Source organism: Tenrec ecaudatus, chromosome 2, assembly GCF_050624435.1.
Source record: "Tenrec ecaudatus isolate mTenEca1 chromosome 2, mTenEca1.hap1, whole genome shotgun sequence".
NCBI classification, from domain to species: Eukaryota; Metazoa; Chordata; class Mammalia; order Afrosoricida; family Tenrecidae; genus Tenrec; species Tenrec ecaudatus.
The window spans coordinates 49,273,953-49,418,131 of NC_134531.1; the positions used below are offsets into that span (position 1 = coordinate 49,273,953).

General features: G+C 39.4%; 1 protein-coding gene across 1 annotated transcript; it reads left to right on the top strand.

The window, feature by feature from the left end:
- The first annotated feature begins 3,540 nt into the window (after positions 1 to 3,540).
- On the top strand, positions 3,541 to 103,979 carry NDUFS4 (NADH:ubiquinone oxidoreductase subunit S4). The gene is made up of 5 exons (XM_075541030.1): positions 3,541 to 3,794; positions 28,691 to 28,769; positions 79,751 to 79,923; positions 86,476 to 86,549; positions 103,761 to 103,979. The coding sequence occupies exons 1-5, from the start codon at positions 3,556 to 3,558 to the stop codon at positions 103,862 to 103,864; spliced, it is 669 nt and encodes a 222-aa protein (XP_075397145.1). The 5' UTR covers positions 3,541 to 3,555; the 3' UTR covers positions 103,865 to 103,979.
- The last annotated feature ends 40,200 nt before the right edge of the window (positions 103,980 to 144,179 follow it).

A 144,179-nucleotide genomic window follows, 5' to 3' on the forward strand; every position in this document is an offset into this window, starting at 1 on the left:
CATGCCTTTGATAGCTTGGGCAGTTTCACAGGTGTTCTTGAAGTGGACCAGAGGTTCGACCCTCTTGATTTGCAGGATTTTGTAGGGTCTTCTGGGTCAAGTGAGTAGTGAACCATTTTGGCAGGTCACTTCAGGCCACTACAGTTAGAGGAAGAGCAGTGGGTTCTGGAAGCGTTATTTTCAATATTCTTCACCAAAACCATCATTCAAATGCATCGATTCTCTTAGGTCTTCCTTATTCAATATTCAACTTTTATATGCATATGAGACCATTGAAATGCCTTGTGTTTGGTTAGGCACACCTTAGTCATCAAAGCAAGTCCCTGGCTTTTCAACACTTTAAAGAAGTCTCATCTCGTGCAGCAGATGTACCCAATGCAATGCATTGCTTGGCTCATTAGTCTCTTGACCGCTGCTTCTATGAACATTTTAGATCTCAGCAAGAAATCCTTAACAAGTCCAATCTTATTTTTGTTCTCCATGCTCTTACCTGTTGGTTCAATGTGATAGTTTTCAAAAAGAAAAAATAATTGCAATCTAAACCGCAAACCTTATTAACTCAAAATTTGACACATGACAATGAACTCAAAATGGATTGCTGATCTAAATGTAACTGTGAAAGTATAAAACCTTTACAAGAAAACAGGAGAAATTATTCAGGAGGTAGGACATCGTGAATAGTTTTTTAGACATGATACCAAAGCATTTTATAAATTTAACCACGAAAAAGTGAACTTCCAAAGAATTCAAATCTTTTGCTTTGTGAATCATCCTGAAAAGAGGAAGAAAGGGCAAGCTACAGACAGGAGAAGATACTTGTAAACTATTACGTCTGATAAGTGAGGGTGACCCCGGATTGAGTGCTGCTTTATTCTATTGTACATTGGGTCACTGAATCAGAACCCACTGGAAGGCATGTAACTACACAACACACCTGCTCCAGAACTCATCTTGAGAATATATATAGTTCATAAAAGTTTATAGTCAAGAAAAAATGTAAATGCATGAAGTGCATAAGGCATTTCATTGTTGGGGATATACGGATAGCAAATGAAAAGGTGTTTAATGGGAAATGAAAATTAAGATCATTAAGATTTCATTCCAAGATAAACTCACTGCTGTCCAGGTGATAATGACACATAGCAACCCTATAGGACAGAGTAGACATGTTCCTGTGGGTTTCAGAGACTATAGCTCTTTACCGGAGTGAAAGGCCTCGTCTTTCTCCTGAGGACTGGTTGGTGGCTTTGAACTGATAACCTTGGGGTTAGCAACCCAATGCACTGCCCAGTACACTACCAGTGTTCCTGTAAGATATTACTATGCATTATTTCTTTTAACTAAGCTTTAAAAATAATGACTAATAATAATTTATAAATTATCAAGGATTCATTAGGGTTGCAGGGTGGGGGAGGGAGGGAAAAATGAGGAGCTGATACCAAGGGCTCAAGCAGAAAGAAGTTTTGAAAATGATGCTTGACACAATGGATGCATGGATTGTTGTAAGAGCTGTAAAAGCCCCCAATAAAATGAATAGAATAAAATGATGATGACGATGACATATAGTGGTGAGAATATAGAGAAACTGGATTTCTTCTAAACTGCCGACGGCAACTTAAAATGGACCAGTTGCAGTAGGAAAAAGTTTGGTAGTTTTTTAAAAAACAAAACACACATACCATATGACCCAGCAATCACACTTCTGGGTATTTATCCCTGATGAATTAAAATGTACGTTGCACAAAAACCTAAACATGATTGTTTACAACAGTTTAATTTGGAATAGCCAAAGCCATAAAACAATCAAAATGTCCTGTAATAGGTGAATGGTTTAACATCGCTACCCTAGAGTAGTAAGTACTCAGTTATTGTTATAAGGCATGAACTGCTAGTGCATGCAACAACTTGGACGAATTCTGATGGCTTCATACTGAATGAAATGAGCCCATTTTAAAAACTGACAGACTATACGAGAGCATACAATTATCTTGTAATTCCAAAGTACAGAAATAGTTTTAAAAAAAAAGTTTACCAGGGGTTAGCCAGGAGATCTACCACTAATGGAATAGTTGTGTGTACTGATTGAAGTGACGGTGGAATACAATGACATAGAACTATACAAACACGTTTTAGCAGTGTTCATTTCCTGGTTTAAAATTATTTTGAGTGATGTAGGGTATAACCAATGGGGAAACAGGATGAAGGGTATACAAGACCTCTCTGTATTGTTGTATGAATCTACTCATGATTATTTCAAAATAAAGGTTATTTTTAACTATTCTTCAAAGCTATCTCTTCTCCTGAGCTATATTTTCTTTACTTTTCTGTGCATTTCCTCTTTGGCTTTCTCACTTTTCTTTTTCCTCGTCTTTCCTCTTTATCTGTTCAGCTTTCTCATAATTGGGCAGAATGCAGAATCTAGTCGTTCTCCATTTCTTTAGTGAGCTGATTTTTAAAAGGAAGTTTATGTTTTAAATAAAGGTATATGCTTCGTTTAAAAAACAGGAATGCTTCATTTTTTAAAAGCAAAACCCACAAGTTAATCTGTTTTTATTTTAAATGAGCTACAGTTAATCATGGTTCTTAAGATCAGTAGCCCATGAAACACGCATATTTTTGACACTTGTCCCAGAAGACAATTCCTGCTTCGTGTGTTCTGGACACAATAGTCTTCTTGATGTTCTATGTGTTTTGATTATACATTCAAGATTTGCTGGGAAAAGAGCAATATGAAATATTTCTGCTCTGCTAGTTTTTCATATAAATCCACGTCAAAAATAGAATCCTTTGCCAGGCCATGTGTGCAGATTTTTCGTCTGGAAAATCTGATCATTACAACTACAAAACGTCAAAGTGGACACAGTCCCGTCCTGAGGGCTTGCAGACGGAACCTGGCAATACTTTGGGAAAGCACTATTCTGAGTCCCTTGAAGAAAATTACAAGTTGCAGGTGTTTCAATTTTCAAGTATTTTCTTTTGGTCTTTTTATTGTCATTGTCAATAAATAGCCAGTGCTACCAACCAACCAACAAAAGAGACCTGGTGCCGCAGTGCTTAAGCATCGTGGCTACTGGCCAAAAAGTTCAGTCTTTGGAACCCCAGACCCTGATGAGGGCAAGATGAAGCCACCGCTTCATTACAACCCGCAGGCCTGGCAGTTCTGCTCTGTCCTGTGGTGTCACTCTGAGTGGGATCTTCACACTCATAATGGTTTAGGGTGGTGTTTGGTTTTTTTTTGGGGGGGGGTGTTGTTAAGAAACTTTATAAGTTTTGCTTATTCATGGAATTACATTTATAGTTTTGCATCTTTCCCTTCCACCCATTTACTTTCTTACACTTTTTTTTTAGCTTGAGTTTCTTTTTTTAAAAAAACATTTTATTAGGGACTCATACAACTCTTATCACAATCCATACATACATTAATTGTATAAAGCACATCTGTACATTCTTTGCCCTCATCATTTTCAAAGCATTTGCTCTCCACTTACGCCCTTTGCATCAGGTCCTCTTTTTTTCCCCCCTCCCTCCCTTCTTACACTTTCAACCACAACGCTCATGCCCTTTTCTAAACTCAAAAGGACAAAGGAACAAACGAAGAGCCTTTCCATCAAATTGCGGTGGCAGCGACGCGCGCGCGAAGGAAGTTCGTCCCTCGCGGCGACCCGTCCTTTCGTCCTGGCGTTCGCCGGCGGCAACATGGCGGCGGCCTGCATGTCAGGGGCGCTGAAGCAAACCTTGTGGGGCAGGAGGGCAGCTACCGCGGCTGCCGCGTCCGTTCCCAGGGTTCCGACCAGGTAACGGAATTGTCGAGCTGTTTGCAGAATCTTTTCGGGCCCGCTGTCTCTGGCGGAGGTTCCTGCTGGCAGCTTCTCGGAGGCCTCGGGCAGCGTCCTCCGCGGACCCTGTCCCCCGAGCGGGCGGGCCGGGCGGGAGCCGCGCGGGGGGCGCCGGCCCGGCGAGGGGCGTGACTGTGGACCCGGGAGAGGGCCGTGGTTTCTTGGAAACCTGCGCTCCGGAGCGGAAGGAGGGTCTCGGGGGGCGCGGGCCGCGGCGGAGCGCCGGGCTCCCGCAGGGGAGGGGCTTCCGCTCCTCGCACCGCCCTCCATCTTCCCACCTGTGAGCCCCCGCTTCCTCGCACTTCCACGGAGTCTCGTGATCTTGATTGTTTTGCCTTTTTTTGAACAGAGAGAATGTTTTCTTCACCAGGCAGCCTGGGAGCAAAGGTGGTTTGTGCCGTAATTCAGTGTGACCTAAGAAGGTCACCGTCAATAGTAATAGAAGGTCATTTTGGAGACTAGTAGTGGTCCTGGGAGACTGCCCAGCTACTCTTGTATGAAAGCCTCATAGGGATGCAGGGAGTTCTGTTAATTTTTGCCTTGCAATGTGTTTTGTGATGGTGATTTTTTTTAAAACCGCATTCTCCATGTCCACATTTTCTCCAGCACATACACATACATACACACACACACACACACATACACACACACACACACACACCAGCATTTTTATCTATCAAATACTGTGTCGTTTTATTTTCACGACCTGTTGGTATAAATGGAGTGTATTGAGTGGCCACTGCACATTCTGGGGACTATATTAAGTGCTTAGAATAAAAATGGAAAGACGGGTTAAAGAACTATGAAGGAGGTAGGAGAAGGAAGGGGGGGTGATTAAATATTGTAAAGTGAGTATAATCAAATGCTAATTAATTTAGTGTAATATTAAGTAGACAAAGGGAATTGAGATAGAATCAAGAGAAAGATTTTTTTTTTGCTAGGCTGGTTTTAAGGTTTGAAATAGTGGGTGTTGGGTGGGGAAATAAGGCAGTGTTAGTAATTCATGACAGGCTTGATGGTGATAGAGAAATGTGTATGAGAGAATGACATAGCATGCAGTATACACATAGAGGTGTTAAGATTGGAGAAAGGTAAATCCTAAGATCATAAGAAACTATATGTCTGGGGTCTTCAGTAATGTAACATATCCCATTGATTAACTTAGGGCTAGAATAGAAAGAGTGACTCATTTAAACATAATACATTTATTTGCCCACATTCAGGGCTGATGAAACTTTTCCCACTCATGAGTCCTTTTCTGTTGAGAAACTTAGTATGCAGGCAAGCACTGCCAGAAGTACCTCTGATTTATTACCTATTTGATTTTGAATTAATTTTTGGTCTTTGCATATCCAGAAACCTTTTACTGTTGATAAAATTTTCGTAGCCTCCATATTCAATTACACAACCCCATATGGGGTTGCAGCCCACATTTTCAGAAGCTTTGTTCTATACCACCATTTTGTTTTGTTTTTTCACTCTATGTGCAGAGAAATTTTGTAATCCCTCTCCCTTACATAATATTTCCTTTAGATAATCTCTTCTTCATGATTCGATGATAGTAAGGACCTGAAGTTGAGTGGAAAGACTCAACGGGTAATCGACATCGGAAATTTATTTTAGTCTAGGGTCTAGGAAAGCTTTTGCAAATGTTGTATCAGATCACTGAAGGAGTGAAGCAAAGGAGAATGGAACCAGTAAGGCACATGGTAAGAAAGAGAGTGAAGAGCAAAGAGAAATATTGTAGACGACAGGAAGCAGTTAGCTGTTGACTTCTGTATAACTAGTGGTGGAGTGGTTATACATTGGCAGTTGACCACAAGGTCAGCAGTTCAAAACTATCAACTGCTCTACAGGAGAAAGATGGGCTTTCTACTCAAGTCCTGGAAATTCACAGGGTTAGTTCTACCCTGTCCTACAGGGTCACTATGAGCCAGGATTGACTCAATGGTCATGAGTTTTTTTGGGAGTTTGGGAGGATGGTATCACCTATACTATAAAACTCACTGCCATTGAGTCGATGCCGACTCCAAGCGACTCCGTGCTGTATAAGTAAGAAAAGCGCCAGAATATATGCATATAAGAAAGAGCATTACATATTTAAATAATGTGGGAGGTCCTCAAAACCAAACTCATTGCTGCTGAGTCAATTCTGACTCATTGTGACCCTACAGGACAAAGTAGGCTGTTCCTATGGGTTTCCAAGGCTGAGTCTTACGGGCACAGAAAGCTCCATCTTTCTCCCACAGAGTGAATGACATGTTCAAACTACAAACTTTTCGGTTAGCACCAACATAGAACCCACTCTGACCAGCGCTCCTTCCTCAGAGAGTGCTGATGACTACAGTGGGAGTGACGTTTGTAGGGCCTCCATTGTGAGGCCTACTTATGCTCCTATTTCTGGCTTTTTTCCTGTTGCTCAATTTTTCCTTTTTCAGCACCAAGTAAGTCATTGTGTAACTATGAGTCCTCAAGGACCTCCAATGAGAGTTTAGAATGTTTTAGATCAGTGAATCCATTTTGATATTAAAAATAGATCATTGGACAAGGAGAGTTCCTTTTGTTGTCTTTGATTTGCCATGCTGTCAGATGGGTGTATCCCAGGCCGAGGCTGCTCATTCAGTTCAGATCTTGGAATGAAAATAACTTGGAGCAAAGCAGAATCTGGTCCTTGTTGCTTATAAAACTCAGCCAAAACCCAAACCCACTGTCAAGTCATTTCTCACTCATAGTAACCCAATACAGGGTTTCTGGGGCTTAGTAAATCTTTATGGGAGCAGACAGCCTTATCTTTTGTGTGCAGAGTGGCTGGTGGATTTGAACCAGCAAGTTTGCCATCAGCAATCTAGTGATTCCTTGGGGTTCCCAGCTATCAAAAGATATTTTGTCTGTGGTCTTAAAGGCTTGAAGGCAAACAAGCGGCCCTCTAGCTCAGAAGCAACAAAGCCCACATGGAAGAAGCACACCAGCCTGTGTGATCACAAGGTGTCGAGGGGATCAGGTGTCAGGCATCAAAAAACAAAAAATCATATTGTGAATGGGGGGAGTGTGGAGTGGGACCCAAAGCCCATCTGTAGGTAACTGGACATCCCCTTAAGGGTCACCGGAAAGAGATGAGCCAGTCAGGGTGCAATGTAGCAACAATCCAGTTCGTAAATGCTTCCTTACCGCCCCCCCCATCATGATCCCAATTCTACTTTACAAATCTGGCTAGACCAGAGGATGTACACTGGTACAGATAGGAAATGGAAACACAGGGAATCCAGGACAGCTGATCCCTCCCTACAGGACCAGTGGTGAGAGTGGCGATACTGGGAGGGTGGAGGGAAGGTGGGGTGGAAAGGGGGAACTGATTACAAGGATCTACATATAACCTCCTCCCTGGGGGATGGACAACAGAAAAGTGGGTGAAGGGAGACATCAGACAGTATAAGATATGACAAAATAAAATTTAAATTATCAAGTGTCCATGGGGGAGAGAGGAGCGGGGAGGGAGGGGGAAATGAGCTGATGCCAGGGGCTTAAGTGGAGAGCAAATTATTCGAGAATGCTGAGGGCAACACATGTACAAATGTGCTTGACATGATGGATGTATGGATTATGATAAGAGTTGTATGAGCCCCCAATAAAATGAATTTTTTAAAAAAGTGAGTCAGAAGTAAATCTTTGTTTTAAGCCACAAAGATAATTGGTTTGTTGGTTACTCCAGCCTAACTACCTTTTTTGACCCTTCACACACACACACACACACACACACGTAAATGCATGTTTAGGGAGGGGTGGGTGTGAAGGAAAGCAGGAAGCCCTTGGCTATATTTCTTTGAATAATAGCCTCACCAGTGAAAGTCAAATAGTTCCTAACCTATACAAATGTGAAACGAATGCACCTACAATACATTGTTTTCTAATTAGTTGCTATGGTCTGAATTTAGGATATTCTGCTAGAACATTTCTGGATGGAAGCTGGATTTTTTTGTGCACATACTTCTTGACACTGCCCTGACTTCCTTTTGTATTCAAATTAGCCAAAGAAAGGAGGACGTAAACTCCTTGGGATAAACTCCATGGAACATGAAATATTTTTTGGAATAAGAACTATCTAACATTTTTTATTACTTGCTTTCTGCAAATTACTTTATGGGAAAATTTTAAAAGTTAGTAATACACAGCCTCTAATGAGGAAGATGGAGTAACTTGGTTCCTGTGTAGCATCTGTTAAAAGATGCCTGTGTTTGCAGGTGGGATGAAGGCAGACTAAGACTATTTCAAATGGAAAAGATTCAAAACTTGCCTATAACTCTTGGTAAAAGTTGGGAATAATTTTTTATGGCTAGTCTGAGGGCAAAGTAGTAGCAGCAGCGCGCATTTATTTCAAGCTAACTCGAAGTGTGTCAGGTCCTGTGTCGGGGGGTTAACCTGCCATGTTTTCTGTGGCGTGTGCTGTTCTTATTTTCTGTATTCAAGAGAGGAAACTGAGGTATAGAAGTGAAGGTATTTATGTTTACGTGCTAAAAAGTAATGTGAATTGGTGGTGTAAAGGAATATGTTGACTTTTGTTATGAGCTTTTATTGTTTGATAATAGACATTACAACTTGAGTGTCTAATCTGCTTTTTTCTTCTTTTTGTATGTTCTGTTATTTTCAAACGTCTGATGGTCTTACCTTTGCTTTTACTAAACTGTTCCTTTTGTATCGTGAGTGTTGCCAAGTGAGAAATTAGGCGTTTTCCCTCTCCTTCCCCTAAAATTTGTAGTTATTTTTTGTAAGAGATTTCCTATAGGTGACTTGACTATCTTACTCAAACAAAATGCGTATAATATATGTAAGCAGGGTATATTGAACATTTTTTTGCTTTGGTTTTTTTCTTCAGTGATTTTAAGGAACAACAGTTCCTGTATTATACTGCCTTTCAAAACTGGAGTATGTTCGGTGCTTTCCGACTTCTTTTACTTGTTTTTTACTAGTGTTTTGTATCCTTTCTTGACTGGTCTGCTTCCCTTCAATAATTTCACCACAACTTTTCATTTATCATGGGCTTGAATATCAAGGCACTGAACCTGATAGAATTTTTTGTTACATAAAGTAGGCTTAATGGCGCTCTGATGAGGTCCAACACTTACTTTGTTATGATTAAAGCCTTGAACTTTTTTTAGGGTTGACTGTTAATTACACTTCATACATGAAGTCTGATTATAACTTTCCGTTTTCAGTGTGCAGGGCCAAGTGCACATGGGACCTTGCTCTACCTGAATCATGCAGTGTCCATGTTCTTCTTAAGCTTTTCATCTAAATATTTGGGTATTCTAGCAAATTATTTTAAGCCTTTGGTCCTTTACAGATGTGAGAGCAATTCAGAATCCTTTCCCACGTTATGTTCTGTAGCCTGCTGTTGAGTACATCAGTGCGTAACTACAACTGCCTATTGCTTGTCCAGTGCTGGTAAGTTGCAGCAATGCGACCACTTCTTCTCGCCTCATCTTCCTAGATTCAGTTCCCTTTATGGGGTGATAGATAGCCCAGTGCAGTGGTTCTTCAATCCTTTCTGTGCATCAAAATCACCTGTCGTGTTCAAACAGTAAACAAATTCAGATGCCTTGCCTATACTTAGTGATTTAGTAAGTTTTCCTTTCAGGGCTTAGTTCTATGGTGATTTCAGCAAAGGCTGAAAACAACTAACTTAAAAAAATAGTTTCCATATTATATCTTGAAAGACTTCAGAAATATGTTTTTCCCCCCCTTGGGAAACGGTGGGAGAGAGTTCCAGAAACAAACAAAATGCTCCCTTCTTGCATATTTTCTTAATCTAACTTAAGTCTTAAGCTTTTCACTCATGTATTTTATAGGAGCTTTTTCTTGGAGAAACTTGCCTTGCAGGCAAAGCAGGTATTTTGATAATTTTGGAGAAAGCTGGCCATGTTATTCCCTCTCTAGAGACTCTTGTTCTTCCTTTTGGAAGGTCTCAGGTTTAATATAGCACAGCTGTTGAACTCTGCCCTTCAAAGTTTTAAGAAAGTGTTTTATCCTTTAAGATGGAAATGCCTTTTTTTTTTTTGGAGAGGTGGTCTTTGGCTAGATGTCGTCTCTAAGAAAGTTTTGTACTTCTCTAGAGTTCTTTTGTTTCAGTGATTTCTTAGGATTGTTTCAGATATTCAGGGCACTACCTTTCCAACTAAAGATCTGGCTGCTTTTGTGATATGGTTGGCTGTATCCTTAACAACACTAGATAAAGAGTTTATTTCTTTGTGTTTTCTAGTACTCAAAAACATGTTCTTTCTTTTATTCAGCCACTCCACACGTAAGTAAATGGCCCTTGAATAGGGTTTACTAGACAAAAGATTCTGTTCTAGATGACTGTTCAGCAAACCATATGCTTCTCCTAAAAATGTCAGTCTGTCTTGATGAGCTTTAAAGTGAATACAGATGTTTTGGCTCTTTTCAGGACTACCACTCTTTGTGTGGAAAGAGCACTTATTTTTAAGAGATTTCAATATACTTATGACATTTTCTTGAAATTTATATTTTATAACTTCAGTCTTTTAAGTATAATGAAATTATACTTAATTAGCCATTAATAATATGAATTTAAGAAATTCATTTTAACATCGCTAGTACAAATGAGATTTGGAGAAATAAAATGGAACTCTTAATGTGGCTCTTATTAAGCTTTTACATTATGTAGCCTTTAAAATTTCTTGGAACACAAAATCTTTATAATATTTAGTTGTGTGTAAGGAAATGTAATTATTTTGGTAGGAAGGAGTATCTTTTTAGATATTTAGTGGCTTTTACCTAGGTGATTAACTCTTATAGTTTGTAGGTTCATGTAACGTTTGAGTAGAAAGGAAACTTGGATCGACCAGCCCAACCCTTACTTACGCAGGAATCTCTAAAACTTCGCCTCTTGATTACTTGGTTGCTGAGGGAGATACAGTAGATTTCTGGAAGCATTGACATCGCGGAGCACTGTCAGACCAACCAGGAAAAGACACTTCCTTGCAGTGCCATAGAGAGCAGACTTTTTCTCTAATGCGCTCGTCAGACCTTCAGATCATTGGAATATTTGTCTTCACGTATTCTCCCTCTCGGTCTGCAGTCCAAGTATATTTAGTCTTCATTAATGGCCAGATTGTCTGATGCTTTACTATCTCATGGTATTCCCTAGACTCCATTACATGTTGTAACAATCTTTCTTTCAAATGTTTGCTGTGTATTTAATAAAATGAAGTTATAAGTGGTGAGGGCTTGGTGAACTGAAATAGAACTAAAGAAAAAGTGAACTCTAAATTGGATTTTTAAAAATTTTCCTTTGTAAATTGACTATACAAGAAAATTCTCTTTTCTCTTTTGTATACAGTTATTAGAATTTTAGCACCGTATGTATGTACTTGTTAATGAGTCTTCTTCCAATATGATGCCATATTCTTCACATAATCCAGCTAACAATAACATTACTAAACATCATCATAACAAAATAATAGACTACTCATCACCCTTAAAGATTCATGTTACCCGCTCTGTTTCCTTGAATATCCCTGGCAGTTGTTATCTGTTCTATATCATTCTGGTTTTGTTATTTTGAGTTTGTAATCTATTATATTGAACCATGTAGGATGGAGCCATTTGAAATTGCTTCTTTCACTCAGTACAATGCCTCTGAGATTTATTGGGCTGTTATATTTATGGATAGATTATTTTTTATTGCTGAGTATATTCCATAGGGTGTGCTAGTCTGCATACCTATTAGAAGATTTTTAGACTATTCCTGGTTTGGGGTAATATAAATAGAGCTACTGTGAACATTTGTATATGTGATTTTGATACATATGAAGTTATGTCTCTAGAGTACATACCTGGAGAAGACAAATATTATACTGAAATGTGTGAAAACTTGTTAAAAAACAAAATGGAAGGACACATTCAGCATATCTTAACCTGAAAGAACTAAGGGGGAGAAAATCGAGCTTTGAATTACAATCTTGTAAGATTCTATGGACAAAATAGTGAACAATGCAGGAAGCATCAAAAGAGGACGGAAAGTATACATAGAAATAAACTACCAAAAAGAGCTCTCCATGATTGAACCATTCCAAGAGGTAACATAAGATTAAGAACCCACCTTATTAAAGGAAGACGTTCAAGCAGCACTGAAAGCATTTAGCCAAAAACCAGGCTCCAGGAATTGACAGAACACCAATTGAAAATTTCAACAAGCTGATGAAGCATGGGAAGCACTTACTCATCTGTGGAAAAATAATTGGTAGACAGCGATTTGGGCCAAATGACTGTAAGAGATCCATATTGGTACCCATTCCAAAGAAAGCCCAAATTATTAAAAATATCATTGATATCACATGCAAGTAAAATTTTGTTGAAAATCATTCAACAGCAGTTGTAGTAGTCCATTGACAGGGAGCTCCCAGAGGCACAGGCTAGATTCAGAACAGAATGTGGAATTAGCGATACCATTGCTGATGTCAGGTATGGATCTTGGCTCAAAGCAGAGAATACCTAAAAGGTGTTTAGTTGTGCTTAACTTACTATGCAAAACCATTTGCTTGTGTGGATCATAAATTATGGATAATTTTGAGAAAAATTGGAACTCTAGAATACTTTATTGTGCTCATTCAGAATGTGCATGGATCAAGAGACAGCTATGCAAATAGAACAAGTGAATACCACTTTGTTTAAAATCAGGAAAATTGTATGTCAGGGTTGTGCCCTGTCACAGACTTACTCAATATGTAGATTGAACAAATAATCAGAGAAGCTAAATTATAAGAAGAGGTGGTTTCACAAGGGAGTAATAAGTGATCCAAATCGGTGGTGAGGAAGGTGTAGGAGGCCTGGTAGGGCGTGATCAAGGCCAATGTAAGAGGAATTACTGAAACCCAAATGAAGACTGAGCATGATATTGGGATAAGAGGAAAGTCAAAGGAAATAGAGGAAAGAGCTAGGATGCAAAGGGCATATATAGCAGTCTATATAAAGGCATATACATATGTAAATATATTTATATATGAAGATGGGGAAATAGATCTATGTGCATGTATTTATAGGCTTAGTATTAAGGTAGCAGATGGACATTGGGCCTCCACTCAAGTACTCCCTCAATGCAAGAATGATAGTTCTATTAAACTGCCATTGTATGATGCTTACCTTCCTGACACAATCGCTGAAGACAAAGCAGGTGAATAAGCAAATGTGAAGAAAGCTGATGGTGCCTGTCTGGGGTCTTAAAGGCTTGAAGTTAAACAAGTGGCCATCTAGCTCAGAAGCAACAAAGCCCACATGGAAGAAGCACACCAGCGTGTGCAATCACGAGGTGTAGAAGGGATCAGGCATCATCAGAACAAAAATAGTCATATCATTGTGAATGAGAGGGAGTGCAGAGTGGGGACCCAAAGCCCATCTGTAGACATTTGGACATCCCCTTACAGAAGGGCCTCAGGAAAGAGGAGACGAGCCAGTCAGGGTGCAGTGTAGCAACGATGAAACATACAACTTTCCTCTAGTTCCTAAAAGGGATCTACATAGAACCTCCCTGGGTTCATGAAGGAAAGAGGGAGCAGGGAGGGAGGGGAAACAATGAGGAGCAGATGCCAGGGGCTTAGGTGGAGAGCAAATGTTTTGAGAACGTTGAGGGCAATGAGTATACAAATGTGCTTGACACAATTGATGTATGTATGAATTGTGATAAGAGTTGTATGAGCCCTAATAAAATGATTTTTTTTAAAAGGTAGTTTCAGGGTTAGAGGAAGGTTTATTAATCAGCGATATGCAGTTGGCAACCTTTCTTGCTGAAAGTGAGTAGGGCTTGAAGCACTTGCTGATGAAGATTAAGGACTGCACCCTTCAGTTTATATTACAACCCAATATAGAGAAAACCACAATCCTCACAACAACCAATAGGTATCATCATGATAATGGAGAAAAGATGGAAATTGTCAAGGCTGGACCCATCATCAATGCTAACGGAAGGAACAAAGATTAAAGGAAAGATTGCATTAAGTTAATCTACGAGACCTTTTTAAAATACTGAAGAAAAGGATGTTTCTTTGAAGACTAAGGTGTGTGACCCAAGCCATGGTATTAGTCATGTTACATGCATGTGAAAGTTGGACTTTGTATAAGAAGACTAGAGAGGAATCTGCATTTGAATTGGTGCTGGTGAAGAATAGTGGATCAACAAGTTTGTCTTGAACGTACGCCAGTAGAGTGTTCCTTAGAAGCCAGGATGATGAGACTTTGACTCGTGTACTTTGGACATGTTTTCAGGGAAGCCAATCCCTGGAGAAGGTCATCATTTTTGGAAAATGGGGCAGGAAAAGGAAGGAAGGCCCTTATCAAGATGGATTGACAAAGTGGCTTCCAGGATAGACTCAAATGTAAGAATATTTGGGAGAAGGGGGCACGACTGGCCAGTGCTTAGTTCTGTTGGGTCAACTCGAAAGCACCCAAAACAACAGAGTAGATACCCGGAGAAAGGGATATAGATCATATGGTAGGTGTGTTTAACTTATGAGAAACTGTCACACTGTCTTTTAGAATCGGTTTACTATTTTGTTTTCTTACAACAGTATGTGAATAGTTTTATTAATTAGAATTTTGTTAACATTAGTATTTTTTATTTTAGCAATTTTAATAGGTGTGTGAATGATCTATTATTGCTGTTTATTTTTAAACATCTTTTTGAAATTTATTTATGCAGTAAGTGAAATTACTTGGTATAGTTCTTCTATCTGTAGTCTTTTATAACTCAGCCACCATGCAAATAAGATGTATAGAACGCTTAACTCAAGGATTGATCAATTTTGCCATTTTTCTGGATATATAAAATGGCACCGTAGAAGCTGGAACAGAGGAATCCCATGACCATCAAACATGAAGAGCCACTGCAGAACACATGAGAGGTCCCTATTTGAAGTGGCAGAGTTAACAGAGGCCGTGGTACCAATACCATGAGACACAGTAACATGGATAACATGACGTACATCAAGCAGAGGCCAAGGGACATATGGCCGAGAGGCTAAGGTTCGAGGAGGGAGAAGTGCTTGCTAGTGTGGCTGAAAAGAGATGTTGCTGTGGACAAAAGGACTGTATCCTTATAATACTTCCTGGTTCTGACTTGTGGTAACCTGTTAACTTCCCTAATAAAACCAAAATACTCAACTGCCGAAAGTCGATGCCTCCTCATTGTGACCCTGTAGGACAGGGGAGAACTGCGCCTGTGGGTTTCTGAGACTGTCACTCTCTATAGGAGTAGAAAGCCTTACCTTTCTCCCGAGGAGTGTCTGGTAGTTTCAGTCCAACGTATAAACATCATGCTACTGGGACACCGCTATAAACCCCCATAAATGTGAGATTTGAGTACGAGTACTATGTGTCCCTTACAATGGGTTATCAAACTCGGCAAAGAAGAGCGCTGTGGGAGAGGCAGTTGGTGTCAACACTGAGTAGAGGAAGTTCGACTGTGGACTGTGGGACTCCTCCTCCTTGGGCAGATGTGTGGAGGTAGATTCTCTTTTCCCCTGTGTAGCACAAGGAGCTCAGCGATGAGCTTCATGCCATTTACTCAATATATTATAAAATGTACTGACGTAAAGTCTTCAAATAATTGATTTTCAGTATAACTATTCACATAGTTGTACAACCATAACTACCATCTTATTTTCCTTATCCTCGAAAGAAACTTACTCCATTAGTCGTCACTCACTCACACCCCTTCCCCCTCTACCCCAGCCCCATGCAGCCACTAAATTACTTTGTGTCTCTTTGGATTTGCCTACTCTGAACACTTCACACGAGCTCATGAATGAAGGGCTTCAAAGAGCTTGTGGAAAAACAGAAGGTAATGGATTTTTCCCATGAATTTTTTGAAGTCTATACTATGTGATCACTTTTTTTCCTTTAAGAAGAGTATTTATTCAAAATAGGAATATATTTGTTGATTATATATATTTAGCTTTATTGTGAATTAGGTGTGTTTGCATATGAGCTCAGTTTTACATTTAACACCTCAAATAACTTATCAAACCTAATGATAAGTTACCCAAGTTCTTGCTTTTACCCCCAGTAACCTGTTTCCCTCTTACATTACATAACTTTCCCATTCCCCCACGGTAAGGCCTGATTGCCCTCTAGCCTACCCTTGATAGTAATCAAAAATGTTTCTTTTGGTATGAGAACATTTTGATTTAAAAATTAAGAAATCATTGATCGTATACAATATTGGTCCTTTTGTGATTGACTAGTGTCCTTTAGCATAAATGTTCTACACATCATTCATGCCATGAGGTGCTTCATAGTTTCGGAATCATATTTTAGAGACCATTGTTTATATGAATTAAAGTTTATTCATTCTTCCAATGATGCCTATTTATGTTTTCATCTTCTTGGTACAGTGACTATGTGTGTGCAGGTATCTGTGTCATGTTCTTTCTTTCTGTAGGTATGTATCAAGTTGGACTATTGTTGGGTCATATAGTATTTTTCTTCCCAGTTGTCTGAGGAAGGAAGCATCTTACATCTTTGCACAGTGGTTGTGCTTGTCTACAGACCCGTCAGTAGTGTATGAAAGTCCCTGTCATTATATACCCTCTCTAGCATATAGCATTTTGCTTTAAAAACATTTTACAAACCTTGCTGTCAATGCTGGGATAAGTGGTATCTCTTCCTTATTTGATTTGAATTTCTTGAATGACCCAAGCTGGTGGATGTTAGAGTAATAGCATTGGACTGTCACAAGTCAGCAGTTAAAAGCCATCATGATGCTTCTCTGCGAGAGATAGATGAGGCTGTGTACACCTGTAAAGAGTTACAGCCTCGGAAACCCTGCAGAGCGTCACTGTGAGTTGGAATCAAATAATAGCCGTGGTCTTTTGGTTAGTTTTTAATGGCAAATGAGGAGCCCTGGTAGTGTAGTAGGCTGAGCATTAGGCTCATCAGTACAAGGTCAGCAGTTTAGATCCACCAGCTACTCTGTAAAAGAAAGATAAGACTGCTTTCAAAAAGAGTTAATCTTGAAAACTGTGTGGCACAATTTTCTCGCCCCTAGAGGGTTTTTATGAGTCAAATCAACCAACAGACAGCGGGTCTGGTTTGCAGTGACTAATGATCATGAGCATCTTTTCATGTGTTTGTTAATCATCTGAATGTCTTCTTTGGTTATCACTTCATGTCCTTTGCCCCTTTTGTAATTGAATTGTTTGGCTTGTGTTGTTGAACTTTCTACAAATTTTAGAGGTTAAGTCCTTATCAGGTATGTAATTTTGAAGGCCTTTTTAAAGTCTTCTAGTCCATGAAAACGGGATGACCATCCTTTATGTAAGTACCCTAGGAATGTTTCATAATTTTCATTAAGTCTTTCATCTCCCTAGTTAGGTTAATTCCTTGATATTTTAATGCTTTTGTGGCAGTGGGGGCTTATCATAAATGGTATAGTTTTCCTGATTTCCTCTTTGACGTATTCCTTGTTAATGGGAATACATTCTATTGATTTTTATGTGAGACATATCTTGCAACAATGCTGAGTTATTTTATTAGCTTCAGCAGCTTTTTAATGGAATCTTTAGGATTTTCTGCATATAACATCATGCCATGGGTTAATAGTTTGACATCTTTCTTTCCAATTTGGATAACTTTTTATTTATTCCCTTGCTCTTATTTAATTAATTTATTTTCTCTCTTCCACCGCCCCCCCCCCTTTTTTTCTCACCGCCTTGGTGATCCTGTTAGACTACTGAGCATAAGGTCAGCAGTTTGAATCTATTAGTCACTCCTTAGGTAGAAGATGAGGCTTTCTGCTACTGCAACCTTGGAAATTCAAGAGGGCAATCTTCCTCTGTTCGATAGGGTTACTATGAGTGAGAATTGACAATATGGCAGTGGGTTTGTATAGCTTCCATAGGGATTATTTTTGAAAGACAAAGAAACAGAAGGCACAAGTAGATGTCAGAGAAGATTTTGAAACTACTCGAACATAGAGTAGTAAAAGCAACAGGAAGAAACGATGAAGAGTGGAACAGAAATTTTCTTTGGGCAGCTCAGAGTTGTGACTGTTCGCCAGAGTAAAACATCCTCTGTCCTTTCTACAAGGCATCCCAGCAGTCATCACCACGTTTGAGTCCATTGTTGCCACCCTTGTGTCATTCCATGTTACTATGTATCTTCCTGTTTTTCAATGACCTTCTGCCAAGCATGCTATCCTCCTCCAGGGTTTGATTCTTTCTGACAACATGTCTAAAGTGTGTAAGATGAAGTCTCCTTGTCTTTGATTCTAAGCAGCATTCTAGCTCTACTTATTTATTCCAAGAAAGATTTACTGGCAGCTCCTGGTATATTTATTCTTTGTCAGTACCATAATTCAAATGGATCAATTCTTCATTCTTCTGTATTCGTTGTCTAGCTTTCTTAAACGAGGCAGTTGAAAATATCATTGATTAACTCAGGTCCACCTTAGCACTCAGGTTGTAATCTTCACTTTTTTTTTAACACTTTAAAGAGATCTTTTAGCTCTGGTAGTGTGGTTGGTTGTACATGGGCTGCTAACCAGAAAGTTGATCATTTGAATCACCAGGTGCTCCAAGGGAGAAAGCGAAGGTTTTCTGTGCTTATAAATATTGCTAGCCGTAGAAACCCCAGGGAGTCATTCTACTCTGCTCTAGAGTGTCCTATGAATCCAAATCAGTTCCAAGGTCGGTTTGGTTTGTGCTTTTCTAACAGCTGGTTTGCCCAACGCAGTACATTATTTGTTTTTTTGATGCTGCTTCCATGAATGTTGACTGGATCCACATAAGATGAATCACTTGACAAATTCGGTCTTTTCTCTATAATGATGTTCCTTATTGGTCAAGTTATGAGGACTTTTGCTTTCTTTACATTGAGGTATAATGCATACATTAATCTTGTAATCTGTATTAGTAAGTGCTTCAGGTCATCTTCACTTATAGCAAGCAAAGTTGTGTGAAATGCATATTGCAGATTGTTAATGAATTTTTCTGGGTTGTTTGTTTTTATATTCATTTTGCTCTTGCTTGCATGCTTGAACATATAATTTGGACACACACATTTTTAGCTGAGCCATTTAAGGTAAATTATAAATATTATAGTATTTCATTCATAATACCTTTTTTTTTAGGCTGCCGTGGGTTGCTAACCACAAAGTCAGCAGTTTGAAGCCACTGCCTCTCCACAGGAAAGCGATGAAGTGCGCTACTCCTGTGAATAGTTTCAGTCCACTGCTACCCCAGGGGCAGGTCTCCTTTGTTTTACAGGTGACTGGGAATTGAGTTGATATCGAGGGTTTGGCTTTGTTGTTTCTTTTACCCTCTCCGAAGGATTTATAGCAAAGAAGTAATATGATTGGATGTAGTGACAGTGGTGTTGAAAGTGTCTTTGAGGAAGTTAAAACTAAAGACATGTAATCCTATTAAAATGTACTATATTAGTATAGGTGAAAGGAATAAGGATTACAGTAAAATAGTGGATTTAGTCCGGAAACAGCATGTACATTTTGTAGTACTTTGTGTTTGATTGATTAGGGAAAAAGAATTAACTCTAGACATTTTTTTATAGAAAGTCTGGAAAAGATATGTTTTATCTTTTTAAGTTCCCTGTCCTCGTTTGCCATTAAATGAATTGGTCCTGCTTGTTACTGCTTGAACACTTCTTTAGCTCCTGCTTTAGGCCAAGCACTCTATGTGAGTTGCTTAATGTGTCACTTAATTCTTCCAGTAACTCTGTGAGGTATCATTATCCTTATTTTTTCAGATGAGGTAATTGAAGTGTAGAGCTGTCAAGGAATTTTCTAAAGATTATATTGCCTTTGAGTGGCAGATAAGGGGATTTTAAGTATGCTCGACTAACTGAAGTTATTAAATGACCATTTCCCAAATTGTTTCATAAAATAAGGGGGGAAATCAGTGTTAGTGCTATTTTTTTCTTGTATATGTTTTTGTAATTATTCTTATTATATGATTATTAGCCTATAAGCAACAGTATGCTTAATTGTGCCAGATTTGCTGCCAGAATAAGTAACACCTATCAACTAACTCTCTTTTTGATATAATGCTGTCAGATAGTGCATGCTGGTCTGTTCAACTATCCAAGTATCATCACATATTCTTATTTAAGCATATTTTCTTTGATTTTGTTGTTTATTGTATATTTTATAGTACAATGTAATTCCAATAAATAGAAACTTTAAAAGATTCCTAAGTTAAAGCAATTAAGCTGTAAGTTTAAATACTTCCTAGTGAAGATAAAGTTGTTGTTGTTTTTTTTAATTAAAAGGTAAAGATGAAAAGGTAACATTAGAGCTAGGTGTGAAACAAACCATTGAATGACTTTTTTCATGGAGCTTCGAAGGCATAAGGTAATTATATGGTCTTAAACACCCAAAACGGGAACCCAGTTTGAAGTTTCCAGTTGCACTGCGAGCAGCAAGGTCCACAGTTTGAACCCACCAGAAGGTCCTCCGGAGAAAGACAGGGCTTTCCACTCACATAACGGTTCCAGTCTAGAAACTCACAGGTGCATTTCCCCTGTCCTATTGTGTTGCTATGAGTTGGCATCGATTTGATGGCAGTGAAAAGTACAGCCTTGTAACAGTAACACCTGGATTCACTTGAAATAATAAACTCTCCATCTTTAATACTCTCACACGCAAATAGTCAGTGTAACATGGACGCCATACAACTTAAAGTTCACAACTAGCATTCCCTTGAGAAATATATGGATAGAAAATTGTCTCTCAGCCTCTGTGACTCAAGATATTCACTAACAGTTTCCAAGATTTCTGTGGCTTGAAATAACAAAGGTTTATTTCGTGTTCAGACTCCCTGTTTGCTTTGAGACAGCTGGAACCTCTTCTCCATACGTCCTCATTTGGTGACCCAGACACTAACCACTAGAACACTGCTGACTGCTATGAGTCAGCATCAACTCATGGGAAGTTTTTTTGGTGGCTATCAAAAGAAAAGCGATAAGTGGTTATCCACTGACCTGCTTGCAATATAAATTTTTGTAAAGAAAAATTTTGACTCCTCTACTGTTTTTATGTAAAACAGGTAACTGTTGGATAATGGTACCAGTCAGTGTAATGAGCTGAAAAATTACAAGGGCAGTAAAAGTCAAACTTCAAAAAGTATTACTTATTTTGTGTTACATGGACACACTACAAGTGTGTTTGTTTTAAAACCTGAATCATTTTGGAAAATGCACTACTTAAGTTCATACAAGTCAATACTCATAATGAAGGTTAGCAACCTTAGTCTTTTAAAGGTTTATGAGAAGGTAATGATCAGCATATAAACTTTATGCTTCTATGTATATATATGAAAAGGCTTTCTCAAGACCAAGTTATGAATCTTTTTCACATTTGACATACACTCCTACTTTTCATAAATCTCCCTTTTTCACTGCTAATTGGACAAATTTCATTTAACTCTTGGAATTTGGTAATCCTATATTTATTTTAACATAATTAAATAAAGACTCAATATAGATAACTATCGTCATAAGTGATAGAAAAAAGTTCTGTCAATCAACCACATGTAGTCCTGCATGTTCTTTATAAGGCTTGCATATTAAAAATAAATGCGACCATTCTTACAGAATTTGTAGAATTAAATTACTGTTAATTTTGAGTTTTATTTTCTGATAATTAACTTTTCTACCATTATTTGCATCTCCTATGCAGTATTTATGACTTTTTCTTTGTTAAAGTCATTTCCTTCTACTAAATGTTGATCCTTATCTAGATCTAATCACAAATATAGTCAATCTTGTCTAATTAATAGTATGTACTCTCTAGAATCAGATTGGTCTGAAACCATTGATTGTATTTTAAACAAATGAGCAATAAGGTTGCCTGGATAATTTTGATTTTGTGAAGTTGCAAAGGACATGCAGAGCATATGTATGACTGATCCCAAAGCCCAAACTCATTGTCGTTGCCTTGATTCCAACTCACAGGGACTTTACAGGACAAAGTAGAACTGTGCCTTTGGGTTTTCAAGACGCAATCTGTACTGGAGCAGACAGCTTCATCATTCTCCCAAGGAGCTGATGGCGGGCTGCAAATGTTTACCATGCAGTTGGCAGGCCAACTTTTAACTTCCTCTGCCACCTGGACTCTGTATATATGCCTGACTCATCTGGTTTTCCTGAGTGTTGGTATTTTGCATTACACAGTGTATTTGCAAGACTATAGGGAACAGTCCTTGGCACAGCACTAGCAACCAAACTCCAAACTTTATTCTGATTCAACCAGCTTTTCTGTGTCAGTGGCCTTCGCTATTCTAGGATCCAATCCAAGATGCTCCCTTGCAAATGTTAGTCCTGCTGTCCCTTAATCTCTTGTGCACTGTGTCAGTTTCTCAGTCTTACCTTGCTTTCCAAGTCTTGGTTTTCTATGGCTTGATTACCTTGAAGAGTACTAGTAAAATGTTTTTTAGAATATTTCACAATTTGGGCTCATCTTATGTTTTCTTTATGACTAGATAGGAGTAATTGGTTTAGGGGACAATATTCCCAGAGATGCAAAATACCATTTGTTTATATCATACAGCGGGCATATGATATCAAAATGTGTCACTAATGTTAGCTTTGATCACTTGGTTATGTAGTCTTTACTAGGTTTCTGTGCTGTGAAGTACCATTTTTCCTCTTCATGATCTATTCTTTGAACGCGATTCTCAATCCAACTCACACTATGGGGCTAGAATTAAATTCATTGCTTGGAGAGGGGAATACTTACTTGTTTTGCTTTTAATTCTCTTCTAAGGAAGATTTGTACTTCTGCCTCAATTATTTGTGTTGGTATGGACTCAAGTAGATTTATTTTATACCTTGGGTTATCTTGCAATATATTGTATGTATGTGCACACACAGATGTAGACCTTTGTTTATGCACATATATAAATCTATCTGGAATTTTTTGATATCTGATAAATGTCTCAGAGGGGATTAAAACTTTGTACTTTAATGAAAAGATAGCCAGTTGTCTCAGTATCATTTATTAAATAGTCTAGCCTTTCACTTCTGATTTTAATTTATACTTATACCAGAAAAACAGAACTAAACAAAAACAAAAATCCTGCTGTTCTTGAGTCAATTCTGACTCATAATTTACAGAGCTACACAGTCAACTTTTAAACTCCTGTATGGTCTATTCGGTGGATCTATTGGTCTAAGTTTGCACTAATAACAATATTTAAATTACAGTAGTATATTACCTGCCAGGGTAAATCCCACCCTATCATTGTGTTTCAGTGTTTCCTTGGATACTTTTATGACTTTTTCTTCCTGACGAGAATAATCTAAATATCCTTTTAGAATATTCCAACTCACTAGTATTGTTCTTTTCAATGACTTGACCTTTCTGAATGTGAACTTTTCACATATCCTTTGTGTTTTACATTATAATTACTGTTGTCATCATGGTGTCTGTGCGTTTTACTTTGTTCATTTTTATCTTATTTATATTTATTTTGATAGCCTGTTGCTATAAATGTGAGTTTATTCTTTGTCCTTTACATTTTCCATTATGCCCTCCAATGCCTCGCCCACATTTTCCTCCTCATTATTCTTCAGTTCCAGAGTCTGGTATGTGAGTATAATTACACTTATCCCTCTTGCACAAATCTTTCCTTAGTCACTTGGATGACTCTCAAAGGATTAGTTGATGTTTTTGGCCAGAGTAGGGTTCAGAAGCCCAACTGCTGTTCATGCCACAAGTTCCACCTGGCTAAGAATAATGGGAGAATGACAGCTCTGAGCTGACTGGACTTGAGCTGAGTATTTTAAGATAATATTAAGTACCATAAAGATTAGACATCATTATAATAAATCTGAATTACAGAGAACCCATATTTATGTGAATAGGTTACATGCGATTTGTAGAATTTTTGCGTTTCAATTTATTCTAAATATATTCCCCAGATATTAAAATGGTCTCATGACCTTCCATTGTTAGTTTTGCCATAAACCATCAATTTTCTCATGCTTCTGTCTAGTGATTACAGTATACTGTTGCCAACTTAATTTTTTTCTATCGATTCAGGATCTTGAAAGGCTTCAAGATTGTAAACTTATGGATGATTCCTCAAATTGCAACAATTTGTTTATATTATGGAGCCCTGCTGATGTAGTAGTTATGCATTGGGCTCCATACCACATGGTCAGCAGTTCGAAACCACCAGCAGCTCTGCGGGAGAAAGACGAGGCTTTCTACTCCCGTATACAGTTTCAGTCTCAGAAACCCACAGGAGGTCGCTGTGAGTCAGCATTGACTCAGTAGTAGTGAGTGTTTATATTATGATGTATTCATTTCAGTGAGAACTCTCAGTAATATTCCCCTATGGCTCAGCATGGTACTAAACACTCTGATTTAAAGTGAATTTTGGGTTAATTCAATTTGTATACATTGGCTACAAAACATTAATAAATTGGCTCTGATCCAAAGGCTGGGCATTACTGGTTCCTTAATAATTTTTATAGGATTAGGAATTTCAGTTTGTCGGAAGGTCTAGTAGATCATCCCTCACTGCCATTGAGTTGATGCCGACTCAAAGTGACCCTACAGGGCAGTGTAACTTGAACTTATCGCAAGAGTAGAAAGTTCAGTCCTTCTCCTGAGAAGTGTCTGTCGGGTTCAGTCTGCTGACCTTGAGTATTGCAGCCTAATGCTTAACCACTATGCCAGATCATTCCTAGTAAGGGTGGTTTTGTTATCTATCACTGGAAATGAGCCGCTGTAAATTTCAGTGGCTTAAAACAACAGTCTCATGCATTTGCTCACAAGTCTGCAGTTTGGCAGGGCTTAACAGGGACAACTGTGTGTTCCACCTGGTGTCAGTAAGAATGGCTCACCCGAGACTGCAGGATCCATTTCTAACGTGGCTCATTCAGATGGCTGGCCGATAAAGAATAACCAGTTCCTGTTCAAATGGACCTAACTTTGGGGGTTAGCTTTGCCTTCCTCACAGCATGGTGGCTTGGTTCCATGAAGGGAAATCTCTAGGGAGAATATTTCAAGAGACAGGTAGTAGAAACTAGTAGTTTCTTAAGGCCAGAGCCTGGAACAATCATAGTGTCCTTTCTCCCATATTCTGTTGATCAAGTAGTTCCCGAGTTCAAATTCAAGGAGAGAGGAAATAGACCTCCAGTTCTTAATTTCTAACTCTGGTTCTACCACTTAATAGTTTTATCTATGGTCAGATGATTTATCCTGTCTTAATCTCTGATAAATTCTTTGAAAATCTGTACAGTGAGGAACTTTTGGCTCTAAAATTTCTTCTAGTAATGGCAGACCAAGGGACTTAAAAATTCATACAAAATGTATAATGTGAACAACTATAAAATTATCTTTTATTTTAATTTTTACATTAGCTTTTTTGTAGTCCCCACATATGTGTGATTCTAACAATAGAAAATCAGTGTATATAAGGTATGCAATTCTAACAAATGATTACAATAGTTCTGGGGGGGGGCGGTTTGTTTTGTCTTAGAAAACCTTTTCGGAAAAGCAGCATAATAATCACTCAGTTCATAGACTGATCAATGTTCTTTAAAATTTTTCACAGTTGCAATTTTCTAAAACATACAGTAGGGCATGAAAAGTAACTTTAAATAAATAAGCCAAAACGTAATACTGAAGGCATACTGATGATAGTCAGGGGGTCTTTATAAAGTTCATGCAAAGTAAACTTTGTTATTTTGAATCTATAAATATGATAGAAAACTAAATAAATATGATAGAAAACTATACAAGGACATCATTTCCATCATTTCCACCACCACCCCCCTTTTGGGCACAAATTGTATAAACTCATATTAATAGCTGAACAAGATCTAGTTTGAGGCTCTTAGAAAAGAGCCCCTATTAGAGCGACATGCATTCTGTTAAAATTGAAACAAGAACAAACATCACATTTGTGGTGAAGCTTGGTAGTTAGGATGATAAAATCATTGATACTTTATGAAAAGTATTCTCCAAAGAAATTGGCTCTTCACAAATGAGTCACTGGTTTCAAGTAGGGACAAGTCAGTGTTAAAGGTGAACCCATAGTGGTAGACCATCCACATCAATTGATGAGAAAACATTTCCTCTAGTTCCTGAACTAACTGAAGAAGACCACTGATTAACCTAAACAATAGCAAACACTGGAGCCATCTCAATTAGTTCAGCTTATACAGTTTTCCACTCAACTGTTGCACTCAGATTAGCTGCAGATAAAAGGGAAACTTTCAGTGGAAAATTTAAACACATAGGATTAAGATCTTGAAACATTTCTCAGAAGGCTTGTAACAGTAGATGAGGCCTGGCTTTATTAGGAAGATGCTGAAAATAGAGCCCAACGAAAGGAGTGCCTACCAAGAGGTAGAAAGGGTCCAGTCAAAACAGAAGTGAATTGGTTAAGGGCAAAAGTCATGGCAACCAGTTTGCTTGTGATGCTCAAGACGTTCTGCCTGTTGACTTTCTGCAGAGCCGAAGAACAATAACATCTTCTTGTTATGAGAGTGTTTTGAGAAAGTTAGTCAGAGTTTTGCAGAAGAATGCCTTCACCTTACTGTCTTCCACCATGACAGCGCCCCTGCGCACTCCTCTAATCAAACAAGGGGACTTTGTAGGAGATGCTACAATACAGGTTTCCACGTTACCGTCCTAATTTGGCTGCTTCTGACTTTCCTCTTTTTTCAATATTAAAAAATCTTTAAAGGGCACCCATTATATTTCTTCATTTAATAAAGTAAAAAAGACTGCTGTGGTTAAATTCCCAGGACTCTTGAGTTCTTTAGGGGTGGATTAAGTGTTTGATAGAATGTGATCTCACGACCAGGAAGAGAGAACAGCCAGGAGGGAAGTGTGTCCTTTGGATCCTGAGATACTTGCACTTTGAGCCGTCTTGACCCAGGAGACAGCTTTGACAGCAGAGGAGCAGCAACAGCAGAACCAGGAGCCAGAGAACGAGGCAGAGCAGTGGACTTTACAGCTCACAGAGCAAGGAAAGCTCTGCTTTGGGCAGGAGGCTGGCTAGTGGAGTGGGGCACCTTTGTGCATTTAATTGGGGGAGATGAGTTTGCAGATCCACAGAGCTAAACTTAAGTACCTTTGGGTTGACTCAGTAGAGAGATATTTATTAGCAGCCCTAAAAACAAAGCCTGCAGAGCAGAGGAAAAATTGCCTTGACTAAACAACCATATAATGAGCATTTCTTACCTAAATGGTAACCTGTCAACTTTCCTAACAAGCACCATTATTGTGAACATCATTTATGAGTTCTTTGTGGCCACTGCAGTGAATTATTGATTCCAGTTTAAAAGTAGAGAGTGTTGGGGGATACAGAACAGGGAGGACCTCACTTTCCTTAAGAAAGAAGAACTAGACCTCAAATCCCCTGCACTCTGGACCCACTGACACCAGAGAAGCAGCAGAGGAGCATGGACAGCAGAACCAATAACTCAAGACAGAGTGGTGGGCTGCCCATGGAGTAAGTAAATGTCAGTGTCTGTAGGGAGGCTTGCTTATGAAATGTACACATGCAGGCAGATATTTGGAGAAGCAGGTTTGCTGAACCAAAGAAAGCTGAATACCTACAGGCTGAATTTTATGGTGCAGTAGCATACCCATTGGGCTATTGGCAGCAATAAGAAGCTCTGTAATGTTGCCCAAGCAGGGCAGAGGGCAAGGGGTCACATGGCTGAATGAGAAGCCAAAGACTAGAGAGATGTAGGAATGAATGAGATGAGACCAAAGAACTCTATTCTGGATGTTTCTGATCACTGGTTATAACCTGTTAACTTTCCTAGTAAAACCCCATATTTGTATTATCTCAGAGTTCTGTGTGGCATTGCAATGATCTACAGATTTCTTAGCTGAGAATCAGTAAAGAGGACTGAAGGGTGGAATGAGCAATGTGGATGTGGTGTTTGAGCCTCCTTTCCCTTTCTGTAGTTGGAGGAGGTCAGGAGGCATCTCCCATATAATTTTCCACACATTGTTGTCTGTATTTTTCCAGTTGCCCTCTGTAGTTACTTATTTTGTTAATTCATTCACCACCTTAGCATGTATTGCAAATCTCTCCCATTTGGTGGTCACTAGACTTATTTTTCTTGTTTCAAATCTTTCAAAGGCTACCTACTAACATCTAAGAGATGCACTCTTATACTTTCTCTGAGTCTTTCAGATTGAATTTTGTACACATCTCAGAATCTGTATTTCAAAGTTGTGTTATTAATTGCCATCGTGTCATCTCTGATCATGGTGACCATATGTACAAAAGAACACACTGTTTACTCCATCCTGTCTCATCCTTATAATCACTAGCATGTTTGAGGCCACTCTTTGTGCTGTTACTGAGGATCTCCCATGACCTCACTAACTTTTTACCTCACACACATGATGTCATCCTTTAGAGATTGATCATACATATCATTTCTTTATGATTACTTTTGTTTTTAATGTAGAGTGAAGACATATATTTGTAAACATTATATAATTCTAGAACTTTAGGTCATTCATATTATGTTTGAAAGAATTTTTTCTTATGCCATTAGTTAGGGATCAGAGTTTTAGAAGAGTTGATAGAAGTTTGCATTTTTCTGATTGTGACAAACCACCCACTGTAATTCTCATCGAAAGCTGAATAGTCTTTGTCATTGGCAACCATTTTGTGACAGAAAGTTTACAAAGTGGCATAAAATACAGCCAGTTGTGAACCATCAAGTTAGAATTTGCCAAAAAGTCAGCAGACAGACTGGTGGAGGATAAACAGGACTTTGTGCCCCCTCCCCCTTTATCCCAGTGAGATTTTTATACTTCTTTCTTTCTCATTGCGTGGATCATTTTGTAGGTTGCTGAGCACTTCCACATGGAGGCTGGCACAAGACCAAGCTCAAGACACGCAACTTATCGCAGTGGATGACAACTTGGTAAGTATTTTCTCCTACTTACTGCAGTGATTCTGCCCTCAAGGTCAGTTTTGGACAGTGCAAATTCAGTATGGTAATCTGGGCTCCTCTAGGAAAGTAATTTCAATGTGGAATTTCTCAATTGCTTGTAATATTAAGAAAAATCCTTTAGTCTCAGAAAGGTGTTATGTGTTAAGCACTGTACTCAAATATTGAGTGATATTAAAATTGGAGAAGCATTTCCATTTTGTGGATCCTTGCAGTTTGCAGTCAGAACACTTATTGTAGTGCTAGTGTATTTTCCTTCCCCAGCTGTGCTTCTGTTTAACTAAGATTCAAATTACTTACCAATAGAAAATTGGTTCTCCTGGAACTATGCAACATTGTTACTATGTGCGCAGACACAAACATACACACATATACATCCCATACTACATATGCATGAGGGTTAGATTACAAATAAATGAATAACAATTACTAACAGAGTTTTGGCAGCTATTGCTTATAAAAATTTTAGTGTGTGGGCTGTTACTTTAGATGCAACTTGATATTTATGTTTACTTTGAGCAATAGCATACGTTTTGTAATGTTTTCTAGACATTTCTGGTGGAAATGCATAAGCGTTTTTTTATTTTGTATCCAGTTTATCATGATCAGGTATACGGGTAAGTCACAAGTTCTTGCTACCAGGGTTCTGGGTCAGACATCCATATTTGAACGTGCCTTGCTGGGGAATGGCTGCAGACAAGCTTCTCAGTAATGCCCTTGTCTTCCTCTTGTTAACGTACCCCTTTTTGAAAGAGGAAGGTGGGTACTTTTGTGCTATAGAAAAATGGAATTAGTGGTCAGCAATAATATATTAAATTTTTAACAAAACTCAAGCTCACATCCCAAATCATTAAAGCTCTGAAACACATTTATGGGTTTGCTGCCCTACATAATACAACAGTTTTTAGATGGGTCAAGCATTTTAAGGACGGTTGGGAAGATTTTGAAGAAAAGCTCCGAATGAGAAGACCGTCAGCTGTTACAAAAGAAGAAAACTGTTTCTGAAGCCCAGACACTGAGGGAGAGAGACCTTAGAGTTACTATTGGTTGTACTGAAGCTATTGAAGTTGGGTTATAACATAGTTTTGTTTGTTTTTAAAATACTTTTATTGGGAGCTCTTACTTCTCATCACATTCCATACATTCATCCATTGTGTCAAGCATATTTGTACATATGCTGCCATCATCATTTTCAAAGCATTTTTTCTTTCTACTTGAGCCCTTGATATCAGCTCCTCATTTCCCCCTTCCCTCCCCTGTTCGCCTTCCCTCATGAACCCTTGAGAAGTTATAAATTATTATTTTAATATCCTACATTGTCCTCTCTGTCACCCTTCTCTCACTTTTCTATTGTTCGTCTCCTGAGAAGGGGGTTATATGTTGATCCTCGTGATTGATTCCCCCTTTCTTCTCTTACCTTCCTCTTATCCTCCTGGTATCTCTACTCTCATTGTTGGCCCTGAGGGATTTATCTATTTCTGAATTCCCTGTGTTGCGGGCATGTTCTGTAGCAGTGTGTATGTTCTGGTCTAACCCGGTTTGTAAGGTAGAATTGAGGTCATGATAGTGGGGGTAAGGAAGCATTAAAGAACTAGAGGAAAGTTGTGTGTTTTATCGGTGCTATACTACACCCTGACTGGCTCGTCTCTTCCTTGTGACCCTTCTGTGAGGGGATGTCCAATTGTCTACAGGTGGGCCTTGAGTCTCCACTACATGTTCCCCCTCACCCCCCATTCACATTGGGTATGATTTTGTTCTGGGTCTTGATGCCTAATACCTGATCCCATTGACACCTCATGATCACACAAACTGGTGTGCTTCTTCCATGTGGGCTTTGTTCTCAGCTAGATGGCTGCCTGTTTATCTTTAAGCTTTCAAGACCCCAGACACTATCTCTTTTGATAGCTAGGCACCATCAGCTTTCTTCACCACATTTGCTTATGTACCCATTTTGTCTTCAGCAATCGTGTCGGGAAGGTGGGCATCCCAAAATACCCGGTTATTAGAACAACATGTTCTTGCATGGGGGGAGTACTTGAGTCAAGGACCAATGTCCATCTGTAACTTTAATTCTTAACATATAGATATAAGTGCATCTATTCCCCTCTCATTATATATAAATATACTTACATATATACATGTCTGTGTTAGACTTATATAAATGTCCTTTGCCTCTTGGTTCTTTCCTCTTGTCCCACCATCATGTTCTGCGTTCATCTGGGTTTAGTAATTCTCCACTGCTACATTACCCTTGATTAAGCCCCACTAGGCATACACCCTTCTTTCCATTGATTTTAGTTCACTTGTTGTTCTTTTGTCCCAGGGTTGGTTCACCCCCCGCCCGGCCCCTTCCCCTGTATCCCCGCCCCCTACCCCCCACCCCCACAACCATTTATCCCATTTTTTTCATCTCCAAATTGTTCTGCCTATCTTTGCTAGACAGACATGCGTAGATATTAATAAGGGAAAAAAATAGGCAAAGCCAAGCAAAATAACGAAGTCAAAACCAACAACAACAACATAATAACAACAATAAAAAGAAAGCCACTGTCAAAAATGAAAATGCCTATAAATAGTTCAAGGTCTGTTGGCCTTTAGGAGTGTTTTGTAGTCAAGTTAATGGGGTGCCACACTCTGTCTCCAAAGTATTTCTGGTCTTCCCCAGGGATTTCATCACTTTGCTCCCCTTGCTGCTCTGTTACATGCCCTTAGTGTTTCACCCCAGTGTGATGGGGTCAGATTGGGCACAATTCCTGCACTGTGCCTCCAGTGCTGTCCCCCATTGAGGGATGTCGTCTCATGGGGGGGGGGGGGCTGGCCCTATGGTCCTCTCTGTGCATTGTCTGCTCTGAGCAGGAATATCGTTCTCGGGGCTAGTTGGGTCAGGATGTGTTCCCCTCCCTCTCTCCACTCCTATTCCTTTATTCTTTTTTCTCTAATCAGACGTAGCCCTCTCCCCAAGCTGTAGCTTCATAGTTTTGTTGTTTGGTGCCACTGACTCTATTCCTACCTTTGGTTGGCCCTATGCCCAACAGAGTGAAGCATTCACTAGTCCTGCACCATCCTCACAATTGTTCCTATGCATGATCTCATTGTTGCAGCCACTGTGTCAATCCATCTCGTTGACATAGTTTAGCTTTTTTAATTTTAAGTGATTATCTTAGCATTAGCAAAGTTTTGGCTTGATGGGTGTCACAAGCATTTCGTGAAGAAAAGGTAGGTCAACAAGCTGATCTGTTGGATGGAAGCCAGTGAAGATGTTTTTATGGAATGGATTGTACCCATGGACAAATCTTGGATTTACTAATACAGTCCAGAGAGTAAGGTCCAATGCAAACAGTGACTTCCAAGGGGATCAACTAGTGGGGAATAAAGCCAAGCCCAATGGCTGTCCAGTAGATTCTAATTCACAGGGAAGCTCTAGGACAGACAGACCAGCTCCAGAATTGCTGGGCCAGTTAAAACAAGGCAGAGAGGACACAAAATGGCAGCTGGTTGTTGGAACTCCAGAGGGGTTTTCTAGAAGGACACGAGACCATCTTAGAGCCTTTTTAGGAATAAATTTTAAGAAAAATTAAAAACTGCATTGGTGAAATTAGGTCAAGAAAGTTGTGTTGAGGAAGGTGGTTTTTTTTTAACCATTACAAAAATGTATATGCTCATTCTTCAAGAGATGTTCTATAAGAATTTCATTAGTAAACCTTCCCTCATTCACTCTTCATCCCTGATCTCTCCTAGGCCTCTTTTGTTCCCCAGACTCAAAGAAGGCAGCAAAGAAAAATGATTTGATGCCATTGTTGATACTAAAACTACCTTTTTGATGTGGCACAGAATTCTCTGTGGGAAAGCCTAGTTATATGGAAATACCACCTTCAGAAGTTTGTATATGTAGGTAGAGGATATGTTGAGAACTTTACATATTGTTGTTTTTTAATAAAGGTTTCTAGGACTTTCTAGCAATCATATTTCTTCAGTTTGTTGTGTAACTTATTAATACGATTACATTATTACTAGTAAATTGTTACTAGTTTATATTACTGAATTTTGAATATATGGTTAAAATACAATTATTCTTAATTGAAACCTCTGTACAATTAAAGATGAAGACAGATAAATAGGAAAGTAGACAATTTGGAAATCCTGTGCTCAGTATTGGTTTTATCTTTAACAGATTGGCTGCTTACAGGCATTGCTAGCTTCCTAATGTAGACGGTCATCTTTTATCTACTTGACCGCAGTATCCTCAAAATGGATTTCTACAGATATCTTCCTCAGTTCATTTTTCATAGGACAGCCAAAATAGTCTTTTTAAGCTGCCTGATTTTATCCCTCTTTTGTATAAAATCTTTAGTGTGTTCCTGTTGCCCGTAGAGTAAAAATTAAATTCTTAACATGTACTTTGAGGGCTTGTTTGATTTAGCTTTTACCATCCTCTCTAGGGTTATGTTGCATTAATCTCTTGTGTGTGATATGCTTTAAATATACAAAGTTTGGAGCTTATTCTTTTTCCTGCTTCACAGCCTTCAGAGTCCCTGATAACGCTGTCTGGATGCTGTCTGCCCACCCTCTGGCTCTTCTTCCTGTTGACATTGGCTTATTTTCCAAATAGTAGGCAAACATTCCATACTAAGTGAAGTGTATGTTAAGTTATCCATACCCACTGCTATCTAATCAATTCTGCCTCATAGTGCACCTTTTGGACAGATCAGAACTATTCCATTGGGTTTCTGAGACCGTAAATCCCTATGGGCTCAAGCATTACAATTGTGAGGATGGCCCAGGTTGGAATAGCTAGTGTTGATTCTGTTGTACCTAGGGGTCACTATGAGTCAGAGCCCATCAGATTATACCCAACAGCAACAACATCAGTCTGAGGTGTACCTATTTTATCTTTGAAGGGTCAATGCATTATTTGATGTAGCTCTTCTGACCAAAATCTCTGTAACTCCCACCAAACAACCTTTTCCCCACATGCATCTGGGTACAGAAGTGGGAAAGACACTGATTTAGAATTTACCTATGAGTAATTGCAATTGTGATTGCCACCGTGGGTATAACGAGCCCTCCCTCTGCGAAGCAGGAAGTGGGCATCTGACTACCAGCAGGAGCTAGGAGTAGAGGGTGCCATTTGAACTTGAGACCCTTCTGCGGTGACCCTGCTGAGTGAAGAATTGCTTGCCATTTGAGAAGTAGCAGAGCAGCAGCATCCGCAGCAGAATCAGGAGCCAAAGCATTAAACATAGCGATGGATTTCTTAGCAAAGCTGAGTGTTCGGGGCACGAGGCTGGCTTGTGGAGTGTGGTGCCTCTAGGCACATAATTGGAGGAGCTCACTTGCTAACCTATGGAAATGCGTGCCTTCAGGTCAGCGCTTACTGAAGTGGGGTATCTATAACCTTGAATGAACTTTCTCACATGTCTTGACTATGCATCTGTATTGTGAATATTTTACACTTCCATTATAACCTCCTTAATAACACCTTTAATCATGAATACTGCCTGTGTGGCCATTTTAATGAATTATAAAGCCTAGATATAAAAGTAGAAAGTAAAAAAAAAAGTAGAAAGTATTAGGTATGACAGAATATAGTCTTTAATGAATTTCAATATCCTCTGAAAACTACAGAAGCTGTTTACATTTGTCTACTACCATTTATGGTGACATTTGGCCATTTAATGAGACATATATATCCAAATTCATTTCCTTCTAATCTCAAAATTTTAGAAAACCTCTTTCTAGTGATAAGCATCAATTTGATTTGAATGTAAATTGAGTATTAATTCCAGTGAATTAGTTTCATTCGTAAAAGTATTGCTTCAATAATAAATATAAACATAGTCAAAGAGTTCTTAGAAAGTAAACATCAAATGTAAAGACAAACAATGCAGCGAAGATTGTCACACTGACCAGCCTAAGCGACCTTTACCATACTTCAAACTCAATATCTCAAATATATAATGTTAAATATTATCAATTTTATATAAGTACTTAGACTCACATAGTTTCATTATAACCGGGAGTAGAAAGCCTGAGGAGCCCACGTTTTATTATAAACGGGAGTGATTTCTTCCTGGGCATGGCTGGTAGTTTGGAAGTGGCACTTGCAGTGCAATGCAAAACCACGGCCGCAACAGGGCTCCTACCCCTGTTCTGTAGAAAAACGGGGCTTTCTACTTGTACAAGGAGCATCGCCTCAGAGACTTAAAGGGGCAGTCTTACCCTGTTCTGTAGAGTTACTATGAGTCGGCATCGACTCGATGGTAGTGAAAATGTATATCAATTTTAACAATTTAAGCTTAGGTAGTGTTTGGATGGTGCAAGACAAGGCAGTGTTTAATTTTGTAAGTACATAGGGTCACTATGAGTCAGGCTGACTTGGTATCTAACAATAGGATGGTTAGAAATATCGTAAGATTATATGTATGGCCCAAACCATAAAAACCAAACTCACTGCCACAGAGTTTTTTTCTGACTCACAGTGACCTTATAGGACCGAGTAGAACTCCTTGGGTTTCCCAATGCTGTCATTCCTTGAGGGAGCATATATTACTCTCCCAAGTAGTGACCGGAAGGTTTCTACCACTGACTGTAAGTTTAACTGCCTTGTGTTTAATCTACTACAACAGAAGATGAAGTTCCTTTTCCATGTGTGACAGTAAATCAATTTAATGGCATAACATAGAAAAGTATTGGTAAGCATTTCATTTAAAACCTTCACGTTTTTTACTGTTTCTACAACTGTAAGCTTTGAAATCATCTTTGGATCTTTGACATTGTGTAAAAGTTTTTATATATTTTGCTTTTTAAGCGTCCCTTTCTATTTTCCTTCTTATATTTTCCCATTTGGTTCATTCTCCAAGGTCATTTCCTTAGTTCAAACCCCACTTCTACATATTCAGCATATCATTTGTTTCTTCCCGGCTGATCTTCCTATGTCTAGTCTCCTATTCCGTCCCCACTGACACCCATGCATTCTTCCTTCTGTTCGAGCTACTTTGTATTATATAGATGTGATCACATTGCCCTCCTGTTCACAAACCTTTATTGGCTCAGAATTGCCTATGGTAGAGTTCACATCTGTTGATATTTTATGTGAAGCACTTCAAGACCACCATCTGTCAGTTTACCATCACTTGCATGTTGCTCTGCCATTGGCTTATCAACTAACAGCAGAATCACCCATAGTGGACACATTCGGTGGAGCTTCCAGTCTGTGACAGGTTAGGAATATAGCCTTAGTGATCTGCAAGTTAATCAGTCTCTTCTCGGAACTCCTTGTAGATATTCCTAATACGGCATTTAAAGCAATTCTTTTTTTTTTGTTGTTTTATTTTTTTTAAAGTAATTCTTAAAAGTGGTTCTTTTACAAATTTATTCGTTCTGGATACGCTATATTCCACTCATAATAAACTTCTCAAGACTGTACCCTAAGGGTCGGCCTTGTGACATTTCCTATGATTCATCTTTTCCCCTCATTGCCAATCTTTCAAAATACAGCGCACTATGCGGGACTTTGTTCCACCAACCCAAATAATCACTCTCTCCTCTGAACTCCTTTAGTAAATATATACTCCTAATATGGCATTCAGAGTAGTCTTTAAAAGTGTCTCTTTTTCAAATTTATGCCTTCAAAGATCTATGTGTGCACAAGTTTTATTCAAATTAATGCAGGTGTTGAATCATACGATACAATGGGGTACCCCCCCCAAAAAACAGAATTTTTTTCAAAGCTACGTATTTAAATTTATTTTTACAAAACAACCTATCACCTTCAAAGTACTCTCCATTACACTTACTACATTTGTTAAATTTGCGATTCCATTCTTAGAAACATTTTTCAAACTCATCTGTTAGGATGGCTGACAGGACGTTCCTGGTTTTTTCCTTCATATTTATATTGTCAAATCACTGCCCTTTCATGCCCCCTTTCCATTCAAGGAAACAAAAAGTCTCTCATGGAGCAATGTCAGGTGAGTAAGGTGTACAGGACAAGAGAGGCATGCTGGTTTTTGCAACAATCTGGTGCGCCGAGATGGCTGCATGAGCAGGTGCCGTGTCATAGTGGCAAAAACAGTCCCGTCTGCCACAAATTAGGCCTTTTTTGTTGCACACTGTTACGCGATCTTTTTAGGACCTCTAAGTAGAAATCTTGATTAACAATCTGACCTGGTGGTATGAACTCCCAATGCACTGTGAGTTGACATTTTCATCCAGAATGAGATTTGTCATCAATCGACAGATCACCTTTTTTGAAACAAGAAAACCACTCATACACTTGAGTTTTTCCCATAGCACTGTCCTTGTAAGCTGTGTTCAAGATCACAATTTCTGCAGCATTTTTCCCATGCAGGAAACAAAATTTCACAGCCTCATGCTGTTCTTTCAAATTGGCCATCACCTAAAACGAGGTTCGAGTGACATTGCTCTCATGGAAAATTACTGTGACCAGAGAGAAACTTCCCAGGCAATGCCACTGGGTTCACCAACTCAGAGCGAGTTGCTTATGCTTGCCTAACAGGAAAAATGCATATTATGAAAGCTCCGACTAGCAGAGCTTTTTTTCCATTTATTTTTTGGTACCCCCTAATATTTCAGCAGGTGGTAAATACAGCACATGTTAGTTCCTATGCTGACCATTTCATTAAATTATATAAAATTAGTTTAATTATCAATTTAAAAGTAGTTTTTGTTTTTTACAAGGAATGAAGACTTGGTATTTTAGAAGGTTGTTTTATGGTGAAATCTTTGTTATTGAAAATGATAAAATCAGGATTTATACAAAAATATTTAGATTTGGTAGCAGTACATGGCTTCATTTTTTAAAAAAAATCAGCTATACTTCTGCCTTCATAGAGACATGAAGGCCTCATGGGGGCCTCCAGCCGTTTTAAGTGACATTGAGTGCAGTGTGATGAACAGCCATTAGTATTTTTCAATTCCAAATATAAAAACTTCATGTTTTTATTTCTCAACTTTTCTTGGCCTTTCCAAGTACAGTTTAGAATTTGCTACCTACATGAAGCAATGCCATGTAGATACCATTACCTTAAAAAAGTAACTGTGTTATAAAGCTTTTCTGGAGAAAAAGCATCAATTAATTATACATGAAAAGAACTCAAAACAGGGTTTCATTCAGTTCTGGTCAATTATGGCCTTGGGGTCCTAAAGGTGTTTTACTTACTTGCTGGCCCTGAGTGAAAATTATTTATTATTGGTTTGTGACTTTATCCACTCCTCTCTGTTGTTTTCTCATTTTTCTTTCAGGTATGCTTGTGAGAATAGGTTTGATTTACACATCTGATGTGCTTTTTAATAAATGAAAATGTTATCATTTAAGTTTTCTCCCTATCTTTTTAGGAACTAAGAGGTTACCTCTTTGTTCCATTATTATAGTTTACTCTTTATAATACTCTTAAACTCTATAGAGTTCATTAATAACTCTTCCAAAAATTCTTCTTTCTAGTTTGAAGAATAAATGACTTGGCCAGTAATTCAGTGACTTTAACAAAGGTGCAGTGACACATACTGTTGCTCTTGTGTGCTGTCCTGTTAACGCCGGCTTACAGTAACCCTGTATGGCAGTGTAGAACTACTTACTCCATACGGTTTCCGAAACTGCAGTCTTAACTGGGAGCAGATCACCAGGTCTGTTCCCTCTCGTAACTACTGGGTGAGTTTGAACTGCTAGCCTTTTCAGTTTTCAGCCAAACACTTAGCCATTGTCCTGCCTTTGGAAAATGGGGATTTGAACCACAGTGGACACCCCTACACGTTTATTCCAGTGTGTGTTTACGTTACATTCTAAATAGGTAAAGTCCGAGGGGCAGACTAATCAGTGGTTGCCAAGGGTTGGGTGTCAGGGAAGGAGTTAACTAACAATAAAGGATTGTGAAAGAGTTTTAGAGGAAATTTAATTATTCTGTATTTTGATTTTGATGGCAATTTATCTACCAGAATGTGTATTTCCTTTTCTTCATTTGTCATAGCTGTACACTAAAAAGGACACATTTTACTGTTTGTAAATTATAATGTCATTTTTAAAATAGGAAAGAGATTGCTTCTTAATATGGTGAGAATCTTCCATTTTATAAGTATGGTTTACTCATTCACGTCTACCCTAGTGCATTTTCTACACGAGAGCTCGTTTGCGTATTTGAAAATGGCTCTTTTGGCCCTAAGTCAGTGGTTTTCAAAGGATCATCTGAAAACCCTGGGTGATGCCCAAAGGCTTTTTTAGGAAGCCCACTAAGTTAAAAGGACTTGGACAGCAATTCTGAGACCTTCTTTGGCTTTCCCCTGCGTCCCATTAGCGGCACATAGCGCGCATGGTGAAACTGCTGGCGCCATAGCACGAATCAGGGCCGTGGTCCTGAGCCAAACAGTTAGATACTGGATTCCTCCCTTCCTCGCTTGCAGTGCTCACAAATAAAAACAAAATACTTTTACTTAATGTCCTAAATGAAGCAATGGGAAGTATTAAATTTTAGAAATCTCATTAAATATATATATTCCATGTGCCCAAACAAATGTATATACAAACACATGGCTGTATGCAAAATATGATTCTTATCATCAGCAAAATATTTATATTGTTAACTGCGGATGCAAATTAACCAGCTTACGTTTTTTATAGAGCACCTTTTAATTGAAAGAACAATGATAAATGATAAACTGTGAGTATTCAGTGTGGGGTATTAGAAGTTTCTTGACAGTGAATACTTAAAGGCAGTATTGTTACCAATGATAGACATCATTTTCTTTTTTTTTTTATAGACATCATTTTCAAGCAAAAAATAAAAAGAGATAATTTTTATAGAACTTAATTCTGTCACTGACTGAGCTTGACATCTTTCCAGTATTCAAAGACTGTCTTAATGGGGCTGAAAGTAATATTAACAATTTTGACTTTCTGAAAACATTGTGTCATGACATGTGTTCACACTGGGAAGGTCTGCACACCTTTTTATTTCCCATATGACCAGTGTGTGATGTTATAAAGTCATAGGTACATAGATCATCATCTACACTTCAAGATAAAACACCAGATTTTAATATAATAGAGTATGAAAATGCTATAGAAGAATGTTATTAGACTATTAGAATAATGTTTCCCTTTTCTGACTATATATCTATGTAAGACTGATTTCCGTCACATATCATAACCCAAACAATCTAGTGCAACAGATTGAATAGATGTTAAAATTCAACTGTCTTATTCTAAGTGAGATATTAAGGAAATTTTTAAAAAGTAAATGAAAACCAATCTTCTCACTTTATTTTTAGTTTTTCAAATAGCTGTGTTGCTGTATAAATGGTCTGTGGCTATTTAAAATTAATAAGTGCATATCTAAAGTTTTGGCTCTACTTTAACTTCTATTACAGTAAATATCAATAGTTATATTCCATGTAAATCTTTATTAGGGATTGAGTAATGTTTAATAGTTGTCCTTATACCACATCAATATAATTTCCTTCTAAGTTAACTGAATCACTTTTAAATGTTGGTAGAATTTCTTGATACTCTACATGTATGTAAAGTGCAAGTCATAAAAATAAAAAATCAAATCCATTGCCTTCTATTTCATTCAAACTCATAAGAACCCTAAGCATAGAGGAGACCTGCCCATAGGTATATAAGATGCTAAGTCTTTACAGAAACCGAAAGCCATTGTTTTCTCTTGTGGAGAGTGTGGTGGGTTTGAACTGCTGACATTGTGGTTAGCATTTGAGCACCTCGAGCATTGTGCCATCAAGCTCATTAAAGTGCAGGATATAGTTGGCATTATTATTTTATTCCTTTTAATCATAGTAGTTCTAGTAAGACATCCTAACAATTTGAGTTCTTATACTCTGTACATAGATTTTATGGAGAGCTAAAGCCTCAGATCTTCTGTAAGTGTGACCTGATAATAGGCCACCGTAAATGAAAGGAATTGGCCCTGTGTTTCATGGGTTTCAGTGCCATTATAAGTTCAAGGAGAAAATGATTTTATTCTAAGTATTTATTAATTGTATATTGATCTCTGTCTGGCACAGAACTTTGAAGGTCCAGCTAGCATATTCTAGTCACTGTAAATAAAGCATCCTTCTTTTAGAAGTATATACACTGTCAGTAGTGTTAAAGAACGGATTGTTAGAAAATAATATTTTTGTAATTCCTAGAAACAGATCATTTTATTTTGTTGCACTTGATAAATTTCTAATCAGTCATTCTTAAGACTGTTCACTCTTTTGCCTATGTTTGTTATATATAAGCTGCTACTGCCCTTTTTATTTACCCTTGGAAATAAAACTAGTCTCAATGTTTTAAAAAATTGATAGCGTCTTAAAATTATCTTTCAAATTTGTTTAGAAGCACATTATACACACTACTCTGTGAGTTTTACTGTTACTATTTCCAAATATATGATACATCCTACAGAACGCAAGGGAAGCCCACAAATGGTGTTCCCGGGTCCCTGCTCCGAGGGACTGTGCCGTGGAGGCTGAGTGTGAAGAAGGCCTTTGCTTTGTGCCTTATGGAGAGGATGGAGTTCCCCCCTCCATGCTGCCCCACCCCACTCCAATCTCTTTTCAGTACGTTTGATGAATACCCAAGCCCAATGAACACATTGTCTTTTTATGTGCACTCGTATGATACAAAAGAAAGGACTTAAATTTGCAATGCTCTTTAAGATTTCAAGTGGGTTACAGCTCTCTCCTAATAACCAAACCACGAGTTAGACATACCTGTGTGCACTTTTTACTTGTTCTTTAATCATCTTTATGATCTCTCTTTAATATACCAACTCTTGCATATCACTATTGCTTTTTATTAGTTACAACTCTGGTTCAAATTTTAATACAAAAAAATAGAAAACACACAAAATATAAAAACTATGTAGACTTATAAATAAAAAGGAAGTAAGCATTAATATCTTGGCCATTAATGTATTATCTTTTATAAATTGTAGACTTCCATTATTACCTTAGTCTTGATTTATTTAATAAATACTAATTGAGCACTTACCATGTGCCAAGCACTATGTTTCTGTGTTTATAGTGACACTGAATATTTTATTTTTGTTCAGGTGCATACTTGTGGGGTTTTTTTTGTTTCTAAGTTGTTAAATACCACCTGTTTTAATTCTTAAAGTGCATAAGCAAGAATATGTGGTTAGCTGTATATACATCCTAAACATAAATATGTGTGAACAGGGAAACTTTATTTAGTAATTCTAAATCTCAATGTGGAGGGAAGAACAGCTATCATTTCAAAGCTTTTTTGAAAAATTATACTATTGCCGTGCGGTTGTGATCTCTTAAGTTTTTAAAGTGTCTATTTCAATATTAATTTACTTTAAAGTTGGGTGTGTACATGAAACAAATAGAATCAATATTCTGAGTCTGCCAATTTGATGCATCTCACTGTTTGACAAATAATTTCTTCCAAATAGCAAATAACATAGCGAATGCTTTGGAACTTGCTGATACTTGCCATAAGTAATTGTTACTTGAATTAAGCAGATGGTACTGTTAGCACACTCAGCCGACTAAGTGACAATATTGCTTATTTTAAAATGTCTGCAGGCAGCAACAAGTTACCTAATAAGCCTTTTTTTTAACTCTTGATAGCTTTTACCATTTAAAAAATTTTTCATTGCTTGAACTTGTCTCAGAAATTTGTAAAATTGCATGATTTTTGCAAAGTATCAGAAGTAAAGCAGTTTTATTTGCAGCATAATCATTTGTTTTATTTTGTTATTTAACTTATTAACATTAAAATTTATAGACAAAAACTTTGTAAGTTTATTAACTTGAAACTGTTGTTAAAAGAGATTTGTACCAAAAGATAAATCTTAGGTAACTGCTTGCATTTGCTTTTACTCTTCTCTCTTTGCACACCCCCCCAAGGGGTCAGTTTTCTTTGGTGAGATTACTTTCTTCGGTGGATGGCGGTGCTATCTCTGCTGGATTATTGGGAGGAGCAGTGTCTGCGATTGGAGTTATACAGCCTGCTAGCATCTCAAGTGTCTGTTTTGTCTGGACTTTCCTCACGCAGCATTCTTGTGCAAAAATCTCAAGGCTTTAGTCTGGAGCACTAGGTCAAAGGATATGTCTCTTTGAAGGGTAGACAGGAGGGTTTTTTTTTTTAATGTTTTATTCACTAAGTAGTATTTCATTTTACATCAAAGAATCAGCAGTCTTTGAGAGCCTACCATGGTGGCACTTTAGCTTGTGCTTTTTTGTTTTTGTTTAAGACTCATTAAATATAGAAAAATGTTTCTTCGAGTGTTTTAGTTTATAAGTACTTATTTTCTTGTACTCAAATGAGGCCATGAGAAGTAAAAAGAGAAAAAGCTTTGACTAAATAGAAGGTTTGGTTTGTAATACTAGCTTTATGTTTTAAAAACAGGTTCACTAAAAACTGTATTTTCCTGTGTCTTAAACAACTCAAAAACTATTGGGAAAAATGGTGAAAAGCTTTTAAGATCACAACAATATTATTGCTTAAAATTCTTAGAAAGAAGAAATGATCATAATTTTAGAGTAGTAAATTTCATAGTGAAATTTAATTTGCTTTAAAAAAAAGTTGCTGTGTTTGTGTGTCAGACAGAGACCAAAAGAAAGAAAATTATTTATTTTGAAAATATCAAAAGATTCATGTAATGAAAGACTTAGTAAACCTAGAAGTAGACATTTGTTCCCCTTGTCTTTATTTTTTGGTAAGGTAGTCAGTGATTATATTCCTTACCAATAAATCCAATCATATTATTAAGCTATATAATATATTTAAATTTTGCATGTATTACCAGACTCTGTGAAATTTATAAAATACCAAGGACATAGATTAGAAATAGTATTTTTATGTGTAGACAGAAAAAATTAATACTTAAAATCAAAATTGATTTTTTCCATATTAAAATTCTTGAAGGAGCCAAAGATCTCTTCTCTGAAGCATTCGGCCATCTCTATCATGCACGATTCTCCAGCAGTGAAAGCACACTTACTTTCCTCTTTGTTCCTACTTGGAATACATGGACAATGCTAGAGAATTTAACTGACTGCAATGTTTTATCTCTCAAAAGCATTAAAGTTCTATGTACCAATTAGCAAAATACAGTAAAGGTTTAAACTGTTAATAGCCACAACATCTTTAATGCATAGACCTGTAGTATCCCAGCTCTGTGGAACAGTTCTCCATTGTATGTCTCTTTAAGGAGAGTAACTGTGTCAGTTCTTTTCTTGCTTTACTACCTGCTGTGTGTGGAAATTCTGTATGGTATCTGACACTTGCTTTCAAGAATTTTAAATTCTTGCATATTATTATGTAGGAGGTCTGCCTCTCAATAAAGAATTGATAATCTTTTCATTTGAATTTTATATTAATGTTTTTGAATCATACTTTAGAGATTATGCAATTTATATGTGAAAATACACAGTCAGTCTTTCACTCTTTACTGAATCCAAAATACATAAAGCTCTATATTTAATCCTACCTCCTTGGAAATTGCTTTTGCCTAGTTTTATTAATTTACTTGAATATGAACAAATAAATTTGTATTAGCATATGTAGTTACATAGATGCGTTGTTTTATATTTGAAGTTTGTTTGCTTTGGTCTCTTTACTGGTTAAAAAAAAAACCCTCATTTTTCTTTTTGAGTTACAGCTGTTTTTAATCGGCTAGTTTGCCAGATAATTTCAAAATTTAAGTCTGTGTCCAAATACACACCTTAAACTTGTTAAGTTTCATGTCCATCATCTTATAGTAGGGATGTGAAGAGGCAAAGAAATAGGATTAACCCCTTTTGATGACTATTAATTCTTTCCTTTTGTTTCATAGATGTTAAAATGCAATTAGAACAAATGGAAGTAGAGGCCGAACTCAGAGTTTAAGGTGAAGAAAGTGTAATTAGATTTCACTTTTCAGACTTTGTAAGCAAATGTGAGCTCATCTTTGCAACTCGCAGAATGCAGAGCTGTCCCTCACAATTTCGCTGAGTCCTGGTTCAAGTAGAATTTGCACGCATGACAATGACTCCTGAGTATGGATTACTAAAATCTGTCAATTAAAATTATTTCTCAACCTAATTGGTTAGTTTGAAATTTGGTATCTAAAAAATTAAAACAAGTATCCTTGCTTAGCATACATTATTATATACTGAACATTCAAAGATGGTTGATGTGGCCTGTGCCCAGAAAAAGTTGAGTGAGTAAAACTTCCCTAGGGTTACTGCCTTTTTTAATAACATTGTTTTCTTCATGTGTCATGTTCTTGGTATCATACCATAGCTCATCAGGTATTCTGTCATAAGTGTATAAAATCTCTTCATGAAGTATTCTGGAAATGCAGGTGAGGTATACTCAGGGCCATATCTTAGGTCTCAGGGACTTGTTCTCATTTTCTTCAGCTTCGACCTAAACTTCCATGGAGCAATTGATGGTCTGTTCCACAGTTGGCCGCTGGTCTGGTTTTAGCTGCTGATATTGAGCTCCATTGTCATTTCCTCCCACAGATGTAGTCATTTTGGTTTTTGTCTATTCCAACTAGAGAATATCACATGTATTGTTGCTTTTGTATTATTGGAAAAAGGTGTCTGTTATGAAGAAATCATTGGTCTTGCAAAATTGTGTCATGCCATCTCCAGCTGAAGAAAGCAAAAGTCATTAAAAAAAAAACAGGAAAGGGAAAAAAATTTACAGTGAATGTCATGAGATTGAAACTTGCTCCTACATATAATCATAGAGTAGCTAAGACAAATGGAAGAAATGAAGTCAGAGACCTGAAAAGAAACTTTCAAAGGGCACCTGGACAAGACAAAGTTAAATACTGTAATGAAATGTGCAAAGACCGAAAGTTAGAAAAAACCAAAAGGAAGATTATACTCAGCGTATCTTAAACTGAAAAAAACTTAAAAAAAGAAATCCCCAAAAAACACCCCAAAAGAAATAAAAAAAAATTCAAGCAAAAAACAAAACAGAATTGAGTTATAGCATTGTAAGTCTAAAAGCAAAATATTGCATGTGCAGGAAGGCTCTGAAGAAGAAAAGAACACACAGACTTGGTGCCAAAGGATCTAGCTGATATCCCACCATTTCAAGAGGTGGCACGTGAGCAAGAATCAGTGGTATGAAAGGAAGTAGTTTAAGCTGTACTGAAGTTATTAGTGAAAAATAGGCTTCGGGAATTGAAGGAATATCAATGGAAAGTACTAGAAGAACTCACTAGTCTATGCCAGAACGTTTGAAAGAAAAACGCTGTTGTTAGGTGTCATTTAGTCACCTCTGCCCCATAGTGACCCTATACACAACAGAACAAAACTCTGCACAGTCCTGTGCCATCCTTACTTGTTCCTATGCCTGACCCATTGGTGCAGACATTTTGTCAGTCCTTCTAATTGAGGGCCTTCCTCCCCTTCACTACTACCCCACTTTACCAAACCTGATGCCCTTCTCCAGAAACCTGTGTCTCCTGACAAGATGGCCAAAGTATCTTGCCGTCCTTGCCTCTAAGAGTACGGTGGCCTTGTTCTGTTAGCAATCCATGGTACTTTCAATCTTATTCTTTAGCACAGTTCAAATACACCAATTCTTCTTCTGTCTGACTTACTCAGTGTTTCACATACATATGAGGCACATGTCTGCCAGTTTGTCATGGTGGCTTGCGTGTTGCTTTGATGCTGGTAGCTATGTCACCAGTATTTCAAACTCCAGCAGCGTCACCCAAAGTGAGCAGGTTTCAGTGGAGCTTCCAGACTAAGAAGAGACAACAACGAAGGACTTGGCTCCCCACTTTGTAGAAAAAAGCCACTATAAACCTTATGTAGAGCTTTGAAAGACAGTTACTTACCTGGCCAAAAGACTGAAGGGGATCTGTATTTGTGCCCATTCCAAGGAAAGGTGACCCAGCAGAATGTTCACATTGTAGAAGAGTATTGGTATCACATGCAACTAAATGTGTGCAGAAGATCATCCAACAAGAATTGTAGCAGGACATTGACGAGGAGCTGCAGGATGTGGAATAGGGATATCATTGCTGATGTCAGATGTTTCCTCGTATGTTATTGACTAGGCAAAGGCATTTGACTGTGTGGTTCATAACAAACTAGGGAGAAAGCCTTGAGAAGAATGAAGATTCCAGAACACTTTATTGGGCTCCTGTGGAACTTGTACTTGGACCAGGAGACAATTGTGTGAACAAGGGAATACTGTGTGGTTTAACATCAGGAAAGGTGTGCATCATGGTGTATCCTCTGATCATACTTATGCCATCTGTATGCTGAGCACACAGAGAAGGTGGCTTATATGAAGAAGAATGTGGCATCAACATTAGAGAAAGGCTTCTTTAACAACCTGGAATATGCAGATGACACAACTTTGCTTTCTGAAAGTGAGGAAAACTTTAAGCATTTGCTCAAAGATCAAGGATTGCAGCCTTTAGTAGGGATTACAACTCAGTGTCAGGAAAACCATTATCCTCACAAGTGAACCAATCGGTAACATCATGATAAATGGAGAAAAGGTTGAAGTTGTCAAGGATTTTGTCTTACTTGATCCACAAGTAATCTGCAGTCAAAGAAGCAGAAGTCAGGAGACCAAATGGCATATTGTTTTGAGCAAATCTGCCTAAGACCTCTTTAGAATATTGAAAAGCCAGGACATAACTTTGAGGACTAACGTGTGACTGACCCTGGTCATAGTATTTTCAATTGCCTGATGGCATGTGAAAGTTAGACATTGAATTAGGAAGCCTGGAGAAGGATGGCTGCATTTGAATTGTGTTGGTGAGGAATATTGAAAAGAACCATGGGCGCCTAAAGAAGGAACACATTTTCTTGGAAGAAGCGCAGCCAGAATGCTACTTAGAGGCAAGGAAGGTGTCACTTGCTCAACACCTTTTGTAAGAAGCGATCATGCCCTGCAGAAGAACATCATTTGCGACAGCGTGAAAGGATAACAAATAAGAGGAAGGTGCTTGACATGGTGCATTGACACAGTGGCTGTAACAATGGGCTCAAGCAGGAGGACAAGTTTCAGGGTGGCACAGGATCAGGTGGTGTTTTGTATGGTTATTCCTAAGGTCACTATGAGTTGGAACCTATTTAACAGCACCTGTCAACAACAAAATGGGCGACTATAGGAGCCTTGCTGTTGTGGTTGTAGGCTGCTAACCACAGGTCAGCAGTTTGAAACCACAGACTCTTTGCAGGAGGAAGACGAGGCTTCCTACTCCAGTAAAGAGTTACTGTGTCTGAAACCCCCAGGGATGATTCTTTTCTGTCCTATAAAATCAATATGAATCAGAATCAATCATTGTTTTGGTTTGAGGACTACTGTAGTTCTTTGAATATCTTTCGAGGGATTTAAAAAATTATTCCCTTATTTATATTATAAAATGCTGTGCTTTTTCATTTATCCACTTATTTGGTGTTTTGATCCCTAGTGTATGCCATATGTTAGACCCTGGATAGCTATATGTCAAAAGGTACAACATTCTTGGTCTTAGAGCTTTATTCACATGTGTAATAGATGTTAACTTGTTTATAAATAAATAAGATAATTTTATAGATTAACGGATGTTATGAAGAAAGTAAAGCAAAGTGATGGTATAAAGCGTAGGTGAAGGGTGACCTGAGGTGGTTAATTAAATATAGTAAGGTAACTAAGGAAAGCCACTTGGGCAGAGCCTGTGTGTGACTAATGTGAAGGAGGTGAATAATGAGAAGGAGCCAGCCACATGAGAGTCCAAGGTAGAGTATTCCAGATAGACTAAAAAACTCATATCCCCAATTGTGAACTTAGCTGGACATAGGACACATAAGCAAGGCAATGGCATGATGAGGGGATTGGGGGGCAGTGGGGGAGGATGGTAAGTGCGATCAGAGTGTTAGGAATTCGATCAGAAAAGATTTTAAAGTCTATGATTATTCATTATAATGGGAAGCTATGAGTATCTTAACTAGAGAAATAATCTCGATGGGCTTCTTGATATAAAAAGCTTAAGGCTTACTTAGCTCGTATGGTTTAAGGTCATTTCAAGACAATTCAGAGGAAATGATTACCGTATATAATACTCGAATATAATCTGACCCGAACATCAGCCGAGGTACCTAATTTTACCACAAAAACTGCATTAAAAATGTTCTGGAGAACTCGGCTTATACACGAGTATATACAGGAGTTTGTTGTCATTATTTACTCAAATAACTATTTTGAATTTTTTAAATCGCTTTTATTGGAGATTCATACAGCTCTTATTACAATCCATTGTGTCAAGCACATTTGTTGCCATCATCATTTTCAAAACATTTTTTTCCTACTTGAGCCCTTGGTATCAGCTGCTCATTTTTTTTCCCTGCTCCCACGAACCCTTCATAATTTATAAATTATTATTTTTTGATATCTTACACTGATACCTCCCTTCACCTACTCTTCTGTTGTTTGTTCACAAGGGAGGGGGTTATATGTAGATCATTGTGATCAGTTCCCCCACTCTCCCCACACCTTCTTCCCCTTATCCTCCTGGTATCACGACTCTCATTATTGGTCCTCAGGAGTTATCTGTCCTGGATTCCCTGTGTTTCCAGCTCTTATCCGTAGCAGTGTACGTGCTCTGGTCTAGCAGGATTTGTAAGGTAGAATTGAGGTCACGATAGGGAAAGAACTAGCGAAAAGTTGTATGTATCATTGGTGCTATACTGCACTCTGACTGGCTCATCTCTTCTTTGTGACCCTTCTCTAAGGGGTTGTCCATTTGTCTACAGGTGGGTTTTGGGGCTCCACTCAGCACTCCCTTCACTCACATTGATATTTTTTTTCTGGGTCTTTGATGCCTGATAACCTGATCCCATCGACACCTCATGATCACACAGGCTTGTGTGCTTCTTCCATGTGGGCTTTGTTGCTTCTCAGCTAATGGCCACTTGTTTATCAATTCAAGCCTTTAATATCCCATACACTATATATTTTGATAGCCAGGCACCATCAGCTTTCTTTTCCACATTTGCTATGCACCTATTTGATCTTCACCTATTTTATGTCAGGTAGGTGAGCATTACAGAATGCCAGGCTTTTAGAACAAAGTCTTCTTGCGTTGAGGGAGTACTTGAGTCAAGGCCCAATGTCCATCTGCTACCTTAATACTAAATCTATAAATATATGTACATGATCGATTTCCCTATCGTTATATATAAGTATATTTACGTATGTACATACCTGTATTTAGACCTCTATAAATGCCCTTTGCCTCTTAGTTCTTTACTTTGTTTCCTTTACTTTCCTCTTGTCCCACTATCATGTTCAGCCTTCATCGGGTTTCAGTAATTCCTCTCGATTACATTTGCCCTTCATCAAGCCCTTCCAGACATCCTATGCCCTCCTTGCCATTGGTTTTAGATCACTTGTTGTTCCCTTGTCCCTGGGTTTATTAATATCCACTTCCTTTCTCCCCCTTCTGTCTCCCATGTTCCCCTGGAACCATCAGTCCTGATGTTTTCTCCTCCAGATTGTTTATCTGCCTATCCTAGACATGCACAGACAATAATAAGCACAAAAACAAGGCAGTGCAAAACAAAACAACAAAAGAAAACCAAGCAACACCAACAAAAACCCACCACCCACACACACAAAAAAATCAACCTGTAAATAGTTCCAGGTCTGTTTGTTGACCTTTAGTGTTTTCTGGTCGAGTCTGATGGGGTGCCATAGCCTGGCCCCAAAGTCTATTTTGGTATTTCCCCAGGGACTTAATTGCTTTGCTCTCTTTGCTACCCTGTTGCACACCCTTTGCATTTCGTCCCAGTATAGTGGGGTCAGATCGGGCACAATTCCCGCACTATGCCTCCAATGTTGTCAGTGAGAGATGTCTTGTCTCTTGGTGGGGCCAGCACTGTGGTCCTCTCTGTGCATTGGCTGCTCTGAGCAGGAATATAATCTTCGGAGCTTGGTAATTTACCCTCATGAAGTAATTTTCATAGTTGTCTTTGTAATGGTATGAATGATTTAATTTTTACTTACTAAAGGATCCCATTTTTTGTTATAGATCTTTTTTATATGTTACATAGGTACATGATTCTTCTATTAGTAAATTTGAAATTGCTCTTTGATAAAGGTCATGCTCAAGACTTGGAATAATAAGCTAATTTCCCCTTCCCAATTCCCTGCTCCCTATCAGCTACTATCCCAGTAAGAAAAGGAAGAAAGAAAAAGTTAGTGTAGGTTTGACTTAGCAGTAAAGGAAGTGAAGAAATGGAATGATCTGCTGTCCAGCAAATAGGTGCTGACGAACCTCACTTGTTGAGGCTTCCAGATCTGTCTCTGCTGGTGAGACGGACAGTGGAGGATGTTTCTGCCTTCATCGGAACGTTGGCCACGACTGCGCTCCGCTCTCTTTCTTTGCCCTTGCAGTCTGCCTCACGTCTTCTCACTGTTTGCATGGCTCTTCCCCTCTCTCTTTAGTGCTTTTTTTTGCTGACCACACTCTGACAATCGCTTAACTGCTTAATCACGGCCCGGCAGTGCTTCTCTCTCCCTTAGGCTGGTTATTTTTTTTTTGCCTTCCTCAGCAGCCTTTCTCCCTCTCTCTCTTGTCTGATTTTGCTTCTCTATCTCTGTTTGATTCATTGGTTCGTATCATTTTTTTCTTTCTTATACTCCCCTTGATATTTTTCCTACCTTCCCTCCTTTCTTCCACATTTTGTTCCACTTATCCTCTTCTTTTTTCTCTACCTCTTCCTTCTTCTTCCAAGACATTAGGAGAGCTACCTCACATGTAAAGGAGAAAGAGAGATGGAGATGATCTTTTCTGAGCACCTTTTTCTTTTCATTGGGCTATTTACCCTTTGGTGAGGATGTGCAACTTTTGAAGACATTTCAGAACCAGAAATGCACTGCCATTTTATTGTAGTTCTAGGGGACCTTGGAGCAAAATTTGACCTTAGTTACAATGGTCTTATCTTAGTCATGTATGCTCATTTCTGAATTGTTTGTATATATGTATGTTAATATATTAATGATGTTTTTCATGTAACCTGTCTTTTCTAACAGCCTATATAACACTTTCTTAAATTACCTGTGATATTATTTCTTCTCATTACAAAATTTCTCAGCTATATAATTCCTTAATTGCTATCCAAAAGTTTATGGAAAATAAAATTAAAGGATAATAGAATTTTTCCATGAACTTTATTTTCCAGATTATTCCTCAGACAAATTTATTTAGTCATTAAAAACCTATTTTTTAACAATGGACATTTTAAACCACTTATCTTAGTTAGCTAATACTGTGACATCAGAAATACCACATTGTGTGGCTTTAACAGACTCACTTCTTTGCTCACAGTTTAGGAAGCCAGAAGTCCAACTTTGGTGTGCCAAGCCCAAGGTGATGGATTTGTCTCTTTTAGCACAGGAGGAAAGTTCTTGCCTCTTCCTAGGAGATCATCATGTAGCTTGGCCTCAAGCGTCTCCATCTCTGCTTGCTGGCTTACTTAGGTAAAAAGTTTACAGGGCATATTGATCTTCCACTTAACAATTTGTACATATTTTGTTTCATGACATTAGTGGTAAAGCATTCTTCCCACTTCTTCCCTTTTTTGACCATTTCCATTTGGCCTTCTATCCTATCCCATCTTGCCTTCTGGGCTTTATCCCTGGCTAAAGGCTACCCTCTGCATGCCTCCTGGCAGATGGCTCATATCAGTGCATATACTCTAGTGTTATTGGTCATCCTATAGACCTGTCTGTCATGTGACCATGCTGAGTCATGGAGGTAAGTTCACTTCTAGGCTTGGATGGTAAACAAGTTGAGTGTAGTCTTGAGGGTTCCACCAATCTCTGCCAGGACATTTTTGATAACATTATGAATTTCTTATGATCAATTTTTTAATGGAATTACTAAATCAAAGAATTTAGTACCATTATGGTATCACAGATCTGGAGCTGAGTACTTCTGGGTTAAAGCTCATAGCATAGTAGCATGCCCTTTAACCTGTCGTGACTGAACAACTGTATCCTGAGCATTTCTCACCAGAATTGTAGCCTGATTACTTCCAAAATAGACTGCATAATTGCAAGCGTTTCTTTGTATTTTGTGTGGCTATTGCAAAGAATTATTAACCCTAGTTGAAAAGTAAAGTGCTGTGGGAGACAGAGTAAAATTTTTTTAAAGTGTGGCACAGCTAGGAGCCTGAGTTGGCACAACTCAGGCTGCAATCTGCAGGGTTGGCAGTTTGACACCATTAGCAATTCCTTGGGAGAAAGACTGGGCTTTCTACTCCTGTAAACAGTTACAGTCTCAGAAACCATATCACTGAGACAGCATTGACTCGATGGCAGCAAGTTTGATTTTGGTTTTTGGTGTGCAGTTAAGCATTCAACTACTACCCAGAAGGTTAGCCAGAGGTGCCTCGGAATGCAGGCCTACTGGTCTGATTCTGAGCCTGTATGGAACAGTTCACCTCTGAACACATGGGTTCTCTGTGGAATTGACTCGAAGACAGTGAAGGTGATTGGCACACAATACTGCTCGAGAAGTTTTACCACCTGCTCTTGGAAGTTGGTGAGTCTATTTTCGACTCATTGCAAACCCTAAGTGACACAATAGAACTGCCCAAGAGTTTTTAACCTTTAATTTAGAACTTCTGTTTGTTGTTAGCTGCAGTTGTGACAGAAAGAAATAATGCCCAGTCCTATGCCATTCTCGCAATCCTTGTCATGTTGGAGCTCAGTGTTGCAGCCCCTGTGCTGATCTGTCTCCTTTGCCTCTCCTTTTTCCCTGACCCTCCACTTTACCATGCCTGGTGCCTGGGTCCTGGCGCAGTCTCTTCTGATAGTATGTCCAAAGCATGGGAGATGAAGTCTCTGCAACCTCACTTCCGAGGAGCGACCTGCTTCAACTCTTTCTAAAACCAATTTGTTTGTTCTCCGGGAAGGCCACAGTATTTTCTATATTCTTTTCCAACACCATAATTCAAATGTATCAGTTGTACTTTGATCTTACGTATTGTCTGATTTTCACATGCTTAGGTGATTAAAAATACCACAATTTGGGCCAGGTCCACATTAGTCTTCAAAGTGACATCCTTGCTCTCCAACACTTTAAAAAGCTCTTGTGCAGCCCATGTGCCTAATGCAGTCATTTGAGTTCTCAATTGCTACTTGCATGAGCTTTGACTGTGGATCCAAAGCAAAATGAAATCCCTGACAACTTTCCCTTTTCTCTGTTTATCATGATATCCTCTTCATTTTCAGCAAGCAAGGTTGTGTCATCTGCACATCACAAGTTGTTCAAATCCTGATGCTGCACGGCTTAACTGGAACAGTGCATGGCTTAAAATCGAGAAAGAAATGACCCTCCCAAAAACCAAAATAAAACAAATCAAGAAAGCTATGCATCAGGTTCTATCTTTTTGCCATGCTTATTTCATCTCTAATGAACAGATAATTTGTGAAGCTAGACTATATGAAGAAGAATGTGATAATAGAACCTTGGTAGGTTCAGTGCACCAACCTTTGAGTTTAACAGTCAAGAGCTTAACTTTAGTAACTAAAGACTCCTTAGTTGGTTAGTAATATTCACGTAGTCTGTATTTTTACTGACATTTTTGTCCGCATTTTCTGTCAACTATTTTTAGGAAAGTGTTAGCACCTCAAATTATATTTATGGATTGTTGTTATTTGAGTCACTTTCTGGCTCGCTGTTTGAAGTTTATATATGTATATATATATATATAATTTTATATACCTATTTTTCATTTGCTGATTGTATTGTCTGAAATTTCACATGTACTACTATAGTTGGAAAAAAAATCCATTCTACTATTTTTTGCATTAATAATAACAGCAGGAATTGTGACAACTAATGTAGAATGTCCCCTCCCTCAAGTTGGGTCTCCAGGCAGCCCTCAGGAAGCTACTTGCTCACCATTCCTTTCTGCAAGGGGGAGCACTGTGCCCTGCTGCTGTGCTCAGGGTTGGCCTCCTTTGTGCCACAGCCACCAGGTAGTTGTGCTGGCAGCACTGAACCTGAACTGGCAAGCTCCTATTCTGGATTTCCTTGAGAACCCTGCAACTCAAAATTGCCACGATGTTGGAAAGGAGAACAGGGAGGCATCAAGAGGATGTTTGGGAAAATGTGAGCAAGTGTAATGACACCCAATTGTAAACCAAACTGGGCATGAAGCATCTCCCTCAGTGAGGCCAGGTTTCCAGCACACTTTCGAGAAAGCTTGAGTCTCAGTGACTCACCAGGCCGATACGGCAGAGCGGATGCCAGGACATGCAAAGGTAGGAGTCCCTGGTTGAGGGTCCCCGGTGAGGCAGTTCTGATCCGGACTCTGGCAGGAGGAAGGTGAAAGGCCTACTAAGCACAGTCCCTGCGCACACAGTCCGACTTTATCCAGCTTTGTCTCCTCTCTCACTCCCCTCCAGAGGCCGAATCCATAATCGGGCTCATCACAGTGATAGGTGCATCAGTAAGTCTTAGCTGTGGTTATTTCTATGATCATATTTTCTAAATAAAATCAGATAAATTAATGGTCTTAAAAATAAAACCAAAAAATTTCCATTTTTGCCCAACATCAATTTTTACTTAACAACCTGGTCTTTGGAGCCAAACCATGCCAATACGTGTGGAATGTATGTCCAGTGTGCTTGACGAGGTGATGTTTGACTGCTCCATCATGTTCTTCACCCTGGCTTTCTTTCTTGTTTTGTAGTCTGTGTTCTTATTCATAGTTTGCCTGGTGCATGTTCTTTTATTCTTTTACTTTTAACCTATTTGTGAGTTTATATTTGTTTGTCCCAGGTGTATATATTTAGGCCTTGCTTATTTATAGTTTTGACTATCTGCCTTCGAATTGACTGCTTAAAACATCTGCATGCAATGTGTTTATTGATCTGGTTTGGTTTAAATCTACTCTCTTGCAGCTATGTATTTTCTCTTTGTCCCATCAAATTTATTTTCTTTGTTGCTACTTTTCCTGTCTTCATTTTGATTTGAGACCATTTCAGTAATCCCATGTTACCTCTTGGATTGATGTTTTAGTTACACTTTTTTTAAGCAGCTACTTTCAGGGCTGCCATACACATATTTCTTTGTAGTCTGCTTTCAAACTAGTACTGTGCAAGGGGCTACCCCCAAAACCGGAATTGCACGGCAAAGCAATTGACAGTGCGTATTTTTCCCACTAGGCTAGCATCCAGAAACCCCTCCAAGTTAGTGCACCAGTGACGGTGCCTGGGCAGGTTCTATCTGGTCACAGTGAGTTTTTTCACAAAGGAGTTTCACTCACAGCTCGTTTTTCATGGTGGTCTATTTAAGAGAACAGAGTGTGGCTATGACATTTTATTTCCTGCTATGGGAAAATACCGCAGAAACGGTTTTGATGTTGAACACAGCCTAGAAGGAAGTGCTGTGGGAAAAATTCAAGTGTGTAAGTGGTTTTCTCATTTCAACAAAGGTCAACTGTCAATTGATGACAAACCTCATTCTGAACATCTGTCAACTTCCCGAATGGACAAAAATGTTGACTCTGTAGTGCATTTGGAGTTTGTTCCACCAGGTCAGACTGTTAATCAAGCTTACTATTTAGAGGTTCTGAAAAGATTGCATAACAGTGTGTGACCAAAAAAGGCCTAATTTGTAGCAGATGGGGGACCGACTTTTGCCACCAGGAGAATGCACGTGCTTATGCAGTCATTTTAGCATGACAGTTTTTGGCAAAAGAAACCAGTGTGTCTCTCTTGCCCTACGCACCATATTCACCTGACCTCACTCCATGTGACTTCTTTTTGTCTGTGAATGAGGAAAGGACAGTGATTTGATGATACAGAAGAGGTGAAGAAAAAGACAAGGGAGGTGCAGTTGGCCATCTAAACAGATGAGCTTGAAAAAAGCTTCCAAGAATGGAATGGCAGATTTGACAAATAAATGTATTAAGTGTAATGGACAGTGTTTTGAAGGTGTTCAGGTTGGGTTTTTTTTATTTTAATTTTTTTGTTTTGTCTTGAAGATCTTTTATTTTGGTAACAGTTTTATTGGCATTTAATTCACATACCGTACATTGACACAAATCTTTAGTTAGATGTGTTTCTCCATTAGACCAGATGTACTGAGAACAGGCCTGCTGAACATAATATTTTTACATTCCTTTGGCTGAGCTGGTCATAGGTCTCATCAACTATGCTACAATTCCAACAACTGGTTTGGAATTTCTTTTAACTACTCATTACTTTGGTGGGTAAGTGATCTTTCAGTATATCTTTTTGTTTTGTTCTTTTCTTTTTAAGAAAAAGTTATTTCCTCTAAGATATTAATAAATTTTCTTTTAAAAATTTAATTAATCATTTTATTGGTGGCTCTTACAGCTCTTACATCAATCCATAAACACATTTGTATCAAGCACATTTCTACATATGTAGCCATCATAATTTCTGAAACATTTTCTTTTTACTTGAGCCCTTGATATTAGCTCCTCTTTTTGCCTCTTCCTTCTCCACTCTCCCACCCTCATGACCCTCTGTAATTTGAAAATTATTTGGTCGGGGGGTTGGGGGGTGACCAGGTTTTGGGGGTTACCCTAAAATGTATAATATGAAAACCTTATAATATTTTCACTTAGAACTTCAATCCTTTGTATTGCTGCTGATATAGTTACTTTTACATGTTCTATAAAACCAATAGCATATTGTACTTTAAACAGTTATCATTCAAAGAAATGCGAAGAAAATCATTTATTATGTGCTTACACATTCATTATTTCTGGTACCCTTTTGTCTTTCATATAGATATGAATTTATATTCAATATTCATTTCCTTAGCCTGAAGATATCCTAAACTAACCTTACTTTTGTGAGGGTCTATTGGTAATAAAATCTTTAGATTTTTTTTAAATTAGGGAATATTTTGATTTTGCATCTGTTTTTAATAGGTGTTTGTTTTCATTGAAAATAGAATTTTAGACTTAAAGTTTGTATTTAAACCATTTAAAGATACCATTCCATTTTTTTAACCATTGTTCTTCATGTGTGTAAGGTACCTTATTTTCTATAGATTGCATTTAAGATTATCTTTTAATTTTTAAACCTCCAAATTTGTTCATTTTTATCTTAGTTGCGATTGGTTGAGCTTTTTGGATCCTTTTGATTGATATATCTCATCAAATTTGGAAAATTTGTAATTATTTTATATCGCTTAGAGGACTTCAAAGCCTATTTTTCCCCATGAAAAGCCAGTTCACCTTAGCTTGTTAGCAGATTCCAGTAGTGCCATTCTTCATAGAATTTCCTATTACACGGACCAAAGAGCCCTAGTGATATACTGTGTTACAAGTTGGGCTCGTTACCAGATCAGCATTTAGAAGCTACGAGCTGCTCTGAGCGCGAGAAAGCTGATGCTTTCTACTCCTATAAAGATTGACATAGATGACACACCTTGCTTGATGAAAATGATAAGGATCTGAAGCACTGCTGATGAAGATTAAGGTTTTCAGCTTTCAGTGTGAATTATACAGCTTTAAAGAAAAGCAAAATCCTCATGAGAAATGGAGAAAAGATGGACATTGTCAAGGACTTCATCTTGCTTGTGGATCCCCAATCAGTGCTTATGGGAGCACCAGTCAAGAGGTCAGATGCTGCATTGCACTGGGTAAATCTTTTGCAATAAAACCTCTTTAAAATATTGAAAAGCAAAGATGTTACTTTAAGTAGTAAGGCGTGCCTGACTAAAGCCATGGTCTTTTCAATCACCTCATATGCGTGTGAAAGTTGGACATTGAATAAGGAAGACCCAAGATGAATGGGTTCATTTGAATCAGGGTGCTGGGAAAGAATATTGAAAGTACCATGGCTGCCAAAAGGACAAACAAATCTGTCTTGGAAAAAGTACAGCCAGATGTTCCTTCGAGGCAAGGATGGAGAGACCAGGTACTTTGAGCATGTTGTCAGGAGACCAATCCCTGAAGAAGGCAACCAGAATTGGTAAAGTAGCAGGGCAGTGAAAAAGAAAGACTTTGACAAGATGGATTGACACGGTGGGTGCCTCGATGTTCTCAAATACAAGAATTGTGAGGATCGTACAGGACCAGACAGTGTTTCGTTCTGTTTTGTCACAAATAGTTGGAACTGTCACGATGGCTCCTAACAATAACAACCCAGTCATTTGGTGGGAGTTACATAGAACTTAGGTTAAAAAAAGCTATAATAAGATATTTCATCCACCACATATGAACTTTAACCTTGAGCCCACCTTTAACAATTTACTCAGTTACTAATTCTCTCAGTTGTCTGTGAAAAACATACTTACTAACACCCGCAACACAGCATACTGTGGTCTACTTAATTTAGGCTTCATTTATAGTTTACTGCCAGACTGAAGCTCTCGGTTGTGTCGTAATCAGTTGTGCTTTGTTTTGCACTTTTCTCTGCCAGTTTTACTTGTAACTATAATTACTTAATTTGACATAATATTCTATTCTGGTGCTATATGAGGATAAAAACAAAAGATTTAATTTCTATGTCAGATTTGTTGAACGCTTTGGAAATTTGATAAACATGAATTTAAAACAATTTCTGTCAAATTACCCCAACTTACCACCATCAAGTCGACTCCAACCCATGGAGACCCTGAAGGACAGAGGAGAACTACCCCTTTGGGCTTCTAAGACCAGATCTTTGTGGGAGCAGACAGCCTTCATCGTTCTGCACTAAGTCTCTTCAGTTAGCACTTCCACGAGTAACTCACTAGGTCATCAGGGAAATTAAGTGGAGACGAAACAGCTGCAAAAAAATCTAAAAGGGGATCATAGAATTCTAGACAGATTCTGGACTCAAATATGTCTCAAAAATCTCTGTTCTACTTTCACATTAAAGAAACCAGAGCTGTAATTGTAGACAATGTTTTCATGGTAGTTTGAAAGAAACAACACCTGGGATTCTAGTTACTGGAAGCTTTCTCCAAGAAAAGGCCTTGGCAATACACCTGACGATTTTAAATAGAGTGTTCATGTATATTTTTTGAGTTGCAGTGCGGAGTTGAGTATGTATGTTTATTTAATTTTTTCTAATACATATTTTCATTTAACCAGTAAACTACCAATTTCTAACATAACAAAAAAAGGAAACTTCAGTTGTACTGTTTGGCCTTTTTACTCCTATGTTAATTTAATTAGGGATTTCCCTATACTTGTTCTGTGCCTGCCCAGTCTGGCTTGACTTTTACGCCATTGCCTCATGAGTATTACTTTGTTAGACTAATAACTTTCAGCTTTTGATCTATGAAGTTGTTTTCTGATTTTCAGCTTCCTCTTCCAATTTCATTAGTTTTTCATGTTTAAACCATCACTTGATTTTTAGAAGTTTATTTATCTTCTCTTCCCTTTGCCCTAATGTTTATTTAATAATTTTTTTCATATTTAGTTTTTTGCTGCCATGATTTTTGTTCTCATAACTCTTATTGTATATATGTCAGGTCTCAATACCAAAAGAATTATTAACTAGTAACAGATTGTTTATTTTCAAAATGTAATATGCCATGCAAATTCCAATTACCATGTAGCCAAACCTTTTTTTTCAACTTTCTTCATTTTATTTCATTTTCTAAGGAAACTTATGAGTAATCATAATATAACTATTGCTCCTGCTGTTATTAGCCAAACTCACTGCCATCAAATTGATGCTGACTCATAGTGTCTGAATAGGACATGGTAGAACTGTCCAAGACTGTAATTCTTTACGGGAGTAGAAAGTCTCATCTTTCTCCTGTGAAGCAACTAGTGGTTTCAAACTGGTGAAGCCACCCAACTCATACCAGTGTTCCATGCTCTCGTTAAGTACAGTTGAATCAGTCCCTACTCATAGCAACCCTTCATGCAAGACAATGAAACACCACCAGATCCTGTACAATCTGTACCAGTTGTTGTTATATTTGAGCCCTTTGTGCCAGCCACAGTGTGTCAGTCCACTTGGTTGAGAGTCGTCCTCTTTTTCATTATTCCTCCACTGTCCCAATATGAAGTCTGATAGCATGCCCTAAGTACATGATGAAGTTCCATTAACCTTGCTTCTAAGGGGAATTCTGGATGTACTTTTCCAAGAAAGATTTGCCTTGCTTTATTCAATATTCTTGACCAACACCATAATTCAAAGGCATCAATCCTGTGGTCTTAACTATTCATTGTCCAGCTTTTGCATGCATTTGAAGTAACTGAAAATACCCTGGCTTGCACTAAACTCAACTTAGTCTTCGAAAGTAACAGGTTTCCTTTTTAACACATCAAAGATGTTTTTTAGCACTCAACCCAGGAGCAGGAATGGAAAGAGCTGATACCAGAGGGCTAGGGAGAAGGAAAAGGGGAGGACCGGAAGAAGGGGGAACCAATCATAATGATCAACACACAACCACACACACACACACACACACACACACACACACACACACACACACCTCCAGGGGAAGAACAACAGAAACCATGGGGGAAGGGAGACAGTGGTCAGTGTGAGATATGAAAATAAAAATTTATAGTCTATTAAGGGCTCATGAGGGTGTGGGGGAGGGGGACAGTAAAAAGAGGAGCTGATACTAAGGGCTCAATAGAAAGTAATTGTCTAAAAAACAATGATGGCAACATATGTACAAATATGCCTGATACAATTGATATATAGATTGGAATAAGAATTGTAAGAGCCCTCAATAAAATGATTTTTAAAATGTTATATAGCTCTATATGGCTAATGATGTCCAAATTCTGGAGCATTAGACTAAAAAGCAATTAAGTAAGCAATGTTAAACTATTAAATAGTTTATCATTATTTCTATTTCTTGCTTTGTATACACTTAAAATGTTGTATTAATCTAATAGCTTTTGAAATGTTGCAGTTAGGTATACAAGTTTTCATTAAAGTAATATTGATCATTTATTAAACATGAATTTTTGTTTTGTTTTTAATCATTTTATTGGGGGTTCATACAGTTCTTATCACAATACATCTATCCAAAGTGTCAAGCACATTTGTACATTTGTTACCATCATCATTTTCAAAACATTTTCTTTTTACTTGAGCCCTTGGTATCAGCTCCTCATTTTCTTACCCTCCCTGCCCCATCCTCCCTCCCTCCTTCCCTCACAAACCCTTGATAATTTATCAATTGTTTTTATTTTTTCATGTCTTACACTGACCGATGTCTCCCTTCACCCACTTTCTGTTGTTCATCACCCAGGAAGGGGTTATATGTAGATCATTGTGATTGGTTCCCTCTTATTCCCCCTACTTTCCCCTTCCCCTCCTGGTATCATTACTCTTATTATTGGTTCTGAGGGGGTTTATCTGTCCTGGATTTCCTGTGTCTCCAGCCCTTATCTGTACCCATGTACATGCTCTGGTCTAGCCGGATTGGGGTCTTGACAGTGGGGGGGAGGAAACGTTCAAGATCTAGAGGAAAGTTGTATGTTTCATTGGTGCTATACTGCACCCTGACTGGTTCATCTCTTCCTTGTGACCCTTCTGTAAGGGGATACCCAACTGTCTACAGATGGACTTTGGGTCTCCACAAGCATGAAGCTTTTTAGCAACTTTACTTTTAAAAGTAAAACTTTTTTTCTAATAACTTTTCAAAGAGTAGAAACCAAAGAATTATTTTTTGAATATGTCCTTTATAGAATAAAGGAAGCCTATCTATAGTTTTCCTGATTTAATTCAGACAGATGTGTTTCCATAATATTTTAAAAGACAAGCGACAATCCCATCATTGAATAGCTCCTTAGAGGAACAGCTTTATGTGCCAAATATTAAAGTATGCACTGCCAAATATAATTGCATATTGTACAAATTTGAAAATACATGCCATGTCCCACATCGTTGCAAATCAGTTACATTTTTGTATTATGCTCCAGAGTTCTATTCTAAGCAGTGAGACTATAGATGATGCTCTCTTTAGGGGGCCTGCTTGTTCTCATAGCAACCCCGTATAAGCCAGTGTTACATCATTTAGGTCAGTTTTTAAGAATTTCCTTTATATATTTTTTATATGTCAAAAATCAAGGCCATCCTCCTTTATAAGACTGTAGGGAAGAACACACATTTAGAAAATAAAAGCCAATTAATAAATACTTATCTTTCTGTGCCTTAAGATATAAGGGAAGTTATGTGTGCGTATAGATATTATATTTCATGTATAAGGTACAATATAAATGACATAATACATATATATGCAATATCTTATAAACACATAAACCAAAAACTCATTGCCATTGAATCAACACAGACTGTTTGCATCCCTGCTCTCTATTCCCACACTACGTTGGAGGGCTGCGCAGGGGCTTTTTCATGGCACAAACATAGCTTGCTGCTCCGTGCCCTCTGAGCAGGGACTAAACCCAATCCCCCACAGCTCCATGGGCAGGGATCAGGGTTCAGCTACACTGCGGCTTCTGTTAACATCTCTGCTCTCTGTCCCCCCATTTCTTTAAAGGCTGCTCAGCGGCTCTCTTGCAGTCTTCTTGAGGCTCACTGGGGCTTGCTGCTGGGGCTTGAGGCAAGGAATAAAGCCTTGCAGCTCCACAGGCAGGTAGTGGGACTCAGCTACATGGTTGCTTTTGCTTCCCTCCCTTCCCTATACCCCTGCAAAGTCTAAACAATCTTACTTTTTAATTTTTCTCCTCCTCTTCATCTCTTTCCTATTCTCTTACACTGCACTGCAGATCTACAGTACACTCCCTTTGCCTAGGGCATTTATGCCTGTGCCACGCCCAACTAGGTGAGCTCCACCCTGCATAGATAGCCCAAGGCAGGAAAGGCCCACTTTCTCTCCAGGGGATACTCTGCCCAACTTCTCACCAGAGAATTCCTGCCTGTGTACCTGGGGGCATAAGGCAGCTCAGCCAACACTTATCAACATTCCAAGTTGTTGCAGGAACTTCTGCCCAACCTCTGCAAGACCAAGGCAGGAAACCCACCAGTCTTCTGGGTCACTCCCCTGATAGGAAGCCCCAAGAGGATAAAGTGGTAGGTTAATCCCATAGTAAAATCAGCTGTAGGCAGTTCGAAGAAGCATTCCTATAAGTCTCCCAGAGAGAGCCTAGAAAATGGCACCTGGTCCCTCTAAAACAACGCAAACAGCCATCAGCCCCAAAGACCTCAACGAAAAAACAGGAGAAACAAAAGGCAAAGACAGAAGATGTCCTGAACATAACAACATACATAGAAGAAGCAGACATTGAGATGCCACACAAAGAAATTCTCAGAATGCTGCTTGGTGTCATACAGATATGAGAGAAACTATACAGAAAAAGGATGAAACGATAGAGGAGATAAAAGCCATACACCAAAGGGAAACACAGGAGCTTAGGGAGGAGATAACAAAAAACAGTAACACAAACACGGGCCTTGAGAATCCATTGGAGGAATCAGAGAACCACATCAGTGACTTGGAGCACAGACTCTAATAAACGTGAACAAAAATCTAATAAGATCATCAGAGAAGCTGAAGAAAACCTAAGAGCTATGTCTGATGCTATGAAGCAGAACAACATTAGAATTACTGGCCTACCAGAGGAAGACACAACAAAGAAGTCATCTGCAACAATAGGACGAGAATTCTTGGAGGAAAACTTCCCCAGCCTAATGAATGAAAACCAGGCAACCATTCAGGAGGCTGAAAGAACACCAGCAAGATTGAACCCCAAGATGTCACCAAGGAACATAATAGTTAAACTATCCAACTTTGAGGAAAAGTAGAAAATCATGAGAGCAACTAGGGAAAAACAAGCAACCACATATAAAGGTTCCCACATAAGAATATGCTCAGACCTATCAACAGAAACTATGAAAAAGAGGAGAGAGTGGAGTAACATATTCCAAAAATTGAAGGAAAACAGCGCAAATCCAAGAATTCTCTACCCAGCCAAATTATCGATCAAGATCGATGGAGAAGTAAGAGTCTTCCCAGACAAGGAAAACCACAAAGAATACGCCAGAACAAACCCAGCCTTACAAAAGGTCGTTGCCAACTTATTATGGGCAGAAGACTGACACTCACCAACCATAAATAAGAGACCGTCACATAGAAGAACCTCACCCAGAGGGCAACAAAGAGAAAACAGACCCCAAGATAGCAATGGCTTAAGGATATAAAGAAATCAAGAATCACACACACACACACACACACACACACAAACGCACACCCAAACATGCACACACAACACACAATTATGAGAAAGGAAAGTAGGAAAACTCCCAACACAAAAGGTATAAGATGACATCACAGAGTCCACAGATGGAGATAATAACCCTGAAATCAATGGCCTGAACTCAGGCATTAAAAGACTCAGACTAGCAGAATGGATTAGAAAAAACAACCCATCAATCTGCTGCCTACAGGAGACACATCTCAAGGCTACAGACAAAAATAGGCTGAGAATCAAAGGCTGGAGAAGGACCTACCAAGCAAACAACAGTACAAAAACAGCTGGGGTTGCGATCCCAATCTCGGATAAAATTGACCTCAAAGTGCAAACCATAAAAAAAGATAAGGAGGGACACTATATAATGCTGAAGGGAATCATAGACAATGAACCCCTAAACATTGTAAACATATATTCCCCGAATGAGAGACCAGCTGAATACGTCAACCAAACACTCCAAAAGATTAAGAAAGAAATCACAGTCTCGACAATTGTAGTGGGTGACTTCAACACACCACTCACTGAGAAAGATCACAGGGAAAGAAACTCAACAAGGAGACTAGAGAGCTAAACACCACAAGTAGACAATTTAACCTGATAGATATTTACAGACCTTTTCATCCAAATACAAATTATTTCACATTCTTTTCAAATCCCTGTGGCACATATTCGAAGATAGACCACATGCTGAGGCCTAAGGCAAATCTACATAAATTTAAGCACATTGAAATAATACAGACCTCTCTCTCTGACCACTGTGCCATAAGACTGGAAATCAACCAAAGGAAGACAAAATAAGAGCAAACAATTGGAGGATGAATAACTCTCTACTGTAAAAGGAGTGCGTACTGGCGCAGATCAGAGATGAAATTAGGAAATTTCTAAAAACCCACGAAAATGTACACATGATGTACCAAAATTTATGGGACACAGCAAAGCAGTCCTCACAGGAAGTTTCGTAGCAATACATGCACACCTGAGAAAGGAAAAGAGACTTATTGATAAGCTGGCACAAAATTTATAAAAACTAGAGCAGAGTCAGCAGGACAACCCTACTAATAGCAAAAGAAAATAAATTATAATAATCAGGGCTGAGATCCAGGAGAGGGAAATAAGAAAACTGGAAAAAATTAATATTGCTAAAAGTTGGTTCTTTGAAAGCATAAACAGGATGATAGACCATTGGCAAACTTAACCAAACAAAGGAGGGAACAAATCTCCATAACAAGAATACGGGATGAAGGGGGTCATTACAACAGACCCTAATGAAATCAGGATAGTTACAGAGTACTATGAAGGATTGTACTCCAATGAACTCAACAGTTTGGAAGACATGGACAAATTCCTGGAAAAACAATCCCTCCGTAGACTATCCTCGGTGGACATCAAGAATCTCAACAGACCCATAGCAATAGAAGAAATAGAAAAGTTTATCAAGGGATTACCAACAAAAAAAATCCCCTGGACCAGATGCCTTCACTAGAGAATTCTACCAAGCATTTAGGGAAGAACTAATACCAATCCTACACAAACTCTCCCAGAACATAGAAAAAGATGGCAAACTCCTGAACTCCATCTATGAAGCTAGTATAACTGTGATACCTAAACCGGGCAAGGATCCCACAAAGAATCGATAACTAAAGACCAATATCCCTAATGAACATTGATGCAAACATCCTTAACAAAATACTAGCCAACAATACAAAAGTCTTTAACACAAATAATTCACCATGACCAAGTGGGATTCATACCAGAGATGCAGGGATGGTTCAACATACCACAAACCATTAGTATTATTTGTCACATTGACATGAAAAACTCTAAGAAACATGATAATATTGATAGACGCAGAGAAATCATTTGACAACATCCAACACCAATTCCTGTTTACTAGCGAAGATAGGAATGGAGGGAAAGTTCCTCAAGACAATAGAAGCTATATATGAAAAACCAACAGCCAACGTAGTAGTCAACGGAGAAAAGACTAACACAGTCCCACTGAAAAAAGGGACCAGACATGGATGCCCCTTGTCCCCACTCCTATTTAATATAGTGCTGGAGGTTTTAGCTAACAGCATAAGGCAAAGAAGAGACATCAAAGGTATTCATCTGGGGAAGGAAGAGGTGAAATTATCATTGTTTGCAGATGATATGATTTTATCTATGGAAAATCCCAAAAGTTCCACAAGGGGAGTACTGGAAGCAATAGAGGAATTTGGCAGAGTGGCAGGATACAAACCAACAAACAGAAGTCCATCGCACTGTTATACACATCTGATAAGACCACAGAAAAGGAGATAAAAAAGTTGGTACCCTTCACAATAGCCAAATACAAATTGAAATATCTAGGGATATACCTACCTGAAAAAACAAAAGATCTATATAGGTAAAACTATAGAACACTATTACAAGAATGCAAGAGGGACCTTAACAAATGGAAGAATATCCCATGCTCTTGGATTGGAAGACTCAATATAGTTAAGATGTCAGTTCTGCCAAAAGCACTATATAAATTTAATGCATATCCTGAAACAATTAACCTCATCTTTCTTCAAAGAAATGGAAAAACTGATTACCAACTTCATATGGAGAGGGAAGAAGCCCAGAATTAAGAGAGAACTCCTCAAGAAGAAGGACACCGTGGGAGGGCTCGCTTTACCTGACTTTAGCACATACTATACAGCCACAGTCCTCAAACCTACATGGTATTGGTACAAGGACAGGTACTCAGACCAATGGAAAAGAACTGAAAACCCAGAAATAAAGTCATCAGCATACAGACAGCTGATCTTTGATAAGGACCCCAAAAATATCAAATGGGAAGCAGATGCCCTCTTTAACCACTGGTGCTGGAAAAAATGGATATTTACATGTAGAAAAATGAAGCAAGACCTTTATCTCACTCCATGCATAAGAAGAAACTCAAGGTGGATCACAGACCTTAAAGTTAAATCCCAAACTATTAGGGCCATCTATGAGGGAATTGGGACCAACTTGAGAACTTTGGCTCAGGGAATACACAGGCTATCAGAAATAGGGAAGGACACACACAGAAGAGGCATAAACTTACAAATGGCATATTCTGAAGATTAAACACCTGTGTACATCGAAAGAATTCACCAAGAGAGTAATAAGAGAGTCCACGGACTGGGAAAACATCCTTAGCAATGACACAGGCCTTATTACTAAAATCTACAATACTCTGCTAGCTTCCAAAAAGAAAAAACTAATAGCCCACTTGATAGGTGGGCAAAGGACTTGAACAGAAGTTTCAAGGGGCAGAAATCCGAATGGCCAACAAACATATAAGAAAATGTTCCCGATCTTTAGCCAGAAGAGAAATCCAAATTAAAACAACAATGAGGTACCACCTGACACCCTCAAAGGTAGCCCAATTCAAAAAAATCAGCAACATGTTAGAGGGGCTGTGGGTAGACAGGAAATCTCATCCAATGCTGGTTGACTTGTAAGTATGTACAGCCACTGTGGAAATCAATCTGACGATATCTAAAACAGATGGAAATAGAGTTACCATATGGCCCAGCAATCCCCCTACGGGGCATATACCCAGAAGAGACAAGAAACAAACCAAGGCCAGACATCTGTGCTCCAGTGTTCATTGCGGCACAGTTCACAATTGCAAGCTGGAAGCAACCCAAATTTGCATCAATTGATGATTGGATTTAAAAACGGTGGTATATACATACATTGGAGTACTACGCATCACTAAAAAGTAGTGCTGAACGTATGACACACATAGCGGCATGGGAAAAACCGGAGCAAATCATGCTAAGCGAAGTAATTCAGGCACAAAAGGACAAGTATAACATCAGCCCGTTGAGGTATTAAAAAAAATGCAAAAGGGGCATTAGGAAAAAGCTACTGTATACAAACATTTTTGTGGTAAGGACTGTGTAGTATGGCAGAGGCCAGATCAAATCCAGGGATGCACATGGTAGACAACTGGGAGCAGGTGGGAAAAGAAAATTTTAATTAAAAAAATCAATGCAATATTACTTTCATATTATTTTATTACAATATGTAGTGTATATGTAAAGATAATTGTTGGTAGGTATTAGGAAATATTTAAAGTGTCATTTTAAAATCATAACTATTGAGTTGCTATGAGTCAGAATCAACTGGATGACTGAAAATGTCATTTGACTTCCTTTTGTTTTGGTGTTTTCTGATACCTTTCTACCCTCAGAGCCAAATGTTATCACTTTTATCTGATCACCGTAATTGGATCAGAGTTTACTTCGTATCTTAACCCTTAGGAGCAGTAGTATTTATTGAGGATCAGTTTTTTTACTATTAAATCCACTCAAGTAGTGCTAGAAGCTAGGCTTTGTTGCACCTTTTCTAAGTAAGTGGAAACTGGCATGCAGAGAGTTTACGCAGCTTAGCAGAAGTCACATGTAGTAAATAGTGAAACTTGAGTTCCTCTCAAGTTTATGTGAATCAAAGTATCTTAACCAATGTTGTATTTCATAATACATGTTTAATTATTTCATCATTTCTATCTAACACCACAATTCTGTAGATTCACAGAGTTTTAAATATAGGAGAAAAGTCTTACTTCTACATCCCCAGCAACCCAACCCTAGTATAGTTGTGCTTGTCTGGGTTGACGAGAGAAACAAATTCGTGGACACTGATATGTGTATAAGAAAGAGCTTTATATACAAGAGCAATTGAATATTGAGAAAACATCCCAGCCTAGTTCAGATCATGTCCATAAGTCTGATATTAACCCTTATGCCCAATACCAATCTATAAATTCCTCTTTAGACACGAGACACATGCAATGACACCTAATGCAGGAAGAGCACCGGCCAGTGGGTGGAAAGTCTTGTAGATTCAGTGTCAGTGTTAGCATCTCAATGCTGTGTGAATCTCCATGTGGCTCCTCCAGCACCAGGGCTCTAGCGTAGCTCCATGTGTATTGTCATCAGGAATACCAAGCAGAGAGTGTCTCTGTCCTGTCTCCAGTGAGCTGTTTATCTCTGTCGTGCCTCCAAATGAAGTCATGAAGCAGCGACCTGACTGACAGGATAAACTCTACCCCTTCACTTTTAATATTCTCAAATTGACACCAGATTATGTAACTACCACAATAGTTAACGTGCAAATTAAAAATTTTTTTAAATTGAGCATAATAGTAGGATCTTTTAATTTGCATTGAAATCATTAAGGGGCTTATCCAACAAAGGTAAATTATGCCTTATTCCTTTAATCATCATGATAGGCTTTTTAATGTGTAGTTGCATATTTAAGAAAATAAATGTACTTAATATATATCATACTCAGTGTTTCGACATGTACAAGAAAACTAGATTTTCCTTTGTATGTTTGAAGTGTTTTATGGATTCTAGGTCATCTTTGCTTGTAAAGTATTTTAATTCTTAAATTATACTTTTCAAAAACACGGGAAGTTTTTCTACATTATAACACCAGCTTCCCTTTATTTAGTCCTTTTTAAAATTTGTGCTTTCATGAGTGTGTTAGTCACCTAATCTGGTGTCAGTTTAAGGATTAAGAGTGTAGGGGTGGAGTCTAGGCTGTCGATCTGGAGAGAGCCAATGAGACTTCTTTGTGGGCCTGGCCTTCTCCTGAGAATTCTGGGAAATCTGGTCCTTCCTCCTTGGAAGCTGAAGAAGCCTCTCTCTATCTGCGACTCCCTGGGAGACATTGCAGAAGACAAGCCACATGGATGTAACCAGACCTTGGAAGCCAAAGAAGTCACAGAGGGACCCCTGCCAGGACTGAGATGCTGACAACGCCACTGGACCCAAAGACTTTGTACTCACTGGTTTGTGATCGTCCTGCATTTGGCTTCATTGCATGTGTTTCGTGAGTCTGAAGAGGACTTTTTAGATTGCTATCGGACATAAGGGCTAATATCAGACTATGGCCTTGGACTGGACTGGGCTGGGGAATGTTTTCTCATTGTTCAATTCCTCTTGTATATAAACCTTTCCCTTATATACATATGCGTGTTTGTGAATTTCTCTAGTCTACCCAGACTAACACAATGAGAACAGAAACCATAGCTATACATAGTAAGTGAAGGAGGATGATTTTAATAAATCAACATTCTTTTTGTGTTATGAAAGCTAAATGTTTTACGTATATTATTTGGTATTTATCATAGTAAGCAGATTTTATTGCTAATAAGAAAGAAGTCAAATAATTTGTCTTAAGTTGAGAGTTAAAAATATAACCTAGTTTTGAACCATTCCTTTGCTTTTTAAAAGTAATTGGACTCTAGCACTTAGTTTTTACTGTTCATACCATTGGCTGCATCATTTGTGAGTATTATTCATTAGGCTGCTAATCACAACGTCAGCAGTTCTAAACCACCAAACTTTCACAAGAGAATAGAATAGGCTTTCTACTCCTGTTAAGCCTTACAGTGTCAGAAACACATACAGGCAGTTCTCTCCTGTTCTATACGGTCACTATGAGTCAGAATTGACTAGATGGCAGGAAGAGAGATTCTTGTCCTAAAAGAGCTGTGGAAGTGCTTTTGATTAGCTCTGGACTACTAGCTGCAAAGTCGGTGATTCAAATTCACTAGTCCCTCTGCTCCCTTAGAGATTTACAGCCTCAATCTTTGAGTCCAACTTGTGATGTCAATATATAGGGCTTTTGTTTTTATTCTTGTCTGATCATAAAATTTAAATTAATTAATTTAGTTCATTTAAAAACTAGTTTTTAAATTCTACTTTACTTTTGTCCAGCATGCAAAATATAACAGCTGTCATATTTTGTTTTATTTCATTAACCTGGTGTTAGACTCTCAGGTCAATTTATTGTGTGTACAAGCAAACAAAAATGATGGTTTTACTAGCATACCTCTGATTTATTTTAGCAGTCTTAGTTATATCAGAATTGCTCTGGCCACTACCTTTTTAGAATGGTTTAAAATTTGTTTCTGAAAAGTCAAAGATAATGATGATTCTATCTTGCAACACTTTATCTTTTTCAAAATGCGTAATTTATTTTATAGAATGTCCTTAAATATATGAAGATTATTTAATGTTTTAAATCTGTAGCATAATTGAAAGGAAATTTTACTATGGATACTGTAGTGTTTTGTTTTCAATATTTTTCATGTTTCAAGAAGAATATAAATGCAGTCATCAAATTTAGCTTAGTTAGTTGTTCTTAAATAAATTCAGATATATAATTGGTGACTCAGCTTACAGTTGACCAATTTTCTCAAGGCAATATATATATTTAATGTTCTATTCTAAGTGTTCTGTTTTTAACATCAATTGATAATATCAATTTAAGGAGAGCTTATTACCAAAAAACCTGGTTAAAATTCTGACTTTTGGGGGTTTTATGGGGAAGTCTATAAAAAATTCTTCCAAAATGGCAAAAAAGAAAAGAAAAAGAAAGAAAGAAAAACCCACCCCAAACCCTTTCATTTATTTCTCTTTATGCCAGTGTAAACTGTTAAGGTTAAGTGGGTGGAGCAACCGGAAGTAATTACTAAGGCCAGTGGCATTTTTGTGGTTTAATAAAGGCAGAAGCTAATTATTCAGTTTTTATTTAAGTGAAATAGTGCCAAAAAGGAGGTTCCTGCAGAGCAGCTGCACTCCCTCAGTGTTACCCTAATTTACCAAAGACACAACTGTCACAAACAAAACTTTCAAACTTGATATATAGCCACAAAAGTAAGGAGGCTTTTGTTTGGAGTGCATGCAGAAGAACTCCTTTATACAGATCAACAGGCAGATGAAGGACAATGGTGAAAATTTGATTCTTTGAAGTCATAATAGTCATTGAAATGTGTGAAATTCTGGTGTTGAAAAGAGAGCAGCCAGCAAGACTCTAAATCCTGGGTGGTTTGCAAGAAGCTTGCTGGGAGGTTTTTCTGCATTTTGACACCAACTTCCCATTGCTTGTTCCTGCTTCCTTTGTTTAAAAGAAAAAAAACTTGAATTCACAGACGATAAATAAGGACAATTGATCATCAAATCATATAGTTTTTATATAGAAAGCTTATTTTAATCCTAGATTTGGTTATTTGAAACAAAAATATCACATATTGGAATATTAATTTCTTAAATTTCTGTTTTATGTAGTTAGAGTTTTAAATGGAGAGTCACCAATTAGCTCTTCCAAATGCAAAAATTGTGAAGGTGGAAGTGTTGAAAAATTAAGACTTGGAATTATGTATTTCATCAGGATCAAGTTGTGGTCATGATGCCATTTAATCTTAAATTTTGATTAACTTTTTAAGCTACCATATCATAAAAGCACATTATATGTAAGATTGTATTTCTAAAAGTTTATCCTATTAAAAAAGTGACATCTCCTACAAATAGGAATGTAAATGTTATACTTGACCCAACTGTTTAAGAATTATTTGTTTTAATCGGTTAAATCCATATATACTACCTGTAGGATAACTTGTTGTCTTAGGAATGCTGTCTTTGAATTCACAGATAATTACGAACTGTTGAGTCTTGGGTAAAATACAAGTTTTGAGGTTCTTTGGGTATCAATTCAAAGGCACCTTGTGTGATTTAACTTATTGTAATAGAAAATTTGTTAATTATTTTTAAATTGTTTAGCAATGTATTTACCAATAAAATACATAATCCGTGAAAGCAGGACTGAAACCTTCAAAGTATTTCTATCTCTTATAAGTGAATTTAAAAATAAATTATATTTGTGCCTCACCTGGGGCATCCAAATTAATAACAGGTGATTGGTATTGCAGAATAGAAGTAGAAATGTATCTGTGGAGAATGCCATTATCCAATATAGTTTAAGTAGCTTGCAATTTATTTTTACCTGAAGTCATAAATAATTAATTGAGAATTTACAAGGAAAGCAAAGCATTGAGCCACCAGTACTAAGTTAAACTTAAGTCTTAATAGTTCGTTTCAAATATTAGATTGTTTTAATGGAATCTAGGAGCTAGAATGCTGGCCCATTGTCTCTTAAAGGACAGGTTCTCCTGTCGTTAACTGAAACTGTGGATGGAAAGATAGCAATAGAGTGTTACAGGCATTTTTAAAGTGTGATAAATCAGTGTGTCTAGACTAAGAGGTTGCCCAAAGGGACTAAGAATTCTAGAGCTTCTGTACCCTTTTGCATGTCGAAGTTCTGTGAGGGATGCCAGGCCGTTTTCCTCTCTTTGGCAGTGACTCAGCTGAGCTGCAGTACCGTACATGTCTACTGCATTGAAATGATGATTTTGTTTCAGGGCAACCTGGGTGTTAAAACTCACAAGTATCTTGAAAATTGTTTGCTTTAATGCCAACTTTGAATTAGAGAAAGATACAAATAAGTGCCACAGTTCAAGAATGCATGAGGACCATTGGTAGTTAGGAGTTCAAAATATAACAAGCAAAGCAACGAAGCCCAGGTAGCATGGTAGATTGATTATTTATATATTGGAATATTCAGCTGAAGGTTAGCAGTTCAAAACCACCAGTTGCTCTGCAGGGAAAAGATAAAGCTTTTATTCTTTTAAAGAGATACAGTCTTGGGAATGGCAGGAACAGGTTTACCCTGCCTCATAGGGTCCCTATAATTTGGAATTGAGTGATCACCAATGAGTGTTTGAGTATTTTAAAGAAATGTTCCATCCAAAAATCATTCTATTTTTCTGTTTTAGTCTCATCACCCTGCGGTGTAACTTGTTGAGAGTTTAATGTATGTACTTTCTTACAAGTCTTAATTTTTTTAAAGGCAAAGAATTCTGCATTTCCATTTTTTATGAATTATCTCAGAATGGAGGAGGTACTGTGGAATAGAACCTGCTTCAACTATATCTGAGGAAGTAGAGCATAGTCCTTTATAGGTATAATATTACATATCAAATTAATGCACCACATTAAAAGTACAACCATGAATTGAGAAATCAGTTGTGTTACCTCAGGCTCTTGAGTGAAAGTGTTATTATTTTAAAAGTCATTTAATAAACAAATGCTTTAAAGTATTTTTCCGTGGAGCTAACCCTAGCAATTAAAAATTACCAATTAAAAGTAATCTTCATGCCTTTTGAAAAATATTTACCAACTTGTGTTTTATTTTTCCTACTGCCATCGCGTCAGTTTTGACTTTAATTGACTATGGAAATAGAAAGCCCAGTTTTTCTCCCATTGAACTGCTGGTGGTTTAGAACTGCTGACCATGCACCTTGTCCAACACCTAACCACTGCACCACCAGGGCATGAGAAAACTTAAAAATATAAGTATGGGCACATACTCAACACCAAACTCACCGCCATTGAGTCAGTTCTGACTCAGAAACCCTATAGGGCAGGGTAGAAGTTCCCCTCATCTCTCTCCTATGGAGCAGCTGGTGGTTTCCAACTGCTGCCCTTGCAATCAGCAGTTCCAACATATACCCCACTATGTCAGCAGGGCTCTTAGGCACATAATAGCAAGAACACATTTGTGTCTGCTGGGTTTGAACTGTGGACCCTATGGGTAGCAGTCCATTGCTTACTACTACTATACGGCGTTACCAGGGCTCCTGGTGGAAACAGAAAAACAGTCAAGAACTTCTCCATTGTTTTCATCTGACATTTCTCTGCAAAAAATTTACAACTTTCTTTTGGGTTACATTTTCTGAGATGTACCATCCTCTCGTATAGATTTTATCACAAGATGAAAAACCAGAATGCTAGTTAAAGTTGGTGTTGATATTGTTTACAGATAATTGTCGGTCTTTCTCTGAAGAGAATAGATTGACTAGTAATATACTTTTTCTATAAAATTTATTTAATACTTTTATTTACTATTCTCAACTTTATTTCTTTGCTAACTAGCTTGTTAACAACTGCTCACAAAAGAAGAACTTACTGATTACAGCCTCTTTTTTCAGCATAAACTAAAACCAAATCAAAACCATTCCCCTCAAGTTAATTCCAATTCAACATACTTTTCAGCAATTATCCAGGCTTTGTTGGACAAGAACTTTCTCTCTCTCTCTCTTTTTCATTCTTTTATGAAACCTTTTTTATGCTATTCTCACCTCAATATAATATTTCCATATATCAAAATAGCAATTGATTTGGTAGAAATAGCAGGATAGTGGGCTAAATAAAGAAATGGCTCAAAACATCTTAATGGGCCAACATTTTTCAAAGTGATATGCTTTGAGAAGGAATGACTGATGTATATTTGGAATAAGTCAAGCAGTATAAGCCAAAAGCTTTTTTTAAATCATTTCATTGGGGGCTCATACAACTCTTAACACATCCATACAGCCATCCATAGTGTCAAGCACATTTGTACATTTGTTGCCATCATCATTCTCAAAACATTTGCTTTCTACTTGAACCCTTGGTATCAGTTCCTCATTTTTTCTGCTCCCTCCTCCCCCCTGCTCTCCCCTCCCTCATGAACCCTTGATAATTTATAAGTTATTATTTAGTCATATATTACACTGTCCAGTGTCTCCCTTCACCCACTTTTCTGTTGTCCATCCCCCAGAAAGGAGGTTATATGTAGATCATTGTAATCGGTTCCCCCTTTCTACCCCACCTTGCCTCCACCCTTCCAGTATACTACTCTCACCACTGGTCCTGAAGGGATCACCTGTCCTCGATTCCTTGTGTTTCTAGTTCCTCTCTGTACCAGTGTACATCCTCTGGAGTAGCCAAATTTGTAAGGTAGAACTGGGATCATGATAGTGGCAGGGAGGAAGCATGTAAGAACTAGAGAAAAGTTGTATGTTTCCTCGTTGCTACCCTGCACCCTGACTAGCTCATCTCCTCCCCGTGACCCTTCAGTTAGAGGTGTCTAGTTGCCTACAGATGGGCTTTAGATCTCCACTCTGCACTCCCCCTCATTTACAATGATATGATTTTTTTTGTTTTTTGATGCCTGATATCTGATCCCTTGGACACCTCATGATCACACAGACTGGTGTGCTTCCTCCATGTGGGCTTTGTTGCTTCTCAGCTAGCTGGCCGCTTGTTTATCTTCAAGGCTTTAAGACCCTAGACGCTATATCTTTTGATAGCTGGGCACCATCAGCTCTCTTCACCACATTTGTTTATGCATACATTTGTCTTCAGTGATTTTATCGGGAAGTTGGACACAAACTGATAGGCTTTTTTGGTTCTTTGATGTCTGATACTTGGTCCCTTCGACACCTCATGGTCACACAGGCTGGTGTGCTTCTTCCATGTGGGCTTTGTTGCTTCTGAGCTAGATGGGTGCTTGTTTACCTGCAAAGCCTTTAAAACCCCAGATGCTATATCTTTTGATAGCCGGGCACCATCACCTTTCTTCACTATATTTGCTTATGCACACGTTTGTCTTCAGCAATCCTATCGGGAAAGTGTATATCATATCCTGGAATGCCAATTTAATAGAACAAAGTGTTCTTGCATTGAGTAAGTACTTGAGTGGAGGTCCAATGTCTATCTGCCTTAATACTAAACCTATAAATATATGCATGTAGATCTATTTCCCCACCATCCTATATAAATACATTTACATATGTACATGCCTGTATTTAGACCTCTACAAATGTCCTTTGCCTCCTAGTTCTTTCCTCTATTTCCTTTTGCTTTCCTCCTGTCCCACTATCATGCTCAGCCTTCATTTGGGTTTCAGTTATTTCTCTTGGTTACATTGCCCTTGCTGAATCCCTACTAGGCCTCTCACACCCTTATTGCCACTAATTTTGGATCACTTGTTGCTCCCTTGTCCCTGGGTTGGTCAACACCACCTCCTTTCCCCTGCCTCCCCCTCCCCTGCCCCCCGGAACCATCAGTCCCATTGTTTTCTCCTCCAGACTCTTCATCCAGCCTATCTTAACTAGATAGATCTGCAGAGATAATATTATGCACCCCAAAACAAGACATAGCAAGACAAAATGACAAAAGAGAACACAACGATGTCAACAACAACAAAAAATGACCAAGAAAAGAATAAATTAATTTTTTTTAAAGAAAAACCTGTAAATAGATCAAGGTCTGATTTTTTACTTCTAGGTGTGTCCTCCAGTCAAGTCCAATGGGGTCCCAAGCTCTGGCCCCAAAGTCTATCAGTTGTACTCCTTTGGGAGCTCCCTGCTCTGCTCCCCCCATTGCTCTGCTGCATGCCCTTAGTGTTTTATCTCCGTGTGGTGGGCTCAGACTGAGCCAATCCCGACACTGAGTCTCCAGTGTTGTCCCCCATAGGGCCATGGATCGAGGGATGTCATGTCTTATAGTGGGATCAGCCATATGATCCACTCTGCATTGCTGTTCAGAGAGGGATATCGTCCTTCAGGCCTGGTTGGCCTGGATGAACTCCACTCTTTCTTCCTCTTCATTCATTTGCTCCCGGGGGCTCTGATCAGACATGCCCCTCTCCCCTAGCTGCAGCTTCAGTGCCGTCCTCTAAAGTAAATTCTTCTGGGGGGAGGGATAGTTGTCCACATTGTTGGTATGGGGGCCAAGCCCTCAAGCCCCTCCACGGGCTCCCCACTCCATGTCAGCACGCTGCATTAGCATCCAGAACACTGGATTTAAGTCTGGACCCTCTTTCCCTGTGGAGACACAAACAATACCCTCCCCTTGGGTGGGTCAGTGCCCTATATCCTCCCCACCCCCACCCACACATCTCTATTTTTTTCTCTCCCTCCCCCTCCTTTTTAATTGGCTACCATATGTACTCCTGGATTTGGTCTGGCCCCTGCCATACTACCTGGACCTTACCCCTGGAGTGTTTGTATACAGTAGCTTTTTCCCTGTGCCCCTTTTGCACTTTTCTTTCCTTTCTTTTTTTTTTTTTTATAAACTTACCTTAGCAGACTCATTGCACTTGTCCTTTTGTGCTTGGCTCACTTCACTTAGCATAATTTCCTCCAGTTCTTTCCATGCCAGCGATATGCTTCATGTGTTCATCACTGCTTTTGAGCGATGCATAGTACTCCACTGTATGCATGTACCACAGTTTTTTAATCGATTCGTCTGTTGATGGAATTTTGGGTTGTTTTCATCTCCTTGCAATTATGAACTGTGCTGCGATGAACATTGGAGCACAGATGTCTGGCCTTGGTTTGTTTCTTGTCCCTTCTGGGTATATGCCCTGTAGGGGAATTGCTGGGTCTTATGGTAGCTCAATTTCCATCTGTTTGAGAAATCACCAAATCGATTTCCTTAGTGGCTATACATACCTACAGGTCCACCAGCAATGGATGAGAGTTCCTGTCTCACCACAGCCCCTCCAACACTTGTTGCTTTCTGATTTTTTGAATTGGGCTATCTTTGAGGGTGTTAGTGGTATCTCATATTTGTTTTAATTTTCATTTCTCTTATGGCTAGTGATTGGAGACATTTTCTCATATGTTTATTGGCCATTCAGATTTCAGACTCTGAAACTTCTTTTCAGGTCCTTTGCCCACCTCCTCAGTGGGCAGTTAGTTTTTCTCTTGTTGTACGCTTGCAAAGTATTGTAGATTGTAGTAATAAGGCCTTTGGCATTGCTAAAGATGTTTTCGTAGTCAGTGGGATCTCTTATTACTCTCTTGGTGAATTTGTTCGATGTACACAGGTGACTTCTCTTCAGTATAACCCACCTGTCGATATTTGTGACTCCTCTGTATTTGTATCCTTCCCTATTTCAAATAGCTTTTGTATTCCTTGTGTCAAGGTTCTCAGGTTTGTCCCAATTCCCTCATTAATGGCCCCAATTGTTTGGGAAGCCAAAAAGTTTTTTAAAAATTATAAACAAATCTAAATACAGTTAAGTGACTATACAAAGGAATACAGGTCCCTTAGTGAATACATGGGTTGTTTAAAACATGTTTGCTTATTTTCCTGTAGGACATCACCACGTTAACTGGAGTTCCAGAAGAGCACATCAAAACCAGAAAGGTTAGAATATTTGTGCCCGCTCGGAATAACATGCAATCTGGAGTAAACAACACAAAGAAATGGAAGATGGAGTTTGATACCAGGGAGAGATGGGAAAACCCTTTGATGGGATGGGCATCAACGTGAGTACTTTGGTTTAACTTGAACATTATTTTGAGTTCTTTTTCAAAGTAGATCTTTCTTTAAAATGCACTTGTTTTCAACCTTGTATATGATATGCGTTGTGCAACACTTTTAAGATCGTTTGATTTATGCACAGATACATTTTTCATGAGAAAAGGAAAACCAGTTACTTTAAAGTCTTTTCCACGTACAGCAGAGAGCAACTGTGCTCTATAGGGAGTTTTAAATGGGTGTTTTCAGAAGTAGGTCTGCAAGCCCTTATTCTGACGTGCCTTTGAATGGATTCAAGACTCCAATCTTTTGGTTAGCAATGGAATGTGCTAACTATGCTACCATTAAATCCTCTCTCTGTCTCTGTCTATCTGTCTGTCTCTCTCTATACACATACACACACACACACATATTTGTGCATGTTCATATAGGTCTGGTGAACACACTAAATAAAATGCCATCGTTTTTCAGTGTACTGTTTATTAGAGAATATAGCTATCACAGGGCATGGCCCTCCGTATACTACTCTAAGCTGTCTAGTGTGAGTAATGTTAATAATTTAGTGTCGCTTTTACTTTTTCTTAACTTAAACTATATTTGTAAATGTTGTGTGTAAAGTGGAAGAGGTAAAATACATGCGTTTAGAAATCAGCTAATTTTAAGGCATTTTTATTAAGATGTTGGAAAATTGAACTGATGGACCCCTATGATCATCTGCTTAAAATTCATTATTTAACCAAGAATTAAATAAATGACTTAACTATAATCTCTCAGTCTGCTTACATTGCATAATTGTAGTGTTATATTAACAGTTGGAGTTTGGGGAAAATTTTTAAACCTGACTATAGTTATCCATACAGACGTAATAATTCTATGAGAATAAATACCTTATTTAATGATAAAATGGAAAGTTATTTCACTAGGTAATTTTTGCTATTAGAGGTATGATTTTTAGATGTGCTTAAAAGCATAATGACTTTCTTTCCATCCTGTACTTAAAAAGCGCTATAATTATTTCTAAAAAAGTTGTTTCTAAATACTGCTCGACCATGTTGCAAAACCACTCTGTTAATCTTCTTTGTGAAGTGAGTTTGATTTTGTTAAAGTGTAGGTTTTTAAAATAAATATTTGATGTATATTTCTTCTCTTTATGGACAAATAAATGCACGTGGTCTGATGGTAGTTTTAAGGAAAAGGGGCTCTATGAGGGCAAGTAGGAACGATTTCTACAAAATCAGAGAAACCTTTATTAAGTAGAAGTTTCAAACTGTTTCTTGACATTTCCACTTAGTAGGTCTGTCAACTTCGGAAAGCAGTATTTCTAAGTCTTCTCAAAAGAATTCTGCACTTTCCTCTTTGCTCCATGTCAAAATAGCCCCTATGCCAACACAGAGGGACTTAAATCATGTTTCTTTAGAATGGTCTTTGAGTTTGAGGTACCAAAAAAATCTCTGAAGAGGCAAGATAAGGTCTTTGGTTTGAATGGTATAAAGCTTCCCAATGAAGTTATCATAACACAACGCTTGAAGAATGAGCCAGGTGTGTAGTCGTGATGGGAAGGAAAAAAAAAAAACATTCTTCACAACTTTTCGGCCCTTTTTTTCATCAATGCTGTTTTCTATTTTCTGAAAAGTTTTCCCAAATAAGGCCCCCCCCCCCACCGTGATTGCCTTGTATCCTTTGAGGAAATACATCAATATTACCCCTTTGGGGTCCCAGGAAACCCTGGTCATATCTTGAATTTTTTTTCTATAATTTATCTGTACCAATATTTATTCTCAACTAAACTGTGCCGGTCACTACTTGTTAAATCATAATAAGGTCAAGTTTATTGTGATACTTCTCAATATAAGGTCCTTGGTGATGCCATAAACAGCAGTGGGAGTTTGATGAATATGACCCCCTCTCACTTCCCTATTTCCATGAGACAGGGGTCAGACCACCCTCTATAGTTCATCCTTTTCTACCTATTCTGACACCAACTCTTCTCCCAAATCACTCTACGTATGCTGGGTTTCATAATTCATTGTAATAGCCACACAGAACTCACAGACAATATTAAGAATTTAGGAGCCCTTATAGCATAGTGGTTCCTAGTTAGGCTGCTAATCCCAGCGTCAGCAGTTCAAAACCACCAGCCGTTCCAGGGGGGAAAGATGGGGCTTTCTACTCCTATAAAGAGTTAAAAATTTGCAAAACTATAGGGCCAGTTCTTATCTATCTTATAGGCTTGCTATGATTCACAATCGATTCAATGGCAGTTAATTTTTGGTTATTAGGGAAGTCAGTGGGTTACTACAAATCAGTTTTGGCACGCAATAAGGATACAGTCATTGGGTCTCCACAACCTCATCTCTCTCTAGTGCTCAACTTCTCAGCCACAAAGTTCCTTAGCATTTGCTTCCATGGGCCACAAAGCTGGGCGACTGTTAAGTCGGTCCCACAGTTTCCTAGTCTTAACCCCTAACCTCAGCACTGCCTCTCTTAGCCTCTTTGCCACTGTCTGTGATCCATCTAGTTTTGAAGGCTTCTGCCACTTCAGACAGATCTTGAATATGATTTTCCAGGGTCCTCAGTTTCTTTCTCTCTTCTCTTCCAAGATGGCTCATCATTTTGGCAAGGGAGATGGTAACAAAAGCTGATCAGTGTCTTCTAGTAGTGTTATACACCCTTGATTGCATAGTGCCACCTCATCATTTGTTCAGATTCAGAGACTTGGATTGTTGCTGTTGTTGTTAGGTGTCAAAGAGTTGGCTCTGACTCATAGGGACCCCATGAACAACAGAGCAAAACAAACACTGCCTGATCCTGCACCATCCTCACAATTGTTCTATGTCTAAGCCATTCTCACAGCCACTGTGTCAATCCAATTCATTGAGGGCCTTCCTCTTTGTCGCTGCCCTTCTACTTTACCAAGCAGGATGTCCTTTGCCCGGGCCTGGTCTCTCCTGATGATGTGTCTAAAGTATATGAGACAAAGTCTCACCATCCGGGCCCATATAGTACATCCTAGCTGTACTTATTCCATGACAGATTTGTTTGTTCTTTTGGAAGGCCATAGTACTTTCAATATTCTTTCCCAGCACCATAATTCAAATGCATCTATTCTTCTTCAGACTTCCTTATTCATTGTCCAACGTTCACATGCACATGAGACAATTGAAAATACTATGATGTGTTAGGGTGCTCTAGAGAAACAAAACCAGAATGCTAATAATTAGATAGATAGATAACATAAGACATAGCACAGTGAATTAAATTATAAAGCAGTGCAAATGGCTCAGTGCAACTCACTCCCATGAGACAGTTGTGAGACACTGGCAGTCCTTCAAGTCTTGAGGGCCTCCAGGTGGTCCTCTGTAGTGCAATTCAGGCTATCCGGGCACAGGCAGCAAACAGCAAGGCAGGTCACCAACAGTCAGCCAGATGATAGGGTCTGACAGTCCCTAGCTCAAGAGATGTAAATTCCAATGGTGTGGTGAAGCAGGTCTTGAAGGAACCTCAAATTAGAGCGACACTGCCCATGGGTTAGGTGTCCCACAGGTAGTGTAGCTGGCAAATTTGAGGCACAGAACAAGCAAGGCAGCCGCACACTGGTCTGAGGATCAAAGAGCAAGAGACAAGAAAGGCGAGGCTCGCAGAGCCATTTCTCTCTCCACCCTTCAATTAATCCCACTTGTGTTTATCGGCCAGGTTTGCACAATAAACTACCTCACATGACTTGGGTCAGGTTGACTTTAGTCCTTAAGGGAAAGCCTCCTTTTGCTTTTCAGTACTTTAAAGAGATCTTGTGCAGTAGATTCACCTAATGCAATGTGTCTTTTGATCTCTTGACTGTTTCCATGAGCATTGATTGTGGATCCAAGCAAGACAAAATCCTTGGCAACTTCATTCTTTTCTCCATTTATGAGGATTTTGGTCTCTTTGACATTTGAATTGCAATCCATAGTGAAAGCTAAAATATTTGATCTTTATCAGCAAGTGTTTCAAGCCCTACTCACTTTCAGCAAGCAAAGTTATGTCATTTGCATATCACAGGTTTTTAATAAGCCTTCCTCGAATCCTGATGCCTTACATATTCTTCTCCATGTAATCCAGTTTCTCTCATGATTTGCTCGACATACAGATTGAACAAGTATGATGAGAGGCTACAACCCTGACACACACATTTTCTGATTTTACATCATGCAGTATTCCCTTGTTGTTTGCCAACTGCCTCTTAATCCGTGTGTAGATTTCAAATGAGCATAATGACATGTTCTGGAATTCCTGTTCTTCTCAAGGTTTTCTCAAGGCTATCTATAGTTTGTTATTGCTCCACACAGTCCTATGCCTTTGCATGGTCAATAAAATACAAGTAAACACACCTTTCTGGTCTTCTCAACTTTCACCCAAGATCCATCTTATGTCACCAATAATATCCCTTGGTCTACATCCTCTTCTGACTCCGGTCTGCACCTCTGGCAGCTCCTTATCAGTGTATTGCTCCAACTATTGGAGGATGATCTTCTGCAAAATTTTACTTTCATGTGATATTATTGACTGTTCTATACTTTGAGCATTCATTGGGTCACTTTTCTTTAGAATGAGTACAACTAGGATCTCTTCCAGTCAGTTGGCCAAGAAGCTATCTTCCAAATTTGTTGACATTAAAAGAGTGAGTGCTTCCAGTGCTTCGTCAACTTGTTTAAACATTTCCACTGGTATCCTGCCAATTCATTGACTGTCGTTTATGGCAAATGCTTCCAATATAGCATGAAGTTGACCCTTCGATACCATTGGTTCTTGCATATACGTCTCATTAATGCTTTGTTGTTTTTATTTGGGTTTGGAGTTTCTTTGGTTTGGGTGCTCCATATAGTTTATTTTACTATCAATGAGAGATCATTGTGTGTTTTGAAACCAATATAAAGTTATTATTTGTTATTAGCACCAATATACCCAAAGATGTGAAGTTCTTCTGTTTACAGAGTGAGTTTGGGAGTACTGGTGTTTCTAGATTTAATATGTATAAATAAATAATCCATGTATTACAATTTGTAGCTAGCTTACACTTGCTTACTCTCCTTTACTCAATTGTTGTTTACATATATTACCACGGACTAAAACAATGACACTGAAAATGAAAGGACCCTGTAAATGGAAGGACCCTATGTTCCAGGGAGATGATTTATAGTGTTCTGTAACATGAAATAGCAAAGAGATCTCTAAAGCAGCGGTTCTCAACCTTCCTCATGCTGAGACCCTTTCATACAGTTCATGTGGTGTCACCCCCAACCATAACATAATTTTCGTTGCTACTTCATAACTGTAATTTTGCTACTTTTATGAATCCAGTGACCCCTGTGAAGGGGTCATTCGACCCCCAAATGGGGGGTTCGCAACCCACAGGTTGAGAGCCAGTGCTCTAAAGTGAACCCGAGGCACATAGAAGAAACATAGATATGGGAAGGATTGGGGGCGCCTACTTAATCCTACCTCCAATCTAAGAACAATTAGTTCTTAAGACATGGCCCTGCCCAATACTGAGCCTCATGGAAAGAAACATGGGTGCTCCAGCAAGGTGTGGTGACAAAACTAGATGATGCCTGGTTATCAGAAAGTATAGTGTCTGGGGTCTGAAAGGTTTGTTTTCAAACAAGCAGCCAACTAATTGAGATGTCAACTAAGTTCACATTGGAGAGTCAAAACAGCCTGCATGACCTAAGGATTTCAAATAATACAATCCAAATCAAAAGGGGAGAATGTTACCAGAGCTGAAATTGTGAAATTCTGGTTTGCCGAAGGCTATGGATGACAATGGAAGCCCAAAAGTCATTTATAGGAACTACTCATGGAAAAAGCCTCTGACGATTTCCCTGTGACTATAAGCAAGGGATAGGAATAGTCTGGTTATCAGACGAATATTATAGAGACTAATCTAGAGGAGTAAAATGAAAAATATTACTGGAATGGTTAAAATGACCTCCCTTCTGACATATTTTGAATTTTCTCAGGTTTTTAATATTTTTTGTTATCTTTCAAACTGGGGCTTAGCTCTTGTATTTTGTTATGGTTGGTAACCTTTTGGTGTATCTGAAACCTAGGATGGGTAAATCTATGGAAACAACACATAGATTGAGGGTCCTTAGGGGGAGTGAGGTAAAGAAGAGCTAATAACAAGGAGTGCAAGGAGGAAGAAACTATTTTGAAACTGATTGTGGTAGCAATTGTACAACAATGTTTTCAACACTTCTTGAGTGAACTATTATATATGCTGTCTGAATTATGTCCTAATAAAGTGATTAAAATATTTAAAGACCAAATAGTCCCAATATCTTTGTAAGTATAAATTTTATTACTTGGCAGTACATTTTAGAAAATCTCCCATGCTTAACATAGAAAAAGATACTCAAATTATTGGTCTTAAAGAGTTTATTAGAAATAAGATATCCCACCAATTATGTGCTACAATGTTATGGTAACAATATATTTTCTAATCATTTTATGTCATTTCAAATACTGATTTTTTTTCTAACCAAAGCTTAATGCTAAACCCTGAAAAAAATTGTTTCTTACAGAGCTGATCCTTTGTCCAACATGGTTCTAACCTTCAGTACTAAAGAAGATGCCGCTGCCTTTGCAGAAAAGAATGGTATGTTCTGTTTTCCTTTAGGAATATAGCATTTGAATTGAAAGAATGTTTAATCTATCTAATCCAGTGGTTATGTAAAATATCAGAAGCTACTCCCATCCAAAAAACATCAGTGTACCAAAAGGGACTGTGATGTATCAGAAAATGTCAAAGCCAAGTGTTTAATTTAAAGCTGAGTCAGAGAATGACAATATTCACCTGGGCCTCTGCCTGGTTCAAGAAACCCTTGATACAATCATTTCACATTTGTCCTGCCCACGAGGCAGCCTACTGTAGTCTGGACATATTTTTCGTTTTATATATGAAAGTTCTTTCCTACTTTGAACCTAAATCTCATGCCTAATGCATCAAATAGCTCTCAGATTATTTGAAAATAATTATCATTGTTTTATTCACTCATAAATTTCTTTTCAACCTTTACCCATTATCTAGGTATGGTCAAGCCCAATCTACAATAATATTAATGCAGCCTAAAAGCATATTAGCCCTTGGACATGCCACCTAAAACTCTTTCCCTTTGTGGCACATGCTGTCAACAAAATCTCTAGGTGCACTTGTTTTCTCATTTTCAACTTGTTTTTCATTCGCTAGACTGTTACTCCATGCAATAAATACAGTGTAGTGAAAGGAGGCTTTGGAGTCCTATTCGTCCTGATTTTAATCCTTATTCTACTGTCAGTGCACTCGTAAACACAACAAAACCAGGCCTTGGGGTAGCAGCAGCATGAGGCAAAAGATGTATGGATTTAGAAGTGAAGCAGAAGGTTATTAAACAACCTGAAGGTGGAAAATCTATTAACAGTCATGATAATCCTCAAATCCAGAGAGAAAATTCTTCAAACTGTTGAAAGATGAGCTATCCAAAAAGCTACAAGGTTTAAGAAAATGTGAGTGGGGATTTATATCAAATATGGAGAAATCGCTAATGTCATGACTTGAAGACCATACACAAGAGTAAACCCCTGTCAGCACGTTGACAGTCACTGCCGAGGCACAAATCTGACTTGAAATGTTTAAAGAAAAAGCTAAGACCAGACATAGTTGTGGTTTTTACACAATGTCCAAATCATATAACATCCTATTTCACAGAACCTTTCATGAATTCCAATTGACACATGGCTGTATATACTATTTCATTAGTGGTGGACCTTTAACAGCATGGATCCAAGGAGACTTTTAAAACTTTTTAGGCATGCCCCAAATTGCTTTTTACATGCTAATTGTTCTGAAGTGATCAAAATCTGTATTCTTTTGATTAAAAATTAACATTGCTCTTTTTAATTAAACTATAATATCACTTATCAAAAGCAGTTGTATTAATGTTTTTTCCATCTTTACAGTCTACCATATTTCATGTCTGACACCTTGGAAATTATTCTTTTGAGGTCTGTGATGTGAATTTAATAACAGAAAATCTAATTAAACTGTTAAATCCCTGGTTAGTATCTCTCTAAGTGGCTACAAAGACTTCATGACTACAGTTGCCATGTTAATTTCAGGTGTGAACCAGCCTCTGTTGCTATTCAAATCAGTTGCTTTTTCAAGCTCTCTCTCTTTCCTGGGTAAGAAAGGCGGTGAGCACTCTAAAAGAGCAATGGAAATGTCAGGGCTAGGGCCCTGTTGGGGAGACTCCTGAAGCAGTAGGACCACAGTGAGGGGTTATGACCTGTCAGGCAGCTGGGAGTATGCTTGGTCATGACTTTGTGTCCAGCACCAAGACACAAGCTGGTAATATAATGACACTTAAACTCTGGTGGAATTAATGACTTTCTAAAATATAAGACTTGACAGAATGTGTGTAAGAATTTGAAGCAACTGTCGATCTCCTGGGGAAGTCCTCAATTATTTTGCTTTTGAATTCACTATGGTGCATGTGGTCTGGTGGCTCATTTATTTAGTATAGTATATTTTTAAAAGATATATCTTCTTTTCCAGTTCTACTTGAAATAAAACCTAAATAAACACCATGAAACTGTTATAAAATCAAGGGTTGGAGGTCATTTCCAAATTGCATAGTATTCCTTCCATTTTGTCTTCCACTCACTAGATAAATAGTGGTGGGGGCATATTAATAGGAACTTCACATACATGTAAGCTCGTACTATTGAAGAGGGGGGGGGAACCAAAATTTTGGTAAATTACGGTACAAAAACTGGCTCAGAAGCACGAGTGTAGACGAGAGTACCAGATCAGTAGACTGAAACTGATTCTCATTCCACAATTTTCCTCAGTTATGCAAGAGAACTTGAGCTAAGCCCCTCATGTTTTATCCATTGCTAACATTTAACCATTGCTAACCATGTTTCTTCATCTCTAAATGAAAAGTTGGCTTGAGTAATGCGTAAAAACTTATATACGCTTATAGACTCTTATGCATATTTATTATTTCCATACATCTAGCTCATTATATACTCTCTGAGGGTAAACATGTTTTTTGTTGATACAGATGATTCCATGTTGATAATTCAATCTAGCAAAAGTTATCCATTTACGCGCATAAACTGACTTTTCAACAGTGTCTAAAGTAAGAAAGGTTGGTGTAACACTGGTATAATTTTCCCACTTAGTAACTATTTTAAAAATAAGCAACTATTCATCTTAGTTTTCTAATTTCCTTTACTTATAAATAACTACAAGTAGGAGGAGAAAGAACAGTAACCCATGACCATCAGTTGTCTGGGCTTGACAGTGAATTGTAGATTTTCAGAGGGCTGCTTTCAAGAAAACAGTTTCATTGCCTTCTGATAACATTTTGAGGCGCAGGTGATGAGGAACAGCATCACGACAGTAGCGTGCATGTCATGAACCAGTCATGTGCTCCATGCTTTTCATCAACTCATTTAACCCTCACAAAAACCTTATGAAGCGCAATTATTGTGCCCATTTTATACCGAAAGGAAATTGGGATTTAGAGGCTTTAAGTAACATTAAGTAACGTGGTCGCATACGAATAAGTGGATGGAGGAACAAGTTTTACTTGACCACCGTCATGCTCATTTATATATTGCCTCTGTCAGCTTTTTAGTTGCAAAGATACATTAAGTAATTTCAATAGAGATCATATTGTCCCCATAACCTAAAATATTTCCTATGTGGCCTTTTATAAAAAGTTTTCAGGTACCTACTCTAAGCCTTGTTTTGGTTGATAATACTGAGCTTTTCCACTGTCTCTTCTCTTGATTGTGTACTATTTGACCAATTTCAGACTGAAGAGATTGCTAGAGTTCTTTCATTTCTTTATCACTACATTAGCGGTTCATGCGTAATTTGAGTAATATTAATTAGCAGTTATGTTAACTAGAAAAAGTGGGTTACAAGTTGGGTTGCTAACCACAAGGTTAGCAGTTTGAAACCACGTGCCATTGCACAGGCGAAAGATAAGGTTCCCTAAACCAGTCTCGCTGCCATCAACGCTGACTCATAGCAGCGACCCTGGGTTTCCGAGGCTGTCACTGGTTACGGGAGTTGAAAGCCCAGTCTTCCTCCTGTGGAGCTGCTGGTGGTTTTGAACTGCCTACCATGCAGATCGCAGCCCAACACATAACCACTTCACCACCAGGGCTCCTAGATAAAGTTGTACGCTCCCATTTTAATGATTTCTAGCTTCAGACACCCCAAAGGGCAGCCAGTTCTTGAGGGTTCCTCTGAGTTATAGTTGACTCCAGGGCATTGGGATATATTAGCTGGATTTTCTTGTCGGCAGATAGATATTATCCTTTTGCAGACAATAGTGTACTTCACGAAAGATCTTGAAATATTCTTTTTGACAATGCATGAGATGCCATTTCTGTTGAATTTGCCATTCCCTGGATAGTAAACCATATGAGTGCCCAACTCAGAATGCTAGTGCCAATCCATTTCAGTTCATTCATTAATTTAGGTCTTTATGCATTCCATTTCATTTTTTAATGGCTTCAAATGTTCCTAGAATCACACTTCATACATTCCTTGCTGTAATTATTAGTGGATGTTTGCAATTGCTTCTTATTTATTTTAAGTTGTGCCCCATCATCAAATGAAAAGGCTCCCCAAAAAAGTTATCTACATAATTAATATTTGAAGAGGAAACGCTTCCCCAGTCTCATTTTGAGTGCCTTCCAAACAGAGTGGCCCATCTTTTGGCACTATATCTGATAGTACTTCTCTGCTATTTGTCAGGTTATGAATGCCTATTACATCAGCCATGGACAGTCTATTGCCTCTTGATAGTATGTTCTTAGGCCTGAAGTGTCTCTGAAAGACGTTCACCATGGGTGACCCTGCTAGCCTTTGCTGTCCCAGTGTATGCATAGCTTCCCACCTCGGCAATATGTAAGCCACCACAGTACAGCACACTGACTGACTCAGGGTTAGTATTTTCTTAAAGCATGTAAACTATCTCAATACTCTTATATTGATTACATGCTGAAGTATTAATACTTTAGGTATAATGAATGAAATCTATCCTTAATTTTACTTGCTTTCTGTTTTAATGTATATATTAGAAAATTTGAAATAATACATGGTTTGCACATTTCTAGCAGACAACAACTGGCCTAAAGTCCTTAGCAATGTACAGAAAAAACATGATATATATATGTGTGTGTATATATATATATTTTTCTAAATTAAGGTGAACAGACACCCCACTTTGGGCGGGACAGTGCAGATTTTTAACAATTTTTCGTGCATCCCACACATTTTAAAAACATCCCGATTTTTGGAAAGAATGCACGACAAGCTAGGGTGTACGGTTTTCAGCTGCCATGTGGCTATTTTGCCAGGATGTGAGTTTTATCAATGGTGTCCCGCAAGTGTCCTGCTTTACAAATGTTAAAATCTGGTCACCTTATTATAAATACTTCATTACTATATATTCTATAATGAATATGAGAAATATAAGACTCTTATATCCAACTTTGGAAAATTCATTTTTTAATCTCTTTAAATCTAGTTCTAGATTCTCTTGCCCATTGTGATTCCTATTCTATAGCAGATACAATATGAAAATGAAATGCAATATTTAGGAAACTACATTGTTTACAAAATCTCTTATTAATCATGTTTTCCGGTTCTTAACCAAATAAAGTACTGTACAGATCCCTCTATCCCAGTGCCCTTGTCTCTCACAGGGTAAGAAGCTCTCTCCCTCCTGCTCTAGAAAATGTTCACACCTAGCCCTCAGCCGCTCTTTGCTTGTCTCTCCTCACTGCGCGGCACCTCCTGCGGAGGCTGTGCATTATGAAATAAGGGAGGAGGAAAGAAGAGAGACTAAAGCAGCCCCTATGTTTGCTTCCTTCCACGTTTCCAGCTCCTGCTTTCCCTGGCCAATACATTTCACTCACAGTAAAAGAAAGGTAAATGCTCCTGCATCTTTTGGCATTAACCCCCAAACCTCATCCTAAACTTCATCCTTTGAGTCCATTGGTCCCTTTTCCTCCCCCTCCTTCTCCCCCTCCCCCAAATCCCTCACCCCATTTCTTCAGAGGTAACTTTCCTTTGTAGAGAGGAAAATGGAATATCTGGGTTTTCCTCTGAAATGTAGATAACCTTACTTTAGTTCTTTGTGTACTGAAAAGACCCACCTTTCTCACCAGGTGCCTCTTTGTCTTTCATTCTGCTGTTTTGTTACGTCCATCTGTTGGTGGGGGTCTAAGGGTGGGAAGAGGAGGAGACTGCTTGATGGAAAGATGGGAGATAGCTGAAGCAAACTTGCATGGTACCACAGTAGGATCTGCTGCCATTTAGATGCTAATGAAAAACTACAGTGGCTTTTCCCCTCTGCCTGTTTGATCTCATTTGGAACTGTGGCTTTTGCCTGGTATGACATTTTACCCCCTGGTTCTCATTGTTGTTAGTTGTAAAAACTCTTTGAAATTCTCAAAAAGAGGAGGGTTTCTTCCAGGAACTGGAAGGCAGAGCTGTAAAAGTTTCTTCTGTTCTGAGTCTTTTGGGGGAAGAATCCCCACCTCTGAAGAAGGTACAAAGAGGAAAGAGAACAGTGATATGGAACTTTGAATTGAGGGAAAATAATCATAAAAATAAAATTGGGGGGTGCAACCTAGGACTTACTATTTCCCAGACGTGAACACCATCAGCAAGGTCTGGACTTCTTAGTTTTGTGAAGGTTTCTTCCTCACCTTTATAGATGGTAAAAGATAATTTTCAGAACAAAAGTAAGAGGACTCATACAGATAGAAAATACATGTCGAAGAACTTACTTTACTTAGGACATGAGCGAACCAGGCAGATGCCATACCCTTCAGAGGAAAAGTCTACAATTTCTTTTCCAATGTTGATATGAATGGAAATGAAGATGCCTTTTCCCCCAGTACAGGGGAAGACTCACATCACTGCTACTAAGACAGAGGACAAAACTTAAATTTGTCATCAGTTACACACAATATATAAAGTTTACAGTAACTAATAAGAACAGGGTTAGGATCTGATTACTCTTGTGATGCACATTTTAGTTGAAACCCTCTCCCCCACCCCACCCCGCTAGCCCCTGAGGGGAGCCCTGGTGAGTGCATGTTGGACACATGGTGGACAGTTTTGAAACCACCAGCACCTTTGCAAGAGAAAGACTGCACCTTCTACTCCCGTAAGCAGTCTCAGAAACCCCAAGGAATCCCTGAGTCCGCACTGACTCCATTTCAGTGAGGTTTTTTGTTTTTCCTGCTTTTATAATGCCTTTGGATTAAAAAAAACTTGATAAATGATTATTTACAATTGTAACATAAGATTTAGTACTTATTTGACATGATAATTTAGTTGAGTATATAGCAAGAGTGTTATTTGCAGTTTGTTTTGCTCAAAGTTTTTACAAGAAATATCAGGTGGGCATTTTAATAGGCTCTGGTGGCGTCTAGCTGCAAAATCAGCAGTTCAAAACCACCAGTCACTTCACTGGAGAAAGATGAGGCTTTCTATGGCCATAAAGATTTCAGTCTTAGAAGTTCACAGGGTCGCTATGGGTTATTCCAGACTCTATGGCAGTGAGATTGGTTCAGTTTGAGTTTAAAGATAGTTATCCAAGCCAAGAACTAGCTTTGTGGTACTAGCAGGGTAAATTCCCTGCGTCTTGAGTTCTCAGTTCTTGATATATGACATAATCATCCCAAGACATGATACACAGTGGCTATACCGTGCTTGTAAGCTAATAAGAGTATACTGACGTTATATCAAGAATATCAATACTTAACTCCTAATTAAATGATAGGATTTCCAATTGTCATGTAGTGGTCTAGAAAATGCTAGGTTTAAACTAAGGAAGTGGAGCCGTAACCAAATGAACATTTTGAAAAATAACTGAAATATGACTGATAGTCTGATACTGTCTCATATTTGGGCAGTCCAGCACTTGGACTCATTGGTCGACATGACAGTGAGATCTGTCACATACCTTTAGGAACTTCCCACACAATTACAATTCTGAAAGTTATGTTAATAGCATTTTACTCATATTCATGGAACCTTAGGAAAACTAAGCATCTCTTTTCATTTGACAACTTTGCCCATGCAGCTCATCAATATTGACATTTTCACAGTGAAAGATCGTATCTTTGTGGTTGTTTTCAGAGCTCTTCTGTTGAATTTCAAAGATAGTATTAGGTTCAAAGATATCCTCAAGGTTTTGCTTCATTTTATTGTCATTTAGGATTTGATTTTGAACAGGCAAAAATCAAAAGTTGTCAGATTTGAACAGTCTAAGATAGAAATCACATCATGGGTGCCTGAGAAATGATACTTGACTACTCATTTCCAAATGACAATAAAATTATAATAACACAGCATTAACATAGTGATCAAGAAATTCCAGAACTCAGTTGTATTTGACTGTGGTCGTTCAGAAGCTCTACATGAATGAAGGTGATCGTTTGAAGAAAACATGGAACACGTCATGGTTTAAAATAAGATGAACTGTGTGTCATGATTGAAAACATTCGCTGTAATTATTCAATCTATATGCTGGGCAAATAATCCAAGAAGCTGAACTATATGAAGAAGACTACAGCATCATGAAGGAAGGCTTGTAATACACAGATGACACACCTTACTTGCAAAAAGTAAGGAGGACTTGAAGCATTTGCTGATGTAAATCAAAGACTGTATTATGTAGATTGCAGTTCAATTTAAAGAAAACAAAAATGCTCACAACTGTACCAATAAGCAACATTATGATAAGCAGATAAAATCTTAAAGTTGTCAAGGATTTCATTTTACTTCGATCTACAATCAGTACTCAAGGAAACAGCAGTCAAAAATCAAATGAAGTGCATTACATTGGGCAGATCTGCTACACAGGCTCTTTAAAATATCAAAGAACAAAAAAAATCAACAACAGTGATATCACTTTGAGGACTAAGTTATACCTTTCCCGAGCTGGGAGGCGGGGTCGGGAGAGGGGTGGTATTACTCATTTCTCCATATGCATGTGAACACTGGACATTGAATAAGGAAGAACAGGGAGGATTTTATGTATTTGATTTGTTATTTTGTTGAAGAATATGCCTATTACCACGAATTACCAAAAGAACTACCAACTTTGTCTTGGAGAAAGTCATGCCAGTCACGGTTCTGCGTAGTCCTGGAAGGTTGCTGGGAGTCGGGATTAGCGTGGCGGAGCGAGACTTGTGGTTGCATCCAAGATCTGTGCTGTTCTGTGTGGTGCAAAGTCATAACTGATTTGAGCTTAAAGTATAAAAGACTAAATCCAGCTTCTTTGTTCTCTTTATAGATCTTTATAAACTATTAATTTATTTATAGAGATCACCAAATAATGGCCAGACCATAAAACTAATCCCCCAAATAAGAAGAGACCAAAATTACAATTTGAAAAACAGAGTCAGCAAAGTTCTCAGGCCAATTTGGATTCACTTCAGGGAGTCAAGAAGTGGCTTGCCTAGGCTTACACATAAAATACACCATTCTGTGGTGAAGAAGTTTCTGGGCTCTCTTGTTGATGAATGTATTGGGCTACTTGGTGAGACTCTTAAAGCTGTTGAAAGATAATTTCCCCCATAAAGGTAAAATCATGACTTCCATATTGACATAAACAGCATGTGCTGAACAATTTATTTTACTCATTTAAGGGAATTAGGCAGAGGTCATAACCAGTTCACTTGGATAACTCAGAGTAGCACCCTGAAATGCTATTCTGAAGTGAAAGAATGTTGAGATGAATTACAAATGGAGGCAAAACTGGCAAAAACTAGGGTTGGTGGATAAATAAGTCCTGGTGGCTTAGTGATTGTGCATTGGGTTATCCATGAGGTCTGCATTTTGAAACCACCAGCTACTCTATGAGAGAAAGACAAGACTTTCTATTTTTGTACACTATTGCAGTCTTGGAAACCCAGGGGGACACTTCTACCCCATCTTATAGGGTTCCTGTGAGTTGGCATCAACTTGATGGCAGTGAGTTTGTTTTTTTGGGTGTAAGCCTTTTTGTAGTCCATGCTACTTTCAGTATTCTTTTCCAGCACCACAATTCAAATGTATCTATTCTTCTAAGGTCTTCCTTATTCATTGAATTTTCACATGCATGTGATGTAATGGAGAATCCCATGGTTTGGTTATTTGGCTCAGGCGCACCCTAGTCCTCAAAGTAACATCTTTATTTTTCAATACTCTAAAGAGGTCTTGTACAGCAGATTTACATGCAGCATGTTTTTGATCTCTTGGCTGCTGCTTCCCTGAGAATTATGTGTGGATCCACGTAAGAAAAAATCCTTGACAATGTCAGTTTTTCCTCCATTGATCACAGTGTCACTGGAGCAACTAGTGAGTTCAAACTACAGACCTGGTGGGTAACAGCTCAATGTGTAACCCACTGTGCAGTCATGGAGATTCACTAGATTCTGTTAATTTGTTTGTTCAGATCACATCCCAGACCAATTACATCAAAATCTCTTTGGGTGAATTTTGTACACCAACCATCTTTTATATTTTCTTTCTTTAGAAAACCATGTTTTAAGTTTCTAACAATTGATATTCAAATATATTTTTGAAACAAAAGCTCCAGAAATTGATAGCCTAAGATTTGTGTTTCTCTTTTGTTTATGTTTTGAGAGGTATAGCAGTTACGAGATATGTAGAGTGTTACTAATCTAGAAAGAATTTTAGCTTTACTGTGTTTTTACTTTGTGTAAAAAAGAGTATATAATTTGGATGGGGAAAAAGTATACTGTACTACTGTACCTAAAACCCAGCTCTCCGTGCTCCATATGTATTTTTTTAAGATGTTATTTTTAAATTGTTCTGAGCCTTATACCCCACTCTGTCATCATCCCCTTCCCCCCCCCAAAAAAAAACCCAAACATGAGGAATTTCAAAGTAGAGGGACATTTAAATAAAATTCCCGAGATCCTATGTTTCTTCCTTTTGTCCCCTTATAGATTATATTTTGGGTTATGTAGGAATAGCTTTAGTTCAAGCCTTGTGAAAGCTTTGTGTTTTTTTCTTCAAGCCAGAGATGATGGGTGAAGAATCCTGAAACTACCCAAGTACCAGTACCTGGCTTTGGCTTCGCAAAGCCTCTACTAGTATAATCTATTTTGTTCTGTTGGCAGTGACTACTAGTTAAGTTAGTCTCTGCCAAATTATGTGGTGGTTCATATTTTGGCTATGATTCGAGCATAGAAAACAATCAAACTGTTCAGTTCTGAACTAATGTTAATCAGGGTTTGAGATTGTTATCGAAAGCATTTCCAGCGGAATACCCGGGTTACTGGAGGTAAAGCATTTCCTTAGTCAGAAAGCACTGGTGGATATTTCCTTCTGTTTCTCCTAATGAACCATAAATAAAATGGCCAGTAAATAAAAATGAATGGAATTAGTTTTCTTTTTCTGCCTCATACATGGAATTCATACGTTAATTGTTGTCGTCTGGTTTTGTTCATGAGCTTTTTCCCCCATGGTGCCATTTAAAAAGATTACATCAAACACTCAGATCATAGGAAACAGAATATCCCAACCACAATCTGGATTTACAAAATAAACTGGCACATTTCTGAAAAAGAAAGTGGGCATCGGTTATTATAGATCACATTTTAAGTTTCTTAGAGCATTTGCCGGAGGTACCTCTGATACTGGGGCTTAAAGTTCAAAATATCTTTGTGAAAGCATTCCAGTGTGTGAAACACCAAAGGGAGTCAGCTTCTCATCATTCTAGGTGCTGGTTGTTGGATTTGTGGCTAATCCATGCCATATGGTTGCGCTCCTCAGTGGGAAGTGACGGCAGCCCTGGGAGCTTTCCCCATCCCTGGGGCAGCTGCTGTGGACACAGTTGCTTTGATCTTCTTCTGTTGCACAGCTGGGAAGAGCAGGGGCTGGTTTTCAATGTCCTAACAGGACAACATATGGGACCATGGTCAATGTAGACTACACCTTGATTTTCATGTAAGTGCTCTTTAGCGAGAGAGTGGGCATGTTTTCACTTCCCAGAGCTCATTCAAAAACACATGTTGATCTCAAATAGAGAGAGATTTCTGGTTTGCTTTGGTTTGTTTTTAGGATTGAAAAACATTCTATAGAAATTAAAACATCTCACAAGAATCCATTCATAAATTTCTTATTTTTTGTAAATCATATACTTTCATTTTAGGATAAATTTCAAGTGGAAAGTAGAAAAGATGAGTACGATACATGGATTTTACCTCATTATTCAAGATAAATATTTAATATCCTTTCAAATCTGTAATGCCTGCAGTTATTTTGTATTTTTTGCTCAAGGTTCTGTGTTTGGTCCAAAGCCTTGCAATGATATTGTAACAAATCACTTTTTTCTTTTAAATTGCAGTATTAAGCATAATGGGACCGGAAAGTTTGTTTTTGTAGATGCTCTAAGTTAAAAACTTTGGAAGGGGAACTTGGAAATTTCAGCAGATTTTTAACATTCACAAAATGATCAACTTTCCATTATTATAACACCAACTGTACATAACAGAAAAGTGTTTGGAATAGCTGGTAGGGAATCTGTAGGCCCTCACTTTGGGAACAGAGTGTTTCCTGCAGAAAGATGTAAGAGAAAGATAATTTTCCATGTACAACCTAACAGTCATGCATGGTTGTGGTAGAATAACAATATTGACATGAATCTTGTTAATAAATGCATGATTCTTCCATGAGTATTTGTTTCTCATAGGGTGCTTTGCTCATCCACATTCCAAATTCTTGTAATGTACTTCTATTTGTTGTTGTCATCACCGACAACACCACCACTAATCTGGCACCCAATTCTCAGAAGCCAGCTCACTCCTAGTTACCAGGAAAAACCCTAAACCAGTTGTTCTTTCATGTGTGCAAAACCCCAGTCTTCTTCCACCGCAGTGACGCTGTCAGCGTTGTGAGGCTGCATAACCAGAACACATAATAGAGCTATGTCTGCGTTTTGAAGCATCTGGGAAAGAATCCTCATCTCCCTGGTAGTTGAAAGACACAACAATTGAGTGCATGAGTGATTATCTGTTATGTGCTTGTGTGTAATGAAAGCAAAACAAAACAGCAAAAGCCCAAACCCCTGGCCGTCAAAGTGGCTTCCGACTGCTCGCAACCCCCCTGGCGCTGGCTGCTCCGCAGAAGGGTTTTGGCTGCGGACTTTGGGAGTAGATCACCAGGCCTTCTCTGGTACCCCTAGATCAGTTCAAACCATCAACCTTTCATTTAGCACCAGTCACAAACTGCTTATACTACCCAGGAAACTTATTTATAGCACTTATTCCTAAATACATCCAAGTACTTTTCCAAATCTTCAGGTTTTCTTGTACTGTCTTTATTGGTCTAGAGATTGTATCTAAACCAAACTTACCACCACCGAGTCGATTGCTACTCTTAGCAACCTTATAGGACAGGGTAGACCTGTCACTGAGGCTTCCAAGATGGTAGCTATTTACAGGGGTAGAAATCATCTTTCTTCTGAGGAGTGGCTGATGGAGTTGAACTGCTGACCTTGCAGTTAGTTGCCCAAAGCATAACTCACTATACTCTCAGGGTTCCTGGAGATTGGACATTGGGAGACAATGTGGAGAAATATGTATGAGAGAGGGAGCATAGGTTCGCTCTCTCGTCCTTTGGCGACTTGCCAAAGGTCATCATAACCAGCCAGTAAAAGAATCGGCACCACAGTCGCTCCCCTCAAGAGCTGGTGCATCTGAGGCTCTGACCCTTGTTTTCTAGGGGTCCTTTTTCACATTTTTCAAAGATTCTTCTCAACATATTTTTAAAATTAAAATTTCCATTTCGCACAGATTTAAAAGAAATAGATGCAATGGATAAAAACTTGAATTATACAGTAATTCTCAAGAAAGGCATTTTGATTTATGAGGTAGTTAGTTGGGTACATGACTTTAATTTTAACCTGGTTTAAAATCCTGATTTTGCCACTTAGTAGCTTTGAGCTGCTTGTTTAGCTTCTCCATTTGCTGTACTTTTCCTTATACGTAAACACAGAATGAGGATAAGTTTCATGAATACTCCATAAAGGCAAGCAATCTGCACACCCTAAAGGGAACATTCCAAGCCCCTAGTACAGAGTCTGGAAAGAGTATCCCAGGCGCCCCCTGCCGCTTGTCCTTGCTGCTCTCTGCATGGAAGCTCTTTCACAGACACTCACTTCCTGGCCTTGTTCAGGGCCGTCTTCAAATGTTACTTTCACCAGGAGTGTTTTCCTGCCCTGTCGGTTTTGTCCTTAGGAGTCAATCAATATATCATTATTTTTAATCTTACTAATATTTTCAGACTTCAGATATTGGGCATTTACTTATTTTTCTTCGTCTACTAATGTCAGGAAGTCCAAGAATCTTTCGTAGGTTTATTTGATTTATTCACCCCTATAACTCTGGTGCCTGAAATAGTCCCTAAAACAGAGAAATCGATAAGAGTTTGTTAAATAAATGGCAAATGTTCAGAAATGCTAATTGTTATTATTAGACCGGTTTCATTGTATTTACCATTTTATAAAAAATTAGCAACGTTTGCCAACTAATGCAGGAAGTGCTTGTGAAGTTTGTAATAAATTTATATAACTTGTTATGTTAGTCTTACTCAGTTATTAATTTGTTACCAAAACCCCTTTCTGCATTAATAATGAGTTCAAGTTGCTGTTGCTTGCCATTGAGATGGCTCTCAGCCACCTTATGTAATGGAACAAAACCGTGCCTGGTCCTTCACTAGCTTTATGATCATTGACTATATCCTGAGCATCAAAAATTGAAGTCCAAGATTAATGAACTTAAGTGTCATGAAAACTTTTTTGTACTTTATGTAGATGATATGTTACTAGTAATGATCAATCATATTTGGGAAAGAAGTCATTAACATTTGCTGAGTACTGACAGGTAACAGATTATTTGATGAGTGAAGTGAGCATATATTTGCTATGCTTACTTCCTAGTCTGTAGTGAACAATTTCACATTTCTTTTCCATCACATCATAGATTTTGCTTATAGGTATAGCTGGTGTCTGCCTCTCTCCCAGTAACACAGCACTTTTCTACAGGATCAAAGCTTCTTCAAATTTACAGTCACTGACAGGAATAGAGAGAGTACCCAGTAAGCCAGATAGACGTGAGTTTACTAATCTGCAGTGAACTGCTGTTGCACATGCTTTCCACCACACTATGTGAAATCTCCTTGCTCATTGGATAATCCACACTTGGGGCTTACTACAAAGTAGGTTGTTGCATGGAGTCACTATGAGTCGAAGCCATTTGATGGCACCTGACACCCATTGGGTACTTTCTGACATGCAGTGCTTCCAGGTACACCACTGCTGTACAGCCCAGTCCTGCGCCATCCTCACAATCCGTTACTTTGTTGGAACGCCCTGATGTAGCCATCTTGTCAAGGGTCTTCCTCTTTTAGGGAACCCCCGACTTTGCCAAGCTTGATACCCTGTATTGGGAAGTGGTCTCTCCTGATAGCTTGCCCAGTGTACTAGGGCAAAGTCTCACTATCCTCACTTCTCAGGAGCATTTTGGCTCTACTTTTCCCCAAGACTAATTCGTTTGTTTTTCTCATCGACTTTGATACTGTAAATATTTTATACCAACCACATAATTCAAATGCATCATTTCTTCTGTAATCTTCTGTACCCACTTTCTTGCTTTCATGTGGGTATGAAGAGATTAAAAATGCCATAGCTTCCCAATAAAATGATTTTTTTTAAATACCATGGCTTGCTTGAGCCGAACCTTATTTCTCAAAGTGCCATCTCTGCTCTATAACACCTTAACGATGTCGTGTGCAGTAGATATGCCCAGTGTAGTGCATTGTTTGACTTCTTGACTGTTACTTCCATGAATGTTGATGGTGGATCCAAGTAAAATTAACTCCTTGACTAATTCCATCTCTTTCCTCCACTTATCATAATCTGTTGGTTGATTGGTCAAGGTGTGAGGATATTTGTTTTCTTTATACTCAGTTGTAATCCATACTAAGGGCTAGAGTTTGATCTTCATCAGTACGTGCCTCAAATCCTCTTTGGCTTCAGTAAAAAAATGCATGCTATGTAATACTCAGTTGAGGCATTTTATATACGATTGCATGATTCAACCATGAAACTCCCACATTTTGTGGTAAGTTATTTGAAGAAATCCTGAGAGAAATGAGTGATAAATAAAGGGATGGGAATGGCTCTTATAAAGAAACATGAAAGTTACAGGGTGGCTTAGCTTAGGGACTAGAAAGATGGCATGATTCTATTTTCGAGAAAGAGATTGTTGATTCGGTTTTACCACATGTCAAGAAGAGAACAAACAACTGAACTTAACTGAAAGGAGGAGACGTAGTCATGATAAATGTTCGTTTAAAAATTAACACTGAACGGTCTTAGAAGGGAAGATTCAAACTCTTGTAAGAGAATAGACAGTTGAGTCTAGTGGTTCTCAAAATTCTATGCATAAAAATCTCCTGCAAATAATAGTTAAAAAATCAGATTCACTAGCCCCAGCAAAGTCTAATCTAACTTTGGGACCAAGAGAGCAAAGAGAAATCAAAGAAGGGGCAGGGAAAGCTACTAGTGGGAGGTTGATGAGTAGTTTAAGCTGCTGAAGACAAAACTGATGAACTGAAATAAAAACCCCGATCAAATTCACAGTAAAAAAATTACATAAAAGAAGAAAACAAGCAAACATTCGGATTCAAGGGGCCTTTGGTGAAGCCTAAATATTATATTTTTATCAAGAACTTGTGATTTTAATGAAGATAGATCTTGAAACAATGTTGAAATTTAATTTTATTTAATAATCAGTAACCTATCCCAAATCTAGGTGGCTAAGCCAGGTACTCTTATTCTAACTGTGTGTGTGTGTGTGTGTGTGTGTGTGTGTGTGTGTGTGCGTGCGTGCGTGCGCGCGCGCGCACGTGTGCTGTAAAGACAGTTTTAAAAAAGACGGGTTACGTTTTTCGTTGCTTATCACTACAATTACTTAAAGAAGTCACAGGTTAACCCACATAAAGAAGTAGACATTTCTGTGGAGGGTGAGTGGGTTGGAAAGGGGGAACTGATTACAAGGAGCCACATGTGACCTCTTCCCTGGGAGAGGGACAGCAGAGAAGGGGGGAAGGGAGACCCCGAATAGGGCAAGATATGACAAAATAACGAGGTATAAATTACCAAGGGCATATGAGGGAGGGGGGGAAAAGGGAGGGAGGGGGGGAAAAAAGAGGACCTGATGCAAGGGGCTTAAGTGGAGAGCAAATGCCTTGAGAATGATTGGGACAGGGAATGTATGGGTGTGCTTTATACAATTGATGTATGTATGGATTGTGGTAAGAGTTGTTGGAGTCCCTAATAAAATGTAAAAGAAGAAAAGAGAAAAAAATGATTAGGGCAAAGACTGTACAGATGTGCTTTATACAATTGATGTATGTATATGTATGAACTGTGAAAAGAATTGTATCAGCCCCAATAAATTGTTAAAAAAAAAAAAAGTAGACATTTCTCCATGACACACAGCCTTCAGTAATTGAAAAAGGAATATTCAGCAAGGAGAAACTGAATCATAGGTGACACCTTTAATTCGAGATGTAGTAAATCATCTTCGGGAATGTTTGGGACCCTCTTGCTACACAGGATTATAACGGAACAGATTAGCAAGTCAGTATTTATATTTCATATGTGTTGGCATTTACTCCTGGTGACACACAAACACTAAATTTATCAAAGTTAGCCTCTGGTTGCTGTGTTCCTCATATTTCTTTAATTCTGTTGCTGTTTTTCTCTTCCAGGGTGGAGCTATGACATTGAAGAGAGAAAAGTTCCAAAACCCAAGTCCAAGTCTTATGGTGCAAACTTTTCTTGGAACAAAAGAACAAGAGTATCCACAAAATAGGTTGGCACTGACTATCTTGCTGTACTTGACCGTGAATAAAGTCAGCTGAGCAGTATTTATAGTCCTTGTATAATACAGCTCTTAATCTCCTAATAAATTTGACCTTTAAACTACAGATGCATTGTGTAGTGTCTATTTAAAATATCTTTTTTGATGTCTCAAATTGAACATGTAACAAATTTCCTATATATAGTGAAGATAGATCATCATACCTCTAGGAAATTTTGTATTTAGAAGCTATTCAAAGGAACGCTTGAAGTATTATTTATATAAACTGTAGCCATTGTTAGGAAACTTCTGCTGTAGAAATTCTTTTGTTGTATTCTAAGTAGAGAAGTGCATGATAACATTATAATCTGGTAAAGCGAATTCCTCGAGCTCTGTATTGATTCTGTAAGGTACTTTGAACTTGAATAAATTTTCTCCCATACCAATTTCTGCCCACAATAACTACTACATAATTGGAAAGGACTTGAGTGAATATTTTATTTTATGAAATGGAAAGATTCTCCAAAAGTGACCATCATCACTTCATTTTGAGGATTATTGTTACTGCTATTTTTTCAGAAATATACATAAAGAATATGCTTTTATTGTTTTTGTTTGTTGTTTATCAATGTGTCATATTGTATGAATTTTTGAGGTTATCCTTTCCCCTGTCTCTTTAGTAAACACTTTATATACTTGTCCACGATAGCACTGTTAGATAGGCATGATAATTTTCCCTATTTTGTAAATAATAACTCAGGCATGGAAGAATAACCTGCTCAAGACACATGAGTCCCGGATTGGGACTTGAACCTAAGACTCTCTTGTCTTCAAAGTCTATATTTTAAAAAACTGAGTTGATTAATGGCAGATAATGTTTGTGTGTAGCTAATATTATCTATAATTTCTTTTAAAATCATAGATATATACATTTCTCAAATTTACTTTTCATAAAAGTATTAAGCACATTTTTCTAACCCAACTTAAAACCAAGAAAAATACCTCTGTACAATCTAGTTTGGAAAACATGTAGGAGGTGTGTTTTTTCCAAATGTTCTTGGTAGTGGTGGTGGTGGTAGTGGTGGTGGTGGGTACCCATTCATGGCTACCTGTGTACAACAGAACGAAACACTTTCTGGGCCTCACAATTAATATGTTTGTGTCGCTCCATCTCCTCAAGGGCCCTTCTCTTTTTTGCTACCCTTCTTCTTTACCAAGCCTGATGTGCTCCAGGGGCTGGTCCCTCCTCACAACACGTCCAGAGTCTGTGAGACATGAGACACTCTTGCCACCCTAGCCTCTAAGGAGCATTCTGACCGTACTCCCTCCGAGACCGAGGGGTCGTTCTTTCGGCAGCCGTGCTAATTTCTGTGTTCTTCTCCAGCACCGTCCTTCAAGGGCAGCCAGCCTTCAGGCTCCCTACTGAGCAGTGACTTTCCCTGAGCAGATGAGGCAGTCGAATGCCGTAGAGCTTGGGGATTTGGCTCAGGAGCACTTTTGTCCTCAGAGTAACATCTTGGCTTTTCAATACTTTAAAAAGGTCTTGCGCAGCCAATTTACCCAGTTTAATGTGGCCTTTGATATCATGGCTGCTGCTTCCATCAGCAGTGATTGTAGATCATGGACAGCTTCAATCTTTTCTGTTTATCATGATGTTGCTTATTGGTCTAGTTTCGAGTATTCCCTTCGTTTTCTTTACATTGAGTTGTAATCTATTTGGAGGCATCAGCCCTTGATCTTCATCAGCAGGTGCTTCAAGTCCTCACTTTGAGAAAGCAAGGTTTTGTCATCTGCATATCACAGATTCTTAATAAGTCTTCTTATCCTGATGCCAAATTCTTCTCTGATTGCTTGCTCAGCATATGATTGAATAAGTATGGTGAAAGGATACAACCTTAATGCACACCTTTCCTGATTTCAAATCATGCAGTAGTCCCTTGATGTGTTCCCACAACTTCCCCTTGATCTATGTATAGGTTCCGCATGAGCACAATGAGTGTTCAGAATTTCCATTCTTAAGGTTTTCCAGTTTGTTGTGACCCACAAAGTCAAAGGCCTTGGCATAGTCAATGAAACACAAGTAAACATCTTTTTGGTATTCTCTTTTTTCAGTCGAGGCCCATTTGACATCAGCAATGTTCCATGTCATGTTCTCTTCTGAATCAGGTCTAAACCTCTGGCAGCTCCCTGTCAGTGTACTGCAGCCACCATTGTTGGATGATCTTCGACAATATATTATTTCCATGTGGTATCAGTGATACTGTCCTATTATAATTTGTGCATTCTGTTGGGTCACCTTTCTATAAATATATATTTATATATAATATTAATTCAAAACTTATTCTTCTAGGAAGATCATCTATGAACATAAATAAACAGTTATTGCACAATTATTCCTAATACTTAATAAACTTAAAATGTCTATTAAGAAAAGAATTATTAAATTAAATATTCTATAGCTAACTAAAAACATATCAGTGCAACTTGATTTGGGATGACAGTGAAAATATATTGGTTTTTTTTTTTTTTTAAGATGGTGTATGTACCTAGAAAATTTTGAGAATGGCATAGAAGAAATTATTGACTGATTTTACTGGTTACCATTGCTTGGGATGATGGGAAAGATATTTTTGATCCTCGTTTTTCTTTATCTTAGCTTTTTTATTGTTGTAAAAATGTACATAACAAAACAATTGCCAATTGAACATTCTTCACTCTTCACAATTCACTGCATCCAGTTCATCAATGATTTAGGAACATTGCCAATATCCATTGCCACATCGTCTATCACCATAAACAGAAACTTACCGGTAGCCAATTTTCCTTTCCCTTTCTCTCCCTCTCATCTATTTGCATATTCTTAGTGTTTCATATTAGTTAAAGCATATAGTATTTACCTTTTTGTCACTAAATTAATTTTATTCAGCATTGTGAAGATTCATCCATGTTGTGGCATGTATCAGGATTTATTATTTACAGAATAATAAAGTCCATTATGTATACATACTATATTTTATTTATTCACTCACTTTTTAAACATTTGGTTATTGTGAGTGGTGCCGCAGTGAACATTGGTGTACACATTTCGATCAGCATCACTGCTGTCAGTTTACAAGTCTATGAGTAAATAAGCATTGCTACCAGAGTACAAGTTCAAACCTGCACGTACTCCAGACAAACATGTTACAGCCTGTCTCTGTAATCAGCGGATTGCTCTAGACGAATTCTTTCAATAATACACTTGTCTTAGTCTCGTTAGAATGCTTAAAAAAAATACTTTCTGTGCCATGGAAAAAATTTATTTTGAGTTTAGGAGTGTAAAAATGGCATGGAGGCCACATCTGACCTCTTCTGGCTGCACGAGTGAAGGTGAATCCAAATGCACAGTACCCCAAGGCTAATTGCCACAAGGCAACGAGGACACACTGCTCCACCTTTCAACTGTTTATCCGAGTCTGACAATAACCGTTCCTCCCACACTACTATTTGCTGTTCAGCTGGGTTCCATAATTGTTTGCAGTTGCCTCATAGAACTCACAGACCAGCTCACAAATACAGGGTTTATTAGAGAAGTTAAACAGGTTTCAATTTGCCCAGTATGCAGTTTCTTCTCTGCTGTGCCTGCAGGCAACCCTCGACCTGGCCTCTCTGCCCTTTTCAGGTAATGTTACAAAGCTCAGGGCTGCCAACAAATGTCCAGTGGGTATGCCACTCCACTATAATCTTCAACCAGAAGGCACCCAACTCCATGGGTCAATAAATTCAGCTCCCCAAATTAAGTGTCCAGAAGGACCCACTCCTCAAGCCAGCCTCTGGCCCTAAAACACTCAGCTTTAGTTGCTCTTGGACTAAGCAGTCCACCACTCTGTCTCGTGCTCCGGCTCATGGTTCTGCTTCTGCTGATCCTTTGCCCCTCTTCCAGTATCAGATCTCTTGGAGAATCAAAAAGGTTGGATGTGCTCCATTCCTTCTCTTGCTGGTAATTCAGAGTCTGTACCCAACAGAATGGAAACGTATTTAACTATTAACAATCACACCTGAATTATATAGCCAATCAGTATCTCCCCTCTAGACCCATCAGGAAAATGACAGTCCCTTAGTGGGTGGAACAAAGGCAAACACTGGAAGAGCCATGTTAAATAATTCACTGCATTACACAGCCAATAACAAAATGTTAACAAAACCCAAGTGGACATCTTCCCACCTTGTTGAATCTTTGCGGCCAGCTTGTAGGAATCCTGTACCATATAAACAGTTTTTAAATGAACCAAGTGTTTTAAGGAAGCTTGGGAGAAAACCTCAAAGGTGAGCCGGGAGAGGGAAAAGAGTCAACTTTGAAGACTGAAGAAGCTATCTCAAGTCCAGAAACTGGTGGAAGAATACTGACCAATTACTAACATTGATGTGTGTTAGCAACTACAGTGGGGAATCTCAGATGGTTTGACATTTTCAAATTTAAGCAAGCGTGTGGTTTGCTTTTAGCTGAAGGGGGGGCCAGAAGCATTGTGTGAACATCAATAAGCTCAAAGGGATGTTTTTGCCATCGTTGTTTTAAGCAAGATTGAAGTTAAGGAAGATTTTATGGCTTGAATCTTGGGTTTACTAATACAATCCAGAGAAAGGTCCCACCGGCACAATGGCTTCTATGAAAGTCAGCTGGGCCAGTTAATCCGAGACAGAGAGGTCAGCTGAGAGGTCATAGCAACCAGGTTTGCTTGTTCGTGTGGCCAGGGAGGATCCCAAAGTAAGCGTCTGGGTAGATTCCCAAAGAACATGGGTGATCACCGAGGTTTATTATAAAGTTTGTTTTTTTAAAAAAAATTAAAACTGCATTGGTGAGGAAAGAACCAGGACAGTTACTCTGCTGACTGCTTTCCCATGACAGCAATATGCCTGCCCACCCTGGAGGATCCTAAGAACTGCCCCAGGAGCATCCCACTGGGCAGCCTTCCCTCCTCGCCCCTCCACCTGCTCTTTCCAACTGTTTTGTTCCCATAACTCAAAGAACGTTTCAAAGGAACATAAGTTGAGCCCCTCCCTAAACTACAATTGTGATGGTGTGGGGATTGAAGAGGGCAGAGTTCTTTGAGGAAAGACAAAACCCAAACAAAACCCAAACACCCGATGCCCTGCCTCCAAGGCTGCTCCAACTCCAAGCGACCCTAGGACAGTAGAGCCGTCCCTGCAGGTTCTCAGGAGGAGAAACTGTTGTTTGTGTTTCATGTACGTGAATGTAAAATCATTTTAAAAGTTAATAAAAGACCACATTGACTTACTATGAGTGTAGGAACGGACACTTCCTAGTTACCAGGACAGAAAGCTTCGCAATGTGTGCTGTGAATAAGAAAAAAATGTGCAGTTTCTTTCATGAGAGAACTTAAACCACGATGGCTTTTATTTCCTTTTCTTTTCCCTTTGGCTTACTTTAAAAAATAATAACAGCTTATTAAGAAAGAGTTATGCAATTATTACAACCAATTTTAGGATATTTTAACTACAGGAGTAGAAAGCCTCCTCTTTTTCCTGCAGAACAGCTGGTGGTTTCGAACTATTGTCCGTGTGGTTAGCAGCCCAATGTGTAACCCACTACATCACCTGGGCTTCTACCATCAAAAGTATATAGACACGAGAAACTACCTTCACATTTTGATATTTTCATTTAATAAAGATGTCAATGATTTTGTAGCTTTTTTTTTACTTATTTACCTAGGAGTGATGTGTATCATTGTGGTTTGATTTGCATTTTTCTTAAAGTGTAATGTTTGTCATCATTTCATGTGCTTGTTTGCCATTTGTATGTGCTCTGGTGAAATATCCGTTCAGGTCCTTTGCCTGTTTTTCAGCTAGATTGTTCATCTTTTTCAAGTTGTAGGCGTACTTTATAAATCCTGAACTTTAGATCTTTGCTGCACAGATTCCAATTTTTTTCTCCCAAACCATAGATTGCCTGTTCACTTTGTTGACAAAGTCCTTTGATACCCAGAGTTTTAATTTGATAAGAGCTCACTTTTCTGTTTAGACCTTTGTTGCCCATACCTTTGGTGTCATGTCTAAGAATCCATGATTCGATGCTATATCTCAAATATGTTAACTTTAAATATACTGCTGGACTACATTGTGCTGAGTATGTCTTGTTTTTATAATAGGTGTGAGAAGGTCCACAATAATGCACTTGTTGTTCTGCCCTATGTGAAAAAGTACACATGCTGATTTTATTTCAGATGAAAGGTAAGCTCCGAGAAATGGTGAAATATAACTTTTTAAATAACACAGATAATTCAAGGAGAATAAGTTTAACTTTCAGTTAAAAAAACAAACTTCTTCCAGTGGTTATGGTTCCTGGATGCCTACCGATTGATTCTTAATGCCTGCGTACTCCCTGTGTGTGGAGTAGATGGTGGCATCAGGATCCAGGCCTCTGACCTTCTGAGAAGCAGAGGGCCAGTCTGTTTACCCTGGCGCACTGGGTACTTTGAACTGTCCGCCTTCTGGCTAGTAATCCAGGTCTTAACCAGCATACAATAAAGTATTACAAATGAAGTGTTCTTCAAAAAATGATTTAGCATTCCACCTTAACTTTGTTCTTAAGCATGTGATGTAGCAGTCGTTTTTATTTCTGTTGTTACACTAATAGAACTTACACATTCATTGAAACGCTCGGTATTGCTTTTCCAATTTTTCTTCCCCTATTTCTGGCACTTGTTTGCATAGTAAGTCAGTGAGTGGCCAATGGCTTCTGGGTGGGTTCTCTTCAGTCCCATTTTTCTCCTGGTGCTGCAGATACACTGGTGATGATGTGGACATGTAGTCTAATTCATCACTTATTTCAATGAAACTAGCATGAAGTTTTCCCTTTTGTTGCTTTTAATAGATGTCCCACCCCTGGACAAGTCCGGGGGGGGGGGGAGAATAACCTAAAAGACTTTTCATTTTGTAGTATCTGTCTTTTGCTAATGAAACCTCTGCTATTTATTTTCTCCCTCTTTTAAGTGGGAGCCCGGGTGGCACAGTGAGTAAGCACTTCACTGCTAAGCAACTGTGTCACTCATTTATTGCCATCAAGGCCATTCCGACCCAAGGTGACCTACAGGCCGGGGGAGCACTGCCCCTTTGCATAGCAGGCCGAGAAAGCTTAATCTTTCTCCCATGCGGCAGCTGAAAGGTTCAAACTGCCAACTTTTCTGTTGGCAACTGTGATGGGGTTTTTTTGTGCCAACATGGCACCTAAAAGGAGATATGGGTAGAGTTTAGCCGGTCAATCAGGTTGCAACTTGAACTCATTTGGAGGTGCCACCAAGATAAATAGCTCTGGTGGTGGTCCATGCTCTCTCTCTCCCTTCACCTTGCTTTTGACAAGCCACGCGGGGATCTGAGCCAGTCTTGTGAGGCTTCTACCATCATTTGATCCACAGGACTTTTCACCTACTGGCCTGTGATCTTCCTGCATTTTGCATCATTGCTTGTGACGGTGGGTCTGAAGATGGACATATGGTTGACTCTCAGACTTATGGACTAGTGTCAGACTTAGGGACTTGCTCTGGACTGGGCTGGGATGTTTTCCTGATTTATAACTAGTTGATATGAAGTGCTTTGTTACACATATATGAGTGTCTCTGGATGTGTTTCTCTAGTCAACCCGGCCTAACAGCAGCCCGACTCACGGTGCTCATGGCCCAGGTGCTCCTTAGCCAAGGCTTTGGATGTTTAACTCGCCCGCCACTCAGAGTTAATGGGACTCTCCTTCTGTAAAGATCCAACCTGACATCCCTGTGAAGCGGTTCTACTCCAGAGGGTCAGTACACGGTGGAATCGACCCCGCAGCAACAGGTCTTTTTAGTTTAAAATAGATTATTAAGGTAAAAATGTGTTAATAACTTTAACAATTCTTTGCCTTACTCTTGCTCAATATTTTCATTAAAAAATTATAGTACCTATCTTTCATTTGGTCATGTTCACCGCTATTGTCTTTACTGACGGAATCTGAGGTTCAGACTTAATTGATCCAACATTTAGCTGTAAACCACAATGACCCAAAGTTGTTGTATTTATCACACAATATGTTTTTATGTGATGACTGCTGTGTGTCATGTACTGTGCCTACCCTAGAGTCACAGTTCCCTGCCTTCATATAAGGCTCATCCCGTAAGAAGAGACTTCTATTCAGCCAGCAAATGCTAGTTGCTTGGTATTAAAAGCGGTTGAATTACACTACTTGGCTTTGAATTCTGGTTCTTATGCTTATTAGCCTGACTGGGTCCTTGTGAAGCTCATGACTTCTCTAAGGATATGTTGTGAGGATAGGACAGTCCCTGAAGAAGGACATCATGCTTGGTAAAGAAGAGGGGGAGCAAAACAGAGGAAGACCCTCCACAAGATGGATCGACACAGTGGCTGGGACAAAGGGCTCAAACATCACAGTTATGAGGATGGTGCAGGACCAAGCAGTGTTTACTTCTGCTGTGTACATGGTCCCTGTGAGCGGGATCAGCCCGATGGCACCTTTGGTGAAGCATAAGTACTGTAATTGGAATGAGGTGCTTACCAGTCCCAAGCCCAGTCAACTGGTTCTTGAATTTTTTATTCCATCTGCGTGTTGCTGTGTATAAGGCACTGTGCAATACATTGTGTGAGAGGTTTGTCTTGTCTGTGATGGCATCCCTGAGCACTCCAGCCCTGTGACGTTAGTCTTCCTAGACTCCCTGTTCAGACCATTGGTGTGGTACTTAATGTACACTGCCTTGTATCGTGGACTACTCAACTGAAGGTTGGCAATTCCAACCCACCCAGCAGTGCCACAGAGGAAGGCCTAGTGCTCTAACTCACACAACACTTCTGCCTCTTCATCTGCTGAGCTCACACTTCGTGACAATGGCCATACCGACCTCCGAGACAATGCACAGGAAAAGGGTCTATTAAGGAAGTTCACAGGTTACAGTGCAAGGAAATGCTCAGTGTTTACCATATATACTCATGTATAAGCCAAGTTTCTCAGCACATTTTAATGCAGTTTTTCTGCCTACTTATATTTGGGTTGGCTTATACTCGAGTATATACAATAGATGTTCAGTCAGGACAAATAGAAAGTTCTTTCTGGGCTGCTAATGCCCAAAGGGCATGCCACTCCACTGTGAGTCTCAACCCAGCGCCCCAAGTTAAGTGCCCAAAGGCACCCCACTCCATAGGCCAGCCTCCTGCCCCGAAGCACTCAGCTTTACTTGTTCTGTGGGCTGCAGAGTCGTCCGTCACTCTGTCTTATGCTCTGGCTCCTGGTTCTGTTCCTGCTGTCCTTATGCCACCCCAGATCCCACAGCTGTTTTCTGGATCAAAGAGGTTCAATGTACAGGGATCTTGGGGCTCAGAAGACATGTTCCACTCCTGACTTGCTAGTAGCAAGAGCTTTTATATTGTTGTTGTTAATTTTGGGAAAAAATCTTGGATTTCCTATTGAGTATTTTTTTTATCTAAATTCTCAGTAGCTTAAAAAAAAGTAACTGTAACTATAGCAGTGGATTTCTAATATTTTCCTTTGGAAGATAAATCTCAAACACACCTGGATAGTGATGAGTAAATCACAAAATGCAAAACAGTATTAGCTGCTGAATTATTAAATAATCACCCATAAATGTAGAAATAGCTATTTGTTTTTGATAACCCAGTTGGTGTGGCTCCATAGAGAGGAAACTGAATACTGAAAGTATCGCTCACTCTAGGAACCTATTATCTTCTTCACTGTCTCCAATTGTGAGAGCAAGGACAAGCTTGAGAGATTCCATTATCCAAGGAAGTACACATGGTGGACTTTGACCTGATGCTGGACAAGGTCTGCCAACAATGCTACCTGCTGATAATAATGTGTTAAAATAGAGTTTATCTTTGTCTTAATCATACTTAAACAGAACCTGTACATAGGCTAAAAATCAGTCTCACAGAACAAGGGGGTACTGGATGGTTTTAACTGAGGGAAGGTGTATGTTGGGATTGTATCCTTTCACCGTGATTATTCAGACTGGTGCTGAACAAAGAATCAAAGAAGCTAGCTGATGAGAAGAGAAACATGGTATGGTGGATTGAAGGAAGTCTCACTGACAATTTGCAAAAAGCTTATGACACGCTTGCTGAAAGCAAAAAGGACTTTAAACTAATAAAGGCCAAAGACTAGAGCTTTCCGTGTGGTTTGTAACTCATTATAAAACCAAAATAATAAAAAAAATAAATACATAAACCTAACTCACTGCCATCAAGTCATTTCTGACTTATTGGGAGCCTACAGGACAGAATTGAACTGCTTCTGTGATTTTCTGTGAGTAACTCCCCGTGTTTTTGTAATGGGGGTAGAAAGCCTCGTTTTTCCCCCGCAGCTTGGCTGGTACTTTCAAGTGGTTAACAGCCAAGTGCATAGGCAACCACTCCACCACCAGGGATCCTGAAGTCTATGTAAAGAAACCCCAAATCCTCAAAGCTAAGCCAAGAAACAGCATTGTGATCAAGAGAAAAGCTTGAATTTTACTTGTATCTACAATCAGCCACCATGGAAGCAGCAGTCCAGCCATCAAAAGATCTTCTAAAAGTGATCACAAGTAAAGAAGTCGCGTTGAGAATGAATGTGCGCCTGATCCAAGCGGTGGTCTTTTGGATCACCTGTGCAGGCAGCAAAAGCTCCACAACGAACGAGAAGGAGGAGCAGAGACTTGGTGCATTTGGACTACGGTGCTGAAGGAGGAGGGCGGGTTCCCTAAAGTGGGCAACGGCTATGCAGTTTGGACACGTTATAAAGAGAAGCCAGCCCCTAGAGAAGGAGCTCATGCTTGGTAAAGCAGAGGGTTGGCAAAAAAGGAGGGGAAACCTCCCGAAGATGATTGACACCGTAGGTGCAACAACGAACGCAAACATAACTGCTTGGGAGGATGGCGCTGGCCGGGCAGAATTCCATTCTTTCGGCCTCTGGGATGGCAAGAGTTGTGATCTACTGAGTAGCACCTCATACCAACAACAGTCTCTATTTACATTAAATATTTTTCCTTTTCATTGGAACGTTCCCAGTTTTGTTGTGTTGTGTTCTTTGTTTTCCAACTGTTTTCATTTCAAGCGTATCAATCAGCCCCACGTCAGTTTTAGCGCATTCTCCACTCCCCATGGTTAAATCTCCTTTAAGATGATTCACGCAATCACAATCCGTTCTAGTGCTCCCTCCCTCCCTGCTCATCTTCATTATTTGCTCCGAAATCCCCTTTCCCTCCCTATCATCTCCCTTCCACCCATGTGTCCCCTCGATCCCTTGTAACCGTTATTCTCATTATACAGCCACCCTGCCTGTGCTTCACAGCTGGGAGACCCAACAGAAAACAAAACAAAAAGATTGCCCTAAAGTGGTAAGGATAAAAACTTAATAGCATGCAGACACAAATAGCGCGTAAGAAGGAAAAGAGCCCCAAACAACATTCAAAAAGCCAGGGAAGACATTTCTGTCATGGAACAAGTAAGAGATGCTTGCACCCAGAACCAATTCAGGTCACATCTACAGGGCGGTCAGCTGGCCAAGTGCCCAGTTCAGTGCAGCATAATCAGGATGTCAATGGTCTCTGCTGAATAGGAAGGTGGTGTGAGACTCTTGCCTGTGGCTCGAGTGGATCTGCCAGTGGCTCAGGCTGACCAGACTCTGCAGAAGGGTTTGGGCGCCCACCATCCCCCACAGCTCTCCACAAATTTGGGTGCTCATAATTTTTGCTGATGCTTTTCTCCTCACCATATTCAAATTTTGTCATTGTCATCTCTGGATCCCACAAGCTGGTGTGCTTCTTCCAAGTGGACTTAGCTGACTCCTTGCTTAGATGGCTGCTCATTTAAATACTAGCTTTTAGGACCCCAAACATGGTTCTGATTGATAGCCAGGCAGCATCTGGTCTCTTCACCACCCTTGGCTGTAGCACCCTTCTCTTCCGTGAGCATTTCATGAAGGTGAGTATCGAGCAGGGCCAGGAGGTCAGAACTGATAGTTTTCTAAGTTGGAGCTAGGATTTAGCATGAGCTCCCAAACCTACTCCTGGATAGATGACACCCCCCCCTTTTTTTTAATTTGCTGTAACTTGTTCCCCAATTTTTTATTTTGAAAAAGATACACTTATAAGACGGTTGAAAACTGGACGCCCTTATATCCTTCCCTTGACTCTACGAGGCGACATTTTCTGAAAGGTCTCACCGTCCTCTTTATTTGGCTTTCCCTTCTCTCCCATTAGAAATAAGGTGCAGGCAGCATAACATTTCATTCTAACCATCTTCTAAGAAAAGGACATTATTTTCTATATGCTTCAATAATATCATCACAATTTTAAAAATGAACACTAATAGACTGATACTATGTGGCCTGTATTCAGATTTTTCCAGATTGTCCCAATATCGTTGAAGTTTTTGTTTTTTTTTTCTATTTTGTTTTACTTTTAATTTTTTTTATTCAGTTAAGGCTCTCCCTCCTTTTTTTAATGCTTGGACACTGTCAAAGCCAGGTATCTTTGAGAGGGTCATCGAACTGAGTTATGTATTAAGAAACATCCCAATAATATTGATGAATAAAAAGACACCCTGAAAGAAAAGTTCAAGAGTATAAAGGACAGGACAGCTCGTTTTGTTTTTTAATGTGTTTCTAATGTAGGAGAGAGAGGGAGATAGATACACTACAGTTGTGTTTCCATGGATGTTTGAGCTGTCCTCAGTTTCTCCTTTCATTTCTGATACGGGATCGATCCTCTGCAGTGTGTAAGCCATGCAGGATGACTGCCCGTGTCAACATGGCTGGGGTTACCCAATTGGTCCACCAACTGGTACTGGAGACGATGGTCATGACAACAGTGTGAAGGCTTATTTCGTTGTAGTCTGTTATCTGAATGAAGCTTCCCAATGATGTATGTTTTGGATAATTCTCTAGCATCCACAGAGTGCCCAAGGGTCAAAGTTCTGAGTAATATCTCTATCAGCTTGTGCCCTTAAGGATCCTCCCCCACCAGATGTTCCTCAAGAACTTGGTCAGTTTGTCGACTCTGTGCCGCAGGATGAACCAGGTGCTCTTGCTGTGGTTGTTCGCCTGCATCTCCGCTAAGGCTCAGCCAGCTCAGCCCCACCAGCCCACACCCTGCCTATACTCCCAGAATCTCTCTCTGAAATGGCGGAGGCAGCCAGAGCCGCATGCAGCAGACACCGTGGCAGAGAGGTTCAGAGAAGGAGTGCCAAGACTCTAAAGTAGCTCCTCTATATCCGGCCTGATTGTAAACCACTGTACAAAGCACCAGGTCAACTGCTTTCCTGGCCCATGGTGGCAAAGACCACGGGATCCCGTAGCTGAGAGACTAAGGAATGGACAGAGACTTGGCTGCTGGCTGAGGAGAGGTATTGCTGTGGACCAATGACGGAATCCTTAATTCTGATCCTAACTTATGGTACCTATTAACTTCCCTAGCATTGATGTTAGGTCAGTTCTGACTCACAGTGACCTATGTACAAGAGAACACTGCCCAGATGTGGGTCATGTTCACAATTGTTCTTCTGTTTGAGTATAGGGGTGCAGCCACTGTGTCAACGCATCAGGTTAAAGGTCAGCCTCTTTCCACTGCCTCTCTACTAACCATGCTGTCCTTTTGTAGGACCTGGTCCCTCCTGGTAACATGCCCAACGTACATGAGACCAAGTTTCACCTTCCTCACTTCTAAGAAACATTCTGCCTGTACTTCTACCGAGTCAGATTTGTTGGTTCTTTTTTAGCAGGCCATGTTGTTGTTAGGGGCCATTGAGTCAGCTCCAACCCACAGCAACCCCGTGCACAACAACAAAACAGTACATGGCCCTGCACCACCCTCACAATGGTTCCTCTGCCTGAGCCCACTGAGGCAGCCACTGTGTCCGGCCGTCTCATCTAGCGCCTTCCTCTTTTCACCGTCCTTCCACTTGCCCAGTCCTGGTACCCTCCTCCTGGCACTGGTCTCTCCTGATAACATGTCCAAAGTAAGATGAAGTCTTGCCGTCCTGGCCTCTACGGAGCCCTCTGGCCTTTCTTCTTCCAAGACAGACCAGTCTGTCCTTCCAGCAGCCCGGTACTTTCCATATCCTCTTCCCGCACCGGAATTCAAATGTATCGATTCTTCTATGGCCTTCTTTATTCAATGTTCAACCTTGCCAAGCCTATGAGACGATTAAAAATCAAAAGACTTGAATGAGGTACACCTTAGCTCTCAGAGTAACATCTTCGCTGTTCGACACTGTGAAGAGGCCTTTGTAGCAAATTTTCCCAATGTATTTCATTCCTTGACTGCTGCTTCCCTGAGCACGGAGCGTGGATACAAGCAAAGCAAAATCCTTACCGACTTCAACCTTTTCTCCGTTGAGTATGATGCTACCTATTGGTCCATTTGTGAAGATTTTGGTTTCCTTTACATTGAGTTGTAATCCAAGTGCTTCAAGTTTTCCTCACTTTCAGCAAGTGAGGTTGTGTCATCGACATATCGCAGCTTGTTAGTCAGCCTTCCTCCAATCAGGATGCCACACTCTTCTTCATATAATCCAGCTTCTCTGATGATTTGTTCAGCACGCAGACAGAACGATTACGGTGAAAGGATATAACCCTCGTGCACACCTTTCTTGATCGTAAACCATGCGGTATTTCCATAGTCTCTCCTCATGTAAAAGTTGGACTGAATATGGCAGACCAGAGAGGAATGGATGTGTCTGAAGTACGGTGCTGACGGAGAATATTAAAAATACTGTAGACTTCCAAATGAACAACAACAACAACAAAAATCTTAGAAGACATACAGCCAGAATGCTTCTTAGAGACAAGGATGGCAAGACTTCATCTCATGTCCTTTGGACGTGTCAGGAGAGACCAGTCCCTGGAGAAGGACGTCATGCTTGGTAGAGTCAGACAGCAAAACAAGAGGCAGGCCTTCAACAAGATGGATTGTTACAGTGGCTGCAGCAATGGGCTCAAACCCAAGACGATGTGAGGCAATCTTCTGCTCTGTCCGTGAGTCAGACTGGACTCGAAGACCCCTACAGCAGTCACGATAAAATGTCATCAGATTGTTTTAGCATCCCTGATTATCCTGCCCTGAATCACGCTTCAGGGCGGAGGTTGCAAAATGCTGATTTTCAAGTTCTCTCATTTTTCCTACATTTATTAGCTGTCCCCACCTCTAATTTTACTGCTATGAATATCTTAGATGCAGTATTTATTATTGCCATTAAGTACGACGTCCCAGATGTGGGCGGTGGAAACGCCTTCAAACTGGGTCTCGTGCCCTTTCTGCATGCCTTCATTATCTCTGAGCACGTGGCTGACTCTGGAGCCCGATGTTCTAGGCTTGCCTGGTGCATTCCCTCCTCGGACTGTGAATCGGTCAGTTCTGTAAGGAGTTCTGCTCTCTTTGATGGGACATAAATTTTAAAATCAAGCTTAAAGTCCTACAAGAGGCCTTTAAAATGTTTGTGGGAAAACAGAATGTTCCCATGCACTTTGAAAGCCCCTCGTATATGTTCTCATTGCTGTCGTTATTAACCCATATCGGAAGCAATGCATTTGCACTGATAACTGCCCATTCTAGTCCAGTGTCTGGGTTCTCTCCCTCGTTCCCTTATTCCATATTCTCCCACAGTGAGAATCCTTGTTCCTGAAAATCAGTGTATTTATTCACTTTCCCTAAGCGCCCCCACATTAATGTAGGACTGCTGACACGAAGTGGTGGCTCTGCGAAGGTCTGAGCAGAAAGTCCATTTTCAATCAAAATAAGCGCGGCATCAGGAATGCAGCCTGCTGTTCCACTAGCTCTCCACTGCACTCGGAGAAAATTACTTAGTAAACACTTTCAGAGAACAATTCTCTGTCGCTTGCTTAAGGGTTTTGTTTACTGCTTAGGAAGCCAGGTCCAAAACAATTCTCAGAACAGATGTTTACTCAAAATAAACTGTGGGATTAAGCATCCCTCCCTGCAGTTATACAGGGAGGGTCTCATAATTTTTTGAGGCCAGATGCACCAATTTAATGATTGCTTTGTAATTGTTTAAGAAACAACTTTAGGAACTTATGTAATCTCCTATCAATCAGATGTGCCTTTACCCAATTTGTAGCTATTACCTACATGTCAACCAATCTCTGATTTTTTAAAACTGAAATCCTTGTATTTTCTTATAAACTCTCTGGACTGTCTCTATGGATCCTCTAATTCGGGATTCTGTAGACTTGGTGATTCCAAATGTTCACATTGCTTTTCACTGTACTTTCCATTTCAGTCCGACTCTCCCAGTTGGCTCTAGGCTCGCTCTGCACTCAATGATTCCAAAGCTATTGCTTTACCCCTCTATGCAGCCAACTCGAACAGAAGTGTCTCCTCAATCCTTTCAGTCTAAAAAAAATTTATAGGACTGTACTGTGTCCAGACTTATTGAATTCTTTATATTAATTTTTTATATATACAGTTAGGTCCTTCATTTGTTGCTATTGATTTATAGTTTGTTGTTGTTATTAAGGAGGACTTATTATAACTTTTGAGTATATGACATTTTTCCTGACTTGAAAGTCAAAACTATATTAAACAGTTATACTCTTAGCAATCTTAGACGCCCTGGGCCGCATACTGCACGTTAGCAGTTCAAAACCATTAGGTACGGCAAGGCAGTAAGACAGAGCTTTCTACTCCTGGGATAGTTTTACTCGGTCCTACCCTATCTCTATGAGTTGGCATCCACTCAATTGCAGTGAGTTTTGTTTGAAGCAATCATATAATCCTATTCTTACCTATCCTCTGTAGTTCAACCTAGTTTATTAATTTCTGGCTTATCCTTCCTTTAAAGAAGAAAAGAATACATGTGCACCCTTTTCTTTTTCTTCTTTCTTCCACAAAAAGAAACATACTGCGTGTACCAATACTCTTTTATACTCTACTCTTCCTTTAATTTATCTTAGAAAATACTTGCTATCAGTTCTACAATTAAAATTAGGGCAATTTATTGTGTGTATATATAATTGAGTGTAAACTATGCTTCAACAAAATAAATTTAAGCTTGAGAAAGGAAACAATTTCAATGTGATATCAAAGTAGAAGCACTTTATACTGTGAATGCTTAATGAACATTAGGTCAGGCTCATAATGGATAGATTAAAAGGTGAGTATATACAAAGTTTCTTATATTGATTGAGAAGATTGCATTACTAGACTTCATGTACAGGATACACTAGAGGTCAGATTTTCTATTCTCCAAGTCATTTTGCACTATGACTAGGATGGTCCATGTGGAACAAAGCAGAGTGAAGAAATATTGGAAGGCAAATTTCTCAAAACTGACATTTTAAAAAAGAGAGAAAGAGAGAGGAAGAAATCTAGTTTTCCATTATGGTGTAAAATAAAATTCTTGGCACGCCTTATTGTATGATGTATTAATTTTTTCTGATGTGATTTGGTTGTCTGTTTATAAACCCATGCATGGGAAGATAAATTTGTTCCTAGTTTATTAGAATGCAAAATGCCAGTGAACTATTCAGTTGAAGATGCACAGTGGACTTGGACATAGGGTCGTGAACTTGAGGCCAGTCAAGACCATTGGCTGTAATGTTGAGCAGATTGAGAATTCCAGAACACTCCATTGTGTTCATGCAGAGCCTGTTCTCAGACCATGAAGGAGTCCTTTGAACAGAACAAGGGAATATTACATGGTTTAAAATCAGGAAAGATCCCTAAAAACAGTGTTAAAACCATGAAACACCTCATGACACGGATAGATCTGGGAAATATGCTCGGTGAAGTCAGTCAATCACAAAAGGATTATGAGTCCACAGCGATAAGGATGAAAACCAAGACAAAGACAGGCTTCTGTTCTTAGGTCATGTCGTCTTTTCATTTAGTCCCCCAAGCAATGAATTCGTGTGGCTGCCTAGTCCCCATAAACCATGTCACCCCTTATTGGACCATCTTAAAAGCCACTTCAAGAGAGGTGCCCTCACTCCAGATGGAGTGACCTTCCCGTGTGGAGGGGAGAGAAAGTCAATCAACTCCTGCCATATCAGAGGGTTCCATGTTCATCCCCAAACAACAGACACTCCTACAAAAGAAATGAGTGAACCTCAGGGGGACTCCAATCAAGAGGAGGGAATTTGTGTCTGTGTCAAACAAGGCAGTTATACTTCTGATGGTGGGGGAACCGGGCGGGGAGCAACCACAACTTAAGAAAAATGCTCAACATTACTTATATAGGTTCCAAGGGGGAAAATAAGCCAAATCTTATCTTTCTAACCAGGAATCTTTGACCTAGTCTCTATCCAATCCCTGGATTGCTAAGAAGTGTGCTACATAAACTGAGACACTAGACACCTTCCTTTCAAGGTGTACAGCCCACTGTATTAACCACATCAGAAGGACAGGAATTTCAAACCCCACTAAGTGAACTGAACTTTACTTAAACTCACTGGGAGCAGATACAAGGACCTGAAACACTCCATTAAACTTAAAGCTGACATGCCCCAGAGTGAGAAGAAGCAGGTGACTACTCTCTAAAAGTTAGGGAACTAGCAGTTGTTGGGCTTGGGTTTTGAGTACAGCCAGCATGCACCTTAGAAGTATCCATGGTGAGACTTCATCTCATATCGATTAGACATGTTATCAGGACAGGACAGTCTAGACAAGCAGAGAACACCACACTTGGTCATAGAAAAAGAGGAAGACCATATCATTGTGTGCTCACCTTAAGGAAGACTTTAAGTTATGACTCAAACTCTAGATGCAGTATAAGATGATTGTTAAATTAACTACATAAAGACAAATTTTATAAATGATGAAACAGTCATGAGCAAAGTTAAAAGGCAAATGACAAATTGGGAGAAAATATTTTCAACATATATCCCACTTAAAGACTTAATCCCTAACATTTTATATATATTTTATAAAATAATACAATAGAAAAATGGACAAAAGTTCAATAGGAAAGTGGATAAAACGTGAATTAAGCCTCCAGTGAATACCCTTCAACCACTGACCAGGTTGTGAATAGCCTGCCATCAGAGTGCGTTAGAAAGTAGACTAATGCCGATGTAGTTAGGTTAAACTTTAATGCCTTATTATTTGTTCTCTCTTTTGTCCCAGTTTAAATTTGTCCTAGTTTTTAATATTTTCTGCTTTCTCTTTGAGGTTTTTCCCTCTTTTTTATTTTATTATTGTTGTCGCTTTTTCTGTTCTTGGTTTGTATGTACTTCTGTATATGAAGTCCAGGATAGATAAATTTATAGATAGTAACTGGGTCAAGACTTTCTTTAGGGCTGTGGCAGTGGCTGTGGCTGTGGCAGGGGAGGTTGGATGGAAATGGTGAGCTAGTAATAATGAGCTCAAGAAAGAAAATGTTCTAAAATTGATAGTGGTAATGATTGCACAAGTCTTTAATAGGATTAAACAATCGAATTGGATGATATGTGGATTGTAAGTCAATAAAATTTTTAGAAAAGAAGTGGGAGAGGGAGAAGACCACCCACTTGATGCTGCCCAACACCTGTGACTGACCAACAGGTCTTCCATAGCAATGAGAGGAGAACCTTCCTGGGAAGGGAGGCTGAGACTAGGACGGGAGCATCTACATTTCAGAGGAGGCACCGAGGTTTCTGTCGGTGGGTGTGGTGGGTAAATGAGGAGGTACAGCTTCAGATGGAGAAGGGACGCAGAACAATAATCATAGGGAAACTAAGGGGAAAATAAACCTGGATCTATGGTCCTGGGTAAACATGTCGAATATGTTTCTACCCAACTCTTGGTCATCTATTCCAACAGCAGCTTGAAGTTGAATTATACTCACATAAACTCCTCATAAAAACAGTACTTTAAATTCTGTCATTAATAAATTATTGATGTTATCAAACCATTGCCCTTTACCCTAGGGGAATGACTGACAATGATTTTCTTTTTTTCCTTTTTAAAAAAATCATTTTATTGGGGGCTCGTACAATTCTTATCACTATCCATACATACATCCATTGTGTCAAGCGCATATGTACATTTGTTGCCATCATCATTCTCAAAACATTTGCCTTCTACTTGAGCCCTTAATATCGACTGCTCGTTTTCCCCTTCCTCCCCACTCCCCCCTACCTCATGAACCCTTCATAATTCATAAATTATTATTATTTTGTCATATATATTACACTGTCCAATGTCTCCCCCCACCTTCTTCCCTGCTGTCCCTCCCCCAGGGAGGAGGCTATACGTAGATTCTTGTAATCAGTTCCCCCTTTCTATCCTACGTTCCCTCCATCCTCCAGGCATCGCCACTCTCACCACTGGTCCTGAAGGAGTCATCTGTCCTGGATCCCCTGTGTTTCCAGTTGCTATCTTTACCAATGTACATCCTCTGGTCTAGCCAGATTTGTAAGGTAGACTTGGGATCATGATAGTCGGGGCGGGGGTGGTGGTGGGAGGAAGTATTTAAGAACTAGAGGAAAGTAATATGTTTCATCGTTGCTACCCTGCACCCTGACTGGCTCATCTCCTCCTCACAACCCTTCATTAAGGGGGTGTCCAGTTGGCTACCAATGGGCTTTGAGTCTCCACTCTACACTCACCCACATTTACAGTGAAATGATATTTTGTTCCTTGATGCTTGGTTCCTGATCCCTTCGACAGCTCATGGTCACACAGGCTGCTGTTTCTTCCATGTGGGCTTTGTTGCTTCTGAACTAGATGGCCACTTGTTGACTGACAATGATTTTCTTTTTTGTTTCTTTCGGTTTGGTTTTAGAGTTCTGTGTTTGTTTGTTGATGATCTTGTTGATTCTGGTTTTGTTTATTGTTTGGTCATAATATGACCACCAAAGGTATCCATAACCTAGTGACAAGCAGGTGGATTCTGGGCTCCCACGTGACCCTAGCCCAAAACCAAGAACAGTTCTTATAACACGGGCCCATTCAGTACTCGCCTTCAAGAAGAGATTGCTGAAGAAAAGGGTGCTACGGCAAGTGTAAGCATAGTTGAGAAGGCAGATGGTGCCTGGCTATCAATTGGAATAGTGTTTGGAGTCTTAAAGACTGGTACTCGAACAAGCAGCCATCTAAGTGAGGTGTCAGCCAAGGACATGTGGAAGTAGCACATCTGTGTGATCCAAAGATGACAACAACAAAATAAATTTGATGAAGAGAAAAGTATCTCAGCTTAAACTGTGAACACCCAGTTCATAGAGGGCAACGGAGGACAGTGGGAAGCCGAAATCCAGAGTGTCTGGTCGGATTGGGCTTCTGTCAGATCTCTTTTAGGCCCAGGTGAGGGACTCGAATAGCTTTGCTATCAGAAAGAGTGTATTGAAAACTTAATCATGGTGAATCACACCGTGTTATAACATGATACTCAGTCCATTGACTTCTCTTTTGACCTAACCTGAATTGGTTCTGTGCTCAAATGTTTCTTGATTGTTCCAAGAAAGAAACTTTTCTGGCTTTTAAAATATTGTTGGTGTTTGTACTTACTCTTCATATTATTATTATTATTATTGCTCTTGTTCCCATTTTCTTCTCGCTGCTTCATTTTCTTTTTTTATTTTTCAGTTCGGTTTCTCAGTTTAAGGAGCACAGGAGTGGGTGCATAGAGATAATAGCGGATGCACTGATATATCAGGAAGAGGGAGGGGAATTAGGGAGTAACCAGTATGGGGGGGGGGGGAGAGCATTAGAGCTGATTGGGAAGATTTATGTACAACTCTTTTTAGAAGGAAGTGAGTGATATGTGCATATTTATAAAGTAAACTACTAAAAAGAACGAGAAAGGAAACCAAACTTGACCTATGGCTGCCACGGTGAAGAAGGAACAGATTTTGCTTGCGGGCATTGAGCCCACGTTAATGGTGGTGGCACAGTTTGGAGAGGAAGAGCAATAATGGTGTACCACACGAAGAGTGTCATCAATGGCACTGAATTGTTCATGTACAAGTTGTTGAATTGGTGAATTAGTTCTGTATATTTTTGCCAAAATGGAAAAAAAGTACATGAATAACAGTATGGGGGAAAAGAAAATGTTCTAAGCTTGATTGTGGTATTGATCTGGCTGAACTACTCAATTGTATGATACGTGGATGAAGTACCAATAAAGATGTTTTTAGAAAAGCATAATTCAAATGCATTGATTCTTCTGCAATCTTTCTTTTTCCTTGATCAGCTCTTCCATACGTATTAGGCAACGGAGAATGCCATGGCTTGGGCAGGCACACCTTCGTCCTTAAAGTGATGTCTTTGCTCTTTAATACTTTAAAGAGGGCTTGTGCAGCAGAGTTGCCCAATGCAGTGTGTCATTGCATGTCTTAACTACTGCATCCAGGTGCGTAGAACCAAGAAAAATGAAATCTTGGATAACTTCAATCTGTTCTCCCTTTATTTTAGGAGAATATTGTTATGATGTCTGTTGGTCCGAGTGCAAAGCCTTTGGTGTTTTGTTCATTTGCTAATCATTGAGTTACAATCTATGCTCCGGTCTTTCACTTCTTCCACTTCTTCCACTTCTTCCAGTTCTTGTGTCTTTCAGCAAGCAAGTAAGCATCTTTCCTCTGCTTTCACACAAGGTCCATTTGATACCAACAGTGCTATCCCTCGTTCCAATGTTCTCTTCTGAATCCATCTTGAATTTCTGGCAGCTTCCTCTTGATAAAGTGCTGTAACTATTTTTGAGTGGGCAGCAAAATTTTAGTTCACATAAAATTAATGATATCATTTGAGAATTTCCTCCTTACGTTTGATCACCTTTCCTTGGAGTGGACACAAAGATGGGTCTCTTCCAGTTGGTTGGCCAGGTTTTTGTTCAAGGCAATACCGCATTTGATGTCTTGACTGCAATATTCCAAATTTCTTGGACAAGACTAGTGAGTACTTCCAGCAACTTATCAGCTTGTTGAAATATCTCAGTTCCTGGGATCTTTTGTTTCACTAATGCCTTCGGTGCAGTTTGGACTTCTTCCTTCAGAACCATTAGCTCTTGATCATATGCTACTTCTTGAGCGGATTGTATGTCGACCAGTTCTTTTTGGTATAGTGACTATGTGCATTCCTTCCTCCGTCTTATGATGTTTCGTGCATCATGGAGGCTTTTACCCATTGTCGTTGTGTGTTGTTAGATGCCATCAAGTTGATTCCAGTTCCTAGAAACCTTGTGTACAACACAGGGAAACCCTGCCTGGTCCCGCACCATCCTCACAATTGTGTTTGAGCTCATTATTGTAGCCACTGCGTTAATCCATCTCTTTGTAGGTCTTTCTCTTTTTCCTGACCTTTGAATGTACTAAACAGAATGTCTTGTTCCAGGGACTGGGCTCTCCTGATAGCATGTCCCAAGTTTAGAGAAGTCTTGCCAACCTGACTTCTAAGGAACATCCTAGTTGTATTTCTTCTGAGAAGGATCTGTTTGCTTTGGGCACTCCATGGTCCTTTCAATACTCTTCACCAACACCAGAATGCAAATTCATAAGTTCTTCCGCGGGCTTCCTTATCAACTGTTCTGTTTTCACATGCATATGAATCAATTGAAAATTCCATGGCTTTGATCAGGCATACTTACTTCTCAAAATAACATGTGCTCTTCAACATTGGAAAGAAATCCTGTGCAGCAGATTTACCCAAATAATACCTCATTTGATTGCTTAACTACTACTCCCATGGCAGTTTCTTGTGAAACTTAGGGAAATGAAGCCCTTGACAACTTCAATCTTTTCTAAGTTTAACTTCATGTCTCCTGGCTAAGTTGTGAGTTTTGCTTCCTTTACGTAGAGTTACAACGAATCCAGAAAGATGTGGTCTTTGACTTTTACCAAAGTAGTTCAAGTCCTCCTGGCTTCCAGCAAGCCAGGTAGTGTCATCTGTATTTCAACAATCATTAGTAAACCTTCCTCCAATCCTGATGCCGCGTTCTCCTCCAGGGTCAGTCTAGCTTCTCGGATTATTTGTGTCTATAGAAGCTTTCAGTATTGCAACAGGAAGTTTGAATAGTTTTCTTCAGTGTCTCCTACTTGAAATACAGTGAACATGCACTTCTTTCTTGACTTTCTAATTCCAGATCTTTGCATATTTGGTTATAATACTTTATAGTCTCAAATTTCCCTTTAGGATTCTCTATTCAGCCCCTTTCCTTCATTTTCTTGCATTTGCCCTAGCTATTCAACATCCAGGGGAGCCCTGGTGGCTGAGCGATTGCACATGAGGCTGCTAACTGAGAGGTCAACTGTTTGCAGCCACCAGTTGCTCTGAGGGTGAAAGGCAGGCTTTCTTCTACCAGAAACAGTTACAGCCTTGGAATTCACAGGGGCAGCTCTAGCCTGTCCTAGAGGGTCACCATGAGTGGGCATGGACTTGATGGCAATGAGTTTGACTTTGTGTTTTTTACTCTACATTCAAGAGCAGTTTCCAGAATCTCTTCTAACTTCCACTTTTCTGTCTTTACTGACTTTATTCATTTTCTCTCTTTACTGTCTTTTGAATAACTTTTCCACTCTTCATCCATGATGTCCTGGATGTCATCCCACAACTCATTATGTCTTTGGTCATTTGTGTTCAATGTGTCACATATGTTCTTCATATTGTCTCTAGAGTCAGGTGAGATATACTAACAAGCATCTTTTAGCTATTGTGGACTTAAATTTTCAGTTTCTTCAGTTTTAACATGAACTTGCATCTGAGCAATTAATGTCTGTCCTACAGTCATCCCAGGGTTTGTTTTGGCTGATGAGATTGAGCTTCTCCATTGTTTCTTCTCACAGATGTACTCCGTTTGATTCCTGAGTATTCACATGTATTGTCACTATTTCTGTTGTTGAAAGGGTGTTTGCAAAGAAGTTATCAGTCTCATAAAATTCAATCATGTGATCTCCAGTTTGATTTCTGTCAACTAGGCCATATTTTCCATGATCCTTCATCTTTGTTTCCAAAGTTTGCATTTTTTAAAAAAAAAATAATTTTATTGGGGGCTTGTATAGCTCTTATCACAATCCACACATCCATCCATTGTGTCAAGCACATCTGTACATATGTTGCTATCATTTTCAAAATATTTTCTTTCTTTTTGAGCCCTTGATATAAGCTCCTTATTTTCCCCCTCCCCGACCCTGTCTCCATCATCAACCCTTGATAATTTTTTTTAAATTTCCTCACAGTCTATTTCAGCTCTCTGAAACCAATGATACCAATCTTTATGCTTTCTATTACATTTTCAATGGCTTCCAATTGCCTAGATTCACATTTTGTAGTTCTACTTTCTGGTTATTAATGGATTTTTGCCTCTGTTTCTTTTCTTTTTGAGTTGTGTACTATCAGCAACTGGAAGTTCCCAAAGCTCTCCTCAGTTCCTGTCATTAGCGTGCGCTCCACTATGAGAGGCAGCCCTGTCCCGGGCATATTTGGAGTCCCTGCCAACCTGAGGGTCCCCTTTCTTGGCATTATGATCTGACAATATTTTATTGCTGCTCATAAGATTTTCGGTGGCTAATCCCACATAAATGGAGAGGTTAATCTTTCTTCCTCATCTGCTCTTAGTCTGGAAGCTCACTTGAAGCCTATTCTCCATGTGTGATCCTGTTTTGAATTTGTTGCTTCCAGTCTCCCAGCAATATTCAAACCACCACAATATGACAAACTTACAGATGAGGAGTGGACAGAACAGACTATACCAGATTAGGTGGCTCTGTTGGCTAAGTATTGGGCTGCTAACTGCGAAGTGAGAGTTTCGAATCCTCCAGTTACTCCAAGGGAAAAGAAGAGGCTGTTTGCTCCTGTTAAGATTTACAAAACCTCAGAAACTGTATACAGTGACTCATATACCACAGAAATCAGAAACCTCAGTTATCAAAAGACCCCAGACTTTCCACTCCTCCAATATGAAAGTTTGGGGGGGGGGGGTGTCGGCTTGGTGTTTGCAACTTTGCTCAATAGTAGAACCAAAAATCTGACTTGAAACGACCTGTATGGGAGGAAAGAGAGAGGGACCAGACCTCCACCTGGTGAGTCCAGCCTTGAAGGCAAAAGACCAGCATGAAGCAGCAAACAGAGAGGTTTGTGCGGCCGCCCCCATCCCTGCTATATGGACCACTCCTCCCCAGAAGAATGCACCACAGAGGACAGCACAGAAGATGGCGGGGGTGGGGTGGGGTGGGGGAGTCCACTCGGACCCCAGGGAAGCAAGCTAACAGGGAAAGAAGGAGAGAGAGAACCGCATCCTGACCCACCAAACCCCTACAATGACATTTCTGCTCAGAGCAGCCAATGCACAGAAAGTACCGTAGGGCCTCCCCCCACCCCCCACCCCTCAGGAGACATGGCGCCCCCTCACTGACCCATAGTGCTGACAGACAGCACTGGAGACACAATGTAGGAATTGTGACTGGTGCGCGCGCGCGCACACACACACACACACACACACACACTAGGGTGAAACTCAAAGGGAACACAATTGCAAGGGGAGCAATGCAGTCCCTGAGGAATCCCCAAAATAGACTCCATGGCAGGGCTTGGCACCTCCTCAGACTCAATCAGACAACACTCATAGGATCAACAGACAGACCTGGAACTATTTATAGGCTCCCCCCACCCCCATGTCTATCTATATAAGATAGGCAGGATAAACAATCCCAAGGAGAAACAGTGGGACTGATAAGAGCTTTGGACACACGGAATCCAGGACAGATAAACCCCTCAGGAACAGTAATGGGAGTAGTGATATCATGAGGGTAAGGGGAAGGTGGAGGAAGAAAGGAGGAACCAATCACAATGATTGACACATAATTCCCCCTCCCCCCCCCCACAGCCTGTGATGAGCAACAGAAAAGGTGAAGGGAGACACCAGATGGTGTCAAATTTGAAAATAGCAATAATTTATAATTTATCAATGGTTCATGAAGGTGGGAGGGTGGGGAAGGGAGAGAAAAAAAAGAGGAGTTAATATCAAGGACTCAAGTAGAAAGAAAATGTTTTGAAAAGGATGTACCTATGTACAAATATGCTTGATACAATTGATATATGGAATGTTATAAGTGCTGTAAGAACCCCTAATAAAATGATTTTTTAAAGGAGCTGTAAGGACCTCCAATAAAATGATTTATTAAAGTAAAAATTTTTAAAAAGAAAAACACAAAAACTGCTGTATGGCTGTTGAAAATGAGGTCACTAGTCCGGTCTCACCTGGGACACAAAAAGTGTTACCAAAGGACTTCCAACACAAAAGGCTGAAGTCAGTCTAAGCATTGCTCTCACTCAGACCACACACGGTGCTTGTGGTAGTGCATTATGACATTGTCATTGTGTGTTTTATGTGCATACAATATCATAACTATGGCTCCAAGGAGAGCTAGTGATACCAGCAGTAAAGCTAAGAGGGAAACTGAGAACCGCACTCATGTTAAAGAAAGAAATCAGTGAGAAATTTGAATCAGTCACTCATCTGATTTAGCAGCGGAATTCAAGATGGCTAAGTCAACATTATCTGCATTTTTGAGGGGGAAAAGTGATTAAGCAGCTAATGCAGCAAACGTTCTGAAATCGTTAACCAGGAAGCTAAGAACCCTTAGCTTTGAAGGGTTGAAAAATTATGCTAATTTGGATAAGTCAGCTCAATGGTGATCCAAGCATATCCAAGACAGCTTTGGGGCAAGAAAGCCCAAAGCCTCCATGTGATAAGTGAATTATAAGTGTGAGTTTGGGCCTCAGAACCAGTTATTTGGTTTCCCATTATATCTGGTGAGAAAAATAGGTTGCGTTCTAGAGTTTTTCAGTGTTTGAACTATTTTGGAACTAGTTGAGTTTGAGAAAGGAGGTATGGCTGTCCATGTGGGCACTCTGAGTTAGAATAGACTCTATGACAGTGGGTTTTGGAGAGAGGGATGGGCTTTCCGCTTCTGAGGCTGTAAACCTCAATAGGAGCCCAAAGTATCATCTTGTTTCCGGACAGTACCGTGAGTTTGAACTATCCCCATTGCAGTTAGCGGCCCACTGATTCACCGCGGACACTTATGTACTCTACTACCTACTCCAAAATGAAATTACCCACTTAGTCCCCTTAACAAGACTTTCTTAAGTTAGTGGACTTGCATTTGGATCCTTTAGAAAGGAGGCACCGTTAATTTGGCTTAAGAGATTGGATCAGGTTTGAAATAGAGTGCCCCTACTCTAGATTCATCTAAAATTGCTTCTAAATTCCAGTCTTTATAATTTTACTTATTTCATATAAATGGAAATCTTGATATTAAGGTTTAATACGATTCAAATTCAATATTTCTATGAGTTTCTAGAGTCTATGGGAAAATGGAATTAAAAGGTAGTGAGATTTCCCCTCCACCTTTATGAGCCTCCTCGTTCATCATAGTATTGTACAAAACAAGCAAAAGGCCTAACTTTCCTCAAGGGTTTGGTGACAGCTCGTACAAGTATATTTACACAAAGTTGCTCTTTTGACCCTTCAGGAACTGTATAACCCGAGTATCTTGGGTTTTGTGTATGTATATATGAGTATGAAATGTAGGTTATGTGTAGGTATGAAATGAGTTTCTAGTGGCTAGCAAGTCCATGGATCATTTGTCAAACTAGAAGGTTCTCTTAACTTACATAGCTTTGATTGGCAATTCAGACAACAGGCTGCTGGCTGTGAAAGTGAATGAATCAAGATCAGTTGGCAATATGGCAACTTTCTGGCTCAAGTCCTAAGAGCAAGAGGTTAGATAATGACAATCCAAATGCAGGTTCCAGAACCAACAAAAAAATCAAGAGAAGTTTACTATAATGTTCATATTTATTGGAAGTAGTCCATACTGCTGACAAAATTTCTTTTAGTTGGTTGGCTATTCATAGCAGATGGCATCATGGAAGTGATTGAATATATCAGACTTCATAATTGGGAGATTACTGTAGCTTAACCAATAGATAACTTCATAACATATGGAGAAAAGATTGAAGTTATTAAGTGGCATCTTGCTTGGATCCACAATCAATGCTTTTGGAAGCAGCAGTTGGGAGGTCAAACAATCCATTGCATTAGGGACATCTAATGGACAGGCTTCTTTAAAGTATTGAAAAGCAAGGATGTTATTTTGAGGTCTAAGACGTGCTTGACCCAAGCCATGGAATTTTTAATCACTTCTTAAGCGTGTGAAAGTGGGACATTGAAGAAAGGAAGACTGAAGAAGAATCTATGCATTTGAATTATGGTGCAGACAAAGAATATTATAGGTATTGTGGATTGTGAAAAGACCTACAAATCTGTCTTGGAAGAAGTACAGCCAGAATGGACCTTAAAAGCGAAGAGGGCAAGACTTTTTCACATATTTTTTGACATATTATCCGGAGAGATCAGTCAATGGAAAAGGACATCATGCTTGCTCAAGTAGAGGGGTCGCCAAAAAGAAGACCCTGGACAGACTGGACAAACACCACGGCTGCGACAATGAACTCCAACATACCAAGTGTGAGGATGGCAGAGGACCAGACCATGTTTTGTTCTGTTGTTCGTTGTATTGCTGTGAGCTGGTACCAGCTCGACGGCCTCCTCACTGCCAAAATCTTGAGCATCATGGCCTCGCCAAGTGGAGAAACAACCTTAATCATAACATCAAACCAAGAGTTGATAGAACTGGAAGTACAGCTGTAAAAGAGAGCTAAGATAAGTGGCTTACTCAGGACAATGCAGTGGCTTAGTGGAATCTCATTGGTATTTTTGTTTAGTTGTGATCATTAAAAAAATAATAATACAAATACTGACCTTCAAACTTGGAGGCAAGACTTTCTACCATCCTTCATCTGATCAAATATCCTTTACAAATAATGGCAAATTGGTCGTTTCCTACTTCACTGAGTACTTTTCAGTGATAAATTGAGGAGATCCTGCAGGTACTGAAAGGGCGATATTTAGTTAATGACATGTGTTAGAATCGCCGAGTGGGCGACTCTTTTGTTGTGGATGTTGGGTTTTATAGCTAGATGTTCACAAGATACTGAATTAATAACCTTTGTTAAAATAAATATAAATCAAACCGAAGAAGAGACAGACAGACAAAGAGATCAAAGACTATTATTGCTGCTTCTGGTAGCATCAGTATAATTATGATTCCATTTCTCTTCCCCCAGAGGTTAATAATTCCATAGTGAAAATAGACTCAAGAGTGGAACTTGGCCTACAAATTTTTTTTTTTCAATAAAACTTTTTTTTTTAATTATTTTTTTTTCTTTTCTTAAATTTTTTTTCTCTTTTCTTCTTTTACGACCTACAAATTTTTATCCCAAAGCGATTCTCTTTAAGAAAGATCTAATTAAGTTAGCTGATGAAGGGTGGTTAAAAATGACTGATCAGAAAGAATTTTTCCCCATCTTAAAAATTTTGTCATGTCTGGCAATAAGAAAGTACGGTAAGTAAGGTCTTTAGAACTTACTGCTAAAAAGTTGGGGGGGGGGTGTAGGAGGGAATCCTGACTTTTGTCTCTCCTTTCTCCATCAGGCTTTATGCCCCCTCAGATTGAATAAATACTGATTTTCTCACGGGACCATTCTCATGCCTCTTTGTGATGGTGGTATTGTTCTTGTTTGCTTGTTTCATAAGTAGACAAGTGGTGCATGTGTAAATTTAAACATCTGAGGCTGTGCTGGTTACCGATCATTTCACTTGAGAATGGCGTTGTTATAAGGGCAGGTTGGCAGGTGGGGGGAAGAAAAGATTTTCATCACATTAACTATCACATGGAGAAGTAGCATCCTTCCATGAGACTTAACCTATACCCAACCTTGACCTGTTGCTAATTTAACTTGTAGCTTCCACCCCGAGGGCTGGACTGGAACAAAGTCATTGTGCTTTTGCAGCATTTTCGTTCCAAATAATGACTGGCTTTAGTGGATGCCACTGTAAGTCTCAGTCCAGAGACATCTCTAGGATGGGGCAGAGGGGCAAACTCTGGCCTACAGTCCTTCGAAATAATAAGCAGAATTTCCTGGCTATGGGGTGGGTGAGTGAGTGAGTTCATGCAAACTAAGTGTTTCCATGTCGCTTTGGTATTGTAATCTGGATTCACTTTGAAAGGACACATGGTTTAAGTACACGCCAGGGCCCCTGCATTGCTAAACTTTTCCTAGTAACCCATATAGACTAAATTTTGCGACGGAAATAATTTCCCTTCCAGGAAAATAATCATTATTCCATTTGTGGAAATTCAGGTCTGCTTTTGATTACATAATCTTATCTCATGTTGCCAGGAGAGCCCAGTCCCTGGAGAAGGCCACCATGCTTGGTAAAGTAGCTGGGCAGCATGAAAGAGGAAGGCCTTTGCCAAGATGGATTAATACTAGCTGCATTGATGGCTCAAACAATGTGAGCTTGGCACAGGATTGGGCAGCGTTTCTGTTCTGTTGAACTTAAGGTTGCTCTGAGTTTGAACTGACTCGACCATCTCGAACAGCATCAGGAGGAGGGAGCGCTAAGTTGTACACATCGTTAATACGTTAGACTACTAGTCAAAAGGTTGGAGGTTTGAGTCTACCCAGAGGCACTTCACTGTAAAGGATGGTAATCTGTGTCAGAAAAATCTACCATTGAAAACTCTATGGATCATGATTCTAGTCTGACATGCACGGGGTTGTCATGAGTCACAATTGACTCCGCAGGGACGAGACGTGCTATCTGTAGTAGGACGACGCAGTTTGAGAACAGAAAGAGTGAAGCTCAGAAGTGAAAGGGAAGTTTCCAGAGTGAATGAACCTTGGTGATCTGTTGTCTGTATCTGTGCTGTTGAGTTGGTTCTGACTCATAGAACCCTATGATCAACGGAAGGAAACACAGCTTGGCTCTGCGCCAGCCTCACAAATGCTATATTTGAGGCTCCTGGTGCAACCACCGGGTCATTCTTGTCAATATTGCTGCAGAGCTTCCCATTTTTCACTGCCCCTCTACTTTACCAAGGCCGACGTCGTTCTCCAGGGACTGGTGTCTCCTGTAACAGGGACATGAGACCAAGATTCGCCATCCTTGATGCATTGATGTAGTGGAGCATTCTGGGTGTACTTCTTCCAAGACAGATTTGTTTGGTCTTTTGGCAGTCCGTGATATTTCAATATTCCTCACGAGCACCATAATTCAAATGCATTCATTCTTCTTTGGTCTTCCTTATTCCTTGTTCGACTTTCACATGCACCAGAGGTCATTGAAAATACTATGGCTTGGGTCAAGAGTATCTTAATCCTCAAAGTAATAACCTTGCTTTTAAACACTTTAAAGAGATTTTGTGCAGTATATTTACTCAATACAATGCATCATTTGACCTCCCAAATGCTGGAGCATTGGTTGTGGATCCAAGCAACATGAAATTCTTGACTAAATCATTATTTTCTGCACTTGTCACAATGTTACCTATTGGTCCACCCATAGGAATTTGGGTTTTCTTTTCCATATGGTTAGGATACAATCCTTAACCTTCAACAGCAAGTGCCCTAAGTCCTCCTCACTTCCAGCAAGCAAGGTTGTGTCATCTGCGTATCATAGCTTGGTCACAAACCTTTCTCCAATCCTGATGCTGAGTTCCCCTTCATAGAATACAGCTTCTGTGATGATTTACTCAGCATACAGATTGAATAAGTATGATGAGAAGATACAACTCTGATGCAAACATTTCCTGATTTTAAACAAGGTAGCATCCTTTGATCTGTTCTCATAACTGCTTCTTCACGCATGGACAGGTTCCAGGTGAGCACAAGGAAGTAATCCACTCTTCCAGGGGCTCTTCATAGTTTTTTTCTGACCCACAAAGGATCAACTTTGCATTAACTTTGCAAAGTTAATGGAACACAAGTAAGCATCTTTCTGGTATTCTCTGCTTTGCACAGTCAAACAGAAGTAAGCATCTTTCTGGTATTCTCTGCTTTCTAAACATCAGCAATGATATCCCTTGTCCTACAGTCCTGCACCCTTTTCTGAATCTGCCCTGAACCTCTGGCAGCTCCCTGTCAATGTCCTGTGGCAATCATTGTTTAATGATCTTCAGCAAAATTTTACTTGCAAGTGATATCAATGTTATGTTCTATAATTTGGGCATTATGTCTTATAAATTCTTGGCCCAAGAGTAGTTAGTAGGTATCACGCAATAGATACAGAGAAATAAAACCTAACTGCTGAGTATCCGCTACCTAAGAAGGACACAGACAGCCGGATAAGTCAAGAGCACAAATGAGCAGTAGGATGTGCTTACGAAGATTTGAAGTTCACGGGGAGCCGCTTCCAACCTACGGAAAGCAAATGGGGAAACGCCAGCACAGATTGCAGACAATTTCCAACTAATGGAATCCTCCCATTCTTTACAAAAGGCCCCATTTTCTCCATCATGAAAAGATGTCATACCCATCAGTAAGGAGCTATGCATCAGGTTCAACGTCTTACTGACGGGAATGTTCTGTTGTGCACGTCACTATGGGTCGCAACTAACACTCAATGGCACCTAACAACAACATCAGGAAGAGCATCTTCATCAGAAAAATTCCACAGGAAATTATAAATTTTATTTTCTCATCTCTATTGTGAAAAGCAAATTCCATTCCCTGTGGGTGTATGCACTTATTCCAAAGAAAACACAGTATTGATGTATGATGAATTCCCTAGGGATACACTGAGTTATAGATTCAACAGCCCTTTGTTTTTGAGAGAAATATAAATGCCCATATGTACATATGTTAAACCTGATGTTTGGGACCAAGGACATGTTAGAAGTCAATCCTCACTCAGATAATTTCTATTGAAAAAGCCATGCATGGAAGTCATCTATCTTCATTAGTACACTGTACCTGTCCCTAAATAATAAAGGGGACACTGTTTGCTTTTATCAGATCTAAAATTTGCTGAGCTATTCTCAGTAACTTTAAACAATCATTATTTTAATTTCCACAAATGATTGAAGATTTACTCTGTGAGCAGGCTTTCCATGTCACAGAAAAATGTCAGGTGATTTTTGAATGTATCTGGCTATGTTCTTGATATTACTTATATCACATTAAAGTAAATTTGATCATGGTATATATAGTTCAAGCTGAATGATAGGTCAGCTGGCTTTCTTTTTTATTTTAAATGTTTTATTAGGGGCTCATACAAGTCTTATCACAATCCATACATACATCAATTGTGTAAAGCACATCTGTACATTCATTGCCCTCATCATTTTCAAATCATTTGCTCTCCACTTAAGCCCTGGACATCAGGTCCTCTCTTTTTATCCCCTCCCCGCCTGGTCACCCCTCCCTCATGAGCCCTTGATAATTTATAAATTCCAATTTTGTCATATCTTGCCCTGTCTGACATCTCCCTTCACCCCCTTTTCTGTTGTCCATCCCCCAGGGAGGAGGTCACACGTAGATCCTTGTAATCGGTTCTGTCTTTTCAACCCACTCTCCCTATACCCTCCCAGTATCACCACTCACACCGCTGGTCCTGAAGGTATTATCCGCTCTGGATTCCCTGTGTTTCCAGCTCCTGTCTGCACCAGTGTACATCCTCTGGTTTAGCCAGACTTACAAGGAAGAATTTGGATCATGATATTGGGCGGGGGTGCGGGGATGGGGAGGAAGCATTTAGGAACCAGAGGAAAGCTGTATTCTTCATCAGTGCTATATTGCACCCTGCCTGACTCATCTCCTCCCCTAGACCCCTCTGCAAGGGAATCTCCAATGGCCGACAAATGAACTTTGAGTCTCCATTCTGCACTTCCCCCTTCATTCACTATGGTAAGAATTTTTTGTTCTGATGATGCCTTATACCTGATCCCTTCAACACGTCGTGATCGCACAGGCTGGTGTGCTTCTTCCATGTGGGCTTTGTTGCTTCTGAGCTAGAAGGCCACTTGTTTATCTTCAAGCCTTTAAGACCCCAGACACTACACCTTTTGATAGCCGGGCACCATCAGCTTTCTTCAACACATTTGCCTATTCACCTGCTTTGTCTTCAGAGCTTGTATCGGGAAGGTGAGACAATTTAATAGAATGACAATTTAATAAAAGAAAGTATTCTTGCATTGAGAGAGTACTTGAGTGGAGGCCCAATGTCCTTCCACCACCTTAATAATAAACCTATAAATATAGGCACATAGATCTATTTCCCCATCCTCATATATATATTTGCATATGTACATGTCTTTGTATAGACATGTATAGACCTCTATAAATGCCCTTTGCCTCCCAGCTCTTTTCTCTATTTCCCATGACTTTCCTCCTGTCCCACTATCATGCTCAGTCCCCACCAGGATTTCAGCTATACCTCTTTGTTACATTATGCTTGATCATGCCCTACCAGGCCTGCCACACCCACCTCACCACCAATTTGGATCACTTGTTGTTCCTTTGTCCCTGTGTTTGTTAACACCACCACCTTTCCCCCCACCTCTCCGTATCCCATTTCTTCCCAGAACTGTCGGTCTGTTATTTTTCCTCCAGATTGTTCATCCAGCCTATCTTATTTAGACAGACCTGTGGAGATAATAGCATGCACAAAAACAAGACAGAACAAAACCAAGCAACAAAATACAATAAAACAACAACAACAAGCCACTGACAAAGAACAAAAGAAACACAAGAAAGAAAAGCTTGTAGTTAGTTCAAAGATTGTAGGTTGGCCTTTAAGAGTGTTTTCCAGTCCAGTCTGTAGGGGCACCACACCCTGGCCCCAAAGTCCACCTTCAGCATTCCCTGGGGACCATGCCACTCCATTCCCTTGCTGTTCCGCTGCACTCCCCCAGTGCCTTGCCTCGCTGTGGTGGGATCAGGTCGGGCGCAATTCCCACACTGTGTCTCCAGTGCTGTCCCCCGCAGGGCCATGGTTCAGTGAGGGATGTCATGTCTCATAGTGGGGCTGGCCATGTGGTCCTCTCTGTGAACTGGCTGCTCTAATTGGGGTCATCGTCCTCAAGGCCTGGTGGGTCAGGATGTTCTCCACTCTCTCCTCCTCCCCCTTCATCTGCTCCTGTGTGCTCTGATCAGATATGTCCCTCTCCCGGAGCTGCAGATTCAATGCCGTCCTTTGAAATAAATTCTTCTGGGGGGAGGGGCAGGCATCACTTAGTATTTGGTACTGGGGCCAGCCTCCCAGACCTCTCCACTGGTTCCCTACTCCACGCTGGAATGTTGCATTCACACCTTGGGGCACTGGGTTGAAATCTGCTCCCTCTTTCCCTGTGGAGATATAAACAATACCCTCCCCTTGGGTGGGTTAGCGCCCCATGCCCCGCTACTCATTTCTTCCGTATTTTCATCTTTTTTTCCCTTTCCCCACCTCCTCCCCAGTTGTCTACCATGTGCATCCCTGCATTTGATCTAGTCTCTGCCATACTACACGGTCATCACCCTAAGAGTGTTTGTATACAGTAGCTTTTTCCCTATGCCCCTTTTGCAATTTTTTAAATGCTACCTCAGCGGGCTCATGTTGTACTTGTCCTTTTGTGCCTGACTTACCTCGCTTAGCATGATTTCCTCCAGTTCTTCCCATGCCGCTATGTGCTTCATATGTTCATCACTGCTTTTTAGTGATGCATAGTAGTCCATTGTATGTATATACCACCGTTTTTTAATCCAATCGTCAGTTGATGGAAATTTGGGTTGCTCCCAACTCCTTACGATTGTGAACATTGGAGCACAGATGTCGGTCAGCTGGTTTTCTATGGGTGCTTGGTTGCTTTGTATTTTGATTAAATGATATACATTATCTGATCAAATATTCTGCTATTAAACAAAAGAAAAAAGGAGCTGCAGTAATTAAAGAGCATTGGCTTTTAGAACATGGAATGTGGTCTAAGTACTTCTTGTAAAACCAAATCTCAATCTTAATTAGAATGTCTTAGAAATAGGCTAAAGCAAAGAAGAAAGAAGCATGTCTATTGTCCAGGGAGCAGAAAAGAAAAAGTGTCTTAGTAGAGGAGGAGGACCATGCCCAGGGTGTTGAAAACAATGAGTGATGTTTATTGTCTCAAAGCCATAAAACTATTTTTTGTAGTGTTTAATTTGCTACATGTTCTCATCACTACAGGATGATCCACACGGAAAGGTTTCTTCTATTGTCTGTGCACCCTGTGAATTTAAGACGCTTCCAATGTGTTGCTACACATGCTTCATTTATTTCCCCCAAATATCCCATATGAATGACCAAAATTAGAACGCAATTGATTCAAAACAGAGTTTCATGTCTAGTGGACGGGTGGCATGATTAGCAATACATAAAATATTATCCCAAAGTACTTTTCCCATAAATCTATTGTTTCCCGAGGATTTTTGAGCCGCATTCTCTGATGTGTCTGAGCATTTACTGGAAATGCTCGTCGCCATCCAATTGGATCCAGCTCGTGGTGGCCCCTGGGTGTCAGGCCTCCATAGGGTTTCCAGTGCCTGGCATCTCAGCAGGATCCCCAGAGCTTTCTTCCCAGGGTGGACTTGAGCCGTCCACCTTTCTGTGAGCAGCTGCTCTTATTCATTGTTTTCACCACCCAGGGCCTCTCCTGACAGCAAGTGCTGAGAAAAGACCATTTGCTCCTTCAAGTTTACTCTGCTTTCATCTTTCACTTCATCTGCACCTGAGTCAAAAAATTGTATGGAGATAAACACAGAATAAAAGAAAACATTCAAGGACGTCAGTCATTTTAACAACATCCAGAATAAAGCTGCCATTGTAAAGGTGGAGATTATCATATCAAGTAAAAATAAAATAAAACCCATCTGTAATGTTGTGCCCCAAAGCTACATCGAAAACTCAGCGATGCCAGCAGACCGGAGGGCATGCACTACAGTCAAGGCGATTCTGTCTCCCAAGGTTTTCTCCTCATGTGAAGATGTCCAGGAAACCCTGGAAACTCACAGCGACACAGCTACCCGGCCCCATTGGGCCATTGTGCAATGGAAAGCAAGCAGGTGGAAACAAGATGTATGAACGCAAACTGTGGGAGAAAGCGACTGGGGCGATATGAATATAAAATAAAAGATATGTCAAGGCAAGATGCTTATGAATGTTAATAGCTAGTGCTTACTGTATGCCAGGCACTGTTCTAAATGCTCTACTTATTTAATCCATGCAACTTTCTGATGACACAAGTGCATGCGTGTTTTCTTTTAGAAGGGTCAGCTCGAGGCTGGTCCCTATGCGGGGAGGTTTAAGATGTCCTAAATACCACCCTTTCGAACATGCTGGGCCATCCATCTTTTCTGATACCAGCCACCACTCGTACCCTTAATATTCTCCCTCACAATTCGGGGTTCCTGAACTAACTACACCTCACAGAACTTGTGAACCACTAAGAAATTGTAAAGGCTGGCAAGTCCCAAACTGTCGTTCAGACGCCGGTCAAGATGATTCTCTCATTCACGTGGTTGTAAGGGCTGACAAACCCAAAGCAGCCGATCAGATTACAGACTGTTGACTCACAAGGCTGCAGAAGCTGCCGGATCAGGTCAGGGGGTAGGTCACTGGCTTAACTCCAAGGAACCAAGGTTCAACAGAGATAAGCCAGATGCAGGATATAGAAGAAAAGAGTTCCTGCAGGCTCCCCGGTCTTATTTGGTGGAGCTACAGACACAAAACTGCTGGAAGTGATAGAAATGTTTACTTGCTTGGTCCAATGCTGGGATTTTGTCACCCAGATGACTCTTCAAATCCTGGACCAAAGGTTTTCCAGTCGGGTCCTGTAGTGCCGTAAGTGGTATCTCATTTGTGTTCCACGGGACGATTCAGCACAAGAGTGTTCCTGCTCCTGCCCATCCTCACTTAGGAAGGGGGATTCACAGTGGTTGTTTTCTGCCCACATCTGGGGCATGGATAGAAGTACGCTTTCACCCTTGGGGTGTCAAAAGGTCACGTTGAAGACACGCTGGTCATAACTGAGCATGTTTGGTGGGCTAGATCCCCTCTCAGTGATTTAGCCAACCCCAGCCTCTGGCTTTTCTTAATGAAGCTCGTGGTTTGTCTAACAGCTCAGAACAGGGAGTTAGTCCTTGTTTTAACACAGAGACCAAAGACGGCAGCTAATTTCAGGGCCTCGAAACATTTTAAATGATGGATGCAGATCACACCCTCCAGGAAACCAAAACGGGGGGCGGGGACGTGAGTCACACTCCCTAGTTGCGTGAGGACTCAGGGTGCATTCCAGTTAATTAGCATCACGGACCACTCGCTCCCAAAGGAAACCCTCCCACAGGCATGTCGTTGTCCGGCATGGTTGGGGTGGTTCTGGCTCGTAGGGTCTTATGCACAACAGCACGAAGCCTTTCCAGTCCTGCACCAGCCGCACTCTTGTGATTATGTCGGAGTCCATTGCTGCAACTACCAGATCAACCCATGTCCTTGTGGGCCTTTCTCTCTTTTGCCACTCTGCTACCTTAGTAAGCACAGTGTCCTTCCCAGCGACGGGTCTCTCCTGACAACATGGACAAAGTCTTGCCATCCTTGCTTCTTAAGTTAAGGAGCATTCTGACTGTGCTTCTTGTTCGTTCTTTTCAATATTATTTTCCAACACCGTAATTAAAATGCATCAACTCTTCATCAGTCTTCCTTATTCAGTGGCTAACTTTCCCAGGCATATGAGGCAATTGAAAATCGCTAGAGTCAGGTGCAACTTAGTCCTCGAAGTAACATCCTTGCTTTCCATCCAAGAGGAAACAACAGCGAGGTCTTGTTCAGGATATTGACCCAATGCAGTGAAGTCGGTACCACCCATGGCTGCCTGTCACATCCAGAGGTAAGCAGTAATAGATTTAGCCTCAGTTTTGTCTGGTGAAGCGGCTCAGGTTGGCTGAGCCACCTAACTCTAGAGTTTAATAAAAAAGATTTGGCTTTTTGTTGAAAGCAATTTGTTGAAATCCATCACCTTGGCCACCCTCGTGGAGAAAAAGCAGGACCCTGTCAGAGGACATCTCTTCTTCCCTGCACTTTGCCAGCTGAAGTGGGTAACTTGGATCCATCCGGCACACTGAAGTAGAAACTATGCAACCCCTTCTTTAGAGAACCCACTCAACTCTCCGTGAGTCCAGATTTGCTCAGGGCCACACCCACTGGGACTTCAACAATTCCGTGAGACAGCAGGGGTCCCAAGGAGGTAAATAAATTAACCATTTCTTCAAAGGCATTCCAGTTGAGGTCAGAGTCAGAAAGTTCTGTGGAATAAAGGAGGTCATGAGAGGTTGGAATTTATTTTAAGAAGAAGTTGGCTCAGATTATGGCACAACCTACAGGCTGGGTAACATTTGGCTTTGGGTTTAGGCTAGGGATAGGTGGTTTGTGAGAAATCATTTTGATCAGGACTCTTGCTATCTATTTCTTTAGAAGAGTGTTCAGAAGAATATCCTGGTCATCTGGGAGAACCTTCAGG

Coding starts and splice junctions, on each gene's coding strand:
- NDUFS4 (XM_075541030.1), top strand. CDS start 3,556: ATGCCCTTTTCTAAACTCAAAAGGACAAAGGAACAAACGAAGAGCCTT. Junction 3,795..28,690: donor GTTCCCAGGGTTCCGACCAG/GTAACGGAATTG, acceptor ATCATTTTGTAG/GTTGCTGAGCACTTCCACAT. Junction 86,550..103,760: donor TGCCTTTGCAGAAAAGAATG/GTATGTTCTGTT, acceptor TTTCTCTTCCAG/GGTGGAGCTATGACATTGAA.